Genomic DNA, 135,437 nt, shown 5'->3' with positions numbered 1-135,437 from the left:
GGTTTTAAACATGTATAGATAGACCTCTTGCCATCATGTTTTCCATCTATATTAACAGAGGTGTATCTCACACGCTTCTAGAATGTAATATGAGTCGTTCATAATGTATTAAATAAAAAATAGAGTATCTATGTAGTCCCAGTGATCTAGTAATTTTTAGTAAATTCAAATTTGAAATTTTAATTTCATAACAAAATTGATTCGACCATGAGCTTTTCATTTTTTAATTGATTTGAATTTTGGCATAGATGTAATAATCGTCAAAATTTTACAATATCAACGATTTGGATTCAATTTTTGGTATAGAGGATGGTGTGGTTAGATTTAAAAAAGAAGAAGAATCAAGGGACACGATGATGATATATTGGTCTTTTAATGTTGTGTCCGTTAACATAGATGGAAAATATGACGGCAAGGGGTTTATCCGCACATTTTCAAAACCGCAAGTAGGTTATGTGGTCAGTTTTAAACTATGAAGGGGTATCCGCATATGACGATAACCACATGAGGTGAAAGTGGACTTTGCCCAAAATACTACAACTAGAAAATATTTCATCCCCTATCACCCGATAACATTTGTTTTACAACTCAGGAGTCCGGACGAACTTTCGTGCATCTGACCAAATAACATTTTGGGTGTGAAAGAGAACGAAGTATCTCCCTTCTCTTTTTGTCTATTTTGGTTAAAATGGTTAAAATTTTGATCCAAATAAGATTTTATACCATTTGAATTTGATTACCAAAATCCGACCAGAAATGCGATCCCGTTTGATATGTGTACCAGCAGTATGTGTGGGACTCAATACCTATGTGAATGTGTGTGCATTTTGGATGTCGTAAAATGGATGTTGTCATAGAACTAGGGTTATAAACGAGCCGAGCAACTTACGAGCTCGAGCTCAAGTTTTCGGCTCGTTTAGTAGCTCGGCTCGTTAAGAGAGGCTTGACTTGATTATAGAGGCTCGTTTAGTAAATAACTAAGCTCGAGGTCAAGTTTTTAACTCGTATAATAAACGAGTCGAGCTCAAAAAAACTTGACTCGGCTCGTTTACAGTCCTAACGAATGCCCGTGCCTTCAGGTACAGTTTAGGCATGCATAGGCATACATACATAATATTGATGGCAATTAGCAAGTCCTACCCAACGAATCCAATTTGACTCCATCTAATATCGAATTGAAGCTAGCAAAGTGCCCATGCATGCCTATAGACACTATGCATTTGTAACCAGTGTCAGGATCTCCATCATCACCATCCATTCCTGATCAAAACTATCTTTTTTTCTTTTTGATAAGCACCTGATCAACTATCTTGCCAAAAAGCCTCCAAAATGGAGCAAAAAGATAATGAAACCCAAGCATGAAGATCACTTCGAAAAGCATAGAAAACTAACTTCATTTGACTACACCAAAACAAAATGAGAGTATGTCCGTATAGTTGTGTGTCGTTTGAAGGTCATTTGATATGGTCTTCAACCCGTTAGAAATAGCCAGAATTTAAAATGTTCTCGATTGTTAGTAGGATATATACTTTCTCGTTTGCTTACTTGGATTTCATGGATGAATGAATTGGAAGTTGATAAGCATCCGATAATGCAATTTAGGGTGCGCTAGGTCTTTGGTTTAATCTAATTTCATTATTATTTTAGTTATCTTTAACAGCTTTTACTCGTAAGGTATTCTGGTTCTGTTTTGTAGGAAAATCACCAAATAAAGGAGTTTTAAAACTCAAGGCAGACCAAGGACATCCAAAGACCCGACGGCTCACCAAAGCAGAGAACAAGACTAAGTCTGAAGAGAAGCTCTCGGCATCGATGGACCAAGTTAACATCAATCGGTACCGAAGTTCGCTAAAATCAACCATTGGACAGTTCGGTACCGATACCTTGTAGTTTTGCCTATCGGTACCGAGATCATCTTGCGACATCCCCTAATTGCTTCGGTATTGATACCTTGTATTTTTGCCTATCGGTACCGAGGTCTTATCTCAGCAACTTAAGGCTTTCACGATCGATACCAAGGGCTTACGAGGGGACTTTCAGAGCATCTCTTAAGAATATGCTGGGCGCGTACCTTGGAAGTAGAATAGATTTGATTGCATCATTTTATATCTAGATCTAGATTTGGATTTGTTTTTGAATGTTCTTAAAATTCCAGCTTTGAATCTTTATTTTCTGTCTTCATTAATTAGTTTTTGATATTGTCATCTTCATTAAAGTTGTAGTAAATCTTTCGATCTATCGTTTAATCCAATTTTCTTTAGTATTGTTAATTCAATTATGCTAAGTAGATTTTCACTTGCTCCTATCTCAATAGATATGTGTGAGTAGTTTTTCAAGATTAGGTCATGGGGTGATTAGCATCTCATGGCTCAAGTAAAATTGCATTTTTTTTACCATAAAATTTAAACCTTTGGTTCGATCATCGATGTGGGGTTCGGGTTTATTTGTCAAATCGCTAAGGTATTAATCTCCTTGATCATGTGTAGATAGGAGCATCGTCTACTTACCACACATGATACTTGGAGCTCTGACGCATGAGGCATTTGCTAAATAAATTCTAGAGCTAGCTTGGTAATCGAACCATTCTATTTTCCGATTTGGGAACCTTAATTGTGTATCCTGAACCGCGTAATTGGGTGAGAAATGCAGTTTAACTTGAGTCGCGAGTGTTAGTAATTCCTAGACCTAACCTGCTTTTTATCTTAGTTTATTCGCTTTTCAATTTAGCCCCTTTTACTTTTCACTACACACGTAAAACCAAGTTGGCTGTCTAAAAGCCGAAAGCCCTTGCTTGCATCTACAAATCCAGTAAAGCCGTATTAATTATTCCCTTGGGTACGATCCCGGATTTCCGGATTATCATCCTTCAACTGACGTATTAAGCCCTACGCTTGAGACGTTATTCCATATTTCGGAGCAAACGAAGCGGAAGTGTATAGTTTCAATGGTCGGTTGTGATGGTTCGTCAATTTTGTCGATGTGGTCTCTGTACTACTTTCATTCTTTGTAAGAGTAATCGGTAATTCCATAATGTATTTAGGTTGCTGATTTTCCAACGTACTACGTTCACAATGTAATCGGTAATTCCATAATCGATTTGGAAACATTACGTTCTGATGCGAACAAACTTGAAGTTGGAAACTTTATTTGTTACGCCAAACGGCGGGAAGGGTGAAATCGAACTTTATAGTCACTTTTCAGCGATCAATTCTTTCTGGTAATCGATTCTCAGAATTGTATGTTTTGAAAAAATCTAGCGTTCTGGGATTGAAAATATCTGCTCCGAAGTGAGTCGTATAGCGAGTAGATGAATGCAAACGAAAAGTACTTCTTTTGGGTGTAAATTTAGCTACGCAAATTGCCAGTGTTGGAGACGTTCTATATTTCTTAGATATCTTCAGCCTCCATGGATTATTCAAACATGCGAACTAAATCCTAATGGAGAACAAACACTTATTTTTTTATTATGCCTACTTGGCCAAACCCTTGAGAGTAATACACGAACTTTTGTTGGTCATTAGAATTTCAATAACTCCATCTTCCGTTCTCCTCGGTAGAATTTCACTAGTAAAAAACCAAACCAATTCGAACTGCGTGCACCCCAGAAACGACTCAGAAATCATTTCTGAATCCCTAATTAACGAGCAAAAGAATTGATGCAGGCCAATATTTTAATTATTTAAGAAATATAGGAATTTTAGTTTATTATTTTGCAATTAGTATTTTACTGGGAATCTTTTCGTTTTAGCATAAATTGTCTAGGATATTGGGTTTTCTTAATTAGGTTGATTCTATTTCTTCTTTATTGTTTTCTTGCTCTCTAAGACGTAGATTTAGTTTTCCCTTATTTAGATTTCTTTTTTAATATTTCTAGTTTATTATAAATTGAGTTGTAAGCCATAGGGCTAAGAGAGTTGTTTTTTGAAATAAAGAAAAATTGAGAGTTTCTCATTATCGTGTGTTTAAAGAGGGAGTACCTCTAGTTCATACATATTTGTGTTTATGTTTCAAAGAGAGAATCTTTAACATAACCAAGTTCGTGATCTCTTCTTGCAAATAGTTTCGTAAAAGGAGGCTGCGCTGCATCAAAAACATACTGGCCTTTGGGCTATTTTTATATGGTCCAACATTCTTCCCACAATAAAATTAGGCCCACAACATTAAGGCATGGGCATAACCATGGTCCTTTCTTCTTTGCCTCGTGCCAGGTGCTGTTTGGCCCTATCTTAATTCTGGGGTGCCATTTCTGGCTCTTCCCAATGCAAGACCACAACCAAACAAACATTGCTCATGGGCCTAATTTATTATACTTTGGCATTTTAAAAACAAATTATTAACAACAGTAGCACAGCATTCTTCTTCTTCTTATGTTGCTATCATTGTTCTTAAATATCGGGTGTTTGAGCTATCTTATGTACACTTTGACTACTCTTGAATCTCTAAAAGTAACGAACAGGCAAATTCTACAAGCCCCAAGAATTTTTTTGCCGACAATCCCTAAACTTTTTTACTTGCTCTTCTGTTCACATTCCACCAACTCTTGGAGCTCATCATCGGATTTTTTTGGAAGTCTTGGGTTCAATGGGAATGACCGCCATATAGTCCAATGATCGTATGTGGTATGCTTTTACACAAACGTATGATACGTAAGGCATCACAACGGAGCAAGAGCATTTCAATAATGTGATACTTTCGTATTCTGACAATTATATGCCGTCAAGACTCAAAAAGTAAATAACAACAATAAGAGGATGGCAAGTTGCCGATGCAAAAAATAAAGTACAATAGATGCACAAAACGTTGTACAAAAGAGGTGCAAGTACAAACGAGGTGCAAATAACGCAATACAACAGTTGAATAAAGGCAAATCAATAATGAAGCTTGAACCAAGGCCCACTTTGGATCTAGTAATCACGTAAGACATATATATATATATATCATGAAATTACCCTTTTGTTCTCATTCAAAAATATATATATATATATATACCATTGAATGCCTCCAAATTGTCTTCTAAAGATGAGCCCACCAAATAAATGATGCTTATGGTCCACAATAGGCTTTTACCTACCACGCCTAACAAGTTCGTGCACCCTCGCAAGGGACTATAAGGCCCCGGTTCGTTAAGGAAATAAATACTTATTTGAATATATTTTGAATTAAAGAAGATGAATTATGAGACAGTGATAAGTCTTGTAAAGTAAAAAATAAGTACGTACAAATAAGAACCTTAGCGAAACGGGAAGAGTTTTCTCCTAAAAAAAATAAACATAAAACGCACACACACTGTCTCTCTAATACGTTTCAGAATTTTACAATGCACTTCCATATACTTCTGTACATTTTTCACATATTTCGATACACTTTTTCAACTTTAATAGGATTGAAATTCTATGATGTTATCTCATGCTCATGTATTTTGGGGTATGTTCTACTCAATAAATAAGTACTTACTCTACGTTCTGCTAATGCAAATAAATACTTATTTTTGAGTTAAATATGATGTATTATGAAAAAATGACATATTTCATAAGATAGTATATATATTTAAAAAATTAAAAATTTAGCAAAACGGGGAGCATAGATTTGCCTTAAAGCACTCTAAATTCTTCAAAGTAACAATGCTGGTGGCACGAGCCGGTCAGCCGGCCATACTAGGTTTTTTTTTTTTTTTTAAAGGAATTTTGCCCAATTCAAATGCATGTGTGTGAAGCCAAAAACGACATAAATTGTGAGTAGTACTTATAAGAATTAAAGTTTAGCGTACGATTCCGTGCAAAAAGAACAGCAAGTATGGTGTGACAGATATTAATATCCACCAAACATCATTCATTTTTTTTTTGACAAGTCACCAAACATCATTCATTACTCATTACCTAGGTGATGCATAAACATACATACATGAGACAAACTTATTTCTAGAGTAATTGCAAACAGCCTATTTAAGGAGCCATAAAATGTTAGTCGTCCGTTTCGACAATCAATAGTCTAAATTTTTTAAAAACTATTTGCGCGAATAGTTAAAAATTCAAACCATCCAAAACACTTTTGGAGAACTCAGATTGAGCTCAACATTTGTTTACAGCACCGCTTTGGGTCTTCTTCGGGCCATTTTTCTGGGTCTGTTTTGATGATTAGCACCGCTGATATTTTAGACCTCATCCCTATAGTTAGTCACGTCAAAATTCTTATTAATCAAATATTGTTTACTATATTTCCGAAACAGATTTTATTTCTTTCTTTTTTGGCAAAACACATTTTATTTCTAGGAAAATGGGGTTAGAAAATGTTACTGGATAAAGATTCATCTTTTTAGAGATAAATATGTTTTGAGAACACAAACGATATCCAATTAACATGATTTTCTGCGTTCCTAATGTTCTTTATGAGGTCTAAAATATCAAAGGCCCCAACAGTCAAACTAGACCCGGAAAGGGCCCGAAAACGACTGTTCAATCCCTTTAAGGAACCGCAGAGACTTCCATCCCATAAATATGCATCTTCATATTAAAAAATTTAAAAAACATATATACCCATATTGTTCATTCTGGAGATACCAGTCCTCCAAAAGATCTAAGATACATTCCTGCTCCATCACTCCCTTGTCCGATGAAGGTGAGAGTGGACCCCATTTTGAGGTCCTACCCCACTTATGCAAATAAAGAAAAAACTTTTCAAGCATCCATTGCATAGGTTTACGTAGAGATGTATGTATGCTTATCCGGGAATGCAGTCAAGCAGCTCTTTATCGAGCAGATGCAGAGAGGTCGATCAGGCAGTTCATCTCAGCATGGACGGTTTAGATCAAATATGAACGCCTAGAAATATGAACCGTTTATTGCTCGATTAAGATCCGAACCGTCGATTACCGAGATAAGTGATCGAATCGAGTGCTTTGCAAAGTACTGCTTGGCAGCATCCCCCATTCCCCACTATGCACAATTCCAAGGGCTGATCAGATGAAGGTCCGGAACTAAGAATGAAGTTCCAAAACGTCCAACTATTTTAAGTGCTACTATGGAACTAGTCTGTACAGACATTATCCCGACTCCAAATGGATCTTTCATCGGTGGACACTATGGTCAATTCTTCGAAAATTAATTGAGATGCGTGCAAATTACCACTCCGAACAAATTATAATTGAAAAGATATGTTTATAGGCGCCGCCATGCTTTTGGCCCATGTAGGAGTAGGGCTGTAAATGAACTGAGTCATTCGCGAACTGTTCGAAACTCGGTTCGGTAAGAGCTCGTTCGAGTTCGATTCATCTGCTAAACAAACTGAACCTGAACCTCAATTCTAGGCTCGTTCCGTAAATGAGCCGAACCTGAGCCTAACGATATTCGGCTCGGTTAGGTTCGCGAACCTATACTTAAATTTAATTAATAATTTAATAGGGGTCTATTTGTAAATGTAAAAAATTTTAAGATTGTATATATAATTCAATACTTATTTTTCTCCCAAATTCTATACGATCAATGAGAGAATTTGGGTTTGCTTGAGTTTAATGAGCTGACTGAATCAAATCTGAGTCTTGACGAGCTCAATTCGAGCTTAGATTCGGCTTGGCTCGATTCATTTGAGTTTAACGAGCCAAACTCGAGCCAAGATGTTCGAGTTCGAATCGAACCCAAGCCGAATCCGAGCCAAACTCGAGCCAAACTAGTATCTTAATGAACCCAACCAAGCCGAACCCGAGCCTTGAAAAATTTTAACGAGCCGAACTCGAGCCAAGTAGTTCAGGCTCGAATCGAACTCGAGCCGAACCCGAGCCGAACTCATACCTTAATGAACCTGAGCCGAACTTAACAGGGTTCGGCTCGATTCGGTTCGTTTACAGCCCTATGTAGGAGTGAATACCCCCTTGATAGCCACATGGACTCAGATTTTTGGGAAGCCTGGCAGGAGATAAGGAGACATGAGAAATGCCCCCCCCCCCCCCCCCCCCCCCCCCTCCCCCCCCCACAAAAGTATCTTCTGATTTTTGGACCGATACATGTTTTTAAGGGCAGCGCCTATCGGCTTTATCAAAGTAGTCTACATCCTAGGGATGTACCTGTCTTGGTCTCCCCCAGATCCAGCAACCCTAAACATGGGTGGTGGAGAAATAAATGGTTCTAGTTCGGTCGTTGGAAGTTGATTCGGCTGGCGGGTTCGTTTTTCGGCCACCAGCTTTATGGACTTGGTCCATGGGATTGGTTCTGGTGCGGTGTTAGTGAAATTATTCAGTTTGCCGCTAATCATCGGACCTGCTTGGCAACGTCCCCGGATCCAGCGACACCTTCAATTGAACGCACAAAATAACAAGAGCTCAACTTGATTTGAATTAACATTAGTACTTAAAAGTTCATATCATTCACACTTTGTCTATTCATGCCGCAATAAGTCTCTATCGATTCTCTCGCATTCTCACTAATTGGACGATTGGAAAAATAGAAAGAAATTCCATAAGATGGAAGTAACGATGAACATCAACATGACGAAATCTTATTATTTAGTAGCTCAAACGTATCTATCTCCATCTTAGGACAAATAGTTTACTAATAAGTGGACTAATTCATAAGTGTCAAATAATTGGATAATTATAGTATAGGTGTCCTTACAGAATGGAAAAGGGCAAGCAGAGGGCAGCATTTTGAAAATATTCCAACGGAAATTCCTGTGCCGCCCGGGCGCAAGTTAGGTTGCATGTCACAGTCCGGTACAGTGGTGGCTGAGCTGTGGCGGCGCAAGTTGGTGGTGGGGTCAATGTCGATGGGGACCACCGAGGGTCTAGTTGTTACAATAAATTTAGTTAACGGAAGACCGTTCACCTTTTAGATACTTGTACAACTTCTATTTCAAGAAATTATTTTTTGCATTCAGTGAATTGGTGTTAGTCAAACTAAATTTCACGATTCCGATCTCGCAATCTAAACTCGAATATATACCATTACATATCTCCGCACAAATTGAGTAAAAAAGTTTCCTAGATATGAAATATGAGTAAGCAGTAGATGCTCTTTACACAAGTAGATAACCATCTGAATCTTTGTTGTTCACGATTCTTTTCTTGATTAATTAAATTTTTCACTGAGTTGTGTGTTGGAGTTTTGGCCAATTTACGGTTTGCGAACCCGGGGGCCCTGTTGTCCCTACATCATGGGTGTTGGACTTAGATGAGGTCTTTCATGTTGTGCAATAGACAACTTAAATTTCACCTCGATTAAACAGCTGAGATCTGTTTGACTGAGATGCAATTTGAGCTGTCAATTATCGAGCATGGACGGCTCGGATGGAACCAACACCCATGTTGTCTTGTGCCGCAGTCCACTGCCACCTGCCCTACTGCCGAGAGAGTGTAGCCCTATTTAGCAGCCATGAAAGTTCTTAAGATATGACACTGAGGGGAAGTCCCAAGATTGGAATAATACCATATCTCACTAGAGAATGAAAATCTGACGTTATGCGTCAAGAGAGGAACTTATTTCTTTACGGCAACGGTGTATCGTGACTGTTCAAAAGTGTTTTGGACGGTCTGGATTTTAATGAAATTTTTTCGGAGAAAAATTTTATTCTTCCTCAAAAAAGTTTCACTAACATCCGGACTGACTAAAACACTTTTGAATGATCACGATGCACCTCCGTAAATAACTATTAATGTCGGCTCTTAAGAAAGATTCTGTCATGCATCAAATTGGGGATAAACCCACATCACCAAAAATCCTACTCCTACGGCTTTTTGCCCCCCACTTGTCTGTCTTTAGGCCTGGTCTCATTTTTCTCTCACTAGGATACAGAAATCTTGTTAATTTCCCGTCATATCTCTATCTACTCGCTGTCCCAAATCTACCAGAAAGTTACAACTCCAGCTGCACTACTTTAAATGCAATTCATGCTGTTCCAAGAAACTCGCCCATTGGTCCTAGAAATGAGTTGAATAGACTCGTGTTTGAATGGGACAAGTTAGATTGGCAAAACCCACAAGGAAGTGAAAGGGAAGTCAGACAATCCCCGGTTGGGCGCAGGAAGAGTTAATAATTGGCAACTGAGGTTTTTCAAAGTCTTGGTAGGAGTTCGATGGTGGCAAGTTAATCAATTCTCGTATTGGGTCAGTCTACGAGGGAAGTTGTATTGGTGGACAGTGGGATTAGTTTCGGGTGGTGTTTTTTTTTTTTTTGGTAAGTTGTGTGGTGGTGTTTATCTGGTTCTTCGGTGGATCTCGATTTTGGATCTGGGTGGAGTTTGGCATTCCATAGAAACGATATGAGCGCAAGACAGAACATTGTTAGTGTCCAATCAGCTGAAGTCAGCCAGTAAGCACACTCTAATGCACATTAGAGTGATTAGTTGCGACGTACCTCCTTAGGGTTGACAACAGTAATTTGTATAGAATGACTTAGCTTAGGCTTCAAATACAGCTTGTGCTAGGCACATGCCCTAATCGTTTCTTGGACTGACATCATGCATGCCCTATCGAATGCCCTATCGAGTGCCGTGTGACCAAACTGAACATCTAGTTAATGTGCGGACTCTTCTCATCTTACCGGGTCAGGGCTGGCTAACTCCGTTGATCTGATGCTTGGGCTTACGCGTGAAAGGTCGCAACATCGTGTTGTCCCATGCACTTAGCCCTGCTAATCTGCCAGGCCCAGTTGGGCTGTCGGTTCGGCCCATTACACCAAGTTATGAAAAAAAGTTGAAGGTATGCTTTGATTGCCAAATATGTGTTCACGGAGGTTGCAAAAGTTAAGTTGTACTAAATACGGAGAGGGGCACAAGGACGAAAACTTGTTTTAAGGTTGGGTGGGCGAAGCTAAGTCACATAATTTGTGTATCCAAAAAAAAAGCGTGAGCATGAAATCATCTTTCAAAAATGTGACGTAAATTGTGATTGTTTAGTAGACTTATATCGTTAATAATCAATACTCCACTATACTTGGCCATATTTTTTTTAGTTTTGCCAAAACATTGGTAGTTTAATTTAGACTTTTGAGGGGAATTGGTAGATTAATTAACAACAAAAGGAATTCTGATTTACCCAAAAAGAACAACTAAAAGAATTTTGACGTCTCTCCAGACTCAAACCTCAAATCCTCCTTTAAAAGCCAAGAGATACTACGAGATGGGTAAGAGCCACAACGATCTGCACCATACTTAGCTACATGTAGTGGGGCTTGTACCATACTTGGCTACATGGAGTGGGGCTTTTGTGTGAGGTATCTATGTTTGCATATTTAAAGTAGTATTTACTATTTAAGCTCAGATTTTCTGATGCAGCACCGTGCAGGGAGGGCAGTAGTTTGTCCAGATCTGGTGCCTGCGATCCCATGATGGGGCCACCTGATAGTGTTGATCAAACAATTCCAAACTCCCATTTTGCTCGAAGAGGAGTTATACAGTGCCCCGTGACCCGTGACGATGTTCCAAGACCACCAAGAAATATTTCACGATTTCAATTTTTGCTTCCTCGATAGACATTACAAAAGGAAACTAAGCTAGCACACTTGGGTTGTCACACACACACACAGATATATATATATCCCCTCTCTCAGTGGAGGCACGGATTCAAGTCCTACGAGGGACGTGGTTGGGGTGCAGAACTATAGACACCCTTTGAACCCTTTATTGACTACCATACTAACACTCCGTTGACCTCCGCTAATATATAAAGCTTGACCAAAAAAAAAATTGAATGAAAAACACTACAAGCTCTCTTTAACTTTTATAGTGTGACTTTGGAAAAATGATTTTAACACTCCATTTTTTTTCCGTTGACTCTTCTTTCTTTTTTTTGTCTTTATTCACTTGAAATTACTAATTTTCCCTTCATATAAAAAAAATGACTCAAGCAGTAAAAGTAGTTTAGTAATTTCACACGAATAAATGACAAAAAAGAAGAGAGCCAATTGACAAAAGGGAAGTGTGAAGATCATTTCCCATGATTTTTTGATACCATCTTCATCATTGTGTGGTGGGAAAGGTTTTGAAGCATCACGTGACGATATTCCACAAACACTTAACAATAAGTTTTCCCTGTCGATGGGATATCAATTGATCTATGCTTCCTGGATTGATAGACGTTACATGATTGGTCTTGAAGTTTAGTGTGCAAATAAAGAGATACTGAAAATTAATGAACTAAAAGTATTTGTTTTCTTTTTATGGTTGGAACCCTTCAGATTAGGGATTTTCGGGTCAGTGTTGTGCAGTGAGGTGTATAGTACCGTATTGCACACTTTCGAATCTTCGGATCGTGCATCCGACGACTCGGATCTCATCTTGACAACCAACGATCGAGAGCCGTTCATTGCCGAGGTGAGATCCAAGCCGTCAGATGCACGATCCGATAGCTCGAAAGTGCGCTGCACCGTGCAACGCAAACCACTGCACACCACCATCCCCCAATTCTCAGAGTAGATGCATGAGAATCGATTGATTCAATAATCTTAAAATTTTTGGGTTTTTTTTTATTAACTTAAAATCTTTAATTTATATTTCGTCAATCTTTAATTTAATCTCAAAACCAAACAAAGTGAGTAATTGAATTTTGATGGGACTAAAGTACTAAAATAAGATTATATTAAAATTTTGGGGATCCAGTTCATCGCCCGTATCTCTTTGTTCGTCACTATACGAGGTACTGGTTTATCTCAATTTCTATTACCTGAGGAGATTTAAAATCTACCATATGATAGGAAGCATGGGTAGCTAGCTATAAGCCTAGAAATTTTAGAAAAGTGTACGAAGTTTTTTTTGTTCTTCCTAATGATAAATAAATAATAATAAAAAACCCATTTAAAAGTAAAGATCACTAGGGCCTCCTCCTTGTGGGAAAAAAGATACTCTAAGGATAGAGATGAATGCGTATCAAATGGTGTAACAATCTCATATGTGGAATCCACTTCGGATCTCACAGAATAAATCTTTAGATGTTTATATTCAGACAAGACTTATATAATAGTTTGTTTAATTATATATTGGTAAGTGCTTAATCATTTCGCTCGAAATTCATAAACGTCTCAGCAGTGACAAGTCAGGATTTTTGACCCGGGGGAGCCGGATTAATAGACATATATCTTTTATTAGAACATATAATTATTACTCCTATCATAAACGTTTTGTTTTTTAATACGTTATATTTGTACATTGAAATGATTCTAACCTAATGCAGTTAAAATATATCAATCATTTTATTTTTTCTTTAAGCAAGTCCAACAGATTAAGAAATGAGAATGTAAAATAACCGATTTTTTATCAAATCTAACCAAAATTATTAGGATTATACGTATCCATACACAAATAATTATCAATAATATTCAAAATAAGGTATATACAAAATAAAATTTTAAATACCTTGTTAACTTTACTACTTTACTCAAAAAATATTTCTCAAATCAATCATTACTCTTATTTCTCTGTCTAACTTTTCAATTATTATTTTCATTTTTCACTCTATCTCTCTCCACTTTTTACCTCTCTCTCCAATCATTACTCTAATTTCTCTATCCACTCATTATCCAAAAATACTACTCAAATCACAAACCAAATAAAGCATAAAACTCCGGAGCTCGGATATGGTTCGGGGGCTGGGGCCACCCCCGGGCCCCAACATAGCTCCGCCACTGCATCTCAGTCATTTGTGTAGTACCCAAAATGGGAACCGGAGGTGCTGTAATGCACCCCGATGTAGTGCGCGTGTAGTGCGGGTACACAAACCGTTTCAACGGTTGCGATGTGTTTTTAATTATGACCGGTAATAAAAATCTTTTATCGGTAAAATATTATTTTTAATCTGGACCATTGATTGATGAGATCGACAGTTGTATGCCACTCTACACGCGCACTACATCGAGGTGTATTACAACACCCCCGATCCAAATCTCGAAATGGACTTCACACATAAAATTCGCAAAAAAGATAGGATACATGAAAAGAAAACATGAAACTATTCTCATGAAACAAAACTAGACGGTCTAGATTTACTAGACAGTTTAATGTTTTCTTTTCATATATCATACCAGGCCTTAAAAGTGAATCCGGACCGTTCAATATTTTTTCATGTACTGTACAAGGCCTCTAAAATTAGAGGTGGACTCGGTGTCGGTATCCGGACTGATTCTTGTGAGGCGGGGTGAACGGGCATTGGATGGTTGACTCAGGAGGCGTGACAGTGTGAGCCCAAAATCAGGCACTTCGGTTTTTGGCTAAATTTTACCAACAGACAAAAACAAACACAAGGGTCCCAAAAGCTTACTCAGAAAAGCACAAAATAAAAAATAAAAATAAAAACCTTCCATTTTCAATGATGATTTCATGTGTCCCAATGACAGGAAAAATGTTCCCCGTTATGACATATTTATCGGCTTCCGTTTTTAGATGTTGATTTCATAGAGAGGGAGAAAGATGTTCCCATTTCATCATATTTTAATGATTGCACACAAATTCTCTTTTATCGTTCCGATTTTATCAGATGTCTCGGTGGGTTCGGTGACATCGACATCTGATACGAGTAAATATAGAAGGTGAAATGAAGTTTTAATGCCGAGCAAAAAAGAAAGAAATGAAGGTTTATAGGTGCTAACAATCGCGTCTTATCTTATGGATGTTGATCCATTAGATTTAGAGCCGGTTCAAACAATGAAAATCCATGCTCAGCTTCTGTTGGTAAGAAGTGTGAGTGTAACAAATAATCGTTGAATAGATAATTCGTGTCGTTAATAGGCGAACCTTCATTGGCTGAGTTACCTAAGTAGGCATGTGACAGTGATTAAATAGCTCTTGCTCCCCAATAAATTCTTCAGTAGAATTTCACGTTCCAAATCTTACGGCCACTTAAGATATTAATGAGAGTTTACTCAAGGCCTCGCGATTAATCCAAATGCTGGCCAAGCACCCGATTACAAAAAAGAAGCAGCAAATAAATGGCCAAACCGTCCTAATCAAATCTATATTATAAAACGGAGCGATTTTTTACAAAACGTCTATATACTTAGAGTATTGCTATATGTACCGACCATGGGGGAGGGAAAATGTACCGACGGCCGCCGGCGGGCCGTCTCCGGCCACCGGACGGCCGATCCGAACCGTCCAAAAATTCTATAAAAAAAAACCGATGGGGCTTACGCGGGAATCAATGGCATCTGAGGTGTGTAGGGTGTTTGATCCGAGCACCCATTTTTCGTGTATATACACGTATATACATATATACACGAAAAATGGGTGCTCGGATCAAGCACCCTACACACCTCGGATGCCATTGATTCCCGCGTAGGCCCCATCGGTTTTTTTTTATAGAATTTTTGGACGGTTCGGATCGGCCGTCCGGTGGCCGGAGACGGCCCGCCGGCGGCCTTCGATGCGTTTTCCCTCCCCCATGGTCGGTACTCATAGGTTTTCTGGTATACTTATGAACAAATTAACATCCACGGCTGTCAATCATATTTTTCATCAAATTACCTCATAAAATGTACTACGGCCATACTGTTTCCTGACACCATGCTAGCATAGGTGGTTTGTTTTTTTCTTTTTTCAATGGTGACCAAGGTTCGAGTTTCATAGAGAGTAAGTTTGAGGTTTCAGAGTTATGGATAACCTCTGAGCTTCACATTGATTAATATACAAATACTCCGCTAACCCGTTGATGTATATCGTCGTTAAAAAAAAAAAACAGTTTCCACAAATATTTTTAGTAGAGAAGATGAAGTTTTGATTTGACGCGGTGAAGTTGAGAGAGTGCCCGATTCCATTTAACTCCGAACACGTGTTCTCAACAGCTTTCAACACTGGAAATCGTTGCATTTTGATTCATTACATTTCATTCCTTCACCTAACCCAATATCTTTCCAAAAATCATGAATAGGATTTAACACGTGCCTTAATTATCACATCACATCGTTTATCCGGTTTGAACCAACTCGCGATTAGCAACCCAGATTCTAGATAAGATCGATGCGAACATCTCGAACTGTCCCATAAGAAAACCAACCTTTAAGCCTCCCGAAACTTCTTCCGTCACCGTTTAATGTGACGGCTTTATTTATAATCTCATAGATATTACAACTTCTCTGCCTTACATAGTTAAAATTAAAACCCAAATAAACTCGCGAAAAGAACAAAAAAAATAAAAGAACCAAGCCGATGACTTCACTCCCGCCGATACAAAATTGGCCGAGGAATTGGGGGGGAAAAAGCCAGAAACGAGAAATGTAATCGAAATCAAAGAGCAACAAGGGAATCCGATCCGAATAAATCGCCGATGTCTTGGAACTGCAAGTAATCGTCTGCCGGCCAAGTTGACTGACCGTACCCGCACATATCACCCGACCCGATAAACAACTGTCCACAGTCTTCCACGAAAATGTCCTCTCGGAAACCCGATTCCTCAAACAAACCGGACAGATCCGGAACCGGGTCTTGGAAATCGAACAAACCGTCGGGAATCAACGTTTCCGTCGCCGGGAAATCCGAGAAATTCTCGGATACCGACGTCTCCTCTTTGACTTTTTGGAATGCGGAAACGGCGTCGGTTTTCGGTTTTTGGCAATGCGGCGACGACGACGACGACGCAGTTTCGTCGACGGGAGAGTAGTTGAAGCGGAGGACCGATTTCGGAGAGGAGAGTAATGGGTTGTTGTTAGACTCTTCGCTCGAGTTGTAACCGGAACACGTTGTCACCGCCGGAGGCGGAGTCGCGGCGGCGGCGGCGGCTGACGGAGGAGTGGCGAAGTTGATGAGCGCGTCGGGACCACGCAGCTGAATCGCGGCGTTGTCGTAGACCATGGCCGCCTCTTCGGCTGTGTCGAATGTACCTAACCACAGAAGCGAGACACGTTAGGTTTATTGACAGTGTCACGATAGTAATTCAATCGAGTACAAGAGGAATCGTTCATTTTAAATGTCAAAGAAAAAAGCGTACCTAACCACAGCCGTACACGTCGAAGCGGATCTCTGATCTCGGCCGCCCATTTTCCCCACGGACGCTGCCGCACGCCGCGAAACTTCCTCCCCGTAGCGCTCACCTTCAACCTACTCGCCGGCGCCGGAGGTTTCAATTTCCCCCCGGCGGGCTTTCTCCGACGATTTTTTCCTATCACTAAGGAGTCGTGTTCTTCGCGAGAACACGGCTCGATAGTGACCTCGTTTACAAACTTCTTCACCCTCCGGCGCCGGAACATCAGGTCGACCTCCTCGTCACTAGACGAGTCCGTCGCGTCGCCGTCGGTGACGGATATGCGCACAACTCTCGGTCCGCCGGAGACGGCTCCCGCCGGCGGCGACGGCCTCATTATAGTCGTTTGCTTCCTTTGCTCACTGTACTTGACCGGACACAACATGCTGTTATTATGCTCCATTTATCTCAACAGATTTCTCAATTCGCATCGAAAGCGATAAAAAGCTCGAGCAGTTTCTTGGAAACTCGGAGGACTGAAATAGTAGAGGGTATGGAAAAAAAAGAGTTGAGATTCGTTTGGGATTTGACTTGGAGAGAGAATAAAGCAAGAAATGGAAAGAAAAAGCTCCCAAAAGGAGAAAAACCTAATCCGGTGGGAAAAAAAAAAATAGTTGTGGAAAATTTGTTTCAAGGTGGGAAATTTCTAGGAAAGTGGTGGGAAAAGATTGGGAAAGTGAAATGGAAAATACGCTTTGACACCAAGAAAAAGAAAAGGTGTGGACTGTAGAGTCACTGGAGTGAAAGATTCTTGCTTTTTTCCCGGTTGGTTCTTGAGAAAATCTCCGAGAAAGAGAGGGAAAATTGGTGGAGAGAGAGAGGGGAGTTAATGAGCAAGAGAGAGAGAGAGAGAGAGAGAGAGAGAGAGGGGGGGTAGAGAGAGAGAGAGAGAGAGAGAGAGAGTGAAGTTGGAGTGGAGACCCAAACCAGAGCATTTAGGTGATGGATTTATAGGGTCCTGTGGACGGAGTACGATAAACTCTTTTTTAAAAACGTTGTACTAATCCTTTAATCTAGTTTAGTGGCGTATTAAACTTGGAGTTGTGGGGGGTAATTATCTGATTAGTATCTAATTAATAACCGGGTCGTATGGAGTCACAGTCGGGTGCCGGTTAGGATTCCGGATAGGTGTGGAGATATTTTGATCGGGTGATGCGGAGAACCGTAAAATCAAACAGCTGGAATTTAGTACGGAGTACATTCTTTTGCTAAGCTAAAAAGGTGGAGAAGAGGGCGACCGGTTTTAGCAATTCGCTCCTTGAAATAATAATTTTCCTATGAATTCACAAAGTAACCTTCGTCAATTTTATTTTTTTTAGAAATGATTTTTGTATGCTACTATTTTTTTTAAATAAAACCATATTGTAATTTTATTGAAATTTAAGTCGTAGTGGATAAAGATAGGAAAATAATAATGTCAAAACTGATTTTTTTGATGCCAAAACTCAAGTGCACAAAAGGCTTGTATCATGTGTAGTGTACAAGATTTTATGGACTGTTGTTTCAGCACCAACAAAAACAGTTTTGACATTATCACCACCCTAAAGCTATATAGATTACAGTTTTCAAGGCACGCTAAAAATACGAAATTTATCAGAGGCAGCTGATAATAATTCTGTTCACCATCCTTTAAAGATGGTGAATATTACCCTCATTGTGATTGGTGGAAATTTTGTAAGGTCTATATAATCAATACACTTTTTAGTAATAATGAGTTAGTTTATGGTAGGATCCACACATTTTTTACCAATCGCGAGAAGGATAATGTTTACCCTCTTTAAAGGGGACCCGGGGATGCTACAAAGCACCCCGCTTGGTAGCGGTGCCGAGCAGCCCATTTGGCTGTTCATCTCGGCAATGGACGGTCCGAATCTTAAGCCGAGCAACGAACGGTCGAGATTTTTATGCACTAGAATTAGATCAAAGCCGTCCGTGCCGAAACGAGCGGTCAGATGGGCCGGTCGGCAACCGCTGCTTGACAGCATCTCCCAGTCCCTTTAAAGGTGGTGCAAAGGATTACACTTGATTTTCACATGCTTGAACCCGCAATATAAAGAACATTGAACAACCCAGCCCACAAATTATGAATACTCATCGAGTGCAATGGTAATATCTGGTGTATTTTGCATTTTTTTTGGGATGGTATTGCCGACATTAATAGTTTTAACAAACTTTTAGTTTTCGGGTGTTCCATTTACTAAAGTAGTATGTGGATCCTTTGATGTGCATATAAACTCAAGGTTTAACAGTACATAACACCATTAAAATGGAAAATTGATTCTCGCGCTCCCTTTTTTGATGCAAGCGCTCCACTTTATTCATGAAGTTCTTAGTAACTTCATATTGAAAGTGATGTGCCTGCATCAAAAAAGTGAGCGCGAATATCAATTCCCTTAAAATGGGGCAATAACATTTAACCCTCCACATTTGATTGGTCACTGTCATCTTGTTGACAAAGTAATTATCTCATTTAAACTCTGATGCTAGTTTGGTGCTCCTTCCATCCATTAATGATAGTTCATTAATTCATTTTATTTGAGATGTAGTACTTTAGGAATGTACCCCCTTTGTTCCATTGTATTTGTTCCCTATTTATTTTGGTATATTTCAAGTGTTTAATTGCTCACTTCGAAAAGCTAAATAAAAAAGTATGCATGTTTTCATGAACGACCACCCCTCGTAGACGTTTAACATAGTTTTAAAGGTTGATAATAAGGAATAATGTTGAAAATTTCATTAAACCTTATAAGGTGACATGCATTAATTGCATGTTTTTTTTAAAAAAAAAAGAAGAAAAAAAGGTTGAGTTCCTCAAACGGATCAAACAATATGGGATGGAGATATCTTTAAAAAGTTAGAGCCAATTAAATTTTTTAAAAGAGTGATCCTTATCAATGCTTTCAAATAGTCTTAAAGCGAGAATCAAGAACTGTATTGGAAATCAAAGCTGACTTTTATATGGAGCTTATAAAATTAGAAGTCAAAAACAATTTATTTATTTGACCGGATATGATTATCAGATTCGACAATACGTGTCGGTTACTGAATACTATTCCCTCTGTCCTAAATTGCTGACCCGTTTAACTATTTTAGACCTCTAAAAATATGAAGACAATATTGTACATTGTTTAATATAGGCAATTTTCTAAGTGCCACGACTGTTCAAAAGAGATCGACGATTTGGGACGGAGAAAGTAGGTATTTGGTCCAAATATTTACAATCCAATTATACATGTCTTGGATATACAGTCCCACAAACTTTGTGAGATTATAATACCATAGGAGACGTAATACTATGCATTACATCTCTTTATTATTAGTCTAGCTCCAAAGACACAATTAGTCGAGGCGGGTAAGTTGGGCCGGATAAAAAACAAAAGACACAATATGGAACTATCCGACTTTGGAAGTAGAAAACAAGCAATCTTTGTTTCCAAGTAATTCCAAAAAAAGTTTCAGAAAGAGTAATTCCAACAAGGGAACCAAGTAAGCAAAGAAAACGAGAGAGGGTAAAATGGTAATCCCATTCCAACCCACCGTTATCTGGTATTCCTGTCGGCTGCATGGGCCGGACCATGTTTATTGGGTCCTCTGATCTCAAATGGTCCAAACATTAGCCTTTTCTTGTTTCTTTCCCATTTTTGGATTTCTTCTCTCAATTTGGCTTAATCAATGGGCGGACTGAATTCAACCAGCCTAGCGAACTCCGATCAATTAGGAAACCAACCGATTCAGACTGTTCAGAATTAAGCCATAGTCAGGCCGGGGAGGAATTGATCCATCACCATATCACGGGCTCTGTCACGAAACCTCCACGGAAGTGCACTTCCCTCCCAACCATATTTGTCTCAAGTATCGAACTCATAACGGAAGGGAGAGGAGCAACCTTATGTTAGCTACTCCAACCATTTAAACTACCACTTCGATGGTTAGGCTAAGTGGACTTAGTCACTCAGTTCAATGAATTTATGTTACTTGTATGAGAGAAAATCTTGACCAAAGTAGTGAAAGTAACACCATAGTTGTCAAATTTAGAAGGGTCTTGGTTGGCTCTTTTGTCTCGTGCGAGCTTAAGAAAAAAAAAAAGTCATTATCAGTGCACCCGCTGTACTAGGATTCTTATTTTTTAAGTATTTATTTTTCATTTAACGAAACAAATCATTCTTTCACAATATATCAACTTTAATTCAAAAAATAAATTTCCTTAGGGGCCTAATATATATCTCATCTTCTTAATAACTTTCGTAGAGGAAACAAATTTATTCTTGGTTGGCTCTTTTGTCTCGTGCGAGCTTAAGAAAAGAAGAAGTCATTATCAGTGCACCCGCTTTGCTAGGGTTCTTATTTTTTAAGTACTTATTTTCCTTTTTAGGAGACAAATCATTCTTTCTTTCACAATATATCAACTTTAATTCAAAAAATAAATTTCCTTAGGGCCCTAATATATATCTCATCTTCTTAATAATTTTCGTAGAGGAAACAAATTTATCAACCCAAATAGCAAAATGAGTCCTACAATTTAGCATGCATGAGGGATGGGGTCCAATCTATTTATCTTTATTCCGGGCTAGGCTGTTAGCTCCTAATTTAGGAGAAAACTATCTTTATTCGGGGATAACTTTTTAACAAGTTTTATAAATCAAAATATTCCTAAAATACCCAATGGTTTCTGTAGAAGGTGGTGGTGGTCGAGTTCGACAGAAGCATAGTGATGGCGGCGGCACAGACGATGACGACGAAACGGGTATGTTAGCTTGCTGCGAATCTACCTTCACAAAATCCAGTCTTGAATGGACTCGTTCATTTTTCGCTGTTGCTGCTGATTTTTTAGGACTTTTTGTTTACCTTTTGATATTTCGGTTGTACTTCTGTTGGGCCTTTTGGTCATTTAACTTGTTCTTGTTTCTATATATATGTTTCGTTTGTTATTTGACAAATTAACAGCAGCATGCTTTCTTAGTGCAGTGTCCTTCCCAATAAAAAATTGAGTTGAACTAAACCATCTGAGATTAAACGCTACATTATGTGTAGAGAACAAACCAAACAACCATGTATGTTGGGTTTCGATTTTGAGAGAGATTTTTTTAAAGTAATGAACTGAGAGAGATAGCTAGAGAAAATTTATTGGGACCCTGCGCTTAGGTTTTGAGACCCAAAACGTATAAGTCCAGTTGTACTTGTGCGGGGGCCGCCACAAGAACGGATTCAATCAAAAGAAATTCAATGCCACACAACCTTTTTACACAAATGTGTCCGAAAAACATTGTATGCATGTGGATTTATGTGCATCTAACGGTTCCGAACACAGTAGCGTCCGGAGTTGTATAAAAAAGTTATGCATGTAGCATTCCTTCTTTTCTTTTTTTTGACAAAAAAATCATCCCATATGCGTATTAGATAAGAAAACACATTAAAAAAACGGATACTACCGGTCCGGAAATACAAAAACAACAAACAAATAAGACAAAAGTCTCCTGGAATCAAGACGTCGGAATCGGATCCGTCGATCACATTCGTCAAGAGGGGGTTACGGTGGCCAGGTATGAAGACAGATCGAGCAATCTCTTGGATGACCCGCCGCACCAACTTGAACTCGTTCCCGCTTCAGACCGAACCAAAACCAGAACCGGCTTGTAGACAGAAGGAGGGATGAACAAGCCATGATATCAAATCAATGGGTAACATGAACCGATCACTACTTTCAATAATTTCTCGAGATTAGTGAGATGAAAGAAAAGACTCAGAGAGTCATAGTATATTTGAAATCATAGAGAGTTGTGCAAAGTACAACGATCCAATGGCTCAAAAGCAGTGAGGAAAAAAGCCTTGAAATTTTCCTAGATTCGACAAATCCTCTAGAGTTTTGTTTGGTCCATTCGATGTACTAATATGAAGTTTTTTTTTTTTTGGGTTCTCAAAGCCTTGAGATTTTACTACTTGTTTTCTAATGCAATTTGTTTGGGATTCTGAAATTCATCACGGTTATAAGTCAATGATCATCACCACCAAGGTGCCAACTCGACTACTTTGAGCCAACAAAATACTACTGTAAAAAAAAAAAAAAATTTAAAAACTTTCTCTACTTTATTTTTTTCTCATTATTTGAGGAGTACTAATGATAGTTATGGTTCTAATTAAGTCAACAACCCGATCGACTATAGGTACCGACGAGCGATGGTGCAGAGAGAACGGTGCACGGGATTCACTTTCAAGTCCCACAAAAATGATTTGAGCCGTTCATTAATTTTGAAATATTTTTTTCGAGGGACCTCGTAAAAATATATTCATCCTGAACGTATAAGTTGATAACCGTAGGTACTTGATCTAATGTGTCAATTTTGAATTTTGAATTTACGGTCCTACATTCTGAATGAAAAATTGATATATTAAATCAAGTAATTATGTTATCCGATTGAGTTGATTTTTCGCAAGACCGTTCAAAAACATATGTTATAATCAATTTACAACTGATATTATTTGTGTGGAACCGTGCGTGGGCCTGTACGTGTACCGTTCTGTGCACCATCGGTGCACCCTTGGTTCATACTCACGGTTAAGCATGTAAATCTAGAGGGCATTGGTATTTGAGTAATAACGGCATTCCATTAATTGCTATGCAATTATCATCCCATAATAGAGAGAGAGAGAGAGAGAGAGAGAGAGAGAGAGAGAGAGAGAGAGAGAGAGAGAGAGAGAGAGAGAGAGAGAATCAGTTTCATCTCGGTAGAAATAAAAATTACGCATAACATTCTCTCCCTCTGTTTCCTCCAATTTTCTTGTAAAATGAAGATGTTTTTACCATAATGGCTAGAACTAAACCCCTCAAATTTGTAATTTATTTCCATAACATAGATGCTATTATTGTTTTTTTTTCCCTGATGCTATGGCTTCAAATTGGCGATGCCAAATATTTTTGAAGGCTTTATGCGGCATTTTTACATTTTTAAATTTGACATCAACAAATCTTCATATAAATTACTTACCTATTGAATTTCAAAATGCCCAAATAAATTTTCCACGAGGAGTCAAATTTGAAGCAAATTGTATGGAGCTAAATTCGTATTGGATTTGACATTTCATTTGACATCATCATTGAAAAAGTTAACGTTTCTATGCCAAGTAGAATTTGCACCCACTAGTTGGAGATGTTAGTAGCCAGAGTTCAAGATGAAATAGTAACTAACACGGTAATAATTAGCTGACAAATTAGGCACCTTTAGGAATTGAAAGTTCTGATTTGGGATTCAGCTTTTTACCCTTAAGTTATAAATATCAGTGCTGGGTCTGTTCATAAAAGATTTTCCCCGATAGAAACTCCATTAGTGATCGATGGAATTGGCTCCGAATTAGTCGATCAATTAGGCCGGATACCATATTCTCAAAAACATGATCAATGACCTTAAGAATACTTCCATTTTCAATCAGAAGTCCACTCTACTCTCAAAATTTTAATGGCCAAACAATAGGTTAATTGATTGGGTGAATTAATCGGATTTGTTTAGGCAAAATGCTACTCCAAAACCCAAAAAAATCCTTTGTTAACTCACTTTTTTTTTTTTTTTTCAGTTCTTTCATCGCAAGTTTCGAAATGCTGGTGACCAAAACTGTGGGACTTGCAGAGTGAACTCATCACGTGGTGGCTCCTCGATCCTGAAGAATTCAACTGCTGTAATGTGCAGGCAACATTTGATCTGTGCGATTCTCTTTGAAAGTTCTTGGTTTGGAAAAAGTATCGGTTTCGTTTCCAGAATTTTAACTGGGGGTCTCTTTGGGAAATCAAATTTTAATTACAGAGAACAATTCCGTTTTCGTCATTAGTGGAACTACCTGTGGGCTGTGGGCATGTGGCAACTATTCTGTAATCTTTTGCATGCGTTTCTCGGACATCTGATCGTCTTATCATATGCTTGATGGTGTATCCTTTGTTAGTATAATATAATGTTCGTTTTGTTCACCGCGTTTCCTATTGATGTAAATGTGTTAATTGTCTCGCTCGTGAGGAAAAAAGATTCGTTGCTGACTTGGTACTGGTCTTCTCTGAAAGGTAAAGAGCTAATATCCGACTTAGGTCTTCAAATGCTAGTTCTTGAGCTTCCTGAGCTTCTCTGGTCCCCGTGAAATTGACGTTCGATCGGTAATGGTTATTCTCTGATTTGAGACGGTCCCTTTATTCAATACATAATGTAAACACATTTATCTCGTATAGTTTTTACTGTTTGCGCGAATAATTTTTTTTAAATTCGGACCATTGATTGCCGAAACGGACGGCTGAGATTGCGCGCCGTGAATTAGTTTCTCTCCTTATAAAAATAGTGATTTGTTTGTAAAAAAATAGTGATTTCTAAGGTAAATGATTTTCGATACGATGAAGATGTTAAACTTATTTGTTATTATTACAAGCTATTATAGATTACAAGTATTTGAATCCCGTCAAACAAGGCATAAGAGCATCTCCAATCCATACAAAATAGAGGATGGATGTAACACATTGAGGGGAGATTTTGTAATTTATTCCACTTTTTCTTCACTTTTTCTACTTTTTGGGAGAATCTTTGAGGGACCCACCGTCCTTTTTAGAGTTTGGTCCTCCAAAAGTAAATTTGGTCCTCTAAAAATGGAGGACCAAAAGTAAATTTGGAGTACAAATTTCCTCCAAACTCTAAAAAGGACGGTGGGTCCCTCAAAAATTCTCCCAAAAAAGTACAAAAAGTGAAGAAAAAGTGGAATAAATTACAAAATCTCCCCTCAATGTGTTACATCCATCCTCTATTTTGTATGGATTGGAGATGCTCTAAGCCCAACCAAATACTAGCTGCATTGGGGGGACAAATACGTAAACAGAGAATTCCCATTTTTAGGAGAAGAAATAATTTGTCTTTGTTTTTATAAGGATTGACCTCTTGACCTTTCATTTAAGAGTGTGCTTGAGTGACCAACTAAACTGGTCTTGATTCATATAAGTTTAACGTATTCTAAAACGTTGAGAAATTTGATCATCGAGATAAATCCAAATTCGATAAAAAAAAAAAAAAAGCATAAATCCGAAATAGAAAAATAATCAGTGGTCTTGAGACACCATTCATTGGTGCCCGACACCTCTTAACACTACATTCTTGTTGGGATTATGAGTAGTGTATCAATCCCGTAAAATTACATGTGGTATATTAAGAGGTGTTAGAGCACTACGTGACGACGCCCCATATTACTCCAGATGGTCCAAACGGTGTACGATTATTTTTTATAGAGGTTTAAATAATTATAAATGTCTAATTATTAGTCTCTAATTAGTTGTTGAAAGGTTTTTGGGGGAAATGACTCTCGTGGGAACAACCACCGGAACGTACGGTCTTTTTGTCTCGAAACTCGCATACAAAAAACAATAAAAAAATAAAAAAACTCAGACGACAAAAATTAAATTAAAATGTGGAGTAAGAAAATGCGTGCGACCGGCTAGGTCGGTGGGCCAACGCTGACTTGACTCCCACTCCACCACCGTTTTGAATATTTCTCTCCGGCGGCCGGTCTTCATGCTCTCCACTCCCTTCACAAACACCTGTACAAGAATCGTATGGTCGTGCATGCTCCACGCCTCCACCCACGTGTAATATCTCAGGGTGTTTGGTCCAGTTTACGTAAAACTCAAGTAGGAGTAGTTGTAATATCTCAGGGAATCCGGCCGGACTAGTTTACGCACAACTACTCGAGCAGTTCAAATTCTTAGGGTGTCTGGAGTTGTTTACGTACAACTTGAGTAGTTCAATATCTCAGGGTGTCCGGACCTGTTTACTTACAACTCGAGTAATTTTTGGGAATTCAATACCACTGGCAACTAGCCAGTCGGAATCCTATCCGCCCGTGTTTGTTGTTCAAGTTTTGACATTTGTGACATGTATTAAATATTCCTAGAATAGAACTAGCTAATTAAGTAAAATCTAGCTATCAAATAAGATTCATATTGCATAATTTTAGAATTTCATATTGAAAGATATACTATATAATTTTTTAACGGTTGTGAAATAGTGGAAATGGACTAATAAACAAGGACGGAAGTTGTAGTATTATTAAAGCTAGGGCAAAGTCCTTTATGTTTAGCCACTTAGGAATTTATAGAGTAGACTGGTATGTGTCAAACATTAAATTTTAGGAGGAAGCAAAATTTTAGGCCTCATTTCTCGACCATCGAGCCTACCCCTGAGAAACTAGGCAGTCTTTGGGCATACTTTTTTAAGGTTTCTTTTTGGCTTTTGGAAGGGGAAAAAAAAAAAAAAAAACTAATGCAAAGAGCTTTTTTACAAGCAAAAAGACTATTAAAAGTTTTCGAACAAGAAAACACATTATTTGTCTTTAACATATTGTCTTCTACTCATAGACAATTTTTGCAAAATAAGCAAAAAAGATCGTTAAAATTTTGTCCAAAGGTACCCTTAGAAATTTTAAACCACATGAATGGAAAAACTGGTTAAGAGCTCATTATCAATATTCAATATGATAGTCTTTTTCCAATGGCAGGTTGGTGGGCAGATAAAACATGGCTACTTTGTGAATTTTTATAAGTAGTATACGTGCATTTTATTAATAATCTTTACAACAAAAATTAAATCAATTTTTGGTGAAAATACATTCTATTTGTTTGAAAATGGAAATAGGATTTAGTTAGCACGTGATATAGTTTTTTATCACATAGCCATTAATGTTCGATCAATTTGAGTAATTACGTGATCACTTACTTGTCAGCACGAAGAGAATGAACGATTCGTGTCAAATAATTGAACAACACGGACTTTGACCCCTTTCTCCATAATTCTTACAATATTCTTTGAAGTATTAGTTCAGTAGAACATAGACATACTTAATGAAAAAATAAATAAACACTCTATGGCAAACCTCGTTGAGATTTAGAAATTAGTATTTATTTTAAGGATCCTATTTTTTTCAAGAATATCATTAATTTTCTTTTCATTTCCATCAAAAAATATAGAAATCCTATTCCTAGGGCATTGGATGGGCATCAAAGCTATTGAGAAGTGGCAGGTACATACGTACCAAGGTGAGTAAGCTAAGATTATCTTTAGTACTCATGAACTATTACCGAAGGTTCATCATAAGTTATTCGAAAACGGATTCACTCGAAAATATCCTAGAAAAGGACGTCCGGACCGATCGTGGCACTGCACTGCTCATCCGAAGAGTGTCAAGGAGCTTTAAAAATCTCAAAAAAAATTCTACACCGTTCATTTCATGTGACACATGCTAATGGAAATTAAACATGGTTGTTGCCCCACTTCAAAATACTGCTTTAATTAACACTTCTCTGAAAAGCCTAACAAAATAATTCACTTGCCCACAGACACATTTTGGTGCAGACAATTAATACTTCAGACCACAAGAAAAAAAGCATTTACAAGTTCCCCTAAATTGAGCCTTTTTTTGTATGGAACGCAAGGGACATGGAAACTGGTTGGAATGAATGTATTGTTTCATTATTTGGCAAAACTTTTAATGGGTTAGGTTAAAGTCGTACCAATTCCAACCTCTTTTCTTTTTCTAGGCACTAGCTAATGAGAGTAATATCTATCCTATTTTGAAATTCGCTAAGGGAAATAAGTATTTAGTTTTTTGAATTGAAGATGATGTATTATGAGAGAATAACCTGTCTCGTAAAACGAAAAATAAGTACTTAAAAAATAAGAACCTTAGCGGAATGAGGTTTTATAGGTAGAGGAAAATGGGTCTTTAATTGTGTTAAATTTTTTTTTGAATTAAAGATGATGTATTATGAGAAAATGACATGTCTCGTAAAGCGGAAAATAAGTACTAAAACAATAAGAACTTTAGCGAGACGGGGTTTTATAGGTAGGGGACAATCGGTCTTTAATTGTGTTAATTTTTTTTTTTAATTAAAGATGATGTATTGTAAGAGAGTGACCTGTCTCATAAAATGAGAATTAAGTACTTAAAAAATAATAAGAACATTAGCGAGACAATAGGGTTTTATAGGCATAGGAAAATGGGTCTTTAATTGTGTTTAATTTTTCTTTTCTTTTTTTCTGAACGGCAGGAAATTTATAGTTGTGTTTAACTTGAAATGCACTTCATCCCTTGTTGTGTCGGCTAAGTAAAAGAAAATAATGTTAATTAACGCATATGATTAAGACTAAATACATGTCATGCTGCTGTTAATTACTCCATTAATTAGAACTCATGCTTAAAAAAGTGGTGGGCCCATGCCGTGATTACTCCATTAGAACTCAGTGCCCCTGGAGCTGGCACTAGCTGCTTATTTCCCACCACACAACGGTGGAGGAGCTACACGCTGAAACCCACAACTACAACAAAATTCACATTTCATAGCGGGCGAAAAACGCTATGGAAAGACAAAGATAGCGTTCACAAAAACGCTGTATTAGTCGATGCTATTAAAAGTGTTGAATATTCGACAGCATTCTTTGCCTGATATGAATTGTATATTTTTTATAGCATTCTTTGCCCGTAAATGATGTGGCCGCACCAATGTGTAGTAGAAAAAGGCATTAGAAGTTAGAAAATCACGTGACGCCGTGACGGTGGTTTAAGAGCACTTAATAAGTTTTCTTGGCAATGACACCGTGTTTTCAAGGTCACAAGATCTCTTAAGAAATATCTAGGTATAATCTATTGGGTTATTCTTCTTTGCATGGTTGGTCCGGCGGTCAAGGCAACTTAGGGGTTACTCCTTTATGGATCACAAGTTCGAAAGCCTCCACCTTCGGGAAAAAAAAGTTTGAAAACCTCATTGGCGTTACTAATTTTTTGGGGGGCCGATCTGTAAAAAAAAAATAAAGAAGCTTTGTTTTAATGGGACCTCGCTGTTAGTGAATGCTAGGATTGGTCCCCTAGGAAATTAGTCGAGGTATCGATAAACTGGCCCTAACAGAATGACTTATATATTTAGTTTTTCTATCTTATTTGAACCAAAAAACAAATGGAGTATTATTTTAAGCTCCAATTTGTAATAACATGAACTTTTACTTTATTTAATAAAAAGCTGCACCAAATGCATTTCTAACTTATTTTAAGTTTCTTACATGAGTAATCATAATAATTATGGTCTAATAATTGAACTTAATTATAAGTGATAATAAAAAAAAAAAAAAAAGAAAAGTGGACCATTGTATAGCCTTTTGTTTTCTTGACAAATTAATATGTGAACATGCCACCTTAACACACCGTCATGGTCTCCAAAAGCAACGAATTAATTTTGGGGAAAAAAGGAACATTCATTCGTAGATTATCAATAATTTAAGGGAAATGATTCTGATACTCATTTTTTTTGTTAACAACACTTTTCTATAAAGCTTTTTTTTTTACATCAAAAATACACTTGCAGGGGAGTGGCATTAACAAAAAATGGAATGACAAAATCAGCAGCCTAATTTAAACGAAGATTAGACATGGGAATTAGATAATGATTAGCAAATGAGTTCAACTTAAAAGTTGATTAAAAGCTGGTTAATTATGAGAATCAAACAAAAGGAGATCGAAATCCACCCCACTAAACACTTTACAACTTCTCATGTGGCGATCCGAGCTCGAGACAATGGCCACGTCATTTACCCACTAAGATTCGAATTATAAGTGGAGATGTAAATTAATTCTCAAGCTTGTCTTCAAACAGAGACAACACACTAATGATTATTAAAATTAGGGTTTTAGGCAAGGGTTGTCCTGCTAGTTAAGGTCTGAGACTTATACATTTATTAAAGTTTGCTCCTTCCTCGGTTTTCGGGTTCAAAACCTTTAAAGTGCTATCAAATATGAGGCTAATTTTATTTCGGCTTTAATTTCGGCCTCGCTGGTTGACGGTGAAATTGTTCCACTGTTAGGGCAGACTCACTTCAAAATTGAATTTTTTAATGTTTTTGTTTATCAGCAAAAAAAGTAACATTAGAGGACATACGAGAGAAGGATTATAGATCAAATTATGTCACTATAACTAGAGTGAACAAAAAGAAATGTACAAGTAACACACAAAAATTGGAACATGTCACCTGTATATATAACTTAAAATAAATGGATTTTTCTCATTTTTCATGCATCAATTTCCTTCAACAACATTGTTTGATTTACATTGTCTGTTTTAAACAGAGTGGTAGTCTAGTTGCAAGGGGCATGTACTTCTCTTTTTCAAGAATAGTGACAAAATAATATGTTAAAAAGTATCCGGCAAAACCATCTCATTCTTAAAAATTCTTCGCGATTAAGCATACAAATATCTTTGACAATCTTTATCGATGAAAATGCAATACTTCTTTGTTTATTTGTAGACATTGTAGTAAAAATTGTGCAATGTAAAGTTTTTTGTCTTGTAATTAAAAGATGTACTAGAAGCTAAATATTACCTCATTGCGGTTTATTAGAAAATAAGTGTTCACGATCATGGTGAATAGAATTCCCCATTGCATTAAATTTCTGGAAACGTCGTTTCCAGTGGACGCGGGGGCTCTGCTGCCCAGGGGTGGGCAGCAGCCCCTACCCACACTCACACATACTCACACACGGCACCGTTTTGTTAAAGAAAAAAAAAAAACTATTCCGCTTGCAATCCTAAGGAGCAGAAACGTGATTATGAGAGCCTTAGAGTTAAAATTTAATTATGTCTCTTTAGAATAATATGATCAGAATAATAAGATCTTCACGTCAATTCAAACGGATTGAAAATTGGAGCACTTAATTTTTTAATCATATTTTTTAATATATAAACGGTCTAAAAAATTAAGTGTGCCACTTTTTAATTCGTTTTTAATTCGTTTGAACAAGTACGAATATCTTATTATTCTAATCATATTATTTTAAAGAGATATAATTAATTTTTGTCTCTAGGACTCTCGTAATTAAGTATCTGCTCTTTATTTAGGATCCTGTAGATCAGAAACGTGATTATGAGAGTCCTATAGACAAAAGTTAATTATATCTCTTTAAAATAATGTGATTAGAATAATAAGATATTCGTACTTGTTCAAACGAATTAAAAAGTGGCACACTTAATTTTTTAGACCGTTTATATATTAAAAAATATGATTAAAAAATTAAGTGCTCCAATTTTCAATCCGTTTGAATTGACGTGAAGATCTTATTATTCTGATCATATTATTCTAAAGAGACATAATTAAATTTTAACTCTAAGGCTCTCATAATCACGTTTCTGCTCCTTAGGATTGCAAGCGGAAGAAATTTTTTTTTTTCTTTAACGAAACGGTGCCGTGTGTGAGTGTGTGTGAGTGTGGGCAGGGGCTGCTGCCCACCCCTGGGCAGCAGAGCCCCCGCGTCCCGTTTCCAGTGATCACTCAAGATGTGCGTAAATTTGCCCGATCGCCTGAGACGTCAGAAAATGAATAACAAACATTAATTAGGATTGTAGGCATCTGATTTTCGGGGACAATTTTTAAAAAACAATAAGTACTTTTTCCACCCGTGCACACACGACCCTTTGCCGGGTTAATTTATTTCATTTTACCAGTGATATTATTTTACTAGTGATATTATTTTAACAAAATATCAGGTCAAAAGATATTTAATATATTAGTTTCCAAATAATTGACTGATCTTTTATTTGAATAGTCCAAATGCTATGTGGTTAACCATTAAAAGACATGGGTCACAGTGTCCCATACCGTTATTAAAGGAAAGATATAGATTCAGCTGGAGCTTTTTTGCACTTTTTTCCTTTTATGGGGAACATAAACATAATTGGATGCCAAGTACAAGGAACCAATAGTATTTATTTTTTTTAAAATTTTAGGGTATCTGACCAGCTTACGTATATCTCAATTAATTTTTGTGAGACAAATCTAATTAGTATGTTAGGAGGAGTCTATAAAAATCGGAGCAAAGTCCCGCATGCATTGAACCTCGCAAGAGTTTATAGGATATAGGCTTCGACAATAAAATCTTACAAGGGAGCAAATTCCAAAGTCTCAAACATTGACCACGAGACCAACTACTTCGAGTTACCACTACATTGTTTTTGGTTTTCTGTTATACAAGGATTAAGACTTCAGATAAAGTAATTAGAAGTACCCATTACCTAGAACAAAAATTGAATAAAAAGTTTGATAAGTCGACCTAACCTAAAATAAATCGTTATTGGGGACGAACCTGGGCGTGCTCACCCTAAGGTTCATCAGCCTATGATGCCCCTGAAGGTATCTATCCCAAGTCCTAAAAAGTGACTATTCAATTTGTAGAGCTCGACAACTCTTTCTAAAGAAGATACTGGTCGACAGACATTAGTAACCATGTGATCGAATAAAGTTCATCTTGAAAGTGTTTTTTTTTCAAATTATACTTGCAATCCGTTTTTGCAAGGCCAGGCCAATATACTTCGATTACTGGATCACCCATGTCCAAGAGACTTCATTGTATTAGCAATGACTTAATCGTCAAGCTCAACAAATGAATGAAAATACTGGCAAACAGACAGACATTAGTAACCATGTGATCGAATAAAGTTTATCTTGAAAGTGTTTTTTTCAAATTATACTTGTAATCCACTTTTGCAAGGCCAACATACTTCGATTACAGGATTACCCATGTCTCCAAGAGACTTCATTGTATTAGCGATGATTTCATGCAACTTCAAGCTCTACAAATGAACGATAACACAAAACATCACTATACCCATGGTCTAAACTATGCAAATCAAAATTTTCTGATTAAGTCTATAGACAGCCTAGATCTCTAGGATAAAAGAGTTAATTATATCTCAAGCCAGTTTACATGAAAAGATAACATTTACTAATTGTTTTTTTGTCAGTTCAAATCTGTCTTCAAAGACAGTCAAAATACCGAATCAAATGGTCTAATAAACAAGCAATGTGGTTGGCTAGAAACTGAGATTCTGAACCTCTGACAGACACTAGCTAGCAAGTTTTTATTTTAAACCATGGCCAACATGTATTGACTTTTAGATTCCAAGTTGCTCTGCACTTAGCTAGTCTTGAATAATAATTACTATTTATTATCGACATATTATTGTTGTTATTATAAATACAGTACATTTTATAGGCCAAAGGGATAGGCAGAGCCAAGTTGGCAAGTACCCCAGAACCCCAAAAAGGCAGAAAAAAGGCTATAGGATTTGAAGCTTAATCTAAGGAGACGTGATTAGAAGATGTAGCTGTAGTGGGATACTCACCTTCTTGCATTACGCCTTGAAATAATGCAAACTTTTTCTCTTGTTGGGTAATGAGAGAGGGGTAATAAGAGGGGCGGAGAGCAGACCTATATCTGTTGTTAGGTCTCGTAGCTCTACTCTTTGTTCGATGAGAGTCGCATGTTATGGGAACCCGGCCGGGGACCATGCAGTGCAGGAGTTTGTAGTGTTCAGTTTGAACCGTTCAAAAATGTTTTTAACCGTTCAGAATTGCTAAGAGTATCATACAAATAAAGTGAATTCTTAACTGTATGATGCTGTTTGAAATTCGGACCATTAATTATAGAGACGATTGTACTACAGGGTCTCCGAGTCCCCGGAGATGATTTGTATCACGTTTTTGTAAATGCCCTGGTGGGTACATTCAAGTTGACCGACATCTCTCTGTTTGTAGACAGTCTGCTTGGCCTCATTGTCACCACAAACATCAATGACTGATAACAACAGAAGTTCCACTAGATTGAGACTTGATTTTGTCCACCAAGGAAAATTATGCAGTGACCATAGGTTACTGTAAGCGACCATGGGTTACTGCCACGCGATTTTCTCGATTCCTTCACCACCGCATTTTGATAGAATTTTGATTTCGCGTTTTACTTTTTACTGATGACGCTTCACTTTTAATATGAATAAAGTGAAACACTATCAGTAAAAAGTGAAGCACGAAAAACAATTCCTTTTGATATGAGTCGCAAAATAAAGTGTTCAAATCTCACGTAAATGTGCGGTGTTAAGAGGGGTCTGGCGTGTCTCATGAGCACTCATTACTCCAAAGCATATCTTAAACACTACCTGTACGGTCCCCTTTTTTGCCGACCCTATCTGTCCCTCCCTCCCCCTCTCTTTCAAACCTAGCCACCAAAATTCTTATTTTTCCTTCTCCTCCCTCGGTGGGTTCCATATCCGTGTGCAGCGGCGGGAGTAAAAGACCATGATACTATTCTGACTCCTTTTCTTTGCTTTTTCTTTTTTCTCTTCCGCCTCTCCAGATTAACTACTTGTCATCTGATTTATGAGAGTTTTGTCTCCTATTTTACGATAGTAGTTAGTTTCGTCTTTAGATGAATTTTGTCTACACATCAGATTCTCTCAATCAAAGTTGCTACACAACAATGTCTGTGTTTCAGGGTTCTATCACTACACGATGTTTTTGGCGGGGCAATTTATGGCGGCTTGACAGATCTGTAGTTCTTGGAAATTCATTGCTGCATTCATCTTTGATTGGAGTACATTTGATCGTCTGGGTATTTGATTTCTTTTATCCTTAACTGCACTTTTTCTAGTTTAAGACTCCTAATTAGATGTTAGGCAATTTAAAAGTAGCGTTGTTGCTTTAGATCATGTCTGGGTTAGGATGAAATATATCGATTATCTTGTGATTTACTCGTTTTTATTTGTTAGATGATTAGTTTGACTTCGTCCAAGTTCTTTGTAATGATCTCTATTTTGTAAGTGCTGCTGAGCGTTTATCAAAATATAATTACCTTTGTAAGTTAAGCATTGTCCAAATTGACTACGGTTCAATGCACTCCAAGCAATTAGATTCTGCAATGAAATTCCATGTACCTATGATCCAATGCACTCCTTTGTCATAAGATTTTTTAAGAATATCACGATAACATAATGAGGAGACACGATCCAATAGCTCTGCATGAACTACAAGCACTAGGTAGGTAGTCACATTTGGAGTTCCTAAGTTGGGGCTTTTACGACTTATTGATATATGAGATCGAAAGCAATAAGGTACGAAGTTGCAAGTAAAGGTAGGGAGTGATCATGAATCGAAATCAAATTACCGAATCCTAAATCTTTCAGGAATTGCAAGTTCGGGTGGCGCATGCATGTTGATGTGGCAACCGTTGCCTAGAAAAACATGCCTACGCCACCCGAGTATGAACAAAATTCGGTACATAGGATGCCTTGTGCCTCTTATGGCCCCATCATTTCCACACAGAATCAACAAAAGCACCCTAGGAAAGTTTTGATGCCACTCCTGCCTGCAAAGGCCTTTTGAGGTCACAGACTCATAGGCCTAACATGCATGAGGCTCCCTTTATTGGGTTTTTATCCTAACATGCATGAGGCTCCCTTTATTGGGTTTTTATTCGATTGGGGCCTTTTTGCCCATAAGTGACTTTTGCCCATAAGTGACTTTTTCGTATCTTTTGTGTTCCTGAAGCATTGGGCTAAATTGCTCATAATGGGCCGACTGACTAAAACCTGCCAAATTTGTGAGGAGAATCAAAACACATTGATGGAAGGTCCGAATTGGTGAATGAGATTTTTTTTTATTTTTTTTTAATCTGGGTGATTGAGATTCCAATTCCGCATTTGATGACCAATTTCATGACCAACTATGGATAAATCATTTGGAAAGCACCTCCGAGCTCACCCCTAAAATTTCATGACCAACTACGACTAATTTCATGACCAATTTTATCCCCTAGCCACTCTCCCACCGCTGCTCACCCTCTCTAATAAGCATCTCCGAGCTCACCCCTACAATAAGCATCTCCGATGCCCCACCACGTATTAGCTCCGGCAATCTGCAACTATGGAAGTTCCGGCAATCAGCAACTCGTGTACCCTGTTGCTCTGATCTGTTCCCACAGTGACCTGGGGCTCCAATTAGTCCCTCCCCTCCGTTGACCACTTTGTCGCTCGGCCTCCCTCCTCTGATTGTCCCCTCCCCATCGAGCGACAATTTTTTTCCCCCTAGCCGATCGGCTCCCCTACCCGGCCTTCCCCTTCCCGTCTGATCAGTTAACCCTATCTTCCTCTATCTTTTTCTCCGCTCCTCCAATTAGTTTGGGCCACCCCTTTCCCTTCAGCCCTTCCCCCATCCAGTCCAGGTGATTTGTTTGGGAGTTCCTTGGGCTTGACTGTTGTTGAAGATTCTGTGCCAGGGTGGTTTGTTTTTTGGGCCTGATCAATGCAAGATTGGTCCTTGGCTTACTTGATGCCGGATGGTGGTTCAACAATTGCGGCTCTTAAAGATGCATTTCACTTAGTTTTATTGTTTTTGTTTATCTTATGTTTTTGTTTTGCCGCACACATAATTTACACACATTCCACAATATGCTCCGTTCCTTAGGCCTTTGTTGGTCTTCGCTCATCATTGATGCCCTTGTATCTTCTGGCGATAAAATATTTTCTGTCTTTTGTGTTTTGCAGATCAATACTCTGTATTCTGTTCCTTAGACCTTTATTAATCTTTGCTTACCGCCAGTGCTATTTATCTTGTGGTGATAACACAGTGTACTCTTCCTGCTATCAATGAAGTTTCTTACGCTTCCACCAAACCAAAAATCTCATATCTAGTTCAGCGAACCAAACAAAGCACTCGGTGTTTCAAGATGTCTGAATAAAATTGGGAAAAATAACTTGCAAAAGTTCACGACAAATTTGCATACAAACATATAAAAAGCAAAGCGTCATTCGGTACGGGTCAGCTATTAAACCCTCTTACCTTTTTCGGCCCATCTTACAACAAGACAGATCACACTACATTAATACATCATAAGACAAATAGAACAAAGTAGCCTTCTTGTGAACAAACTGCACAGCAACCTAACCCATTGCATACTTCTGGGTCCAGCTCCTGGCAGTAGTCTCATACTTGCTCCGGTCGGTCTTGTACATGTGAGCAATCTCTGGCACCAAAGGATCATCTGGGTTTGGGTCCGTTAGCAGAGAACAAATTGACAGCAACACCTGAACAAAATGAACACATTGTCACTTAATCAGCTTGAGCACCAGAGAGAATAAAGCATACCCAAAATTCCACAGAACAAAAGTTCCCCTCACTATTCAGTATTCACTAGTTCTGCAGCATCCACAGTAGTCCTATTCTTTTCTCTCACTCTTCTCAAGAAATTTTCTTCTGGGGATGAGTGGTATGGACTCCTTGTCGACTTGATGACGATGGTATCTCTATAATTAATCCACCCAAAAGTGTAAATACCTCTTGAAATACTTCAATCTTGTTTGTAATGTGTACTTCATTATCAACCCCGAGGGGATTGGTCGAAGGGGAATGGGACATCAACCAAAGGGCTTGCCCCCAAGATATCACAAGGTGGAATCCCACGAAGACCAATCATTCCAAACCTTATGGCCACTCGAGGTTTGCCCGGTTGTTACCTTTAGGGCATTGGGACCCGGTTATCAAAGAAAATGTGGACTTGATCACCTCATCACAGGGTGAGTGTTTTGGTCTCACTATCAGGAATATGTGCAGGACGGATGAGCACAGGTAAGTGGACACCAACCCCTCTAAAGTAGGAACTGCTTGTTCTCAAAACTAACTGAAATACTAGACATTTGATGGGATGCAATCATGCAACGGAAACAGGAACTAAACTATTTTTTTGAACAACAGGAACTAAAAATAAGTTGTCCAATTTGTTGGAAACAGTGGAATTGTTTTAACTTTTCATCCAGAAAACAGAATATAGGCCTACACTATGACGAGTATACAACTGGAGTGTTCTTCCATATAAAAATCCAGAAAGCAGTTAAAATAAATGTAAATGCTAATTAGGAAAATGACAAGGCTTAGCTGTAGGGTAAAAGAAAGAAAGCACCAAACTAGGACTTCAAAATCCAACATGTATCTACAATTGCATAGCAAAAGTAACAGAACCACCCCCTCACCTTTGAAATAGTTAGGGCAGGGCTCCACTGTTCCTTCAAAATATCAAGACAAATGCTGCCATTGCTATTGATGTTTGGGTGAAAAACCTTGGTCCTGAATGCAACCTGTCAACCACTCAAAGCATAAAAAACAACTCAGAACTTATCGATGAAAATTTGTGGTGATTATCTCTTTCCCATAGTTGGTAATAGAACAATAGACAGTAAAGCAACTGATAAAGTAGGGATGACTGGAAAATGTCTAATACCGTTTGATCAAGACAGTTGGGATTCATACAATATTCTCATCAAAGAGTGTGGCCTTCAATATTCTCATCAAAGAGTACCGCTTCAAGCACCAGTTGGTCCAGTTTACTCAAGATTTCAACAAAGAATGGCACGAATTTTATGACACGGTATCAGTCAAGTATCCCATAATAAATGCATCATATACAACCTCTAAGGACTTTCACTTCCAAGAAACCATCCTTCTTTCAGATAAAAGCAATGAAAGTCTTGTTAAGAATCTTGTCAATCAAAAATTATGGTCATCCCATCAGGGACTGGAGTTGTCTCTATTGCATTACTTCAAAACCGCAAAACAACCTTCTTTTCTTACCCTTCGTTCCTTCAACAACCACGCTTTCAATGTGGCAGTGTCCCTGATAGTCGCATGTGAGTTCGCAAGCTCACTAAACTTTTAGTGTCCTGTCGGGTTGTCACCTAAGCCGCAAAATCCTTACTTTTTCTTTGAGATTGTAGCTTGGTGTAAGAAAAGAGGTGAAAGACAAAGAAAAGAAGCTGCAATATGCTAAACACCAGCAAACCATATTTAGCTAACGATAACCATAATACACTATTCCTTAATTTTCCATCCAGTGATTCTAAATTTCTCGAAAGAAGCAGTCAAGGTGTTGCTATTCCTTTGGTATGTTTTGCAAGTTCAGGAAATGAGTAGTCTCGTGAAAAACATTCCACAAAACAATTCAATGTGCTTTGAATCTCAAAAACTCAAAGATAACAGAAACATGCATCTTTGAAAAAATCATATTATGTCACGACAAACCTGGATCCCTTCTGCCTATAGCGAAGAGAGAGAGAGAGAGAGAGAGAGAGAGAGAGAGAGAGAGCTGCAATAGATAAAGAAAGCTGCAATACCTTAGGTGGCTTAAATGGATAATCCGGGGGGAAATGAATGGTAACAAGAAACACTCCACCCGCATAAGGACTGTCAGCAGGACCCATAATTGTTGCTTGCCAATGAAACATGTCCTCTGCAACTGGGCCTACAGTGAATAAAGGAAAGCAAAACTGAACAAACTATTGCATTTATGTTTAAAGGCAAATCTACGCTCATTTGAACCTTGCAGAGCCATGTTTCTGAGTATTAAGCATCTACCCACTTCAAGAAAATGATTTTGTTAGCATTCGATGAACATTATATACTCATTTGAACCTTGCCAGAGCCATGTTTGCAAGAATTGAGTCCATTTCACAACTAAAGGCGCTCTCCAGGGGTGATCAGTGAAATAAGAAAAACCCTTCCTCCATAAACCGGCAAGTTCCTTCCTAAATCGAAGAATGAATGTCCAACTACATGAAAACATAACCTTTGTGATAGCATTTCAACTAGTTAATGCAGCTTATTGGATTGCTCTCAAACGTCCAAAAGTTATCCTCCTCAGTTCAGATTGCAGCAAAGAGTAAATAGAACAGCTAATTCGTCTACGTAAAACCTAAAATCTCAATTTAAGATGCCTTCAAAATCTAGACTTTATACCTCACCAAGGGAAAAAAATTCACCGCCGTAGAGGACATATCTTTGTAATAACTCAAGGTGTCCAGACCAGCTTACGCACACCTAGACTAATACCTTGGTGGCCAATCCCATCAATTACAAGCAGGGGGCCCATTTCAATTCAGGCAAAACCTCGTATGGACTGCCCTCACAAGAATTGATAGCACCTGAGAGGGTTTTGAACGTGAGATCTCAAGAGGGAGCAAAGTCCTAAGTCTTAGACCTAAATCATCGGGCCAAGGAGGATGACATATGCACATATACACACATGAATTCATAATATATAGCTGAGTCACATAATTCGCATGCGCATGCGTGAGCTGAAGCACGAGCATGAAAGCATCTTTCAAAAAGATCCCAAACTACTAAAATTACGAGAGCAGAGTAAGTATTGAGAGCGGTAGCAGAGGGCACTACTGAAGGCGAGAGCAGTAGCGGAGGGCACTACTGAAGGCAGTGTTCTAAAGCAAGAAATTAATCGGCAATTAATCGATGGTGCCTATCCATTAGATCCGACTAACGAGTAATCGCCGATTACTAATTAGTATGCACCAAGTAATCGTTGATTAATCCGATTAATCACTCGAAGGTGGCTGACCGCCCAACTAGCGCCTAGCGACTTTTAGAACATTGATTGAAGGATTACGTGACTAAGCTCTGTACCCACATATAAACCAGACATAACCATAAAACTATGCTATAGTCCTCAACAAAATGTGATTTTTCTTACTTGCCAAAAAAAAAAAATGTGATTTTTCTTCCAAAAATCTCAACGAGAACATAGATACCTCAAAACATGCCAAATCAAATCAATGTGTTTGTGAATTGCAAACACAGAAAAACTTATTCCTAAAACTCTTTAACAATACGAAACTACACAGCTCACACCGTATAAATTCTCGAAAAATCTAAAGTCATCAAAAATTACAGAGGACAGAACATTACCAAAACCCTAAGATGAAAATGACATCAGAAGTTGGGGATCTGAAAACGACGACGAATCGTACCTGCGCTGCAAGAGGTAGGAGGATCTTTCTGGAGATCCTTGAGCTCCTTCAAGATCCGCTTCGAAGCCATGACCCCAAGCCCTAGGTTCCTAAAACCACAAAAAAATTCAGCTACATATGGATGTGTATAGAGGGAGAGAAATAGACTACAAGCTACTGAGAGAGAGAGAGAGAGAGAGAGAGAGACCCCTTGAAGATCCTCCTCTGGTTCCAGATTCCGAGAACGGAGAAATTTACAGGGTGGGTATGGAGATGGTATATATAGGTAGAGATAGGGTGGAGAAGAACAATTGGGATGGTGCTGTGCAGGGGTGAGAGAAGCACCGTGCTGGGCACCTCCGAGCTGTCAGATTGTGCACCAATAAATGGTTCTCGATCGTTGATTACCGAGATGAGACCCGACCCGTCGAATGCACGATCCGACGGCTTTAATATGCGCAGTACGATACTGTGCACCTCACTGTGCAGCACCAACACAAAATCCGAAAAAGAATTACTAGAATTGGCCTATTATTTGATAATCTGAAGTATCAAGTAGCATTGTCATGCCATACTTTTCATAAATAAAATATTGTCACCATATGATGGGTCACTTTTTATCTCCTAACCACCCAACAAAAGAGTAGTGCAGAACCACGCAACAAAAAGAGCGGTCCTATCTCCATCGCTCTCCCACCGCAACACTCAATCTCATCGTCTGTTGTGACAATTAATTGTTTGAATTTTAAAAGAACTCTTTTAATGAAAAGTTCTTTTCAAATCCGGACCGTCCAAAATAATTTTGGACAATAGAATTGAGATTAGTAGGGAGAGAGGTGAAACAAAGCGGTGGGGTAGACTTTCTGCAACAAAAATGAATGATAATGTTCATATTCCATAATTTGTTGCTATGTTCATAGTGCTCCGGGAACATAGAATAATTACTCATCAGAATTTTCAGAATCTAAACTCTGGTATTAGAGAGTGCTCACGCGCCATTGGTGAATCTTTTGCCGGTGTGGGGGCCTCCATTAGGTAAAACTTTAAGAGAAAAAGTTCTTTCGGATGATCCGGACAAGGGGCTGTCCGGACAGCCAGTGTGGACCTCTTTTGCGCATTTTTTAAAAAAAATTTAACCATGCATTTTATAGAACAGCAAAATAATGTAGCAATGCTAAAAATTAATTTGTCCGAATATCGATAGATATGTCAAAAGTTGAGTTTATACACAGCAAAATGGATGACCGTGATCTGTCAACTGTTTTTAAAGTTAAACTTTTCACGGTCGTTTTTTCATGTAAAAACTCAACTTTTGACATACCTATCGATGCCTGAACAAACTGATTTTTGCGTAAAGATATTATTTTGCGGGCCCTACAAGATGCACGGTTCGGATTTTTCAAAAAGATGGCGAAAGGGGCCCACACAGGGGCTATCCGGACAGCCCCTTGTCCGGATACAGATCATCCGGACAAAACTTATTCTCAAACTTTAAACCCTCTTCGGTTTGGATTTTGAGGAAAGTTTTTAAGAGTAATGAGTGAAAAGAGATGAAGATAGAGAAAATTCATTAGGAACCATGCAGAGAAATTTAGAGACCCCAAACAAACAAGCCCCAAAGACAGGTAGAGTATTTTTTACTATTGGTTGACCCATGAACCATTGGTTTTTGTTTTTAGCTCCGCCCGTCTTCCGAGTTTTAACCCGGTTAAAAGAGTACATTTTCAGTAAATAAAAATGATTTTCCATGAATTTACTAAATTTGAAAGATATTCTACAGTCAGCCAGGGGTGACAAATGGATGGGTTTAGATCAATTTGGGGGTTTGTAAATGAGTTGGGTCCCTAATAAGTCGTGACCCATTTACATTTGAATTAGCTATAAGACCAATTATTCATACTCAACTGAGACTATTTTTTTAAAAACCAAGCCCAACCTGCTCAACTGATAAATGGGTTTGACTCATTATGACCTACTTATTGAATGGGTTGAGTTAATTATCAAAAAACGTTCTTGACGGGTATTAATTATCAAAATACGTCCTAGGCCGTCACTTTCCCTTCCCCTTAGCAGTGGGTGGGTTTGAATTTGTAATTAAATTTGGGTTCAATTTGCCACCCTAATTGTGAGCTAATTGTGACGAACTTTTATCATGAATGAACATCAATAAGTTTATTGGTCAATAGGAAAGCGATTAAACAGTCTAGTACTCCCATTTGCGAGCCCATCTTGGCCTCATTTGATAGTGGAGACCATTCAAAGAAATTCTTAAGAATATTAGCTAAGTCAAAAATGATGTCAATTGGATATTGTTTTTTTTTTTTTGTATTATTTTCAAACATATTTATCTTGAAAAAATAAATACGCACGCTAATGATGGACTCCTTTTTTTCATAATTTTTTTTAGGATGATTATTCTCGACGATTCTAAAATGATAAAAATATCCTTAAAGAACCAACAAAAAGTCATGACAACACGGTTTAATAGGCGCTTGTTCCTTTTTTATATTTGTTCGCTGACCGTGGATCCGACCTTCTTGTTTTGTCAATCTTTCATCCTCCATTTTTGTTTGCTAGGTGCTTTTTACAAAAACAAAATAATCTTCAAGTGCACGCGATAAAAAAACTATAAGATCACGGGATATTGGCAGAAAAATTAAGCGCTCAATTTATAAACTCTTACTATCATTAGCCCCTCCGACCAATACCCGATGGAGCAGTTTTTTTAGAAGAACTCTGAATAAAATGAGTTGCTCCGATAATTTTTGTGAAATCTAAAATGGGTCTGAAATGGATCAGTCCGCTGAGGGTCCTAAATATGAGAAAATGTGGCTCCCTAACAGTTCAACAAAAGCCATCTAAAAAGAGGGGAAATGGCCATACAAAGATGGATTGGATGAATCTATCCTTTTTCCTGCCCTTTCTTCTCCCCATTTCCTCTCCTAACTGAACAAATGATGGTTGAATCCTCTCCTGTTTTCTCACTCCTATACCCCTCTCTTCTATCATTCATTTCTTTTAAACAACCAGTAACACCCTGTTTGGAACTTGTGGCAGGTGAGGGAAAGGAAAGGAAAATAATGACAAACGTAAGTGCGAGAAAATTAGAGAGAAAATTTTACCATTCCTACTACTCTATTTGGTTCATTTCTCTTCTTTTTCATCTCAAACCAAACAACAGAGAGGAAATCAAAGGCTCCTGCCATACTGCAGGCCTTGAGCTAAAACTCTAACCATCAACAGAGAGAGAGAGATTTTGTGACAAAAGCACAGTGATAAGTCGATACATGCCCAAACAAAACACTGTTTTTGATTTTGTGACAAAAGCACAGTGATAAGTCGATACATGACCGAACGAAACACTGTCAAAAACCCATGATCAGGTCTATAAAAAGTTACAATTAGTTCTGTTCACCAGGAGGGTGAAAGAAACCACATTTCAACCATGTATTCAAAAGGATAATAGTACAACAACAACCAGGCTGGGGCAAAATAGAAACTCAAAATGATCTCTCACAACGGGGTTGAGGATTCTAACCCAGAAGCATCTTGCGGTGTCGTTGAGTTGTCAGATTTGGCTCCAGACGACTGCTGCTTCTCATAATCAGTCATCCTTACATTTTCAATCATCTTCACTACATCTGGCATTTTAGGTCTTTGTTCCGGCATCCTCACGACACAAGCCAATGCTATTTGCAACATCTCCACCATCTCTTCCTCTATATTCGGATACCTCAACAGCTCTACATCAAAAACTTCGGCAGTCCACTCTTCTCGTACCACTGAATGGACCCACCGGACCAAATGGATGACCTCATCGCCACCGTTGGAATAGACAGGGGACTTAGCAGTGAGGAGCTCTAGCAACAGGACGCCAAAACTATAGACATCGGATGACTGCGATGATTTGCGGGTGTCCGTCACTTCTGGGGCCCGGTAACCGGCAGCTCGGGCAATAGGTGGGCCTAGTGGGCTCATTATTGCCGACAGCCCATGGTCTGACACACAACCGTAGTTTTGAGAGTTGAGGAAGATGTTTGAAGACTTTACATTGCCATGAACAAGCTTCCCGTTGTTCTCTGCATGGATCCGAGCAATGCCTCTGGCTGCACCAATGGATATTCTCAGTCGCGTATCCCAATCTAGAGGGATTCTCTCCTCACCTCTTTTACCTGGCAAAATACAAATGAAGTAGATGGATTACTGGCAGTATAGAGTTGAGTCAATTGACACTGGTGTTTTCGGTCACACTGCAACATTTTCTAACCAAGGACTGAAATCGAGGATCTAGGGCAGTACTTGCTCTACAATTGTTTCATCCTACAAATCACAACTCTCACAATTGCCAATCACGGCGGCAAAAGGAAATATTGCACCTAATAGGATCAGTACTAAGGTTTGATGCTAATGTTCAGTTATCCAAAACGGACCAAAATAAGATCAGATATCCAAAACTGACCGAGATAAGTTTCCTTCATGCATTTTAAGCTATATGGGTCTAAGCGGTTTATGAAATGGTGGTAGTACTTTTAAGAACCAAGAAATTGAACTTGAAACTTAGAGCTGTTGTACTGTAGTGTTGGTGTAAGAATTGCATCTAAAATAATCGAAGTAACATAAGGTTCAGATGTCATTTTTTTTATGTAACAACAAGAACCAGAAGCAGCAGCTAAGCTCAGGTTACAAAACTCAGCAAACTTTCAAATCAGTCATGTACTCCCAAGGAGCCGAAAGCGCTTCCAAGAATCAAGGCAGTAGGTTGAGGAAATTTAATGGAGTATTCCCTCCAAAATTTAAAGGCAAGAGAATTCCATCAAGAACCGAGCGTGAGAAAAATTCATCTGAAGCACTTTATTGTTTTTGCGTTGATTTCTCAGAAATTGTATGCCAAACATGTTGCTCCAATAAACTTTGTACTCAAAACTGTTAAGATCATCAGATTGAGGATTGGAACTTACTTTTCTACATTCAACCACAAATATAAACACTATAAGGATGATAGATCAACATTTTGACAAGATCTGAGGGGCCCCTGCCACAGGGAAAAATAAGAAACTTCGATTTCATATACCTGGGTTTTACTATGAGCAAGTTCAGTGTCCTACAATGACCATTGTTATGACCAAAATGGCAAAATCATGTAAGTTATAACCCTCTAGTATAAGAGTACCTCTATATCCTACACTGGAAATTGTTCAGATAAATACAATGTAACCAACCAGCATAAGAGTTTCTCTATAGGTGATTGTTCCTAAAACCAACAAAGATTTCCTTTTTACGTGATCGTTCTACGAACCAAAAACCGGTTTCATATTCTGGTTATCTAGTACTATGGTGGTCTCTGAAGCAAGCAACGGAAACAAAAATTTGTTGTTAACGTAACAAGTCAGAAATTGCAAAGATTGTAGAAATTAATATACCATGTAGCATTGCAGCAACGCTCCCCCGGCTGAAGTAATCATATACAAGTAGCTTCTCATCTTTTGAATAGTAATACGCCCTTAGCTCACTCACGTTCGCATGCTTGATGCTCCCGACCGCCTCCATCTGTTGCTCGAAATCCCTCTTCCCAGCACTCACCTCCTTCAACCTCTTCACCACCACCGTGTTCGCATCCTCAAGAACCGCCTTAAAGGCCGTCCCAAACGTCCCCTTCCCCAACACCTCAGCAGAAGCCCTGAGCAAATCCTCCAAATCAAACACATAACTACACCCCTCAAAGAAAAACAGCCTGTTGTTTGCGTCTTGGCTCCGCGAAATCACTTTCTCCGGCGACATCTTCCCCTTCTCCAATTTCCCCGAAAACAGCACATCCTCCTCACCTCTCTTTCTCAAGCAACAAACAACCAAAATAGAAGCAAACCCAATTAGCCCCAAAACACAACAACCCACCACAATCCCCAGTACCGCCATTTCGCTTAGCTTTCCAACATTCTCAGATCTCGGGTAATAATTCGACTCATCAGTAGGAACACTAGTACTATAATTTCCCAGCACAACATCATTACCACTAAACACTGAACTAGGAAACTTCTGAAGCCATTTGGGCACAATGCCAGTAAGCCTGTTACAAGACAAGTTAACCTGCTGCAAACTCGGCAAGTACAAATCCGGTATCTCACCCGAAACCGAATTATTCGCAAGATTCAAGGCCTGCAACTGGGTTAAATTCGACAACGAAACGGGTATGCTCCCGTTAAACCCGTTGTAGGATAAGTTAACAATAGTCAGATTCTTCCACTTGGAGAAATCAGCTGGCAACGGCCCGGCAAACCTGTTGAACTGGAGGTAAAGAAACGACAGTTTACTGAGGTTAAAGAGGTCGGAAGGGAAAGGGCCAGTGATGGCGTTGGACCGGAGGCTGAGGATCTGGAGGGCCGAGAGGCGGCCGAGGGTGTTGGGCGGAACGGGGCCGTGGAAGCCGACGCCGGGTAACCGGAGGGAGATTACCCGGGACCGGTCGGGGTTGCAGGTGATGCCGGTCCAGTGGGTGCAGACCGGGGAGGAGTCGGTCCAGTTGAGGTAACGCGAGTGGGGGAGGCTGTTGGAGAAGTCGAGCAATGCGAGCTTGTCTTGGAGGAGGAGGGATGGGAAGGAGAGAGAGGGGAGGAGAGAGAGTAGGAGGAGGAGGAGAGAGAGAGATTTCATTTTTTTGGGGAGTGTGTGTGCCAAAGGGGTCTGCGAGTTTTGAGGAAGAAGGTGAAGTTGAGGACAGATGAATAATACAGGTAGATGGAGCTATACAGCTATGGCCTATGAGGTTGGATTGTTTGTGGTCCTTGTGGAGGAATTGGGCTATAAAATGATATAGTAATGTTTTTCAAATTAAAGAGGAATAAAAGAAACCATATTTTGTTGTTCTTTACTTTTTGTTTTGTTCTTTACTCGGCTTCTCAGTAGTTAGACTACGAAGAAGACTATATGTAATTCATCTTGGCAGTTAATGATATGGAATTACACAAACGGCTCTTTACAGTTCAACTTAAGAGTGTGGTCCACCGTTAGAATGTGGAGAAGAGAAACATGATTCTTATTTTACGGAAAACAAATTTAGAATTCCATTTGGCTTTATTTATTTGGGTAACAAAAAACCGAATAATTTTCAGATCCAAGAATAATCCATTTAAGTGCATAGTTTTTTTTTTGATATTTTTGTGCTAATTTCAAGAATTGGTTAAATTGAGATATGTGTAATCACTCTGGTTAAGTTTCACTTTGGTGCACACATAGTTAAAACCTCAATTAAAAAGCTAAAAGATTTTTCGTGGTGTAGGGCAGAGGGTATATACAACTTCCTGAAAATTGTTTTATTGTTTGTTTGGACGAGTTTTGAAAAGAAAAAAAAAAAACTAAATCTTAAAAAGATGAACAAACGTTTTGCCTTTCATAGTTTTCTTTGAATGAAAAAGCAAAATTATTGAAAAACAAAACTGGAATTCTTTCTTTGTCATATATATATATATATCAACTCAAATGACACGAAGTAGAACGAGCTAAACGGAAAAGGCAAAAACAAATATTCGAAGGGGGAAAAACACCCAAACAAGGTTGGAACAAAACCCTTGTACAAGCCATCCTCCGAAAAGGGGGAAATTTTTTGAATGGTTGTTGAAGACAAAACAGGGCTGAAGAAGGGGAATTTGAGCAGTAGAGGGATGGGACTTGAAAAAAAAAAAAAACAAAAGGAGGGTGTGAGGGTTTGAATTTTAGAAGATGGTCAAAAGGGTTTATGGTAAAGTGAAGAGTATGTTATCAGGCTCTGCTCTCTTTTTTTTTCAATATTTTGATCTGGCTGCTTTTTGTTCTTTTGTTCTTTGTTTCTGTACTTTTGCTATGGTTGAGAGCCCGAGAATTTTCTGCAAAAAAGGAAAAAGGGCAAAAACTAGACTAGAGGGAAGTCGCCAATTACAAATCTTAATAGTTGCACTCCCTCATCGAGATTTGAGCAAACAGAACTGAGTCGATAGTGGTCAACCAACTCGGTCTGCATCAACCCATTACTCACTGAGTCCACCGTATGTGCTTCTCTTTTAGACGAGAGATTTTTCTGGATACTGCGTGGTGTCCGCTTGGCGCATTCATTTCGTCCATTTTAGTTTTGGACAGCTTGGATTTGGAGAGAGAAAGAGGAGAGAGATGATTTCAATCTGGGCCGTCCAACACACTTTTGGACGGCCTGGATGGTATGCTCGGGCATCACGTGGGCCCACGTGGTTAGTAGCGGAGCCAGAATTTTGACCCGAGGGAACCCGAAGTATTAGACATATATTTTTTATCGGAACGTATACTTATTATATTATAAAAAATTTATTTTTCAATACATTACATTGGTATATTGAAATGATTCTAGCCTAATGCATTTAAAATATACCAATCATTGTTTTTTTCTTTAGGCAACTTCAACAGACACATGATTAATTTTTATTTATGAAAAAAATTTGAGAAATGAGAATGTAAGATAACTATTTTTTATCAAATCAAACCAAAATTATTAAGATTGTAAATAATTATACATGAGAGGTGCTTGCTCGCTACACCTCCTTTCCTTTGCGACTGATCTTGATCACTGTCACGATTTCAATGGAGAGAGAGGAGAAAGAAAGAGTGGGCGGCGGCTTCCAGTGGATCTGAGAATGGTCATCGTTCTTCTTTATCGCCGCTGCCATTCGTTGGCAATTCTTGATGCTGGATCGCTGTTCATCGATGTTGCCGCTGCCGTTCTTGGCCGTTCTCGATCTAGGATCACCGGAGGTAGAGGTTCTGAGCCTCGCGACGTACATGGAGGTGGGAGATTTCGGGAGAGAGAGATAGAGAGAATAATTTAGGATTAGGAATTGTTTAGATGGAGAGAGATGGGATAACGTTAAATGGGGGATTTTATCTACTAATCATACCCCTTTAATTGCAGAATACGACCTCAAAGTTTATGAATTAGTCCAAAAAATCTGTCCCTATATATAAGGGCAAATTTGGGTTTATTTGATTTTGGGATGAAAACATAACTGTTCAAAATTTCGAGGATGAAAACTTACGCGTTGTTTCTTCTGATGATGGATATTTAATTCTCCCAATAATTATTAATAATATCTAAAATTAGGTATGTACAAAATAAAAATTTTAAAACTCTAGAGCTCGGAGAGGGGCCGGGGGCCGAGACCACCCTTGGCCCCAAGGTAGCTCAGCCATTGCATGTGGTACCTGCATGGTACCCAAAAATTCCTTAACTGCTCACATTCGCTTTTTGACACTTTAGATTTTGAAGGTACGGAGTACTTAGATTTTGGAGTGTGTTCCACCAACTCAAATAAGTACTTTTTTTTTGAATTAAATTATGAGAGAATAACATGTCTCGTAAAGTGCGAGAAATAAGTAGTTAAAAAATAAGAAAACGGACCTTAAGCTACAACGGTCCAAATCTAATTAAATAATTCAATTCTTGATAGACTGCATTATTTTTCATTCATTAATGACTCCAAGACCCGTTACATAATCTATAGTATACTTATAGAGTATAGAGCTCTTAATTGTCAATTAGCTGGCAATTAACTAGGTTCAATAACCGACATTAACTAAATACTAAACAAACTTTGGTGCAAAAACTCTTCTTTGTAGCTCTTGCGAGCATTCATTTGCCTTTGAATTAGTGAAAGCCATCGATCAACTGCGCGTACATAGGGTAGACTTACACCCGACGTGAGCCGAACCATGAATTTTATTCATCTCTCTTAGTTTGATTTTCTCTCACTATTTTTGCTTTGCTTCTCCCGATAGATTTGTTCCTCAATTTAGTATTCGTAAGAATCATAACTATATATAATATCTATCTATTGTTCTCGATATGTTGAGTCTTTGGTGGCTACTCGCGTAACACATTTCCCTACGGGCAATGGGTAAGAAATCTTATAGTCACGCTCAACAGTGGTTGTCATGTGTCCTTAGTCGCTCTTTCCTACTTTCTTCTACATTCAAAAGAAATGACCATCTTTTATGGTTGTGCATCGTGATACTCTACCATTTCTCCTTACGAAAAAATACAAGTTAATTAAGTTTTGACAATTATCCTTCAACCACTCCTATCAAAATTATGCTTCATACCACAATCGTTGATTAAGTATGAAGACTCATATATATAATCGAATTTTGCAATATTCTTTTATTTGCAAGCAGCTTTTACGTTGGAGCTCGTGCTAGCGAATTTTAGTATGTTTTTAATATTTTTAAAAACCGCTGTTTTATTTTCGCGCTTGTGCTCGCGCCCATATATGTGGGTTGACTTTATAGCTTTGTAAAGCGCTCTAGTTAATGATGTTTCATTATGAGAATTGAGAAGATTCACCCAATAGGATCAATAATTATCATCCCAATTGTAAAAGTTATACTCATTGTGGTGGGTGTGAGTCCTAATCAGGATAAAGTTTCAAAAGGCAGACAAACATATACGTACATCCAATTTGTGGTCACGGATTGAATTATGACAAAAGAGATAGATTTATTCACGGGGCCGTTGTAAAACAGGCTGTTCAGGAAGCAGCACGATCTCGGCCGTTTTTTTCAGCTTTGGACGGTAAGAATTTAAATGAACTACATCCGGACCGTCCAAAACACTCTTGGACGGTCACGATTCACCTTCCGTAAACAATTGTTCACAAAATCCTCCGTTAAAAAGATTCTTATCATGACAAAAATGGACAGCTGTCTCAAAACTTAAACAACCCTCTTGTACTATTACAACGACCTCTTTTGGGTGGATCCAAGGAGCATTGCTGGAAGGAATGTTTTTGTGGTTTTGGATCAAATCATACAATCCACACATTTACAAACAAGACAATGCACTCTGATCTGATTCTTTTGCACTGTTTGGATGTGCTTGAGCCTAGCTATTCACGCATTTCTCATTTGTCGTTTGGGATGGCCCCAAATTCAACAATTTGGCTCAATTTGGTGAAGGATATATGAAATAAGTCGTAGTTTTTCGATCGACGGAAGAAGTCGTAGATTTTCTGATTCACGAAATAAGTCGTAGTTGGTCAGAGCAAGTTTATCCGTTGTTATATTAGTTGTCAACCTCATAATTTGAAAGTGTTATGGCAAAATTTATGTTCACCGATAAGCTAAAACCAATGTAAAAAAGTGACAAAGCTAGTCATCTTTCATGCCAAAGTTTCTTTTTGGGAAGTCCTATGGTACACACTCCTTATTAAAAGGTGTACCGTACACATCATGATTTTAAATCCTTGGATTTAAAAATGAATTATCCGAACCATCCATTTATTAAATCAATTAATAAAATGAAAAAAGAGCTGAGCTGGTAACCGGTTGTTCTTTCCTCCCTCACTCTCTCTCCCTCTCCCTCTTCAAAAAATGACCACAAATTATATAACATAACCATAACTTTTATGACGATGCCAAAAATTGGCATTTGATTACCACAATGTGTCGTAACAAAAGAAATTAATCCAAATATTCTATAGCAAGACTAAAATATGTCATACCACAATTAACGATAGACTTTAATGCATTTGGACACATTAAATGTCGTTTGGTTACATATTTGTCGATATCCCATGATTTCTAATTTTGGTGACAATGTTGAATATTTTTTTTTAGGACTTCACATTCTAACGGTTCTGATCAATCATTTTATAAATATACTTTGGTAACAATATTTAGAATTTTTTCTTAACAAAAACAACATTTAGAATTTGTGCATTAAATATATTTTATATGAAACAAATTTCATTGTTGTAGCTTAATATACAGTAGACTTGTGATCGCGACACAATAATAACGATCAAAATCATTGATTTTGTTATGCTTGTTGATTAAATAATTCACGTAAATTTTTTGCTCGATCGGGTTTAGAAAGCCCTTTCATCCGCACCCGAATTCAATCATAAAATGAAATTTTTGTTTGATTAAGGGTCTAACGATAAGTGATCAACTTCATTCTTGGTACATATGATTTATTCATATTATGTAAAAGAGAGACGGTTCCGATCGAAAAAAAATGCATTAAATGGGGCTCGGGTGGTGCATTATTAGACTTTAATGTATCTGAATACCTTAAATGTTTTTTGATTATGCAGTTGTCGATATTTGATGATCTATGATTTTGGTGACAATATTGAATATCGTATAACTTGATATTCTAACAGTTTTGATTTCACCAATCGGAATTCTATTTAGTCTTCGAAGGCGGTACGAACATATTTAGCTTATGCAAAGGGCGACTCGGGCTTCATGAAAAGGTCCAAAAAAGACCCCTGCTTTGGTCGACAAGATTCCTAGGCGCTTCCTCGACTCGGAAGAATCACACTATTGGGTACCTCATTCTAAAAATATACTCGCTAATGACATTTAAAATGTACATTCAATTTATATTTGATATGAAACCTAGTCCTCTTCTATAGTTGGATGTAGAGACGTAGAGTAGCCTTGACACCGTGACACAATAGTAACGATCAAAACCGTTGATTTTCGTTATTTGTTGAATAAAGTCATTCACGTAAATTTATGGCTCGATCAGGTTATAGGTATGAAAACGTCAATTTATGGTGTTGTCATAACAAGTTTGGTTATATTACTGAATTTGTGGTATTTTAGACATGTCTTATTATGAAATATTTTAATTAATTTCTTTTGATACAACACATTGTGAAAAGAAAACGTCAATTTATGGTATTGCCGTAATAATTATGGTTTGTTATATAATTTGTGGTATTTAAATTTATTTTTTTTATACGACACGTTGTGGTAAGAAAATGACAGTTTTAGGTGTTGTCATAGCAATTGTGGTTATTTTATAAAATTTGTGGCATTTTGCAAATATTTTGGCTTGGGTATAATAATTGTTGATTCTGGTACGATATATTTTGATTTTGTTATGGAATATCATACGAGTCAAAGAATTTTTGGTACGACTTATTATTGTAAGATAATGTCAATTTATGGTGTTGTTATAACTTATAACATTTGTGTATAGCATTATTTAATTTTTGATATTGTACGCATATATTTGGTTAGGGTATAAGTATTATGGATTCCGGTACGAATAATTAGGGTTACATAATAACAATATTTTTTAATTATGGATAACCTGCTAATGACCTGTTCAATAGGTAAATTTTAAAGTAGAAGTCGTAATCAGAATCATAAATATGGTTTAGAAAACCAAAAATTGGCATAATGAAAATCACAAATTGTTATAATTTAGACATACGGTATACCTTATGTACCATAACTTTCTCCTCTCTTTTTTTTGGGTAAATGTCCTTTTTTTTTTTTTGGATAAATGTCTTTCATGCCAATGTTATTGTTGTTTTGACTTTGCCAAATCTGTCACATTATACAAGCCAATTGATTCGTATTGAAAAATAGAACAAGTTCAATGCAATGATCTAAAATTGAAGTACCGCCCGAATGACATTAAATTGGTGCAATACCATTGCTACTTTTAAACACTTGCCAAGATTAATGAATTGGACGAGGTCATTTTGATACCAACGGATGGACTTGCTCATAGACTATAGAGGTAGCTCAATGATGAAAACACTCCTTATTGCGCATTGCACTGAATTCGTATGCTATTGGTACCATATTTCCTTGATTTGTTTATTTATTTATTTATCTCCATTGTGGTAAGATGATGTCTTGAAAGTGCTAACAACTTCTAACTATATAATCATTAGATTATTTACTACAATACATAGGAGTACCCGTTAACATATTATGAAAGGTAGGTTGATTAGGCTCGATCTCGAGAAAGAATAGTTCAATCTTCATCTCTAATTCTTTTATTCAAGGGTAACGATTTTTTGTACAATTAATTTTTTTTCTTGCCTTTTAGTGAAAAAAAATATACAAAAAGTGAAGCTTCACTAGAAGAAATAGTAGTATTTTTTAGGGGTGTTCAAAAAAACCGACTGAACTATAAAATCGGTCCGATTTGGACCGAACCGTCCTATTTGGTCCGGTTCTGCGGTTCTACGGTCAGGTTATGGTTCCAAAAAAATAAGAACCATTAATTTTGGTTCGGTTACTGGTTCTCAATTAATGAACCGTGGTTAGAACCGAATTGGACCATTTAAAACTAAGATAAATATAGATATACATATGTGTGTAATTTAATATGTATTTGAATTTGATATGTTAATTTTTTCCTTGCTTAACTTAATTTATTTAGAGATAAAATTTTATTTATTAGGAAAGCTTTTATTTTCTTCATTTCTTTCCTATTCCAGCAGATTATCTTCCTATTTCTTTAATTTTATGAGTTCATATTTTTATGAATCAGTGTTTTGATGCTTATTGCATAGAATCGGAACCGAACCAAAATCGGCCTGATCTTGCAGTTTAGTTCTGATTAGATTCCATACATATATTGGTTAGGTTCTGGTTCCTAATTTTCTAGAATCGTTTGAAATGGTCCGATTATTGATTTTTTAGAAAACCGGACCAATCCGGACCGTGTACACCCCTAGTATTTTACTATTTTTTTTCAGTATTCATAGCCCTTGGAAAAGGAAAGAAAAGAAAAAGGAACCCGAATATCAAATACGGAAAATAAGTGGACAGAAACGATACAGTAATTTATTAGTTATATATTAATAATTGCACAACATACATCAACAAAATCAAAGTGGCGCAGCGGAAGCGTGGTGGGCCCATAACCCACAGGTCCCAGGATCGAAACCTGGCTTTGATAGATTTAAGAGATTTTTTGCTGCCTAAAGTTCATGCCCCCCTCTCTCTCTCTCTCTCTCCGATGAAAGCCAACTTGCCAAGGACTAATCCCCTTTTCTTGATCTTCATCTTGTGCATATTTCCTTTATGTTCTGTTTTGTTTCACCCCTCTTTCTCTGTTCTTCTTTTTGCTGAAAAAGCAACTGTTCCTATATACTTATATTGAAGAACACATGCTCCATCGGTTAGATCCTTAATTCTCCTGCATCAAATTTTTCTCGGGAAATAGATTTTGAATACACCCTTTTGATATGATCTCAAATTACCTGACCATAACAGATATTCTTCCAAGTTAAAAATGGTGATTTTGGATTCGATTTTGAAGTACAGGTCAGATACTAGTGTTCTACCAATAAAAGCCATTGTTAAAGGAATGCAAGCGAATGGAGAAGGAATGCAAGAGAATGGAGAAGGAATGCAAAACATTCAAAGGGGGAGGTTTGAGACTGTTACAGATCAGATCACTAGATCAATAAAAGCCACTGTTAAAAGCCTTATTACAAGCCAGAAAAAAACATAGTTTACTACACTAATTTTTCTTTGAATATACGTAATTCAGCGTTATCTATGTTACTATGTACACTATTGAAGTTGTACCTATCCCGGGAAACATACAACTATCCCTGCTTCCAGAATTACACTTACAGAATATAATTAGTTCTTTGTTTAAGTTGAAGGCACGACTGAGAGCTCCAAGCGGCCGGTCCATTCCTCACCTGGCCTCAAAGTAATGGGTTTCTCTATTGCAGCCCCGTCGACACAAAGCATATGTTTGTACTCTTCATCCCCGAAATCTAGCAGTAACTTTGATTTCTTCTCCCATGGATTCCACACCACTGTGTAATAACCACATTCTTTAGAAAGTATTAACAAGTAGAAACCTTAAGCAAATAAGCGCAGTGAAACATACTAAGCAAGTAAGCACGTAATATATAGAGCTTGCATAGTTTTAGTTTTGTAGTTTTTTTGTTTGTACTTAATATTCTTAACGTGAACCAAAACAAAAAAATGAAACTGAAGAACATATTGCGATTTAAGATAGTGCTTACCAGCATCTGGAAGCCCTTCTTTCCGTATGACAACAGTCCGTTTTATCTCATGATCGAAAACGGCAACTATATCTGTCGAATTAAGATAAACTCGATCCACCTAGAAGTTTGACAACTCTTATGAGCAAGTGCCCTCAACAGGGTAATAGTTAACCAATACGTCAAAAACTGTTACTGAACTAGCAAAGATATTTCACCCCTATGCCACTTTAAGAAATCAGAAACTAGTTTTTACCTCGGATTCAAATGTTAAGGCATCCCCTTGTTCTGTAAATCGCTCTCTCTGGTATAGGTTGTCGAGGTAGTCTCGAGTCTCCAACCCCTCTACCCTCACTTCACTGTTAACACAATTTATAACATGAAGGTCATTTCAAACTAAAAAAGTTTAAAATCTTCCACTACTATACTAGCTGTAATTGCATGACTATTCCTAGACAAGCGACTATACGTCAAAGATCCCAAAGTACTGTTTTTACCTTGTTTGAACTGATTGTTAATCGAGATTTGATCTGCAACCTGATGTTAATGCATAACGTCGAATAACAAAGTTTTTGTTGGTGTTGTATACAGAGAAACTTGAGAAAAATAACCATGTAACTCACCAAACTATAGAAGGAGAATAAGTAGACCATTTTTCAATGATTTTGTTAAGTGATGAGAACTGTTGGACTAAATGTTCTAGTTTGATAAATCAGGGCACCAAACCGTGATGATTGGTCATGTCTTCCTTTGTAATAAGAAAATACTCAGCACACTAACTTGATGACTGCCATGAAACCATCGTGTTTTGCAGAAATAATTAGGTTGCTGCTAGATTCTTTGCTTCAAGAGAAGCTATAACGATATAATTCAAGTTGTCTCTGACGCTATTGCTGTTGGCGAATATAGTTCCATTTGAGTGCAGGAAATGGAAATAAGCCTGATAGCAAAACCACCTCCCGAAAAGAAAATGATGGAGTAAAATCTGATTCTACAGCGGAAAAAATACTCTGGGCATTACCTGATGTCAGAGACGGAGAAATAGGTATGATACGCGAATGAGAAACTAAAGGGCTTGCAGTTGATATTCCTTATACGAGAAATCAAGGTGAGATACCCATCAGCTGCAAGTGCCACCCTAAGACGGAATTCAAAACTGCAAAAAAATTTAAATCCAAGTCATTAGTTTAACAGTCTATGAGTTCTCGCAGCTTCAAGTTTATTAACCATGACTCAACATAAATATATTCCTAATTCATTTAAGTCTCTTGACTTTTAATTGTGATATGTTGACGCAAATATTGATGATTTTGCTTGACAAAAAATTGAGGGAGATTGTGGAGGCCATGAAGCTTATACCTGTGAGGCCAGACCTTTAAGTCTTCTTGAGATGGTTTGAGTAACAAATCGATATAGCTTTTGCCATCAGAATCATTTGGATGGAGAGATGGGGGGTTACTGTCGATAACCCATATCTTATTTCTGGCAAATCCATGTTGCTCTAGTGCCCCGCGGTTTCCAAACTGACGTTAGAAATATAGCAGACACCAAGGTCAAATATTGAGGAGGCTAAGATTCTGTTCACTGAAAACACTTGGTTTATGTTTTCCAAATCACGTTTTCTGAAAATAGTTTAGAAAACGAATGCCCAATTTTCGAAACCAATCAAAACGGTCTTTTTAATATTCAAGAAAAGCAAACCGGTTAAAAACGGATAACATTGAAAGGATTGAGTTGTTTTGCATTCAGAACTGAAAAGTTCTCTACAAAACTGATTCTGAAAATTCCAACCCAACATGAATACTACCCTACTTACAAGAATACCTGAGGAAAGCAAATGGGAATCCCTCCTCTCACAGCAGCTGGTGGCTTGAAAATCGCCTGGCAGTGGAGGGAAAAAAAAGGGTTGTAAATGCTTTTTCCACATTCTTCATACCATAGCAAAAAGAGGGTACGATTAGGGTTAAAAATGAGCAAAGTTAAGTTGAGTCGTAGGTTGTTCAAACTTAAATACAAACTTAACTTTGAAACGGATTCAAGGCTCATGCTTTTTATGTTCATCAATAGAGCTGATTCTGAACGAGTTTTTAACAAGCCGATTGAGTGTTGAGCTCAAGTAGTTTAGTTCATTTAAGCAGAAGGTCCGAGGCAGGACAAGAAGTAGATAATTGGAAATTAAAAATCACCTTACTACTAGTGAACAATAACTCTTCCCCTCGGTCTGTCTTCCATGAAAGAACCTGCCCTCCATGCAAGCTAACCTGGATGCAAACCAGTATGAAGATTATTTTGTACATTAAGAAAAACCGGTATGAAGATTATTGTGTACATAAAGAAAACCCGAACCAACATACATACAAAGTGCAGCTGAGCAAAGAAAGTCAAGTAAAGAATTCAAACAGAAAAGATACAGACATTTTATGTGGTTTCCCACCTGAGTAACTGAATACATACACGGTGCACATCAGCTTACACTATGTATTGAATGAATAGAAGTGTACAGTTCATCAGCTGCGTATACCATGTATGTTTACCTTAGGATTTAAGTACATCACCAATTACCACAATACCTATGTCTAGGTTTCGAAGACAGAGCCCCTGAGGCCCCGGCTTGGGCTTTGCCCCTGACCCTGTAACCTGATCGGACAGGTCGAACCCCGTCATAATAAACGAAGTGACAATCCAAAATCGAATCAGGCCTTACAAACCAGGCAGTTGATTAGAAAACTCCTCTCTCTCTCTCTCTCTCTCTCTCTTCACATGAGTACTTTAAATTCATAGAATCAAAATGCAGTAACCAATCTTTCAAGAGAGACAAGGTTAAAGGATCTAACCAACCAACCAATGCTAGTTTAGCTGGTCAGGACTCTTGCATCTCACTAAGAGGTCAGGAGTTCGAGTCACCCCATTTGCGTGTGGGTGTTCTTCTCTTAGAGAGCTTTTTCTTTCTTTCTTTGTTTCTATTCTATAATGAACTTATTTCTTGTGTTGGTTTAGTTGTTGGATTTGGTTATCTCGTGGATTCTCATAATTGATGTAGCGTCCCGGGTTTATACATTATACTTCATATCTAATGTAAAATGATCTCTTCTATCGGTTGAAAAAAAAGAAAAAGAAAAGGTTAAAGGATCTAACCCTTGCTGAAGCCCCTCGAGGGCTTCGGAGCACAACCTGTTCAATTCCATTCTTGTCCTTGGTAATCTCAACTCCTGCTCTCTGTTCCCCAGCTATATTTTCTGATTGATTCATTTCACAAACACAAAGAGGACATTAACAAGGCAATACTCTCTCTCTCTCTCTCAAACCTTTTATAGGGCTAACTCGCTCTCAGCGATCCCAGAAAAATGTTGAGAACTCAACACCTTTCTTGTGAAAGACCCACTGTTCCCCGTGAACACAAACCAAGAACCCAACTGCCAATCTCAACTAATTGATATTTATTCACCACTAAAATGGCAACACATATTGAAGAAGATGTGAATAGATATTTACCACCAAAAAGCAATCTTTTGTGGTACCCAATTGACCAAAATGTCTAAGCCTACAAAAACCGGTTCAATGCATCAATAAATATCGAAGCCTATGAAAAGACAGTTACTTTTCTAGAAAAAAGAGCATGGAAAATTAAAACCCAACACAAAACATGTCAAGAAATGGTAAAGGGTCAGAATAGGTCAGCTCTTGGGGAGGTGATGATAATCCTCCTTAGATATCTTCAAGTGTGATTTACTAACCGGAATTAATATTGGGATTCTCTCTCTCTCTCTCTACGACTACGAGTATGACTGAGCAAACCGCAGGTCCACAAACATGGTCTTCTCCGGTCTGAACAAGCCACCATGATCAACTGAATTAACTACCTAGGACCTAGTACGGTTTTTTTTGAAAGGCATTAGGCATAGTACCTAGGAGTCTAGGACATAGTACGTTAACCACCACTCGGTTTCATCGCTTCTTCACAATAGCGCTTGATCTCACTGTCCATTTCGGCAATCAATGATCCGGAATTTTTTTTTACAAATCTGGACTATTCAAAATACTTTTGGACCCAAAAATTGAGAGCGGTGGAGGGAGCAGTAAAACAGAGCGGTGGAGTAGACTTTCTGGTGGGAAAAAAGCTTGACCAAACAAATTTTTTATTTCTATGTTTGCTAGTGACACTATTAGAGAAACGGAGGAAGAGGGGAAAAAAAAAAACTCACTAACAAGAAACAAGAAAATCGGCCAATTCCTTGCTTATAGTTGCAGCCGCGGACTCTAGAAGTTCTTCACAACAATCTATTCGGTTACCTTCACACACCCATATTTGAATGCATTAAAGTTATGCCTCAACTGTGATTTATTGGGATTAAGAAACATGAGATTTGACTTAATTCCAAAAAGACACCATGTTACAACCCAATGGTTGACTTAATGGCAAGATTTAATGGCTTTACTCCCTCCTACGGTCCTAGCCCTCTCAAAGTTTGTCCGGTCGTTAATTTCAGGATCTCAGAATTAATCGAGCTAGCCAGATTATAAAATAGTACTAGTACATAAGACGCTGTATTGCAATAGGATCCAAGCCATTCTGAAATGTTGAATGAATATTCAGCTCAGACCCCACATATTACAGTTTCAACTCAAAGATAGGCATATGCGTACGCATGTTTTTGTCAAAAACACGGGATGATTAGGTTGGACTTTATGCAGTCTGAGGAAAAAGGCTGCATCAAGGAAGGAAGACAGTCCCACATTCATCCCACAGTTTTGACATAATCTTAACAAGTAGGGGTGTTCGGACAAATAAGCCAAAGTGACTTATTTTTTGTCCTTATTTAAATTTTTTTCGTATCACTTGGCTTATCCTCATTTTTTGGGGATTATTGCATCTTCATGACGAGAGGAATCTAAAAAGTATAAAATTTTGATCAAAATCCAATATTTTTTGAATAAAGACGAAAAAAGTGACTTATTGGCTTATTTTTGTTTTTATGTGGGTTTGTTTGGCTTATTTTTGGAGGGAAAACCAATGGCTTTTTTAGCCGAACAGCACCTTAAGAAACAGTCGCAGAGGGTTACGGTCAACCAATCTTCCCACATATATATAAGCCATTGCTTTACAATACAACATGTAACGACCTACTTCGGCCTTGTACAATACGCCCTTGTACAATATTATCCACGTTGAACGCCAAACCCCCAAGGACTTCCCGGTAGCTCACCCATCTTGCATGGTTGCAGGACGAGCATGTGTCACAGATATGAGGTATGGGGGGGTTATTCCCATCCGATAACATTGGTGAGAAACAATTGTCCGCTGATCTGATACCCATAAAATTGGGTTATTTTGACGTGATACTGGGCATGAACTACAGACTGAGTTGAAAAAAGTGTAGCTTTCAAAAAATTACTACCAGCTTAAGTGCTCGACAATTGGCACCGTTATAAGATACGGAGTACAAAATTTCCGCAATAATAAGATTGAATGGTCTCAAACAAGTCAGGAAATTGGTCAAATTACAAAGAGGTGAGAAGGAATTGGAGGGTAATATGAAATTCTAACGAACATTGCCTTCAATAACTAAACCCGTTACCCTTTAAGGTGAAATACAATTCTCTACAACTCGCGGACCAAGAGTTAAAAATCAAAATTCCTCAAAATCCTCATAAATGAGGAAGTACAAATGATACAAGAGTGGAGATGAATTGTAACATTACATCAATGGAGGATCTAGAATCTTTCGAAATCAGTCATTGAGAGGTCTGTCAACCCAATCCAATTCTTTATCCAAGTTTTCGATAGTGTGTAAGCATCTAAGATCACAAAGTACGGCTAACATCGTCAAGTCCTCCTGATAGCAACCCGAATTGCTTGCAACAGAAACATTGCTCTACTCATCTTGTATTCATGTCAAACTGGCAAGACAGCCGATGCTGGTAAAGTAAGGCTTCAGCTGGTACAAATAATGGTTACGCTGATATTTCTTTTTGAAGCAAGTCAAATTACGCAGCCGCACATATGGCCCCTGAAATGTTAGAAGATCAATAGATAAAACTTTAGTTTCACCTTGTTTACCCGAGTAAAACCACAATTCAATTCAAAGGAAAGGGACCTAATATACAACCTACTACTCCTTATGCAAGCTTATAGCATAACCACACAATACCAACTTTTTCAATCACTTGTCTTTCTTCACAATCCCACAACCCATAATTTAATGATGTCATTGTGATGTGAAAAATTTTAAAGAACAAAATTGAGTTTTTTGTTTTGGTCAGAGAGAGAGAGAGAGAGAGAGAGAGAGAGAGAGAGAGAGAGACCCGATGACCAGGAAGAACAGCAAAACTTTGCTTCGTCAACATGATTCACATCAAGTCCAATGAACCATGATCCAGCACTGACATCATCATGTGCATATGTACGGAGAATTGATCTGCAAAAGGAAATCGAACTAAGTTGAACATGCTTATGATGAATGTTGAGTGGAAAATCACAATAAAATAAGAAAACAATCACCTGTTTATTGCAATAAACTGAGCCAGAGCTCGTGATATGGCATATAGCTCTCCAGAAGCATGGCGAAAGTATCTGTGCATACAAGAAAGTAACATTGTACACAAGTGGAAAGATATGCAGGAAGGACTTAAGCCTTCTAAACACAAGGATCTTCTTGAATTGAATCATATTAGTAGCGTGTTACACCATTGCGTCTCACGAGAAAACGTGATCCTTAACCATGATGTTGGGAACGGGAGCAGTATAACTGGAAAACAACTTCCAGGAGTTCAATGTTTACTGGGTTTGAAGGACAGTATCATCTAATTTAGCTACCCTTTCTCCTTTTTCTTCTACTCCTTTTTTCCTACTATCTTTCATGGAAGAAGAGAATGATTATCTATCTAAGACTTAAGCAAACTGCGAAAGGTTGATTCTCATAAGAAAGGTTATTATTTATAATTCGCTGATGAATTACAGTCCACGAAACTTGAGGCACGTAAAATTATATATAGCAATACTCACGATTTTTTATCTCCAAATTTCCACCACTCTGGTTCATACCATTGATGGGTCCTGAAGAAATTAGGAAATGCTCAGAAAACAAATGGGAAAATACAATGCCAATTTTCTAATTCACAAAACAGGAGAATTGATAGTAGACAAGACTCACTGTTCAGAGAAAACTTCGCCAGATTTCATGCACCCAATATAGACACGAGGTTTATCCAAATGATTAGAAAGTGATGCTCCAAGGGCATCTGCATGACAAAAGAACTCATGTAGATAGGTAAGGTCTGCAATTTCCCAAATGCTATAATATCCAAGATATCTGAAACAACCTACGAAAACAAAGTGTTACTTATACTATTCTTTCTTAGACATCGGAATTGGCTGCAAAAATAACTGGAAAAGAAAAAACATATTATACCTCGCTCGCTAAAGCATAACCACTTCGACAAAAGTTAAGGTGTTCCTAAATTTTTGTTGATTCTAAGCTCTTTTTCAACAGGCCATGTCCAATCATCAGAACCACTGTGGCAATGACCAGCCATTTAACGAAATAAACCAAGACAAGGAAACGATATTTAAGATGTAGAAGAACAGACAACCAATCTGCAGATTCATATCATGAACGAGGCATCTCAATGGTACATTAATGGTAGTAACCACAACAAAAGATACTGCTATTACTTCATTTGTCTATTTGCTTGGGACGGATGTAGTTCAAATAAGTTAATACCGTTCGTAGAGATGCTTCAATACATTTTGTACATTCATCAGGTTTTCAAGCAACGAAAGTGCAGAACACTAGAATAGTGTATCTTATGGAACACGAGATTCTAGTTATGTTCTTCTTTAAGCGTGGTTCCAGGCAAACTCATTATTTTTGCAAATGGGACACAAAATAATGCAGGCATGTTGCCTTGTTCACTTTAATACGACGACATGGACTACATACCAATATTAACATAAATATCATCATTGACCTTGGCATAGAACTCAGCATCCCACTTCTCCACGGCATGAGTAATGAACAACTTTGTCTTTTTTGGTTCCTCCTTAGTAGCCTCTATATGATCCTTCTGTACAGGGAGAATAGAAGTCATAATTTGCTCATTTGAACCTCTTTGATAACATAGTTGTGGTAAACATAAATGCATGTGTGAACACCCAAAGCAGACATAAACTCATATGTACCCTTAGTACATACTTAGGGCAGTTGTGCCTTGGTGTAGTATTTATTCAATAGGATCCCCATCTTTCTACCTCTTAGGCACAAGATGTACATACTTTGACAGAAATTTCATTATCGAGAAAAGATTAGTCATGCTACTTGCATTTCACTTTCGCAGATGACCAAACACATTGATTCACCTTAATATACGACTATTTAAGGGAAGAACATACAAGTATAATGAAGTCATTGCTCTGCCCATTTTCATTGTCGATCTCCCTGTCTGAACTGTCACCAGGATTGGCACTACAGAATAGATAAAAGCATAATTAAACATAGAACACTAAATAACTCTTTGCCAATTTCAACTCATCAAATAAAGACCTTCTTCCTATTACAAATCGTACAACTATTCCTTTCTCGTCCTGCAATTTCTCTAAGGCTGCACCTGCATATTTAGATTCTCTATAAGCACTACAGCAGTAACAAGGGAGAAAACTTCAGAAGACAAAGCAAGATACTGCTAAATACAGAATAACATGTACTTTGATTTGATAATACCCATTGACTATTTCAATAGCTGATCCTCATGATTGGCTACATCCTTCCTAGATAATACCAAGGAGTCCATTGGATAAAAAGTACTATAGAGAACTTAACTAAAAGTGGTTGCTATGTAACCATACATATTTCAATGACCATCACTTAAACAACTGGATTCCGGGTACCTAGTTCAGTGGCATTGATCATATTGCCATATACTGTACAGGGAATAGCGTTGAAACACACAAAAAGGATAGAAATTCTACCAGTAGGCATCCATGCCTTGCGAATAGCTTCTCTGTTGTTCTTGCGGCCAAACCTTGTAATAATTCCAATAACAGCTAGTATCTTTTTCTTTGTATGAGTACCGCTACCATCTGAAGAGTGCTTTGAAACAAAACCTTTCTGTCTTGCTTTAGCCAGCTCCATCTCAAGGGCTGTTAGCTTCTTTTGCTGTTCTCTGGAAATAAAATTTCAGCCACTGTTTCAGTGCATCACTCAATTCAGATCAAGCACCAAAAAACTGATACAACATTGAGAATAGCACAATGAACTTGCCTGCATGCTATAATTTTCAGTGTATCATCAACAGATATAGCAGACTGCCCCTGAAAATGTGAGACCCAAGTGTAAATCTCCAAATGTTGTATTTGAAAATCTAACTTGTGCAAGACATAAAACCTGTAGTCCAATTATTCTATGGGCTATAGCTATATAATCAAATGAAAGATGGTAAAAAATGGCTAATACCGAAGCTTTGCATGCTTCATACTCCTTCACTTGACCATGGAATGGCATTAAAGAACCCATTAACTAGGTTCGGTATCCAATTATGAAGCAAATTACCAATAAAGGGAAAAAAATTGCCAACTATTTTTCAGTAATGAAATACGCCTATCTGAATACGAGGTCAATTGCAAGCGGGCGTGCAGATTTTCTAGCTTTTCTACAAGTTTTTGCCCACATATTCGATGTTGAATTATTATCAGTCTTCGGGCATATAAAGAAGGATTTTCATAATAGTAATTCAAAAGTATTGACAGTCAATATCCTATCTTTACTGATAAAATCAAAGATTGACTCAAGACAATGCCTTTATTCGTAACCGCATGAAAGAATTTGATAAGAGTTAATCTGAGGCAGTGTCTGGCTCTGGAAAACTGGAATATGATGCTGATTTCTCTAGAATGCTCATTTCAGGCTAAAAAACCCTCCAAATAGAATCACCATTCACCAATTTAGGTTAATGGTCACTCCATTGAAGGGTAAGAAGTGACCATTCCATCACTTTCCAAAATCATTCCAGCAAATCAGACGCTACATAATAGTGGATGAGAAACAATAACAACATGCCCAAGGAAACAAGAAAAAAATTTATTTTCGCGCAAAGGTACCTGACCACTTCTCTTATCGAGCTCTTCAATTAAATGAACCCTGTTCTGGGCATCCTGCCATAACCTGTCAACATTATCGTTGTTACAAAAAACAAGCAGCTACATCAAAACCACAATCCCCTAACAAATGGCCAAAAATCATTTGAGAGCATCTCCAGGCTCCAGGCCCCAGGCCCTACCCTTTTATTCCCTTACACTAAGACCAAGTAAAAACCCATCAAAACCCACACCATTCATTTACTCAAATATATCCAAATGAGTTTTACTCAAAATTTTACTCAAATCAAGACACTCGAACTGAGTAAAAACCAAGAGTGCATGGAGCATTGGGCAACTGAGTTGGAAAATACACCAAGATATGTGCAACTTTTTTATGGTTATCTATAGCTTTGACCCCACATTTATTAGTCACTTGCCCCCAAAATTCTCCTAAAATAAGTTTTGCCCTTTCCATTCACAACCTAACTTCCTCTCTTCCAAAACAAAATACAACACTGAATCTCTTTTACCACGAGAAAAATCAAAATAAAAGGGTAATTGTAACTTCTTTTCCTAAATTTTATTTCTCAATTTTTATATTTGTAAACTTGTGAAATCATGATTGAGTCTTGCATTAGCAAATCAAAGTTAATTATAATAGAGGTAAGTTTTTTTCCCCCCAAGTTTCATATATATCGTCAGTCGATATCTAGTTTAGCATTTTGATGTGGTTTCTGTTTTTTATCCCCATTATGAAGTATAAAAAGGCAAACCATATGTACTATAGGAACTTGACCCCAATGCCAGCCTCAGGTAAAAACTCATCAAAGTCCACTCCATTCCATTCCTTTACTCAAATCTATAAAAATGAGTTTTACTCAAAATTTTATCCTAATCAAGAGAGACTCAAACCCTTACTCAAGTCTTATGAGGCTACTTCTTTACTCTCAAATTTGCAACTATGCCAATAACTGAAGCTTCCACTCAAATTTACACTTATATTTGAGTGATTCATATCAAAGATATCTTTTATTCCAATTTTCTCCTAAGGCTGTCAAGTGCTATCAAAGAACTTCTTTGAGGCCGGTTTTTAAGTGGGGTCCACAAGTGAACGGTGGATTTTTATGGTTCCGAGGATTAATCGAGGTGCACATAAAATTAATTGAGGTGCACATAAACCGGTCGGGACACATGGTTATCAAGAAAATACTACCTCCATCCCAAATGTTAAGAAGACTTAACAATTTGAAAAAAGTTTGAATTTTATTTTGAAAACAATGTGATAGTTTTAAGTGCTCATTCAAATATTTTGGATGCCAGTTTTTAAGTGGGACCCGAAAGTGAACAATAGGTTTATGGTCTCAGGATTAGTGATGTGCACGTAAACTGGTCCGGACACATAGTTATAAAAAAACAAATAACTAAACATGCATATGATCGAATTCATCATATGGGTGTGTGTGAGTTGGTAAGGGGGGAGGGAGAGAGAGCGGACCGGCCGGCGACGTAGAGGGAGGCCATGGTGGCGAACATGGAGAGCAGGAGAGTGGAAACTCGAGATCGGAAGGAGGACCCAGATGAAAGCCGGTTGCTCGACGCCCGGCTATGCATTTTCTCCTCCGGTTGTCGCTTCGATGAGTTCGTATGAGCTAAAAGATCAGTTCTTTTTACCTTCTTCTTGCCATTCTACTAGTTATGACCAGCGGAAATCCAATTCCGCTGATTTTGCGCGATGGATCTGGGTAGATTGGAACGTCGATTACGTGACCTAATCTGAAAGCGTCGATATGGGGGAGAAAAAACAGAAGAAGTGATTTGGAGTTGGAATTGGAATTGGAAGGAAAGGAAAGGAAATGATTATCAGCGGAATAGGATAGAGACTTCTCAACCGGTTTCTTTGGTAGTTTGTCTTCTAAATTTCACTCATAATTCTTTGGGAAAATTTCAAAAAAACCTCGGAACTTTCTGACAATTTACAAAAAAAACACTTGAACTTTCACCATTGATAAAAAACACCCAAACTTAGCATTCCGTTAACAATTAGGCCCCTGCCGTCCAATTCCGTCTAATCCTAACGGATGGAGCTAATGAAAGGCGTTAACTTTTTATTTTTATTTTTACTTTTTACATTCAAAAATTACTTTTAACTCTTTCTTTTTTTATTGGTAAATAAATATGCAATAAAGTTCTTTTTTTTCTTACTATTTATCAAAAATGACTTTAACTCTATTTTTTACTATTTACAAAAATAACTTTAACCACTATCTTTTTTGTTACTTTCAAATTTTACCTTTCCCCTTCTCTCTCTCTCCCTCTTTTTTTTTTAAAACTTTAACCCCACTCCACCAATCAACTGCCAAAACTCTAGCTCTAATTTCAGAAATTCAAAATTACTTTTAACCTCATTTTTTTTTTCAGCATTCTTGTTTTTTTTTTTTATATTTTTTACTTCCAAAATTACTTTTAACTCTTTATTTTAGTAGTAAATAAATATGAAATAAAGTTTTTTTTCTTCCTATTTATCAAAAATTACTTTAACTGTAATCTTTACTATTTATAATAATAACTTTAAGACCCATTTTTACTTTCAAATACTCTCTCTCTCTCTCTCTCTCTCTCTCTCTCTCCACTGATGAAAATCCTCCCCCCTCTTCTCTCCACCGATCAGTTTGGAGAAACCCAAAATTCGTCTATCAGTTGGTTGTGGGGTTAAATTTAAAAGTAAAAAAAAAAAAAAAACGGGGTGGGGTGCGGGGAAGCACGGGGTGTTAAAATAATTTTCGTAAATAGTTAAAAAATGGGGGTGAATAATTTTTGGAAAAGAGTAAGGAAAAAAGAACTTGATTGCATATTTATTTATGACTAAAAAAAGAATGAGTTAAAAGTAATTTTTGGAAGTAAAAGTAGTACAAAAAAGAAAAAGTTTACAAAGAGGAGGTTAAAAGAACTTTTGAATTTCTGAAATTGTGGCTAAGGCTTAGGCGGTTGGTTGTGGGGTTACTTGGTGGTGTGGAGTCGATTCTAATACGAAAAAAAGGGGGAGAGAGAGAGGGGGGAAAGGTAAAATTTGAAAATAAAAAATAGGGTTAAAGTAATTTTCGATAAATAATAAGAAAAAAAAGAACTTTATTGCATATTTATTTACCAATAAAAAAAGAAAGAGTTAAAAGTAATTTTTGAATGTAAAAAGTAAAAAAAATAAAAAGTTAACGCCTTCCGTTAGCTCCATCCATTACAAATTAACGGAATTGGACGGCAGGGGTCTAATTGTTAACGGAATGCTAAGTTTAGGTGTTTTTTTGTTAATAGTAAAAGTTCAGGTGTTTTTTTGCGAGTTTTCAAAAAGTTCAGGGGTTTTTTTGAAATTTTCCCTAATTTTTTTCATACTCCAAGTATTAATTGCGAATCTTTTAATGTTAAAGTTTGATTTTCGTACCAAGTTGGTTCAATTGATAACGTCTCTCAGCTAAACTGGACAGAAAAAATCAAATTAAGGTCAATTGGACCAATTTGATACGAACGACAACGTTCAAACGCCATCAATCTGATTTTTTCTTTCCAGTTTGGCTGACAGAAGTTATCAATTGGATCAATTTAGTACGAATACCAAATTTAAAGATCAAAAAAGTTGTAATTAATATTTGAAAGATAAAAATGAGACTCAGATAAAACTACTACGAAGACCATTTATATAAATTGCCCTCAATAAAACCATCGATTTCATTTTGTTTGTTCTGTATCCAAAATTCAATCTTTTAAATAGACGTGTAATTACTGCATACCTCTTTACAAAGAATTAATTAAATTTTTAATATTATCCTTAATTCCTTACATCTAAAACTATACTTTTAGTGAGGATTATAATATATATTTAGGTTAATTTGAAAAAAAATTATAGGATTGGGCCCTACAAGTCTTTTGAGTGAAAAAAAAGTTGATGAAGTTTTTGATATATATTTTTGAAAAAGCCTCCTAAAATTTTAAGTTATTGACAATTTTTTGGTCGTGGTTATAAAATTAGATGTTATTATGTATGAGTTTTTGTTCTCAATATAAAAATGCATGTAATTCGGGCCCCGCTTTGTATAAATCATGCGTCCACCACTTGGCATATAATTGTCACAATTTTTTACAATCTCATATGGTTTTAAAAAACCTTTTACACGTTTGCACTCGTGCTCTCACATGCGCACGCAAATTTTTGGCAAGCAAGATGATTCCAGTTATATTAAAACTAAAAATAGTACAACTACAACAAATGACAATCTATCCGTCCGGAAATACATTAAACAACAAAACAAAAAATAAAATTGTATGGAACCAAACGCCTTAATAGGACCTATCACAAATGTGTGAAGGTGAATGGACAGACCAAGGGAGAGGCAAGGTATAGAAAGAATAACTCGTGATACGACCTGCTGCACCAACTTGAACAAGGCTTGAGTCGTTTGATATACTCTCCGACCTCCACCACCACAGCCCAGTCTCCGATCCGTTAACGCACCGCAGATTCAAAAAATGAACGATGCAGATGTGTCCAAGCGGATTCAGCAGATGGTCAGTACGTCCATTATCCCATTCCACCCATTCACCTTTAATCTCTCGCTTTCTAAGCCTAAAATCCAGGACTTTTTTTAATCTTGTCTTTGTCTATGTGTACATAGCATGCTCTTACTCGGTTTGCCTATAATTGTGTTTTTACAAGCCATAGCATTAGTCAAGAGGTGCATAAGTTGACCTGAATACCTTAGTTATCAAAAAAATAAAAATAAAGAACAGTAAAAAAGATTGTGTTTTATGAGGATTGTGATTCGTGTAACCACCACCCACTGTAAGTACAAAAATGTAAACACATAATTCATTTAACCACCCACTCCCAAACTGCTGCAGTTTCCTAATTCTCGAGGCTCCAAAAAAATTGCGCCTTTGTTCTTTTCCCATTTTGAGAAAAATATTTGCGCTTTTGCACTATTCTCAATAACTTTTTCTATCTCTCTCTCTACTCATTACATTAAAAATAATTTTTCAAAACTCTAATGTTTTGTTTGGTTTGTGATTTGAGTAGTATTTTTGGATAATAAGTGAAGAGAGGTAAAAAGTGAAGAGAGATAGAGTAAGAAATGAGAGTAATGATTGAAAAGTTAGAGAGAGAAATGAGAGTAATGGTTGAGCTGAGAAATATTTTTTGAGTAGTGTAGTGAAGTGAACAAAGTATAAACCGAACAAAGCCATACCCGACAATGAAAATAACCACACGCATTGTATGTGCCCGTGTGCTTTTTGCCATTATCGGGTAAAAGTGCAATTTTTTTTGGAGCCCTTGAAAATTAGGAGACTGTACCAGTTTGGGAGTGGGTGGTTACATGAATCATGTCTTTACGTTTTGTCCTTACAGTGAGGGCATGTGTTAAAACAATGTGTAATATTTTTTCCTTTTTTTCTATCCAGTTAGTTTAACCATACCAAAGAGGGGCTCTCCCATTATTGATAGAATAGATGTTTACCTTTGGAAAAAAAGAAAGAAAAAGAAACATCTTTAGTGAACTTATGGCATGTTTAGCTTAGGAAATTATTACTTTGAAGTTTGGAGAAGTTTAGGTGAGAAGAATGGAAAAATTTATAGAATTGCCTCCTTCCAAAAAGGACCAATGAACAAATAATAAGCAAACAAGCCTTCATTATTGTACTCGCGCCTAAAATATGATTCTCTTTGAATTTCCACACACCAACCTGTGGAAGTTGTTAGTTCAAGTGTTTGAGGGGGATAAAAATTAACATTGCAGTGGGGCATGCGCTCTTGGTGGGCGCGTGCTCCTGGTGGGCGCATGCTCCCTCCGCCAGTGAATTAAATATGAACATTGGATTAGGTATCTTGAGATTTATGATGTTGAATTTGTTACTTTGTTCTAGGAATTCAATATAGAAAAGTTGCAATTGGTAGAAGCAGAGAAAAAGAAGATCAGACAGGAGTACGAGCGCAAAGAGAAGCAAGTAGAAGTTCGCAGAAAATGTAATCATTTTAGCGCTTCATACTCTTTTCCGTATTATATGCATGTCTACTTGTATGTAACTGTGGATTTGCTTTTTGTAGTTGCTATGCATTTTGTGGAATGCCACTTCATAATCAGAGCTGTAAAAGAAACTAAGGAAGTTACTTCAGCTTTACTTGTGTTTGGATCTTTGAAATTTCTTTTGCACAAATGATAGGTATACCCCCACCAACCACACCATCTCACATATGTGCGGGTCCCACAATTATATGCGTGGGGACCACACATATGTGAGAGGGGTGTGGTTGGTGGGTGTGTATGTAGCATTGCTTCGTTAGAACGAAAAAGCTAGAACCCATTTGAAGGTCACTATTTCCCTGAATTCTGAACATGGCTGGCACTGGGACAGTACGATTATATGCACTCTAGGGCTGTCTAAAAAGCAAGGAATTTGAGTTTGAAAACATTTTGAAGCTCGTTAAGTTTGCATAACCTCTTCGTCTCCTTTGGAGCCTAGTTCTGTCCACTGTCCAGCATGATTTTTGTGCAGTGGACTAAGGTGATTAGGAGTGTACCATGGTGAGAGAAATTTAAATCTTATGAAATGGCATCCGTAATAAGAATAAAACCAACACTTCCATCTCGTGCAAACTATCCACCATATTCAAGAACTATGGACAATCTTCAACATAATTTTTTTTTGTGTAATCTATACTACTCATTGCTTCAAAAGAAGCCTTTTTAGCTTCATCAAGAAAGAAGCTTTGATTGGTCTTTATACGGGGTATGAATAGGAATAAGGGCCATGAGTGGGAGAACAACCACTGATATCATAGTCACTTTTGGTTTCTTTGCATGTTAACCATTAAATCCCAAGTATATACAGTTCAGTTTGTTTACATTGTTTGTTGTAGCGAGTACTCGATGCAGTTGAATGCTTCTCGTATCAAAGTTCTGCAAGCACAGGATGACGTGGTCAACTCCATTAAAGACGCTGCAGCAAAGGAGTTCCTGTGTGTGAGCCATGACCAGCATGTGTATAGAAATCTTCTCAAATATCTCGTTATTCAGGTAATAGAATGTACTCAATTTCATAGGAAAATATCTAAAGAGACATGATCAATCATTGCTGCATTTTTAACAATGGTATTTATTGTAAGTGATGCTTTCACAAATCATACAATACTTGGCATTTGGTAACTCGATGTTAAACAAGACATACTTTGCAGGAGAAATTTGTCAAAAGGAATTCTACTTAGGTTTCAAAATTGAGATCCTATACGTTGGTCTGATATTTCATAAGTAGAGATCTGAAAGACGCGTATCTTTTATATAGAACCAGTAAAATCTTTCTGATCACTACCCAGATCTTCATGGCTTACTTCTGAAGTCTCGATTTCATTCTAGGATGATCCCTTGTAATGATTCTGGTTTTCCTGTTTCAATGGAAAATGGCTTCTGAATTGAGGACCTTTTTTTTTCCCTATTTGATTTTACAGTTAAACAGCATGAATTGATGCAACTTTCTGTATAGTGTTGCATGCCATGTGTTTAAAATGCTTCTGTAAGGATTTGCTCTTCCAGTAAGGAAATGGACTTTGTTCCATCTAGTCCTATACCAGTTATTTTGAAATAGAGTCTACGTATGAAATAAAGATCTAAGATGATGTGTATTCTAAGTTATGCTGTCAAAATCATGTAATTTTGGTGTGTGGTTCTATATATGCTGATCTTGATATAGTTTCCCGGAGAGTGAGAACTTCCATGAGATTACAAAGTCTAGATCTTTTACGTGGCTTTGGGTCATATTTTGGGAATTAGAGAATTTTCGACCCATTTCAAGTTTCTGCAGATCAAGATATGATTAATAGCTGAAATAAATTTGCTTTATAAGCATCAATATACTGTGGGAAAAAGAAAATCTGCAAACTAGTTTCTCATCTTATCTTCAATGCTTACTTCTGAAATCCTGTTTTTATTTTATAATCACGATGGGGATAGTTATTTTGTTCAATGTCACTGTACCTTGGTTACGATATTTTGATACCTTGGTGGATGATACTTGGACCTCCCGGCTTGTAATATTTGAAGGTAACCTTATGCATTTCAGAGTTTACGCAGACTCAAAGAGCCTGCGGTCTTGTTGTGTTGCCGGAAAGGGGACCTAAATTCAGTGGAGCATGTTTTGGACTCCGCAAAGGAGGAATATGCAGTGAAAGCAAGTGTACATCCACCTAAGATCATAGTCGACCATGTCTACCTTCCACCTGCTCCTACCCATCATAACGAGTCAATGACCATGGTCCTTTCTGGTAATTTCTTTTTGTTTCAGTTACTGTCTTACTGATATTTCTCTTCTCACCTGATCTTTTTCCACGCATTAATAAAGAAGAACCCGACGTAGACAAATCTTTTAAAATAAACCGCCATCGCATGTGACTATTAGATTTTAACTCCTTAAACAGTAATTTGTTATTGCTAGAGCTAGACGCTGATTATTCTCTTGGGATTTCAGTTCTGGAGATGTAGTTTTGGCTTCTCGAGATGGAAAAATTGTATTTGAAAACACCCTTGATGCAAGGTTAGATGTTGTGTTCCGGAAAAAACCTTCCAGAGGTATGGTCCCTTGTTACTCTTGATTTTTTCATTTACGATGCCCTCTCACACTCTCACGTTAATCGTTCTAAGGGATTCTCAATGTTCAGCCACTTGTTGAAGTTTGATTTTTTGGATGAAGTTATTCTTTGAAGAACTATGCAACCTATTTTTTATGAGCGTAAAATTGGCTACCTATTGCAACTGTCAAATGCTTATGCTGTTCCCCTTCCTGTACTTATTCTCTGTTTACTTGTTTGAATCGTATTAACATTTTATTTTGATTATCTTCCTCTGGTCTGTGTTCCACATGGATAAACTTTATTTGGAGAGAGCCAATTGAGTTTTCTGCACAGTGCTTGTGATTGTGATTGTACACCGTTTGTGTATAAGATTGCTATCTCAGATACTCAATGTATTGACCATTTCACACTCTTCCGATTTTAATCTGAGAAAACGAGACCGGATTTTTATCCTCCATACGGACATTGTGTTTCTCGTACTACCTTGACACACAATTCAGTCAAAACTGGGGAATTCCATTTATATGCCTACTCTTGTATGATAGTTAAGACTCCTCATTTCCACACCCACCCAAAAAAAGGAGATGATATGAGATGAAAAGGTCATACCATCCCAAGGAGTGAGATGCCTTGAACATCATAAGCTGATAAGCACAATACACCTCGAGTACGCTAATGTTTACTGCAATGCAGGGCTCTGCTTTGACAGTTTTTGCTTATCTTCTTCTTTGTAGATACGCAAGCGGCTCTTTGGTCAAGTTGCTGCATGATAGGTCAGAGTATCGGTACATCTCGTCATCCATTAGTCCATGTGCCCAAAAGATCGGAATATTGGTCGTTGGCATCGAAAAAAGATATCGGGTTGCTTGTTTGTGTATTTGCAGTTTCCTCTCTCTCAAAGTATATCTCTATTTACCTGTATTAGTGAGGCTGCTCTTGGCTTTGTTCATAAGTTTCCTGGGGAATGACAACAAGACAGACAGTCACTTGGCTAGATAATTTGTTAATAATGTCCCGGTAAAACAGTGGAATTCATGAAGTTTTGGACCCAAAAATAGTCAGGTGGTCAATTTAGTGCCAATACTCTCATTTTATCCCATCTCTTTTTAATGTGACAGGATTGATTGTGCAATCGTTAGGACGGATAAAATGAGCAATCTTAGGAATACAACATTGTACATAACTGTGTGTCCAGAGTTGTTCAATGCATGTAGGCAGGCCTACATGCATCGATAGGCTCCGGATACAATTATGTCCGAGTTGTATTCTAAAATTGTGTACCCAAACTTTTTGTGTCGCCAGGAAGGATAATCTTCTTAAAACGAGGATAGAAATAAAGCTATATTTCTGAATGCACCAGAGGATTGATATTGATGGCACTGACTGACTGACTGACCAATTTACTTTAGACTGTAATGATAAATGTGAATTATTATGAGATGTACAAGCCTTCGGCCCTTTTTGCGCAAGTTTCTGAAAAAGATATATATACGTGAAATAAAAATTATGAAATTGGGATTGTCGTGATACATGTGGTGAGGCATGATTTGGAAAGAAAGTGTAAAGAAAACAATTAGGTGGCGTTGTGCCGGTTGATTAAACAACCTAATTCCCTGTTGGGGACAGTTAGGTGGCGTAGATTGTAATGACCCGTGCTTACGATTCGATTAAGGGTATGTTTGATTGGATGGAATCAAGGTTGGAATAGAATAGTTATTTCAATGACTTATTTATTTCAATGTTTGGTTCACCATTGAATAATGGAATGATGATTCCAAATGGAATCACTATTCACGTTAGTAAAAGAATTGTCATTCCATTCAAAAAACTAAAGAATTGTTATTCCATTTCTTTGTCACACCAAAACTACTAGTGCCACTCCAACATTCACTATTGCCAAACCAAAAATTAGTATTGCCACTCTAAAAAAAATGCTATTGCCACTCTAAAAATTATTACTGTCACTCCAAAAATTGCTATTGCCACACCATTTCGTTGGAGATGAGAATGACTATTTCTAAGCACAACCAAACATGAGAATGGGAATGATTATTCCATTCTCAATTCCTCCAATTCTATTCCATTCTTAATTCTATTTCTATTCACATGCCATTCCATCCAACCAAACGCACCCTTAAGTTCTGCATAATTAGGAATCCTATTTTCTTTTTTTATCAGAAAAAAACCTCTCAATGAGGGGATTCATCTTATGGGGTAGAGAGTCGTTGAGTAATTAAGGGTGTAGCCTGGTATTTGGGTGATGGTCCCCTGTTTTCAAGGATCAATTGGCGTTTGTCTTCAATTGCTCGTGGTTGCACGTCTTGTGGGTTATACTCGGAGAAAACATCGGAGATGACATGCTCTTTTAACCGGTCTAGCCAAGGCAAGACAAGCCGATTGTTTGTCACCAAGCAAGGCAAGGCATGACATGAGTCTACCAAGCTTTCAGTTACAAAAAGTCTAGAACCACTCCGCCTCACAAAATACAGAAAATACTCATAAATTTTAAAATAATTTTTTATGCGATCCTATAAAAAATAAGCTACAACTGATATCGGGAGGTATGTTTTCTGAATTCGTATGGGCGAAACCGCAACATATTTTCTGAATTCTTAAGCCCCTACGAATTCAAAAAACATACCTATCGATATCCGTTAGAGCTAATTTTTTACATGATCTCATTAATTCCCATTAATTTTTTTTATAAAATTTATGGGTATTTATTTATTTAATTTTGTATTTTTGTAGAGCTCCACTAACAGTGCGGTGGACTTACACGGTGGACCTTTGGGGTGGTCCAAGACTTCCTCCTTCAGTTGTCCCAATCTTTTGTGAAAAAAGAAAGGTGTCAATTCAGAAACCGTTGAGCATTTGTGTTCGAGATGCAGAAGCCGTTTGAGCATTTGTTTTTCCAACGAGACCATGCGAAGATATCCCCACAAACTGTTTTTCCAAATCAATTTTTTCAAATTGTCTTTGGCGACGGTCCATTTTTTTGAGCGCGCGAGACCTCTCTTTGGGTCCTCATTTACAAACCCACTAGTGTGCAAAGTCATTTAAGATAGAAAAGAGTTTTGTAACTAGATAATGTGGGACAAGAGGCAAACACATAGGTATTTTATGATGAATTGCATGGTATGAGGGATTTTTTTGAATTATAATTATATATAATTATTATATATATATTGTAGTTGCGGTAAATTCGAAACGGTACCCAGTATTTGACCGATACCGATATGTACCATACTAGTAAGAAAACCGGTACCCTGACCGATACGGTATTCAGAACATTGGTCAAAGCTTCCATTTCCACCTAGGGTTGTAAATGAACTGAGCCGTTCGTGAACTGTTCGAGGCTCAACTCGGTAAAGGCTCGTTCGAGTTTGATTCGTCTACTAAATGAACCGAACCTGAACCTCAATTTTATGCTCGTTTCATAAATGAGCCGAACATGAACACAGCAGTATTCGGCTCGATTAGGCTCGCGAACTTGAAGTATATGTGTATCATGGGGATTTTATATAGTTATATAGTAAAAATTTTAAAACTTGTACAAGTCTTAACGTTTACAATTACTAAAAATTTACTTATGTATATGTTTTTATCTTTTTATATGTATATGAACATATTTATGTACATAATGAAAATTTTATTTGCAGTTTTAGACCTGTATAAGAACATAAAAATATGATATTATTGAATTGTTAAGGCTCGTAAACAAGCTCGAGTTCGACCCAAACTTGGGCAAGCTCGGTTCGAGTTCGGCTCGTCATAATTTTCATTGAGTTCGGCTCGAGCTCGAGTTCGCTAAAAAACTTAACAAACGAATCTGAGTATTCTAATATTCGGCTCGATTCGGCTCGTTTACGGCACTATTTCCACCAAAAGAAAACAAAAAAATTAGGTGGCGAGAATGAATGTTAGGTGACTGCACATTTTGCTCGTGTCAAGTTATTTTTGCCCTCATTTTTCCCTCAGGGAATCAATCCCGACGTATCTAATGGAAAACGCTGTCATTTTTTTTGGGATAAGGGTCCAGGGATGAAGGAGACGAAGGTTTGGATCTAATGTAAAGTTTGTTCCATTTGTTTGCATTCGAACAAATTTGAATCGTCCAAAAACCTTTTTCGGATGCAAACAAATTAACCAAAATTCGGACGGGAAGGGTGCCTGATCCTTTCAAATCCTTTCAAAGTGACATCAAGAATGTGTCTCCCATTTTTTTTTGTCGGTTCAATGCATTGCAACGCGGACTGGAGGAGTGTGCTATGCAGTCCCGTGCTGCACAACATGCTGTGCACGGCAAATTGTTGCCACTCCGATTTCGCTCCGATGATCGGGATCATTCAGTTCGTAGAGCTCGTCGTGTAAAATAAGTGTACCAAAAATTAGCTCGATTGGATATCATTAAGTGCCTCATCCAAACATTATTATTTTCAAACGAATGGATCCGAAACATTAAATAAAATTCACTATTTTTTTGGTACACTTAATAATTTCAAGATAATACTGTTCAGATGAGACACTTAATGATATCCGATCGAGCTGATTTTTTGTACAATTATTCTACACGACAAGCTCTACGAAGTAAATAATTCCGATCATCGGAACGAGACCAGAGCAACGACAATTTGCCATGCATAACATGTTGTGCAGCACGGAGCTGCACAGCAGGCTCCTCCGGTCCGCATTGTTGCTATCTATTGACGTTGATGGATCTCAAAATAAAATGCTCGACAACTTCCCATGCAACAATCAAGCAAATATAATAGAGAATAGTGTACTTTTCATTGATTAACACCACTCAAGTCTAGGATGACCGCAACATTTCCATTCTCTCTTTTTCACCGTTCCATGTTACCCAAAAATTTTAAAATGTTTTTTTTTTATGGAATTTTGTAAAAAATCAGCTCAATCGCGCATATTGATAAGTATATTTTTTGAATTCATTAGGTGAAACTGCTCAATTTCGCTCCTATGAATTCATAAAACATAGCTACCGAGATGCGATTGAGCTGATTTTTTGCAATGTTCCATAAAAAATATTTTGAAATGGTTTTTTTTTATATTTTTGTGGGGCCTGGAATGGGCTCCACACAGCGGAAATGGTGCAGTGATCGTACCGCTTCTGATCTGTTTTTGGCCCAATACCGTTACAGTATGATAACAAATGGAGTTTTTTTTTTATTTGAAGAGAAAAAATGGAGATAAGTTCTCAGTTTTTCAAGGGTATTAGGGTAGCTTACAAGCACACCACCATTAATCTCGGGATCAATTGTACCGATAGTGTGTGGGACTTGGGGCAACAAGAGTTCATAATTAACCCCGTAATTGATAGCTCTTCACACCACATCCGTCAATCTCAGTAATTGCCTGCAGTTGGATAGTTTAATTCAAAATATGTATTTCCAATGTTCAGTCAGCTAATGCAACTAAAAATATTGTACAGTATCTGTGAAGTATATTTTCCAACACAACTGCGTTCGGAGCGAGATTGATAGAAGAAAAAATGTTCAGAGCGAGCTTGTGGGGCTCTCTCGGATAGGCTAGGCAAGGCATGACACGCCATAGGCTAAACAAGGTATATGTGTCCATCATACGGTTAGCAAAAGGCCTGGCATGGCATGTGCTTTTCACCAGGCAAGGCAAAGCATGGCATGGCATGTGCATTTCAGCTGGCTTGGCTAGGCAAGTCAAGCCATGACATGGCGTGTCACCGAACTAGGCAAGAGACATGTGGGATCTACGAATGAGATTAGTAAACTTTTGTGGTGGGATCACACACCAACGCGTGGATAGAGGCTGGCCACAAGCCAACCACTTGCTGATAAACGCGATGATTTGTTTATGAAGAGTGAGATTCAGGTGCATCTGAATATTTGAGTCAATCTTAGGCAGTCAGCACATCCTTTTCTTTAATGTTTTGGCCCAAGTATGGTTTTCCGGAAGTTTGTTATTCAGACTTAAGATCTAAGTCAGTAGTAAGAAGTATCTGTTTCTTTCTCTGGTGTATTTTATAGGGGAGGAAGTGGAAACTGTCCACTCACCTCCGGACAGATCTTGGAGTTGTCTCACAAATGTACGCTAAACAAAAATATCTTACCAGTAAGATGCTTTTGCAATTGTGAGAAAATCGGTGGGCTGTTCTGGGCAGTTATGATACCGACACTTATAGAGGTGCTGTCGTTATATTGACATTCAAAGTCAATGTTCAATGATTCCAGGAAAAATATTGAGGTTTGCTATCTTCTCTCAGTAGCAATCCAAGTACATACTCTTGTGATCACATACTCTCTTGTTTTGTAGAAAACCTTTTTCAAGTACTTTCCAGAAGTACAAGGAAACCCATATGGTTCTTGAGCTGCATGTCTTTTACATTACCTCTCCAAAAAAATTTTGAGTTGGTTCAGCTTCTACCGATAAACTCATATCTAATGTGAACATATATTTGTTGTTTTTTAGCTGCAGCTTTTTGGAGGCATTGAAACACAGAATGGAAGAGGGTCCATGGACCATCTTCTGTGGCAATTCAGTGGGTTCTCATGAATTTGGAAACAACTCCAAATCTGGTCTTTCACCCATCATCAATCCATATTCCTGCATCAACCATGCTTTGGTCATTTCTATTGACATTCTTGTCATATTGGTATGCTTATTTACGTTCATCTATAAACCATCCTCAAGCAAGACCCTAGCCCTACTGGACTCTCAGCGCTATTTCACATTGCGAATTTCTTCAGCCACTCTCAACGTTGGCTTGGGTTTGGTTTATTTCGGATTAGGTATTTGGATACTTGTAGAGAAATTGATATCAGAAGATAGCGTACTGCCTCTCCATGGTTGGCTAACAGAGCTATTCCAGGGGTTCACATGGTTATGTCTTGGTATAACTGTGAGCCTCCGAAGGCAGCAGTATCCTCATATCATGACCATAAGGCTTTGTTCTGTACTTGCCTTCTTGTTTTCAGGATTTCTCTGCATTCCATCAATTTGGGTATCTATTGTGGACAAAGTAGTGTCAGTTAAGTGTGTGCTAGATATGTTATCTTTTCCTGGAGCTATTCTATTGCTCTTCTGTGCATTTGGGGAACAAAAGTATGCAGAAAGCAATATTGGTGCACTCTACGAACCTCTACAAGGTGAATCAGCTGATAGCGGGAATGAAAACATAACTCCTTTCGCCAAGGCCGGATTTTTAAGCAGAATGTCTTTTTGGTGGTTGAACCCATTACTTAAAAAGGGTAAGGAGAAAGTTCTTGAGGACAAAGACATTCCAAAGTTGAGGCACAAGGATCGAGCGGAGACGTGTTACTTCACATTTATGGAGATGCTAAGCAAACAGAAAGAAAAAGGAACACCAAATACTTCCGTTTTGAAAACAATATTTCTCTGGCAGTGGAAAGCTATTTTAGTTTCTGGTTTTTTTGCCTTGATTAAGGTGCTCACCCTGGCTACTGGCCCATTGTTTCTGAAAGCTTTCATTTTGGTTGCAGAAGGAAAAGAAACATTTACATATGAGGGATGGGCACTCGCTGCAGGCCTCTTCCTTGGGAAATGCTGCGAATCAGTGTCAGAGAGGCAATGGAACTTTAGAACCAGACTAATTGGGCTCCAAATAAGATCCTTGCTAACTGCAGCAATTTATCAGAAGCAACTAAAACTCTCAAATGCTGCTAAGACAAACCATTCTCCTGGTCAGATAACAAATTATGTTACGGTGGATGCATATAGATTAGGTGAATTCCCGTATTGGTTTCATCGGATATGGACAATAGGCCTTCAGATATGCCTTGCATTTTTAATCATCTACTACGCTATGGGGACTGCAGCTATTGCAGCGGTGTTAGTGATTATATTGACTATGATAGGAAATTATCCAGTGGCCAAATTACAGCATAAGTATTTGACAAAGCTTATGGTGGCACAAGACAGGAGGCTCAAGGCTATAGCAGAGGCTCTAACGAACATGAAAGTTTTGAAATTATATGCTTGGGAGACCCATTTCAAGAATGTAGTAGAAAAGGTAAGGCGAGAAGAGTCAAACTACTTATCGGTAGTTTTGTCGCAAAGAGGGTACTATATGGTTCTATTTTGGGTATCCCCAATCATAGTATCAGCTGCTACGTTTTGGGCATGCTACTTACTTGGGATTCCTCTCAATGCCAGCAATGTATTCACTTTCCTTGCGACTCTCCGCATTCTTCAGGAGCCCATAAGGTCGATCCCTGATGTTGGGGCCGTCTTTATTGAAGCAAAGGTTTCATTCTCTCGAGTCATGAAGTTTCTCGATGAACCTGAGTTGCAGAATAGATATATAACAAAAAGGTGTGACACGAATGGACTCGACCTGTCTATATTAATCAGAACCACCAGAATTTCATGGGATTCAAGTGCTTTAAAGCCAACTCTAAATGATGTAAATTTGGTGGTTCAATGTGGTGAGAAGATAGCTATATGTGGAGAGGTTGGGTCGGGTAAATCAACCCTCATTGCCACAATTCTTGGGGAGGTTCCAGACATCAATGGCATAGTGAGTCTTCAATTTCGGTTATTCTCATTTACGGCGTGAAATTTAGCAAACTATGAATCGGCTGTCATATATGTATGTATGCAGATATATTAGATAGGTTGTAAAGAACAATGAAGGAAGTCATTCTTTTTCCGTGGTCCTTTATAAAGTTTAAGAAACATTCCTTTGGTATATAAGTGGGAGCCAACAAAATTTACCTTTTAAACCATAAATTTTGGCAATTTGATTTATGGATAGGCGATTTCTTGATCTCTGATCTCTACATGTCCATAGCTTGCTAATATGCAACCTCTTGCAAGAAAATTACCAAGCAGTTTTAACTGCTTGTATGTTAAAACTGCTTGCGTACAGCTTTATGGACTGGGTATGCCACCCTCCTTTTTTCTTTTAGTAGTTTTAACTGCTCGCATGAAGGTTTACAGTTTTGTAGTCGTTTGGTCGAAACTAAGAAGCCTATAGATTCCAGACAGATAATTTACCAACCTGAATATTTTCTGCTTCATTTTCCAGGTACAAGTACACGGAAACATCGCCTATGTTTCTCAGACAGCATGGATCCAAACGGGGACTATACAGGAAAATATTCTCTTTGGGTCCACCATGGATCAAAATAGATACCAAGAAGTACTGGACAAGTGTTCCCTAAAAAAGGATCTTGAGATGCTTCCATTTGGTGATTGCACTATAATTGGAGAACGGGGTGTTAATCTCAGTGGAGGGCAGAAGCAGCGGATTCAACTGGCACGTGCGCTATATCAAGATGCAGATATATATCTCTTGGATGATCCATTCAGTGCTGTTGATGCACATACCGCAACCAGTTTATTCAATGTGATCATGATTCCGTAAAATATGATTATTTTTTCTTCTGCATGTGTACTTTTCCAAGGTAAAAGCTAATGTGGGTTATGGACAGGAATATGTCATGGGAGCCCTGGCAAGGAAAACGGTCTTACTCGTCACCCACCAAGTTGATTTCCTTCCAGCATTCGACTCTATCTGGGTTAGGATTTGAATACTTTGCAGTTTCTGCATTATCTGTTGGTTCAGAATTTTTTTAGCTAATACTGCATAATTGGTGGTTTTGTCAACAGTTACTGTCCGAAGGGAAGATTGTGGAAGCAGCTAACTATGATCAGATGCTAGCTTCTAGTCAGCAATTTCAGAACCTTGTCAATGCTCATAAGGTCACTTCAGGTTCTGAGTTGCAATCTGAATACAGTTTTCAAAAACCTAAATCACCAAAAGAAGAGATCCAGAAAATTTATTCTGATCAACATCAAAGAGAATCATTGGGAGACCAGTTGATAAAGGAAGAAGAAAGAGAAACTGGATATACGGGTCTCAAGCCTTACATACAGTATCTGAATCATAGCAAGGGGTTCTTGTACCTCTCCCTTTCAGTTATCTTTCACTGTGTATTTATTATCGGGCAGTTTGTACAGAGTCTGTGGTTGGCCGCAAATTTACAGGACTCTAGCGTAAGCAGATTGGAGCTGATAATAGTATACTCATTGATAGGGTGTGGCATTTCAATATTCTTCGTCCTAAGATCTTATTTTGTAGTTATGTTAGGTACTAAGACATCGGAATCTATTTTTTCCAAGTTAATGACATCTCTTTTCCGAGCACCAATCTCCTTCTATGATTCAACACCATTGGGAAGGATACTCAGTCGGGTAAGAATCTTTTCAATATAGCTGTAATGCAAATACAGCTTAAAGGAATTTAAGAAACTTACATTTTTTTTTTTCTGTATAGGTATCTTCTGATATGAGTATTGTGGACCTTGAATTGGCATTCATATTCACTCTGACTATAGGGACCACCATGAACACATATTTTAGCTTTGGAGTATTGGCTTTCCTGACTTGGCCAATTGTGTTTGTCATCTTACCTACGGTTTATATAACCATAATCTTACAGGTAAAACAACAATGTTACCTACTTGGCCAACCAGTGCTTTCCTGACTTGGCCAACTAGTGCTTCTTGTTTGTCATCTTACCTGCTATTTGATAACGTGTTTTACCTTAACAAATAGAGATTCTACTTTGCTTCTGCAAAAGAGCTGGCGCGAATAGATGGCACAACCAAGTCTTCAGTTGCTAGCCATCTTGCTGAATCTGTTGCTGGAGCGGTCACCATTAGGGCTTTTGGTGAGGAAGACCGGTTCTTTGCAGAGAATTTGCAACTTATTGATGAAAACGCCAGTTCATTCTTCCACAAATTTTCAGCAAACGAGTGGTTGATCGAACGCCTGGAAATCTTGTGTTCAATTGTTCTGTCGTGCTCAGCACTTGGCATGACTTTTCTCTCCAATTATGCTTCTAAATCAGGTCACAAATCAATATTACTTGTCTTTATAACATTTGCTACATGCATAATATAACAAAGGTAAATCACTTAGTTGGCTGATGAGTAAATAGGTTGTCGATATTATGATGGCAGGATTTATTGGAATGGCCCTATCATATGGTCTTTCACTGAATGTATTCCTTGTTTTTTCGGTCCAAAGCGAGTGCACGATGTCAAATTCAATTGTGGCAGTAGAAAGGCTAGAGCAATACATGAATATACCTAGTGAAGCCCCCGAAATAATAGAAGGCAATAGACCTGCCCTGCACTGGCCGGGAGTCGGTAAAGTTGAGATCCGTGATTTGAAGGTAAAAATAGCAATTTTTAAATGCTTTTTTCAAGCTGAAATTCATGTGCAGAGATGTTCTAAAGAACTAAATGGCATCAAACAGGTTAGATATCGACCTAATTCTCCTCTGGTACTTCGGGGTATAAGTTGCATATTCGAAGGAGGGGGCAAAATCGGAATTGTGGGAAGAACTGGAAGTGGGAAGACTACTCTTATCAGTGCCTTGTTTCGCCTCGTGGAGCCTACTGAGGGAAGTATCATCATAGATGATATAAATATAAGTACTCTTGGGCTTCATGACCTGAGATCACACTTTGGGGTCATTCCACAAGATCCAACTCTCTTTAGTGGGTCTGTTAGATACAATCTTGACCCCTTAATGGAACATGATGATCAGGAAATATGGGAGGTGAGGTTTCTGCCACATAACTCTAGTTATGATATTAAACACAAATTTTCTGCTCACACCTGTTTTAAGTGGCTTTACATGCCCTGGAATTGTCAGACTAATGAAGAAGTTCAACTAAATAACAGAAATTACATGTTTTCCTGCTAAAAGGATTCTAGTGCCCCTTCAAGTATGAATGTAGCCACTACTAGGTCCTCTGTAGAAGGGCTTTTTCGGTGAACTAATCGCTTTTTTTTTTTTCTACTTCAAGTTTTAGCCAAGGCTACTTCCAAAAGAAGAAAAACCATAAGGATGTTGTGTTTGGTTCCACTTCCATACTATGAATGATACCAAGGATCTTTCTCACATACTAGCAAAAAATTAGTCACAGTGAGCAGTTCATTGGATTGGCATTTGCTTTGCCTATTTGATCCCATTTCTAAACGATGTATTGAAGGTTCTTGAAAAATGTCAACTTCGGGAGGCGGTTCAAGAGAAAGAAGAGGGTTTGTCCTCCTTGGGTAAGTATAAAAAATTTAGAGAATATTGACACAGAAATCTTTGGACTAAAAAGTTTGTACTAACAACTTGGGACCATGCAGTTGTGCAAGATGGATCAAATTGGAGCATGGGGCAGCGGCAGTTATTCTGTTTGGGACGCGCACTTCTCAGGAGAAGGAAGATACTAGTGCTTGATGAAGCCACTGCCTCAATCGACAATGCAACAGATTCTGTAATCCAGAAAACGATCAGAACAGAATTTGCAGATTGCACTGTGATCACAGTGGCTCATAGAATACCAACTGTTATGGACTGCACAATGGTGCTTTCTATTAGTGATGGTGAGTGAGTGTTCATATTCTGATTATGTGAACAACCTTTTGTTACCGAAAAGGGAGAACTCAAGTGAAGATTTTGTTCACATTTTCTCCTTCTTTGTTTGCATTTACAGGACAGGTAGTGGAGTACGATGAGCCGACGAAGCTCATGAGCAAAGATGACTCACTGTTTGGGAAACTTGTTAAGGAATACTGGTCTCATTCTGGAAATGTCAGTGGGCATTTGGAAGATTAGTAGCAAACTTGTTGATAGTTTTGTACTTAACGTACTTTGTAATAAATTAAAGAGTGGATAAGAAGATGAAGAGATGATGACAGAAACTAATCCATCTAGAACCGTCTCCACATTTTCCCTTATAATTTGCGAGAATAGAAACAATACTTAGCTAGGCGGAATAAAGGCTGTTGCATCTGACCCTCCTCACTCCACAGTCCACACAACTGTGGAGCCTTGGCACGATATGGGTACAAGACACGGACACGGACACGACAAGATACGGACACTTGGACACGTTATGGCTCTTAAAATGAGACAAGCATTTAGGGCACGTCAAACATACAATACATTAATGTTTCCGTAATAAATTATCATGTGAACGATTTTCGTAATCCCACGTGAAAAGTCAAATGAAAATTCTGTTCGTTTGAGTTCCGATCCGTCTTTGTTTGAATTTCCAGGACAAGTAGTGGGAGTGCGATAAGCCGATGAAGCTCATGAGTAAAGAATATTCACTATTTGGGCAGCTTGTAAAGGAATACCGGTCTCATCCTGGGAATGTCAGTGGGCATTTGGAAGATCAGCAGCAAGCTTACTCGTAGTAGTTTTTACTTGAATTATTTTGTATTTGGTACGTGATATTCTAAAATGTTGCTAATAATGGGGGATTTCGAACATAAATTCCGAAAATGGTTCGCTTTTAACCTTTATTTCTTGGAGTCAATGGTTGGACTAACATTTGAAAGATCGATGCACTTATGTGCATACATCACGTAGATGCGTCCGCGATTTATGGAGACGTATAGGGGACGTGTACATATTTTTAGGATCACATCGGGGACATATCATAGACAAACCAAAGAGTGAACAAGAAGATGAAGAGATGGAGGTAGAAATTGATCCATCTAGAACTGTTGACATTTTGGCCTTACCTAAGAGGAACCAGGCCGCATCCATCTGAGCCTCCTTAGTCCACTATTTGTCAAGTCTCTTGCATTAAGTGGCCAATCGGTAGCGAGCTCAAGAATACTGATTAGGACAAAGACACATGCGGGACATGTCATTCTCCTAAAATTAGGATGCGAAGACGTTTGGAACATGTCGAAAGTAGAATACGTTGTAATGCATCTTAGGAATTCATACAATAGTCAAAGAACACATTGTATAAATATTATGAAGACAGACATCAACTTGTCCTTTATCTAGTAGTGAATGCACTAAACATCACGAAGTGAAATAAAGGAAAAAGTTCACAACGCCAAAAGACTTTAAAAAAGCTCTAAAGTTTTTAGTGAAAACAAGCAAGACTAGCTAGTGGGAGGATTTCTGTGATTTTTTCCCTTTTCGCAAGACTATAATGGTTATTGTCTTCTGCACAATCTCTCTCTGTGATTTTTTCCCTTTTCGAAATGGTTTTTGTCTCCTGCACAATCTCTCTCTCTCTCTCTCTCTCTCTCTCTCTCTCTCTCTCTCTCTCTCTCTCTCTCTCTGTAGCAATGTGTGTACTGTGTAGGAGGACTGGTAGCTGATGGGTAATGACCAAAATAAATTGAGTACTGCATGAGGACACTTTTCAATGTGACTAAACCTACTCCCTTTGTCCCCTTTGTTTTAGAGTTTCATTCTATTTTGGACCGTCCCTCAAAAGCATCTCTATCATTGATTTATTTTAAGACTCAAACTCAAAATTTGGGTAACATCATCAAAAATTCATCTTTAATTATGACTCAAATCCTTTCCCATTTTCTTTCCCAAATCTGGGACAAACTAGACTCATACTAAATCCTTCCCCATTTTTAGGTAGATGTGTGTGAATATATATACGGAAATGGGAGTTTTCTCTCAATCTCTCTCTTGTGTGTGTCTGTTTGTTTCTTGTGTGTGTAGAAGGCGTGGATCAGGGTCGGTCTCGACCCAACAATTTGTACTAACATTATAAACGGTGATTATTCTGGTTCCTAATGATGCTTCCTAGACCATTAGGAAACTTCTTAATCTGAGAGACACTGTTCGGCCTTGGATTAAGTATATTGTAGGGGATGGTTTGTCTACCTATCTATGGGCTAACAATTGGCATACTTTGGGGCCTCTTTACCAGAATTTTGAGGAGTATGTGGGTTATAATATCAGTAGAGCTCAGAATGCCAAGGTAGCTTCTATCATTCAAAATGGAGTTTGGGTTTGGCCTAACCCAAGATGTGCTATAACCAGACAGATTGTTGATAGTACTGAACTTTCTCTAATGCCCAACCCTCTTGTTCCTCATTCTGTGAGATGGTTACTTCATAAATCTGGGGTGTATACGACTAAGTTAGCTTGGAATGCTCTACGTGCTAAATTTCCAGTGGTTCCTTGGTCTAAGTGTGTTTGGTTTCCAAGTCATGTTCCTCGTTGGTCTTTTATTGAGTGGCTTGCTATTCTGGGAAGGTTGTCTACTAAGGATAGGCTTAACAGTTGGGGATTACCAGTTGATGGGATGTGCCTGCTCTGTCAAGACGTGGAGGAGTCTCATAAACATCTGTTTTTTGAGTGCTCATATTCACAGACGGTTTGGCAGATGTTGCTTCACAAGAACAACATTCAACGCCCTTGTTTTGGTTTGGCTGGTGAACTGAACTGGATGTACACTCATAGATCTTCTAATTCCTGTTCACATCGTGTCTATAAACTCTCCATTGCTGCCTCAATTTATTGGATTTGGAGGGAACGCAATCGACGGCAATTTCAAGGGGTTAGTGTGCCTGCTCAAACTTTGGGGTCCCAAATTATCGAGGAAGTCTGAGGCCGCTTGTGCTCGTGGAAGAATGTTCAGCATAGCAATGCAAATCAGCTTCTTGTTACATCCTGGAGCCTTAGTTCTAGGATATTCGGTCCTATGTAATTGCTCTTTTCATGTTTTTTACTTCTCCTAGCTTGTTAGGTTTGCTCTGATTGTACTGAGGTTTTGACCTTTAATTGGTTTTGGTTGGTTTGCTTTATAAAAGTTTCAACTTACCCAAAAAAAAAAAAAAACATCGAGGGAAACTTCGTCTTTGGGATCACTTTTAAAAACAATTTTGTAACCTCTTGATGTGTTTAACGTGTCCCCAACATGTCATGAAGTATGCAAAATGTGTTCAACTATATCATATACAAAAAAAAGAAAAAGAAAATGTAGATAGTAGGTATGTCCGGCGCATGTAGTGTCAGATACGAATACTTGAGGCCAGAAGATGCGTATTTGCTTCTCAGTTAGCAAGCACCATGTTAACTTGATGTGTAACAGCAGAAATGTTTTAGGGTACGATTTGGAGCATTTGCTCAAGTTGGACTGAAAAAATGAACACCATAATCTCTCCTTCTCTCTCCTCCCAACTTTTCGGTCAAAAGTTTCTCCACAAGTCAGTGCTCCCAATCTTTCCTTCTCTCTCCTCCTCACTCCCTCTTTTTCGTGGCTAGTAAAGGGTCCTGCTACCAATAGCATTGGGAAAATACACCGACAGTCTCGTCGAACCATTTCCGATCACCAGAAGGTCAATCTATACGAAAAAATGGGATATTTGGATTGAGCAACTACTCATGTCAGATGCCGTTGATTTCCGTGTAAACTCACTTTGTTTTTTTGTTAAAATTTTTGGACGGCTCGGATCAGCCGTTCAGTGGCCTGAGACGGCTAGGTGCGGCCGTGGGTGCATTTTTCCTATGGTACCCGTCGGTACCAATATCATTTCTAATACAAAGTTACGAAAAATAAAAAATACTGAAATAAGTTTCAGATTTAAAGGTTTGCAAGAACGCAACCTAATTGAGGAATTATAAAGGTGTGAACTAAATTTACTAATTTATGTGCCCTCACTCATGCAAAATTTTCAAGCTGTCCATGCTACTGGTTACATGCTACAGGTGGACCTTGCACCATGTCAAACGGTACTCGCTCGCTCGTGGGATTCTGGTGCTCATTTTCTGAACTCATTTGCAGTTGAATTTTACAACTTTATCTGATTCATACGTTTATATATTTAAGAACTGGAATACGTTTGTATAATCTTACCTAATCCTATTTTTTTTATAGTTTTTTTTTAAATGTTGGATAGATCTAGTCAGAACTGGAATAATGCATTTTGTTTCACATTTTTTTCCTTTTCTGTGTATTTTTGTTTCACCTTTTCTTAATGCGTTTTTTTTTTCATTTTGAACACAGTCTGGATCTAGTCAGCAACTGTGGTTGTTTACCTTGGCATTTGTTTGTAATGACAGCCTAGATTGTTTGTTTTTTTTTGAATTTGGTTTCATGGTTTGTATTTTGTAATGGCAGGTGACTTTTTTTTTTAAAAAGTTTTGGAATCTTTGGATCTCCGATCCCCCGCGGGGATCCCAGTTCCCCGTTTGGGGCGGGGATGGAGGGAAAAAATAAACCGATTTATCCAGTCGGACCGCTTACATAAACCGATTTGGGAGATGTGAGTGACGGGTCCGATCAGTATTTGAAATGGCTGGACTAACAGTCACATGGGTCGGCAAGTCATTGCCCAAGCCCGCCCACAGGCCGGGCCAACCGGATTTTTTCTTCTTTTTTTTTTGAGCCGCGCAGGCCGGGCTACCTATCATAAATTGAAGCCCAAGCCCAGCCCACGTGCTACTCGATTGACGGGCCGGCAGGCCAATGGGCAGGCTGAAATTTCCTTGGGCTGAAACTAAATTAAGGGAAAATAGAAAGGATTTTGTGCTAATGGGCGGGTACCACGGGCGGGCTGCTGGGTGGGCTCACGGGCGGGCCGAGTAAAAATTCATAGGCCCAAGCCTGCCCATTACAAACTATGGGTCGGGCCAGCCCACCCGTTTTACGGGCTCGGGCAGGATAAAGGCCCGATGGGCTGGACGGGCTTTGGGCGGGTCATGGGCTTCGGGCTAAATGATGACCCTTTCGTTTGGGAGTGGTGGGACCCTGTCTCATGAGCAACTCACTGAGCGCCCTTGGGCTGGAACTGAGTGGGGTGAGTTTTCTCTGGGTTGTGAAAAGCCCATGCCTCAAATGCTGCCTACTTTACTATCCAAAGCATGAAAGACCCATTTGATTTCCTGCCAAAGGGGTTCGTGGATAGGACCAAAGGGTTGGGTCTGGTGGTTCCTTCGTGGGTTCCTCAGGTCTGAGTCCTGGCCCACGAGTCCACGAGAGGAATCTTGACCCACTACGGGTGGAACTCGGCGCTGGAGAGCATAGTTCACGGCGTGCCCTCAATTGCATGGCCGCTCCATGCGGAGCAAAAGATGAATGCGGTGTTGCTCACCGACGATCTCAAGGTTGCGTTTAGGGCCGTGCCGGAGGAGAATGGACTAGTGGGACGAGAAGCGATTGTGAAAAACGCGAAGGACCTTATTGAAGGAGATGAAGGAGAATTGCAATTGGATGAGAGATCTAAACGATGCTGCCGCGGAGGTTTTGAGCCAAGATGGGTCGTCTACCATGTCACTTTCCACGGTGGCTCGCGTATGGAGGGATCACCATAGAAGCATTGAAATGTGACTGTTACAATTATGTCACTTTTCTTCTTTTGTTAGTCACTTTATTCATGTAATAAAGCGTAGTGCCAAGAAATGAGGGCAATTGGGTCAAATTACTTGCACTTCGACCGATGTGAAATGACCTCTTTGCCACAGCGTGTCTTTTATATGTTTGACCGAGTGTTTACACTAAAAAATGACGCCCAACGAGAGGCTGCTGCTTGGTAGTTGATTCAATCCAAAAAAAGGATTAATGCATTCAGGCCTGACCAGTCTAGTGAGGAGTAGAGATAAGTGTTGGAAAAACAAAATACAACTAGCAAAATTCCAGTGAACAATTCCATTAATTACAGACTGCATGAACGATAAACAAAACAGTATGCAAATCGAGTCTTATGATACACGGTCTCCTTAAAACAGATTTGCTGTCTCACACGAGGATGTTGGAGGTTGTATCGGTGTCTGTCTCTCATATAAAAATGGCTAGAAGCCTAGAACCACGATCAGTAGAACACTACCGAAGAACGTTTTGGCGAATTTAGATAACAATTTTCTAAATATGTATTTAGAACATACATTTAGGAAATGTAATCCGAAATAAAATGATAGGTAGCCGTCTCCATATGATACACTTTTATACTTATGTACATTTTTCTTGTAAAGTTGTGAAGATGGAAAGATAGTAATATATGTAGTTCGGTATCTTTTAGTTGTTAATTAAAAGTTCGGCAAAGTACGGATTACTTCCATGTGGTACGGCCGTTTTGCAGATGACCTCCCTGTGTTTTACTAATGAGCAATTAACTTTCCTGTGTTTTTTTGGAGTAAGAGTAAAGTGATACTGTTACACATTCCATCCAAATTAACGGTGCGTGCACCTCAAACTCTCCAATTGCATTTATGAAATGAAAACTGTACTTCCCTCCAAAACTATTACTCCTAATAAGACAATGGAACCTTTGGATTCTTCCCCCAAATCATAGAAGCCACAAAACAAATTACTGTAACTTTTTTTTTTAACCGATGAACAACCTGCAGCCGAGTCACTATTGAACTCAATTGCGCAATTTAAATCTTGGGGAGATTAGCATAGTAATCTACCGCCATGACTTCCACTTAAATCATGGTTTTTCTCTATGGAGAATCGAACCCTGCTATATTACAAGTACATATTCGCTCTTATCATGATGACAACCCGTGGGTGCGTACAAATTACGTAACTTGAAAAGGAAAAGCAAACCCAGCGGGGGTTTATTCTTCCCCCAGACTGGTTCTCTCTCTCCCCTCTGGGTAATCTCTCTTCCTCTCTAATCTCTTCCCCCAAGTTTGCATGCTTCATAAGCTTTTGATACGTGATTTTTTTTTTGGAAACAGAATACGAATTATTTCATCCTATAAATTCTGCTTTTCTAGATTATCATCGACTTTAAAAGCTCCATTCAGTTGTCAAGATATTTAGTGATGGAAAACAATTCCAGGAAAATTACAGTGAAGTGAAGTAAACGGAAAATGGAAAGTATTATCCTTTATGCATCCATTTGACATAAGAAATTCAAGAAAAAGTTGAAAAAAATACAGTAGCTTAATTATGTGGAAACTAGTGTAGAAATATGATTCTTGCAATGAAGGAAAGTTAAACATTTACCGTACTATGCTTTCCTAGCCTTTCCCTGTGCATATATTCCCGGAGTCGACCCTGCATGTTCGGCATCGATTTACGCTCGTTGGAGATCGAATCGCTCAAAAGAAAAATCAAAGCTTGAACATATTTTTAAAGCTCGTAAGCTTGAACAAATTTTTTTATCGACTCGTTCCGTTTGTTTATCATGCTTACACCTCATGCTGAACTTCCACTGGTCCTTCAAAATGTGCTGACAAATGTAATGCTTTGTTTATGTAGAGTGAGATTCAGGTACATTTAATTTATTGTTACGTAGTAGTTAGCATATCCTTTTCTCTACACGTTTTGACCCCAGGATAATTTTTTTTTTTTTGGTAAGTAACCCCAGGATAGTTATTTAGACTTTGTTCTAGATCAGTCGAAAGTGTTTGTTTGTTTCTCTATTCTATTTTATAGAGAGTAAGTGAAACCTCTCCGGTAGCTGCCCGGAAACATTTGCTGGAGTTGTCACACAAGTGTAGCTCTCACACACAAAAATCTTACTCATGATAAGATAGTTGCTCACTGATTCCGGAAGCCGGATATTTGCGACTTCCCAGTACTGGAAACGTATTGAGGTTTGCTATCTTATCTCAGTAGCCATCCAAGTACGTACTCTTGTAATCGTATACCCTTTGTTGTTTTGTAGACTTTCATCAAATACTTACCCGACAACAAAATTTTTGAGTTTGAAAGTATGAACAAGAAACCGGTGGAACATGTTTGTTATGACTTTTCTCTAGACTGAAAGTGGATGATCAGCTGATCAAGACTATGTGTTTGTGCGTGCGTGTGTGTGTTTGAGCTAGATCTCTTAACATTTAAAGCAATATGGGTTAACCTTATCAATCTTCTTGAGTTAGACCATCTTCTACCAATAAGCTGACCATATCAAAGTTGTAACAAACATTTGTTGTTTTTGACCTGCAGCTTTTTGGAGGCAACGGAACACAGAATGGATGAGGGTCCATGGACCATTTTCTGTGGGATTTCAGTATATTTGTATGAATTTGGAAACAACTACAAATCTGGTGTTTCACCCATTATCGATCCATCTTCCCGCACCAACCATGCTTTGGTAATATCTATTGACATTCTAGTCATGTTCATCTGCTTACTTACGATCGTGTATAAACCATCCTCAAGGAAGACCGTGGCCTTACCGGACTCTAAACAGTACTTCATATTGCGAGTTTCTTCAGCCATTCTCAATGTTGGCTTGGGTTTGGTTTATTTTGGATTAGGTATTTGGATAGTTGTTGAGAAATTGATATCAGAGGATAACGTAATACCTCTGCATGAGTGTCTAACAGTGTTATTCCAGGGGTTCACATGGTTATTTCTGGGTATAATTGTGAGTATCCGAAGGCAACAATATCCACATATCATGACCATAAGGGTTTGCTCTGTACTTGCCTTGTTGTTTTCAGGATTTCTATGCATTGCATCGATTTGGGTATCTACTGTGGACAAAGTAGTGTCAGTTAAGTGTGTGCTAGATATGTTATCTTTTCCTGGAGCTATTCTATTGCTCTTCTGTGCATTTGGGGCACAAAAGTATGCAGAAAGCAATATTGGTGCACTCTACAAACCTCTAAAAGGTGAATCAGCTGATAGTGGGAATGAAACCATAACTCCTTTCGCCAAGGCCGGATTTTTAAGCAGAATGTCGTTTTGGTGGTTGAACCCATTACTTAAAAAGGGTAAGGAGAAAGTTTTTGAGGACAAAGACATTCCAAAGTTGAGGCACAAGGATCGAGCGGAGACGTGTTACTTCACATTTATGGAGAAGCTAGGCAAACAGAATGAAAAAGGAACACAAAATACTTCCGTTTTGAAAACATTATTTCTCTGGCAGTGGAAAGCTATTTTAGTTTCTGGTTTCTTCGCGTTGATCAAGGTGCTCACACTGGCTACTGGCCCATTGTTTCTGAAAGCTTTCATTTTGGTTGCAGAAGGAAAAGAAACATTTAAATATGAGGGATGGGTGCTCACTGCTGGCCTGTTCCTTGGGAAATGCTTCGAATCACTGTCAGAGAGACAATGGAACTTCAGAACCAGACTAATTGGGCTTCAAATAAGGTCCTTGCTAACTGCAGCAATTTATCAGAAGCAACTAAAACTCTCAAATGCTGCTAAGACAAGCCATTCTCCTGGTCAGATAACAAATTATGTCACGGTGGATGCGTATAGGATAGGCGAATTCCCGTATTGGTTTCATCAGATATGGGTAATAGGCCTTCAGATCTTCCTTTCATTTTTAGTCATATACTATGCTATGGGAATGGCAGCTATTGCAGCAGTGGTAGTGATTGTTTTGACCGTGTTTGGAAACTATCCAGTGGCCAAATTACAACATAAGTATTTGTCAAAGCTTATGGTGGCACAAGACAGGAGGCTCAAGGCTATGGCAGAAGCAGTGACGAACATGAAAGTTTTAAAACTATATGCTTGGGAGACTCATTTCAAGAATGTGGTAGAAAAGATAAGGAGCGAAGAATCAAACTACATATCAGCAATTTTGTCGCAAAGAGGGTACTATATGGTTCTATTTTGGGTATCCCCAATCATAGTATCAGCTGCTACCTTTTCAGCTTGCTACTTACTTAGGATTCCTCTTAATGCCACTAATGTATTCACATTTCTTGCAACTTTCCGCATTCTTTCGGAGCCCATAAGGTTGATCCCTGATGTTGGGGCAGTGTTTATTGAAGCAAATGTTTCTTTCTCTCGAGTTATGAAGTTTCTCGATGCACCTGAGTTGGAGAGTAGAAATATAAAGAAAACGTGTGTTGCGATGGGACTCAACCAGTCTATATTCATCAGTACCACTAGAATCTCATGGGATTCTAGTTCTTTAAAGCCAACTCTAGATGATCTAAATTTGGTGGTTCAATGTGGTGAGAAGATTGCTATTTGTGGAGAGGTTGGCTCGGGCAAATCCACCCTTATAGCCGCAATTCTTGGGGAGGTTCCGGATATCCATGGCAGAGTGAGTCTTAAAGTCACTTATTTTCTTTTATGGCATGAAATTTAGAAAATTAACTATGGACCGGCTGTCGTATACATTAGTATGCACATATTTTAGATAGGCTATAAAGAACAATGAAGGACTTAAAACTTTTTGCACATAAATGTTTTCCACGTAGTAAGTTTTGTAATAATTTTATCACTACTAAGAAGCCTATAAGTTCCAGACAGTTAAGTTATCAACCTGTATACTTTCTGCTTCATTTTCCAGGTAGAAGTATACGGAAAGATCGCCTATGTTTCTCAGACAGCATGGATCCAGACAGGGACTATACAGGAAAATATCCTCTTTGGGTCCACCATGGATCAACACAGATACCAAGAAGTACTGGAGAAGTGTTCCCTAAATAAGGATCTTGAGATGCTTCCGTTTGGCGATTGCACCATAATTGGTGAACGAGGTGTTAATCTCAGTGGTGGGCAGAAGCAGCGGGTTCAACTTGCACGTGCATTATATCAAGATGCAGATATATATCTCTTGGATGATCCATTCAGTGCTGTTGATGCACATACTGCAACCAATTTATTCAATGTGATCACAAATTTTTGAAATGCGATATTTTTTTTGTTGTACTTTCATACTTTTCCAGGGCAAAAACTAACATGGATTATGGCCAGGAATATGTCATGGGAGCTCTGGCAAGAAAAACAGTCTTACTCGTCACCCACCAAGTTGATTTTCTTCCAGCATTCGATTCTATCTTGGTTAGAATTTAAATACTTTGCACTTTTTGCTTATATCATTCTTTAACATTGATGTACATGTGGGTTCATTTATCTTTTAGCTTATACTGGATAAACGATACATTCTGTCCTTTGGTTTTGTCAACAGTTAATGGCCGAAGGGAAGATTGTGGAAGCAGCTACCTATGATCATTTGCTAGCTTCAAGTCAGCAATTTCAGAACCTTGTCAATGCTCATAAAGTCACTTCTGGTTCTGAGTTGCAATCTCAGTATGGTTTTCAAAAACCGAAAACACCAAAAGAGGAGATCCAGAAAATTTATACTGAGCAACATCTGAGAGAATCAATGGGAGATCAGTTGATTAAGGAAGAAGAAAGAGAAACAGGAGATAAGGGTCTCAAGCCTTATAAACAGTATCTGAATCAAAGCAAGGGATTCTTGTACCTCTTTCTTTCGATTATCTCTCACTTTATCTTTATAGTTGGGCAGTTTGTACAGAGTCTATGGTTGGCTGCAGATTTACAGGACCCTAGTGTAAGCAGATTGGAGCTGATATTTGTATACTCATTGATAGGGTGTGGCATTTCAGTATTCTTCATCCTAAGAGCTTATTTTGTAGTTATTTTAGGTACTAAGACATCGAAATCTATTTTTTCCAAGTTACTGACCTCTCTCTTCCGAGCACCAATCTCATTCTATGATTCCACACCATTGGGAAGGATACTTAGTCGGGTAACAATCTTGACAATATATAACTGGAATGCAAATTGTGCTTCAAGGAATTTAAGAGGCTTACAAGAAACTTTTTTTTTTAGGTATCTTCTGATATGAGTATTGTGGACCTTGTGTTGGCGTTCACATTCACTTGGAGTACAGGGACCACCATGAACACCTATTGTATCTTTGGAGTCTTGGCTTTCCTTACATGGCCAATCTTGTTTGTCATCTTACCAATGGTTTATATAACCATAATCTTACAGGTGATACGACAATGCAAGTGCTTCTATGTTTTTTTTCACATTCTAAACCACCATACCAGTGGATAACGTGTTTTATCTCAACAAATAGAGATTGTACTTTGCTTCGGCAAAAGAGCTGATGCGCATAGATGGCACTACCAAGTCTTCAGTTGCTAGCCATCTTGCTGAATCCGTTGCTGGAGCGGTGACCATCAGGGCTTTTGGCGAGGAAGACCGGTTCTTTTCAAAGAATTTGCAACGTATTGATGCAAACGCTAGTGCATTCTTCCATAATTTTTCAGCAAATGAGTGGTTGATCCAACGCCTGGAAATCTTGTGCGCAATTATTCTGTCGTGCTCGGCGCTTGGCATGACTTTGATCTCCAATGATGCTTCTGAATCAGGTCACAAATCAATATTTCTCGTGTTCATAACTTTTGCTGCATGCATAATATAGTAACAAAGAATGCTTTAATGTAACAAAAGAGTGCTTTAAATTCACATAAGCCGTGTCAGATTATGTTATCACAATAGACTGATAAATCACTTAGTTTTCTGATGGGCAAATTGGTTGTCATGTTCTGATGGCAGGATTTATTGGAATGGCTCTATCATATGGTCTTTCACTGAACATATTCGTCGTTGCTTCTGTCCAAACCCAGTGCACGATGTCAAATTCAATTATTGCCATAGAAAGGCTAGAACAATACATGCATATCCCTAGTGAAGCCCCCGAAATAATAGAAAGCAATCGACCCACCCTGAACTGGCCGGAATTTGGTAAAGTTGAGATCCGTGATTTGAAGGTGAAACTAGCATTACAGTAGTTCTTTTTGTAAAGCTAAATTTTGTCTACAATAATGTGCTAAAGGAAAAAAATTGGTATCAAGCAGGTTAGATATCGACCTAATTCTCCTCTGGTACTTCGGGGGATAAGTTGCGTATTTGAAGGAGGGGACAAAATCGGAATTGTGGGAAGAACTGGAAGTGGGAAAACAACTCTTATCAGTTCCTTGTTTCGCCTTGTAGAGCCTACTGAGGGAAGTATAATTATAGATGACATAAATATAAGTACTCTTGGGCTTCATGACCTGAGATCACACTTTGGGGTCATTCCACAAGATCCAACTCTCTTTAGTGGATCTGTTAGATACAATCTAGACCCCTTAATGGAGCATACTGATAAGGAAATATGGGAGGTAAGCTTTCTGGCACATATTTACTCTAATTATGGTATCTAACACAACTTTTCTTCTCTTCTACCGTGAAGATGCAAAACACCTATTTTAAGTGGCTTTACATGCCAATGAATTGTCAGAAATATCAGAAAATTACATGTTTTCCCTCGAAAAAGACTCTAGTGCCTCTACAAATATAATTGTAGCTGGCTAGCTGCTGGAATATTAGCTCTATAGAAGGGTTTTGGTGAACAAATGGCTTCTGTTTTTCTAGTTCATAGTTTTAGCCCAACGAAATTTCCATAGAAGAAAAACCTTAATAGTGTTGCTCGTTTCTACTTCCATTCTGTCAGCGATTGCATAATAAGTAAGCAGTTTATTAGAATGGTTTTTGCTTTTGCTAATCGACACAATTTATGAACCATGTACGGAAGGTTATTGAAAAATGCCAGCTTCGGGAGGCAGTTCAAGTGAAAGAGAAGGGTTTATCCTCCTTGGGTAAGTAGCAGTTACTTAGAGAATATGGACACAAACAATCTTTGGACTACTAAGTTTGTACTAACTCGTGCAACTCAGTCGTGCAAGATGGATCGAATTGGAGCATGGGACAGAGGCAATTATTCTGTTTGGGACGCGCACTTCTCAAGAGAAGGAAGATACTAGTGCTTGATGAAGCCACTGCCTCAATTGACAACGCAACTGATTCTTTAATCCAAAAAACAATCAGAACAGAATTTGCAGATTGCACTGTGATCACAGTGGCTCATAGAATACCAACTGTGATGGACTGCACTATGGTTCTTTCCATTAGTGACGGTGAGTGACTCTTCGTATTCTAATCACGTGAATGTTTTTTCGTTGTCCAAAAGGGAGAAATCAAATGAAGATTATGGTTGTTTTTTTCTCCCTTCTTTGTTCGAATTTGTAGGTCAGGTAGTGGAGTACGATAAGCCGACGAAGCTGATGAGTAAAGAAGACTCGCTATTTGGGCAGCTTGTTAAGGAATACTGGTCTCATTCTGGAAATTAGTAGCAAGCCAACTGGTAGTAATTTTTGGGCAAACTTCACTTCCACCCCATGTGGTTTGGCCTTGGTGCGAATACTCCCCTTGACGATTAATTTGTTGCACATAATCACCTTGTACTTTGTGGAAGATTGCATCCGGTTCCAATTCCGTTCATGTTAACGTCCATTGTGTTTAACGCACATTATATGCATATAAACCATTGGGATATCTTGATTTAGGATGTTTAACGTAGTCCTTGCGCCTATGCAAGTACAATACATGGAACCGTTTCCACATTTTGGCCTTGCCGTTTCTAAAACATTGAAGCAATATTTCAGACTTTTCAGTAAGCAGAGTAAGGCCGCATGATTCTGACCTTCCTTAGTCCACTTGTAGAGCCTGTTGCATTAAGCTGCCAGCCTGCCAATTAGCACCAACTACCAAGTTAAGAAGTACGGATATGGACATAGACATGCCATATTTTTTTTTCCTGAAATTAGGGCACAGAGTCAGACACATGAGGGACACGTCTAAAGCACAATACATAAATATTTTGGATTGATCTTAAGAATTCGTATAAAATTAAGCCGAATACATTATTTCTGTTAAATTAAGAGAACTGAACACAAATTGTACTATTAACACTGTGAAGATAAAAATCCACAGTCATTGTGTAATAACTCCTGAAGTAAAGATCGTGGGAAATGTCTTGGCTCACTTTCAAAAGCTGCTCTTTCCCCTCTTGATGTGATCACGACGTGTCCATAACGCACTTTAAGGTGTCCACAATATGTATAACTAAACAAAATATAAGGCAAAAAACGAAAAAAAAAAAAATTCTAGTGTGTCCAACATGTGTCCAGATCGAGAGTATTGTGTTGTGTAGAAACGGACATGGATACCTAAGGTTGATAAACATGTTCGTACTTAGGTAGCTCAACTTGATGTGTATCAGAAGAAAACGAATACTAAATTTTATTGGGTTATTTACAAGGACACCCCCCTAACTATCACGTTTTGTTAACATGACCTCCCCATCTTCAAAACTCGGCAAACTGGCCCCCTCAACTATCAAAATTCGTCAACTACACCCCCTTCCCATAAATCCGTTTAAAAATTGGACGGAAACTGACAAAAGGGCTAAATTACCCTTTTCTTTCCGTCTAAAGAAAGAAGTAGGGTTTGGGTTTGGAAACATCAGACCGCACGCCTCCTCCTCTCCTCTCCTCCTCCCCGCTCTCTCTCTTCTCTCTCTCTCCTCAAAACGCAAACCCCAAACCCAACAACAACAACCACCTAATCCTCATCTCCATCACTTACTGCATCACTCACGTTCGAAACCTTAAACCGAATCTCATCTTTCCATCTACTCGTTCGTTCGCTCGATTCCAAACCTAGTTCCAGACCGTACAAGTTGAAGCATTGGAAACCCTAATCTCCTCGTTGAAAATCGTCATAAGTTAAGTTGTAAGTTCCTTATCCATAACTTTAGGCTATAAAATCATCTACGTTTTGGGGGTGGGGGGGATTTGGAACTCTAAAATTTCGACTGGAATTTTTTAATGTTGTACCTTGAAATTAGTAGATTTACGCCTATAAAATACCTTAAAAATATGTGATTCACGGTTGTAAAATACTATACTGAAACTTCGATTGGAGGAACCCTAAAACGTTGATTGGAGTTTTTTTAACATTAAAAAAAGACATTTTTGGGGAATCTATTTTTTTAATCAGCAACTACAAATTACAATACTACACTGATTCTTTAATACACTGAAGTCTCTCATTTTTTTCCCACATTATTGGATTTGACGACATTAGGGGTATTAAAAAAAGTGGGAATTTTTAAGTTTTCAGTAAAATAGTCCTTTCCCGAAAATCCAAATTGAGTGGTCCCTCTTTGTATGGTTTTCATGTTTTTGTTTTTTTTTAGTTTCAGTTGACATTTGTTAAATTTTAATTCTTATAAGTGTTTGTATGCTTTCCATGCAGTTTTTTTATAAGTCTCAGTTGAAATCATTTGATTAATAAAGTGTTTGTATGGTATGCATGAGAAATTGCATCCAGTTATTTTATAAGGCTCACTGGACGGCTAATCTGAGCAGTTCAAAAATTCAAAAAAAAAAAAGAGTGGGTCCAAGCTAGAATCAACGGCATCCGATGTGTGTAGGTGCTCAATCCAAAAAAATAAGGTGTTTGGATCTAGCACCTACACACATCGAATGCAGTTGATTCTCGCGAGGGCCTACTTTTTTTTCTTTTTTTTTAAAATTTTTAAACGGCTCGGATTAACCATCTGGTGGCCGAAATGAGCTCCGCGAAGCCGTTGGTAACTCCCGTTAGTGTGCCTCGTCAATTTCTTTAGCATTAACGGTTTTAAAGCCCCAAAACGAATAAGCTTTAAGATATTCTGAGGAAAGTCTCGAGGCTAAACATAATCCAACCAAAATCAGAAAGGAATATCCACAGGACACAAAATGATTGAAGGTTGATTTGATGGGGTTTCCCATCTACCAGTCTACCAGTACCAGTCAAGCTGCTATCCCACCAAATCTTGGTTTATGGTTTTGTCTTTGTTGATATTTATTTTTTTTGATACTCCGTATTTTTGTGTGAAAACAGCAGTTTCCTATTTTGTCCTTTCTTGGGTTTGGGTGTTTGTATGTGCGTAAAGAGAGAGAGAGCAAGAGTAATGGAGCAGCAGGTAAATGGCAAAAGGGCAAGGTCAAAATAGTAGTTTCATAGCATCCATGGACAAATCTAATGGATGGTCCATATTAGCGAACCTCAAATTAAAGTAGGTCCAGAATTTATTTATTTATTTTGGGAGCAATTCAACTAATCCAGGGAACCAATTTCACTGTTTACTTGTGGTGTCCAATTAAAGTTGGAGAAAAGTTTCTTATAGACTGTCCCCAAAAGAATTGACAATACATACTAGTTGAGATGTTTAGACTGTCCCCAAAAGAATTGACAATACATACTAGTTGAGATGTTTCGAACATCGGACTTTAAAATGAAGCCAATTCCAAAATCCAAAGACCCACAAGAGGTTGACCTAGGGGTGAAGACTTGAGATTTCAGGATTTGCTCCTCTTCTAAGTTTTCATATTCGAAATCTTCATCTTGGGTGCTTTCAATTTTTTTGGAATCAATCCATATAAAATTTTACTTTGGCTTTAACCGGAATCTCCGCAAGTGAAAAGTCTTAGATCCGAAGCCTTCCACCACCACTTGGGCCCTTGGTTATCATGCATACAGGATAAAGAAGGTTTGACAGCTTGCACATGCATCAGGCCTGTTATCCGCTCTCAACAATGCCAGCTGCATTTTAGTGGAGTAGAAAAATACCAAAAAATTCAAAAATATGTTGACCGATATATATTTTTTTTCCTGAAAAACAAGAAAGTTAGCATTAGTGTGGCCCACACCACATTATGCCAAAGTCATATAGACCATTACTTTTTTGGGTACGTTTTCGCTCTTGTTTTGCACAAGAACAAAACAGGGAGAACCAGCAAAAGGGGTTGTTTTTGATGTTGAAACGATTCCTTTGTGGGGTCCGTTTGATTAGCCATAGAGAATGTAAAAAAGAGAAAAAAAATATATACATTTTTTTTGTGTTTACTTAGCAAAAACATTTTAGAAAATGATAGAAAATAAATTTTTTCGTACAATCCTCTAAAGCTTGAGAGTCTGCCTCATTTTTTCTTACGAAATGGGCAGGAAAATGTTATTTTATTGAGAAAATTAACAATAATTTCTCTAACTTCCCTCTTTACCTCTTCCCTCCACCTTTTCTTTTTTTATTTTGGGCAACTTTCATCCTTTTCAAATAATAATATTTTATTTTTCTCTCTTATTTTCTTACAAAACCTTCATTCTAATAGAAAAAGATGTGAGAAAAAATCAATATTTTCTTTTTCTTTTCTTTTCTTTCACTTTCTATCGTTTTTCATTTTTCATTATATTTTTCTCGCTAATCAAACATACCCTTAAGTTCTTACCGATTAATCTCCAAAACACAACAAAATCACCAAACTGTGTATCCCTCTTTTTTTTTTTTGTCAAACGGAAATATACTAAACTGTGTATCCGAAACTGCGAAATTGACTGGTAAAAAAAAGTTGGGGAAATTGAAAAAATCCGAATCTTGGAAATATGCTTCTCGAAACGCAGTATCTATGCCAAATCAAGGTCTTTGTTTGCTCTTTTCGAGAAGATGAACGAAATAAAGAAAACATATACAACCTCCAAAAAAATTCTAAAAAAGTGTCCAGAATGGTGCATCGATCGGCAGCACTTATATAGTCATCATAAATCATAATGCATTCAGCATATTGAAATTTTTAGGAAGACTCTTGTACGGAAATGGGTATTCGGCTGACAGAAAGAATGAAGTACTCCATCCGTCTCAATTTGTTTTTGTCTCATTGTCGAAATTAGTGTCTTTCAAAAATATACTTATATCTTACATTTTATAATATTTTTTATGATTTTAAAAAAAATTATAATAAAATTAATTAAGATCTACCAAATAAGATTCATATTATATATTAAAAATATTATGAAATGAAAATTATAGACAAATTTTTTAGAGGTTAAACGCTCTTTAAAAGTCAAAAAAAAAAAAACAAATCGGAACGGAGGAAGTAAATTCAAAGGCAGTGGAAAACAACTTCTTGGTAAAGGCGTAAAGTGTAATCAAAGTCTAATCAAAATGTCTAGAATGATGTTTCCTGGTAAATTGTACCCATGTGGGACAAGGTCATTTATGACAAACCAACTCAATCTATACAGCAATCTACCATTTAAATAGCATATCCAATCTGCGTGGAAAATATATTGTGTGGACACCGTCGCATGATGCTCCTAACATTATTTTCAATTCCATATTTTTGTGGGGTTAGGTACTAAGTGTATGGACCTATAGAAGTGTGTGGTCGAAACAGTGTTGGAACACCATATGGAGCCGGGTACTAATGTATGGACCCATAGAAATGTGTGGTCGAAAACGGCATTTGAACACCACCCGGTGGTGCCCAGGACAGCTGAACAAGCAATCATCTGCATGTGGTCAGAATTCTCCTGTTCAGCTGAATAAGTACTCATCTGCATGTGGTCGATCAGAATGCTCCTGTTTAACTAAAGAAGGTGCATAGTGCATACACTAGATTTTTCTACTCTCAATCAGTGCCACAGGCTCAGAAGATCTAAGTGAAGGCCAGAGGTAATGGGGGGGGGGGGGGGGGGGGGAAATCTAGAGTAAAGATATGCCTGGCCATGCTTTCAATAGCAGATTCAATACTAAAATTTGTTCAAAGCTAATTCAGCCTTCAAACTGAGTTAATAAGTTTCTGTTGAATCTTTGGGTTTGTCAATATTGCTGCTTCTGATTTGTTTCTTTAACAACCTGTAGGAAAGTATTTCTACATAATTGGTGATGTAAAAACCTCTTGGATATATACTTTGTTATATGCAGCAACTGATGTATTATGTACTCTCTTCTCCATTTGATCCATAACGGAAAACTGATTGGTGTAAGTCGTGAATGTACCATATTGAAGAACAATATGTAATTAATCTTTGTGTCGTACTTTCTTTGTGGGTTTTGCTTGCTTGATATTCTTAGTGCGAGTGTGTGTGGTTTTGGGATTAGTCGAATTCACAGCAGGTACAATCAGTAAGAAGTCAAAAAGATTATTGCATTGCCACAAATTTATTATTATTATATATTTTTGAAGATTTTTTGCATGTAAAGTTCTAATGTTAGCATAAGAAGCTATTCATTCCACAACTACTGCATCTGCATGTATTCTAATGGCATATGCAGTGGTCCAACTATACTACTCCCTCCGTCCCGATTTGTTTGTCCATTTTCACTATTTGGGACCTCTTACAAAATTGTCTATATTTTTTATATAGAATATGAATCTTGTTTGATAGATCTCAATTAGATCTAAAATATGATGTTTTTGAAATTATGTAAAACATTATAGATTGTGAGATATAGACAATTGTTTAAAAGACACGTACGTCGAAATTGGACAAACAAACTGGGACGGAGGGAGTACTTAACTTATTTGGTTGACCAAAATCTGAACAGTCCCCAGGTTTGGCGGTCACTACACAGACTATAGCAATCTAAACAAAAGTACAACCATAATTAGTGATGTAATTAAAACTCCTGGATATAAATTTTGTTATATTCAGCAACCAATGTGTTATGTACTCCTTTCTCCACTCTGTAAAAAGTCAAAAAGATTATTGCATTGCCACAAATATTTTTTTTTATTAAATATTTTTGAAGATTTTTTGCATGTTAAGTTCTAATGTGATATAAATTTTGTTATATTCAGCAACCAATGTGTTATGTACTCCTTTCTCCAGTCAGTTCATAGTGGAAAACTGATGTAAGTCGTGAATGTACCAAGTTGATGAACAAGGCAGATCTTTGTGTCGTACTTTCTTTGTGGGTTTTGCTTGTTTGATTGTTTTTTGTGCGTTTTTGTGTGTGGTTTCAGGTCGATTTCACAACAGGCATTGATCAGTAAGAATATGTATGAAATATCATTACTTTGTAATATATATATAATTTAATATTTTTGAAGAGATTTTTTTTTTTTTTTTCTTTCTGCAACTTAAGTTCTGCATAGCATAATGAGCTAGAGAAAGTATTGATTTTTTCTTCAAAGTTTTCCCCTTCTACAGGCTACAAAGAGAAGACATTTTCCATAACATCAAAGCATAGAAGGGTTTACCAACTGATTGTTCAAACAAGGTTGGAAACAAGTGTAGTTCCTGAATTTTTGCCGTTTTCTATACATTTCTTGTGGCAACCATTTCATGATCACTGCTGTTGATATGCTGCTATGTTCATTCTCTTTTTCTTTGCCGTTCACAAATTCTCCTCAAGAAATATAACATCCTCCTTACGACACAGAGGCATTTCTCCATTCTCTGTTGCCTCTGCCACTTTCAATGGCAGTTTGGGTTTGGCTTGCTAGGGCTTTGGAGATTTGGACAATCTAACAGAACTTGAGTACAGAACAGACCATTTTGCCCCTCCACGGGCGGCTAGTAGTGTTTATCCAGGGGATAGTTGGTTTTTGCTAAGTTGACGCTTCAGCCTTGTGAACATAAAAACTCATTTCCTAGCAGTGAAAGTTTGCTTAGTTCTTGCATTTTTGCCAGCAGGATTTCAATGCCTTCTCTTTGTAAAACAAGCAATTGTGGAAAAGTTGTGTATATGAAAATGGTAGTATACTAGTATTAGATACGTTATCATTTCCCGGTGCAATTTTACTGATATTTTGCAAATTTTAGGGACAGAACTATGGGGAAAAATGACGGTGAAGCTTGTTACAATGGCTCATATACACCTCTGAAGGGTGAAGAATCTGATTTCAACGTTACAACCGATTCAAAGGGAAATGTCACTCCTTTTGCCAGAGCGGGTTTACTTAGTAGAATGTCATTTTTCTGGTTGAATTCATTAATGAAGAAGGGTAAGGAGAAAACTATTGAGGATGAAGATATTCCACATTTATGTCAAATGGATCAAGCGGAAATATGTTACTATCAGTTTATGGAACAACAAAGTAAACGGAAACAAAACGATCCTCACAAGTCCCCATCCATTTTCTTGACAATACTCTCCTGCCAAAAGAAAGCTATTTTAATTTCTGGGGTTTTCGCATTGATCAAGGTACTCACTCTATCCACGGGTCCACTGTTTCTTTACGCATTCATTAGGGTTGCTGAGGGGGCAGAAGTTTTCCAATATGAGAGCTATGCACTCACTTCTGGGCTTTTCCTTGCAAAATGCTTAGAATCACTATCGGATAGGCAATGGTGCTTCCAAACTAGACTTATTGGGCTCCAAGTGAGATCTTTACTATCTGCAGCAATTTATCAGAAGCAATTAAAACTCTCAAATGCTGCTAAGACCACTCATTCTCCGGGGGAGATAATGAATTATGTCACGGTGGATGCTTATAAAATAGGCGAATTTCCATTTTGGTTTCACCAGATTTGGACAACTGGTCTACAGATATGCATCGCCTTGATTATCATTTGCTATGCTGTGGGGATGGCAACTTTGGCAGCCCTTTTGGTTATATTGTTAACTGTGCTAGGGAATTATCCAGTGGCCAAATTACAACATAAGTATCTCACAAAGCTCATGGGGGCACAAGACGGGATGTTGAAGGCTATTTCAGAGGCACTTGCAAATATGAAAGTTCTGAAAATGTATGCTTGGGAAACAAATTTCAAGAATGTCATCAAAAGTCTAAGGACAGAAGAAACCAACTGTTTATCTGCAGTTCTGGCTCAAAAGGGCTACTATATAGTTCTTTTTTGGTCCTCTCCAATCATTGTATCGGCTGTTACCTTCTGGGCATGCTACTGGCTTGGGATTCCTCTGAGTACGAGTAATGTCTTTACGTTCCTGGCAACGTTGCGTATTGTCCAGGAACCGATTCGGTTAATTCCCGATGTTGCTGGAGTATTCATCGAAGCAAGTGTTTCATTTACTCGGATTGTAAAGTTTCTTGAGGCTCCTGAACTTGAGAGCAGGTATATCAAGAAAAGTAGTAATGACGGAGAAACTGAGCATGCTGTAGCTGTAAATTCCACTAGAATTTCATGGGATGGCGATTCTTTGAAGCCTACTCTGAGTAATGTAAACTTGCTAGTTAAAAGTGGGGAGAAGGTAGCTATATGTGGAGGAGTTGGCTCAGGTAAATCAACCCTTTTAGCTGCAATTCTCGGAGAGGTTCCATACACGAATGGCATAGTAAGTACTAGTTTCCCGTTTCACTTGCTAATTCTAAAATATGGGTTTTAATGAAATCTTGTTTTCACATAGAAATTTGCATTTTGGACAGATTGAAAATTGAAAATTTACATCATCCAATTCAGTGCATATGTTTTTCATTTTTTAGATTAGATTGTAAAGGTCTCCAGATTCGTATGCTCAGTGGTTATCACTTCTACTTCTTTTCCAGGTTCAAGTTAGTGGAAAGATTGCTTATGTATCCCAAACAGCATGGATTCAGACTGGAACTATTCAACAAAATATCCTCTTTGGATCTACCATGGATGAATATAGATACCAAGAAGTAGTTCAAAAGTGTTTTCTAGTAAAGGATCTTGAGATGCTTCCATTTGGCGACTGCACGGTCATAGGCGAAAGAGGTGTTAACCTCAGTGGTGGTCAGAAGCAGCGTGTCCAACTCGCACGAGCTCTATATCAAGATGCAGATATATATCTGTTGGATGATCCATTCAGCGCCGTTGATGCCCATACTGCAACTGGCTTATTTAATGTGATCACAAGTTTAAAACTCCCGTCTTTATAAAACTAATGGTGGAAATAAAATGTCCTTTCAATTAATAAATGATATGGATTATGACCAGGAATATGTCATGGGAGCTCTTTCAGGGAAAACAGTCTTACTAGTTACCCACCAAGTTGACTTCCTTCCGGCATTTGATTCTGTTTTGGTCAGTCTTTTTCCTATAACCTTCGCTGGTTTCAGTAATCTGTCCACATAATATTGTGACAACTATTGCATTTTCGTTTTAAGCAAAGGTTTGCAATAATTTCACTTTGTTTGTAGCTGATGTCTGAAGGGAGAATCCTCATGGCAGCTACCTACAATCAGTTGCTGGCTAGTAGTCAAGAGTTTCAAAGCCTTGTGAACGCACACAACGACGCTGCTTATTGTGAAAATAACGGTACAAGTGGTTCTCCACAAAGAACCAAAAGCTCCATAGAAGAGATCAAGAAAACTTGTACCAATGGTCGGTTAGGAGCAGTGCCCGTTGGGGACCAATTGATCAAGCAAGAAGAAAGGGAAACCGGAAACACAGGTCTCAAGCCTTATATACAGTATCTGAATCAGAGTAACGGCTTCTTGTACCTCTCACTGGCAGTCATATCCCATAGCCTGTATCTTGTTGGGCAGTTGGTACAGAATCTCTGGTTGGCTTCTGAATTGGATGATGCTAACACAAGTACATTAAAACTTCTAGCAACATACGTGGTGATTGGGTGTGGCATGACACTTACCTTGGTCCTTAGATCTTATGTTGTAGCTGTATTAGGTCTCAAGACATCGAAAGCTATTTTTTCTAAGCTGATGACATCTCTTTTCCGAGCACCAATGGCATTTTATGACTCAACGCCTCTTGGAAGGATCCTCAGTCGGGTAATTAGGACCTCTTTAAGTTCTAAGATGCAAAAAGTACTCAAAACTAAAACTTATTGAATTTTTCTCTATCCTTTTGTAGGTGTCTTCGGATCTGAGTATCGTGGACCTTGAATTGTCATTCAAATTGAGTCTCACGCTAGCATCAACCATGACCATATACTTTAGCTACATAATATTGGCTGTTCTTTCCTGGCCTATTTTGATTGTCATTATACCCATGGCTTATGTGACCATTCTCTTACAGGTAAATATGCACTTTTAAGAATATGAGTCTGTTTTCTATGACACTAATTTCTTGGCTATTTTTCATTAAGCAAATGAGTCTGTGCTGTATTGTTATAGAGCTACTACTTTGCTTCATCAAAAGAGTTGATGAGAATTGATGGCACAACAAAGTCTTCGGTGGCAAGCCAGATATCCGAATCTATAGCAGGAGCAATGACCATCAGGGCATTTGGAGAAGAAGATAGATTCTTTGCACAGTACTTACACCTTATTGACAACAATGCAAGTCCATTCTTCCATAGTTTTTCAGCAAACGAGTGGTTGATCCTGCGTCTGGAAATAATATGTGCAATTGTTCTCTCATCTTCGGCACTTGCCATGACTTTGATAAATCTTGGAGCTTCTGACTCTGGTTAGTGAATCAATATCAATGGACTCAGAGCAAAAAGTTATAAGGACATAGTCATTTTTTGAACATTTTCCCAACACTTTGGTAAATCGGTGTTCCAAATGGCAGGATATATTGGCATGGCCTTGTCATACGGTCTTTCATTGAATATTTATCTCGTTTCTTCGGTCCAAAGCCAGTGCATGCTAGCAAATTTGATCATTTCAGTGGAAAGGCTAGAACAATATATGAACATTCCAAGTGAAGCCCCGGAAATAATAGAAACCAACCGTCCTGCATTCAACTGGCCGTCTTTTGGAAAAGTGGAAATCCATGATTTGAAGGTAAAAATAGCATTTTAATCAACATTTCCTTCTATTTTCTTTAAATCTAATCAGGGATTTATCCAAAAACAAAAAAGTGCAGGTTCGATATAGGCCTAATGCTCCCATGGTTTTACGCGGTATTAGCTGCATATTTGAAGGAGGGCAGAAAATTGGAATTGTTGGAAGGACCGGAAGTGGAAAGACTACTCTGATCAGTGCCTTGTTTCGCCTCGTAGAGCCTACAGAGGGAATGATCATTATAGATGATATCGATATAAGTAGAATTGGGCTTCATGACCTAAGATCACACTTTGGGGTAATTCCACAAGATCCAACTCTTTTTAGTGGATCTGTTAGATATAATCTAGACCCCTTATCAGAACATTCTGATCATGAAATATGGAAGGTATGTCTCTAAAATGATTCTATGGATGTGACTATTCAAATATCATAATTCTTGGATATCGAAAATGCTTTAGCTTTACTAATATCATTCTAAACACCCTTTGAAGGTTCTTGAAAAGTGTCGGCTTCGAGACGTCGTTGAAAAGAAAGAAGGGGGCTTGGACTCTTTAGGTAGGAGTATGAAACAGAAAGGTTTGGGATTTCATATGATCTTGTTTGGCATCCATCACTTTTTCAAGCATTGATGTTTCCTTCATTTTAGAAGACACCAACAACATATCAAAAACCTGTTTTTGAAAATTCCGAAAACACCTTAAAGTACCTTGTCTGTCTTGAAGAAAATTTCACAACTTTTCTGAAAACAGCTCTCGAAACCGATAAGAATGGTAGGATTGTAACAGAAACTGTTTGTCAAACTAGTTTCCACATTTCATTGTTTTAAAGTACAGAAAACAGTTTTTGAAATCAATACCAAACTCTAAACCCTAAAAACACAGGAACTTTGTGTACAGAAATCCGGACACAGAACCGTCTGATGAATGTGGCCACAATGATCAGACTGTTCGGAACACATGTGTGCCCAAAACTATGCATGTAGCATTGCTCAAATCCACACTGCAGAATCAGTTGTAAAACAAGTTTTCCATAATATAACCCCAAACAAGTTTTTGTATCAACTTCCATTTTATCTGTTTCTCATAACAGAAAACAATTTAAAAAGTCAACGCCACACAAAGGAAACCCTAAACCTTAACCATTAAACCCCAAAATCTACACTGCAGTTGTACAAGATGGGTCAAATTGGAGCATGGGGCAGAGGCAGTTATTCTGTCTAGGGAGAGCTCTACTGAAGAGAAGGAAGATCTTAGTTCTTGATGAAGCCACTGCCTCAATTGACAATGCAACAGATTCTTTAATCCAGAAAACCATCAGAACAGAATTTGCTGACTGCACTGTCGTCACAGTGGCCCACAGAATACCAACTGTTATGGATTGCACAATGGTGCTTTCTGTTAGTGATGGTGAGTTCTGTTTTCTTTTTCTTCCTTTTATCATGGGAATTTTTGCTTTAAGCAGCCGTCTTATTAACCGGACATGAGTATCGGATGGGATTTTATATTCAAGAGGATCAAATACTTGGTGTTTGGTTAAAATTTTGATGGCTCTGATTAAACACTCCTCGAATATAGAATCCCCTAATTTGTGAGACATAAAGTATCTTTTTGGTAGTATTAGTCCAGTGAGATTACATGTTTTATGAGATTATATAACCTTACAGTCAAACAAACATGTCACATTTGTTAGGAAAGCTCAAAAAAAATAGAAGATGATTTTTCTTTTCTTTTTTTCTTTTTCTTTTTGTTTTTTGCAATTGATTTTGCAGGGAAACTAGTGGAGTATGACCAGCCAATGAAGCTCATGAATAAGGAGGGATCCCTGTTTGGACAACTTGTTAAGGAGTACTGGGCTTATTCCAATAATGCCAACTAAACGCCAGAGGTCACACTGCACATGCAATGCCTATGCAAGTGGAATTTTGGCGAAATATGCCCAATAGCTCGGGCTTATTTGAAAGAAGATTGCCAGTGAGGTTACTTTTGGTAGTTCCTAATGGATTACTACCTCTTCTTAGTAAATTCATAGTGGAAAAAAATAGTAGTCCTATTTTCTTTTTTTTCCTTTTTGAAGGGAGAAAATCACGGGCCTTACAAAGGCATCAACAGAGCATAAATTCAAGAATGCTACGTGCACAATGGTTGTAGGGAATTTTAAACTGGTACTGCATAAAATTAAGACATAAATCGAGTTCTAGGGAATTTTTCATCCCTATTGAGTCTGCATACAAGTGCTGCCCAAGGAAGTTATTCATACAATGAAAGACAACTAACCAATGTTGCTGTAAATTAAGACTAGCTAAAGCATCGGCAAAAAAGTTTGCTCTCCGGAAAACATGTTCCACTTCACTCTCAAGCATCCAGAGCATAGACCTGCAATCACAGATAATGTCGCCGAGTTCATGGTTCCCAAGTTTATCATCCTGGAGCAACTGGGTGGCCGCCAAACAATCGGTTTTCACAAAAAAATTATTCCCTGTAAATCTGTGCCCATAGCCTACTTGAGTCCTTCCCGGATTCCCCAGCACTCGGTCATAGTACTGGAAGAAACAAATTTGTAAGGTTTAGGTGGAAGCCTACAACCCACATTCCCTTGTCATCCCGAATGAGGCCAACCGCCTTACCTGTTCTCGCTTCAAGATGAAAGCCCTGTCTGTAATTATATATAGTGATCTTAAATTTACTCGTAAGTGGCAACATCCAACCTCAAAAGTAGAATTCACCCCTCTACTGTGTCCCAGATTGTCTAAGGAAGTATCCCGCTCTACTGCTTAACTGATGGCATTACTAACTCTGATATTGAAAAGGGGTATGGTTCTCTTGTGAGGAATAAAAAATGGATTCATCGCGATGGAGCCATATAGCCCAACACACCGGCAGGAAAAAGTGTGGCACAAGGGACTCCTAAATGGTGTTGATGGTTGCTCTCACGGTTACTCTTGGCCCGAATATGAACGTTTCAATGAAAGGAGGAAGAGCAAGTAGGCGGGGACAATAACATTCCCGGAGCGCATGACTCGCGGATTCATCTTCCAGACAGCCCGAGGGGCAAGTGCTATAGGAGGAGATACGACGGTTATGGAGAAACGCTTTGGTAGAAATTCTATCCGGGAGAGCTAACCAGAAGAAGTGGTGAACTCTAGTTGATGGGCATTAATCTTCCAAACCCCATTTCTAATTCTCAAATAATAAGGGATTAGTCCCTTTGACACTGCAATGAATTTCTTCTAGTCCGAAGGGATTAGTCGAGCATGATCAAAGTTCGGAGGCTTGATCGAAAGCAAAGCTCTTCGGGTCACTGAAAATTTGTCCGATTGTTAATTTCAGGCCTTGAGTATTGGAAATGTGCTTAAAATGACTTTAGACATCCGATTATAAAAATGCAAAAGGAGTTCAACGTCTTCTCAAACAAACAAGGAGAAATAAGTGATTTCAAGAGGCATAACAAAACCTCTCGAAATTCAATCACATTCAGCCCTATTTCTTAATAGAAAATGCTAACAACCACACATAAGGGCGGTGATTAATGTATTAGAAATGCATCGATGAAGCATGTATTGTGATACTAATAATGTTTTTGGCATTATGTATTTGTTACTTCCCTCTCCCCCCCCACAATAAATAGTTGGCAAAACTGCTTCTTCATTAGGATGTGCTTGGTTTTAAATTAACTCGTGTATGTTTAGTGATATTTTGTTAAATTTTCAAAAATAATCATTCATGTGGACGAGAAAAATCAAAAGAGCATAAAAAATGGACCAAAATTGGACAAAGTAGATATAAGATGAAAAAATTAATACAATAAAAATTGTCCTTTTCAAACTGTTTTTGTCTTTAGCAAATTTGTAGGAATTTCAATCATCATTTAATTTTTTTTTGGTCGAGACAAATAATAAATCTAGAAAAATTGAGGTGAATAGAACAAAAATTCAAAAAAGCAGCCAAATAAACAGTAGTAATACCGAAAAAATAGTCCAAACATCAAGGGCAGCGTTACCAGAGTTTGAGGGATTTAAGCAAATTTCAAAAAAAAAAAGTACTAAAATTTTATATCTTTAATGTGTGAATTATTTATTCCCATATTATAACGCTTTTGTGTGTAGCCAAAATAATGAAGTTCTACTTAATACTTTAATAAGTAGATATATATTTTAATGAAACAAAAGAAATCAAGTTCAATAAATTTATATTAAAAAGCAACTTTATTTAAAAAAACAAAAGAAAAAACTTTTTTCAAAAATTGATAAAGACCAAAAAATAAGCCAAATAAATCCTAAATTTGGAACTGTTTGGTTCTAGTTTAAACCATTGTAAAGGAAGTGCCAAAATTTGACCAAAAAAATACTTTCCGGTGCCAAATTATAAAAAATCACTATTTAGTATTGTATTCGTCCGTATAACCAGTTGTGATGGATGATGAATTAAGACTTGTTCGGCTAAGGTTTTTCTTTTTTTAAATGTTTTTTGTTTTGTTTTACGAGATAAATCATTCTTTCACAATATATTACTTTTAATTTAAAAAATAGAATATCTAATTTACGGAGGTGTTGTAAATAGTCTGTTTACAGTACCAATCAATCTCAGCCGTCTATTCGCGGAATCAATGGTTGAGATTCGTTTTCAATTATGACCGGTCACAATTAACTCTTCCCCGAAAAAGTTTTATTAACATTTTGACCGTCAAAAACATTTTTGAACGGTTACGATTGAGTGCTGCAAGTGTTTACAGCACCTCCATAAAAAAGATTTTCTCCTAAAAAATAAATATTTATTTCCTTTACCATGAAATACTCCATTTTGGAAAAAGTCGCTTTAACTGCAAACTACGTCGTTCTGGGTAGGGCTCCTTTGGAATAGTCTTTACCTCGAAATAATCGCCGTTGCCGATTAAATCTTTTGTCGTTGGTGGCTCCCTCGACGACTCCGTCGGCTCCCGCCCATCACCTCTTCAACTCCCACACTCCACCCTCCACTTCCTCTCTCTCTCTCTCTCTCTCTAAACCCACCACCATGGAACCCTCCCTCTCCCGCATCGGGCTGGCCGGCCTGGCAGTCATGGGCCAGAACCTAGCCCTAAACATCGCCGACAAGGGCTTCCCCATCTCCGTCTACAACCGCACCACCTCCAAGGTCGACGAAACCCTAGATCGGGCCCGCAACGAGGGAAACCTCCCTTTAAGCGGCCACTACACCCCCAAGGACTTCGTCCTGTCCCTCAAACGGCCCAGATCCGTCATCATCCTAGTCAAGGCCGGGTCCCCTGTCGACCAGACCATCGCCGCCTTGTCGGATTATATGGAGCCGGGTGATACTATTATCGATGGTGGGAATGAGTGGTACGAGAATACCGAGAGGCGGCTGCATGAGGTGTCTCAGAAAGGCATCCTTTACCTCGGTATTGAAAAAAACTTTCTTGCGTTTACGGTGGTTTTTTTTGTTGGGTTTGAAAAAGATTTCAATTTTGATGAGATTCTAGTATTCAATTTTTAATTTTTTGTTGGGTTTGCAAAAAAGAGATTCTTACGTTTACAGTTTTTTGTTGTTGTTGTTGGGTTTGAAAAATATTCAATTTTGATGAGATTCTAGTATTATTGAGTAACGGAAAGTCTACAAACACAACTCCAGACATGCGTCCATGTGCATCGGTATTAAAAAAAAATGTTTATTTTTACATGTAGCTTCTTGCCAACTTTTGTTGTTGTTGATAAAAGATTCAATTTTTTACTTGTTAGATGCCAGTAGTAAATTGAGTACAAATTCTCTTCAATAAGTCTAGCAACACAACTCCGGTCACGACTGTGTTGGGGCCGTGGCTCCAGATGCAGTTGTGTCCAGAATTGCATTTTAAAGTTGTGTTCACAGGATTTCTCAATTCTGTTAGTATAGAGAAGTTGAAGTGATCGTTAGTTTTCTAAACTGTGGAAATTACATGTATTGGAATAGCTTCTTACATGTTTTTTTTTTGGCTTCAGAAAAGGTTCAAGTTTGATGAGATACCAGTATAATTGAGTAAGATTCTCTTAGTATTGAAAATTTATTGATTGTTATTGCTAGTCCATGGAAACTAATTGTACTGATTGTTATTGCTAGTCCATGGAAACTAATTGTACTGGAGTAGTCTATGGAAAGGCAACCTTTACCTCGGTATTGAAAAAGTGTTTCTTAAATTGAGCTTCTTACAGCTTTTTTTGTTGGGTCTGAAAAAGATTCAGTTTTGATGAGATACTAGTACATTAGACTAAAATTCTGTTAGTATAGAAAATTTTAGTGATTGTATATTTTCCAATCTATGGAAATTGCATGTATTGGAATTTGGAGTAGCTTGAGATACTAGTAGATTGAGTAAAATTCTAGCAGTGGAGAGAACTTTTATGGGGGTGTTTGTTTCTAATCTACGGGAATTACATGTACTGGAGTAGCTTCTTACAGTCCTTTTTCATTTGGTTTTGAGTTTTAAGAAGATTCAATTTTGATAAGAATCATGAGATATTGCTATACCAGTATAATTGAGCAAGATTCTATGTTAGTATAGATGGTCGTTTTTAGTGATTGTTATTTGTAACCTAGTGTAATTACATGACTGGAGTAGCTTCTTACGGTTTTTCTTTTCTGGGTTTTGAGAAAGATTCTGATGAGATACTAGTAAACTAAGAAAAATTTCTATTAGTAGAGATTGTTTTTCTGAATGATTGTTATTTGTAAAAGGAAATTACAATTAACATGTTCTGGAGTAGCTTCTTACAGTCTTTTGTCTTGGTTGAAGAAGATTCATGAGATACTAGGATAATTTCGAGTAAAATTCTGTTAGTGTAGGACTGTAGGTAATTTTAGTGATTCTTATTGCTAATCTGCGGAAATTACTTCTACTGGAGTATTGTCCTGGCCTCTTGGGTTTGAAAAAGATTCAGTTTGAATTGAGATACTAGTATAATTGAGTAAAATCTATCAGTATAGCAAATTTTCTTGAATGTTCTGTGGAAATTACTGTTCTCAACTTCATTCATTCTTAAACAGGTATGGGTGTTTCCGGCGGTGAAGAGGGTGCCCGTAATGGTCCTTCTCTGATGCCAGGTGGATCCTACCAGGCCTACTTAAACATAGAGGAAATCGTGAAGAAAGTTGCAGCTCAAGTTGAGGATGGTCCCTGCGTGACCTATATTGGTGAAGGAGGGTCAGGTAATTTTGTAAAAATGGTGCATAATGGAATTGAATATGGTGATATGCAGCTGATTTCTGAGGCCTACGACGTGTTAAAAAATGTGGGAGGGTTGTCGAATGTTGAATTGGCTGAGATTTTCAGCGAGTGGAACAAAGGGGAGCTTGAGAGTTTCTTGATTGAAATCACGGCGGATATATTCAAAGTGAAGGATGAACATGGAGAGGGAGAATTAGTGGATAAGATTCTAGATAAGACGGGGATGAAAGGGACTGGGAAATGGACAGTCCAGCAGGCGGCGGAGCTGTCAGTGGCAGCTCCGACGATTGCCGCCTCATTGGACTGTAGGTACTTGAGTGGCTTGAAGGAGGAGAGAGAGGCTGCGGCAGAGGTGTTAGAGGCAGCAGGATTGAAGGAGGAGGTTGGGACTGTGAGGAGTGGGATTGATAAGAAGAGGCTGATTGATGATGTGAGGCAGGCATTGTATGCATCCAAGATTTGTAGTTATGCTCAGGGGATGAATTTATTGAGGGCGAAAAGTGTTGAGAAGGGATGGGATTTGAATTTCGGTGAATTGGCTAGGATTTGGAAAGGAGGGTGTATTATTAGGGCCGTATTCTTGGACCGGATTAAGAAGGCGTACCAAAGGAATCCGAATTTGGCTAGTTTGGTGGTGGACCCGGATTTTGCGAGGGAGATGGTGCAGAGGCAGGCGGCATGGAGGAGAGTCGTTGGGTTGGCCATTTCTGCTGGGATTAGTACTCCTGGGATGTGTGCTAGTCTTTCTTATTTTGATACATATAGGAGAGCAAGGCTCCCTGCGAACCTTGTTCAAGCTCAAAGGGACTTGTTTGGGGCGCATACCTATGAGAGGATTGACCGCCCGGGTGCATTTCATACGGAATGGACAAAGCTTGCTCGAAAGGGTGACACCCATGTAGCTGCTCTCAATTGAGCTTTACCATTTGTTTGTGCTCATTGGGTTTTGTTGGTGTTTCAATTCACATGGGTTGTATCTTTTGTTGCTGGGGATTTTACCTGCTTAGGCATTTCTATTGTTGTTTTAGCCTTGCAGTGGTTTTCCATTTTGCTGCTAATAAGTGATGCATGCCTACTGGCTTCATTGGAATTTCTTGCCAGTGCAGGTTAGAAGATAAACTAATGCTTATTTTTCTTTTAATATCACACAGCATTGCTTGTTAGTTGTTACAGATAGGTGTTTGCTTTTCCCCCCGGTATAGTTTGTCATCTTAGACTTCTTGGTATTCCGCTAATTTGTTGACTCTAATTAATTGAGAGTACAATGAAGCAATAGTTTCAGAAACATGGAATTTTGGTGCCTTGATTTCTCTTCTATTGGAGTAAGTGGAATGGAGTAAATGGGAGTCAGTCATAACTGCTGTCTCAAGAGAAAGATCTATTCGTAAACTGAAAAAAAGGCATGGTAGATATGCAGCATATGCTCATATACCGTTGTGGGATGAATCCAAAAATCCATGTTTTGCCATGGAACGATAGCTGGAATCTTGGTGTAGAAATTTAAAAATGTGGCTTCAAATACTGACGTTCTCAACTTTCTGTAACATTCCTGCATGTCTCTACTCTTTCGTTGCTCCAGCAGTCATTTTTTCACTCGTGTTTTTCTGGTGCTGATTATTGATTTCCATGGTTGCAATGGAAGGTTGACCATGTAGTTGGATTCTGGTAGACACGTTGGGTCCAGTTGTTAAAACCCTTACTCCTTGTTCTCACATCTTTCTTATGCCCCACATCTTTCTTATGCCCCATTGAGATGAATACATTTTTGCTGGGTGTCTGCTTTACGGCAAACTTACTGCTAGTGCAGTTTCATGCTCTTTGGATATGTTTGCTATATCTGACAATTGCTATGTGATTGACAACATCAATGTTGATGGATGTTCAATTGCTGTACTCAATCAGTGTCAAGAACTTTCAACCATACTTTTATAAGGACTCGTGGGAGAGTCCATATCAAACATCAGATGGTAATGGGTCTATGCTCGTAGGATCTGTTGGGTTTGGAATTTTTAGTTTGGAATTTGATGCAGAGATAAATGTCAGTAGACGATACGTACCTAACTATAACTTCTGTGATATGCATGAAAAATGCATTCGTATATTGGCAGCATGTCTTCTGAATACCTTCTTTTTTGTTCCTTCGGTTAGCTACAAAATAACAAATTAAAGTTTGTTGTTTCGTTTGCTGACTGTTAGGCAATCACTTTGATGATTTGGCAGGTTTTTTTTATTCTTGGCATGCCGCATGCTTGCTTTAAATATAATATGTTGCTTTGACACCAAATCGTGGTTGAAAGCAGTGGGTATGATACCGTTTTCGTTGTTGTTATACGTACACGTGTCAGGTGTAATTTCAGATACGGTATTGAATTTATGGTTGTAAGAGTGATATATTTGTATGTTTATTTAAATGTATGCTTAAAAAGGTTTGGAAAATTCAATGACAATATCTAGTTAACTATCCTAAAAAACTAGTGATCATGGTGGTTTCCTTATGTTAGACTTGTATTGTTTATGGTGAACTGATTGGCCTTGGGTATTGACATTGATATCTCTTGATATGACTTCTTGTGAAGGTATTTTCATCAGGTACGCAAATGGCTGCTTGAGAAAACTGCTGAGAAGGAAAAATTATTGCACGATCTTGGGTTACCAACCCATGACTCATAACACCCTTTTTCACCGCATATTTTTGTGGGCACCAATACTAACTACAAATGTGTATGGATTGCACAAAAATGTGTGGTGAAAAAGAATATTGGGGTGCCCCAAGACCCCTAAATAAGTACACTAGTAACCTTGTGTCAAACTTTGACACAGCCTCACAGGTCACACCCTCTGCTTATTTGAATAATTTATTGATTTATTCATAGCATCACTCGCTTCCCATTCGCACAGGTATGCCTTTACCAACGAACACAATATATGATAGTAGACGCCGAAAATGGATAATTACTGTTGGGTTTCGGAGGCCTAATTCAGTTTGGTTTGCCACTTCACGGACAATCACAGTAATTGGTGTAAAATCCTACAATGTGTTTTTCTATATGCAACAGCCAATGTTTTACTGTACTCTCTTATCCATTTGATACAAAGTGAAGATCTTCGCGTCGTGCTTTTTTGTGTCTGTGTTTGCACGATTATTCGTTGTGCGTTGTGCGATTGTGTGTATGGATTTGGGTCTCTGATCCACCACAACGAAAACCAAGTTGATCCCTTTACCAGTTTCCTTGTACAATCTTTGTGCCTACGAAGGGCATATGAAACAGTTTGGTTTATTTACACCGACCCTTTTTATGTGCCCCTTTTCAAATTAAAGATCTCGATCGATTTTTAAACACGTTAGTACTTTATTTTTTGATTCAAAAATTTTACGGTTTTTTTAGGTGACTTTAAAAGGGTAGTCGTAGGCTAAATTTTTCTATGATTTGATAAACAAGTCTCAAACGTGGGTTTGGCAGGTTAATTATTTAGTTTGACTTCGTATCTGATACCTCACCTAACTTTAGTTGAGCTTTGTCATCTTCTTGCATTTGGAACTCAATTTATTTAGCTTTCTCGAGCAGACACCAAACCTAATCCTACTGTGGTGCAGGTTCGAGTAGTGAGAACTGAGAAGCAACCACTCAACAAAAAAACGTGTGAAATAAGACCCAAACAGGATCTCTCCCCCACCCCCTGGTAGACTAGATGCTCCTGTCCGGTCCATTTGTGGATCCTTTTCGGCCCAAGTCGATCCTCTCCTCTCTATGAATTAGCAGGACCTACGCACCATGTGCAGTGTTTACAAAAGAGAATACACCATGTTAGGCCGTATTATGACATATTCAACTCTGAATTATGCATTCTAAAACATTTTAGAACACATTAACAATTAACTTAGCCGTAAAGAAGATAGATGAAATTTGCACCTTGTGTTTTTGAGAAAGAAATGAAGATCAGGAAAGAACGAAAATGTAGAGCTATCAAATACTTGCATTCTCAATGGCTGGGTGAGTTCTTGTAACAGCTGCAGTAGGCATTTTGCTGGTACCTATCCAAATGGTTTCAAGATCGACACTTTTCTCTGCTTCTCTCTCCATTTCATGGATTTTCTTTGCCGTTACAACCTTGACAAGTACCATCCCCACAAACCAAACCACCACCAGTCCGACAAATCCAAGCACAAACCCCTTCACCCACCAATCCCACACCCTCTGCTTCCTCTCCAATGGAACAACTATGGACAAAAAACCCTGATGTCTACTATAACACGAATTCCGTGTGCTCATTTCGCTGAGATGAACTGTCCTGTTTGCACCGAATCTAGCACATCTTTCTCTTCCATTACTTTCTTCTGGGAGTTCCAAACTGGGAAACTGAATCTCTATCGGCTTTACCTTGGGGTTGAGATCGAGCTTCGTGACATTATTGGAGCTTATATTTGAGGCATCAAAAGCCATGAAACCAACTACAGAAGACACCAGGGAGTAACCTTCCATCTTGTTGAAGTACGAAGACCAGTTGCCAAAATCTAGATACATAAGAGAGATTCTCCTCACATAAGGCACTGGAAGAGTCCTTCGAGGGATGTGAATGTAGCTGAAATTAGCACCTCTATTCCACAAGGTCTTGCTCCGAATTCGTACCACCACCATTTCGATGCCTTCCAGATTTTCTGGCAGATCGGCTTTGTATAGACCACCGGTGTGAGGTCGACGGTGAGGCAGAGCTCTGAGAGCAAGATCCTGAAGGAGAGCATCTAGAGATTCATTAGTAACAGGGTTATTAAAGCTGTTCACTACCGGAAACAAAAACAGAGAGAGAATCAACCAGAACCTCAACATCTTTTGATCTTTGATCATTGCATTGCAAAAGGTGGCACAACTTTTGACAGTAAGAGATGAGACAATGGAATAAGTCATGCTTGTTGTAATGGGTCCCATTAGGGGAACTAATTAGTAGAAAAACAGGCTCCTTCACAACCATGGGATCCCACCTTGGAGGAAGTACAATCATATCACAGTTAGTCCATGAAATGCGGGGATTAACATGTACTAGCGTGGTTGCATGTTTCCACAATTCGAGAGGCAATTAAGCAGCAAATGGTGGGGATGAAGCCATGTGAAGGAGATTGGTAACAACAAGAACAAGGGCATATTGTTACCAAAACAAGGGCATATCCAACATGTATATCGAGTTATTCAACATCCTTCCTACATGCAACCTCACCTTGCACGTGGAAATACCAAATGTTGATCAAGCTATTAGACATCCTTCCTCACGCCTTACATGTGGAGATGCAAACACTTGCACGCAAAGCAAAATAGGACACCAAAGAGATAAACATACTGCAAGGGGGGAAAATTGCAAAAAGAGGAATTTGAACCCAAGACCTCCCAGAACAAGAATAAATAGAGAGACTTTAACCCAAAACTTACCAGAATAAAAAAAAAAAACTATGATACCATGTTAAGTAACCAATTGTCCAAAAAAAATTAAGGTGTTAAGAAATGGTGTTAACAATTTATATCAAGTTTATTTCACACGACTTTCCCCAGTCATAGCAATTCAAAAAGTAACACCGCAGAAAAGGACCTTTAACAATTAACAACAAAGAACAAGAGAAAACTACAAAAGGAGAATTGCATATACATAATTGTGATATACAGAAATAGTGTTTCAGGAGCACTTGACTGAAATTGCTACAACCAATCCCCCTACAACAATACTTCCCTCCAAGTGAGAATATAACTGCAATTACCTAACCGATTATTAACATGTTTTTTAGAAACTAGGTCGTTAAAAAAGAGTCACTTCCTGATGGTGAGCTCAGCCCTGAGATGGAGAATCCCATTGATGAAATAAAGGCTGTCCTCTGCCATGAATGCAGTCCAAGGTACACCAAATAGGTTCCGATACCCAACTGCCTTCCCTCCTGTAAATGTGTAGTTCCCTTTATACCGACTCGCATACTCCTCACTGGGTTTCAACCTAGATGAAAAATCATAGTCAACCGCAAAACTCACTTTTCCCTTCTCCTGCATTCCCAAAAACAACCCGAAGCAATGGCAGTTTGTTTGTTGTTCCAAGTTACAGTGTGCAGAAAGGAAAAACCCTTGTCCCCCAAGATGGAAGGCTTGAGAGTAAACCCTGCCAGCCGGGAAAATATGCGCACACTCTTCACGCTTCAAATCCAGGTACACCACACACTGCTGACGTGGCAGTTCAAACTCCACAACCTTGACTGGACGATACTTGTAAGCGCGCTCTATAAACCGATGGCAAGAGGGGTTGAGATCCTCTGCAGCAAGGGTGCGCTTCCGATACGGTGCCTCCGCCTTGAAAAAGAGAGCGTCCAGAACAACCTTTGAAGCGAGTTCTTGGTTGAAGTCGTTGCACGTGAGGACTTTCTTCAGCTTTCGGCCAGTCATGTATGGGAAGCGGATGAGGCGACACAGGCGTGTGCCTAGGACATCTCGTCGGTACTCTAGCATTGGGTAATGGGCTCGGGCCCACTTCAGGACTAAATCATAGATAACATCCTCTGAAGCTACCTGGAGATCATCACTGGACAATACGGCCTCAATTCCAGGTAAAGGCAAGTTCAGCAACTCTTCTTGGAACCTGGAAAGAAATGCCAGAAAACAATGTCTTCAACTCAACAGACCAAATATAGCATTTTGAGTTCAGTGGACCCATATTGAGAAGAAGGCAATTTTTCAATCCGGGCCACTCTGAAATTGCCACATAAAAATGCATGTAGGGAGTTGTGGATTCTTATCCAATCTTCCTAAGAGAAAAAGATATGGCTGAAGTACACATTGAAATTTGCAACTGTCAAACCAGACTGGCAACTCCAATGCCCAGTGAAAGCATAAACAGATGGCATTTTTCTCAAACCTCGGTTTTCTAAGGCTGTATTTAGATCAAGTATATGGGTAAGGCCATAAGGGAAAGGAAAAGGACAAAAGAAACTAAAGGACCTAACAGCTCACAATCCTTAGATCTTCAACTTTTTCATTCCCTTTTCCTTTCCGGTAACCAAATGCTTGGTCCAAACACATTCTAGCAAAATCGAGGGAATTAACATGCATATCATGAAATAGGAAGTCGTTTCTACAAATTTTCCTACCCCCCCTCCCAACTTTGTGATATCCAGAAGGAAAACAAATATTTAATTTTCAAGTATGAGATCACAAAGAAACAGAGTAGAGTTATATAATAGAGAAACTCACTTAGTAATGTCCTTGTACCGTGCAACAAGAAACTGCTTTGCTGCATCTGTCAGTGGGTGGACTGCGTCAGCCATTGAAACAGTGGATGGAAGATCCAAATAGAGCAAGGCAGACTCGCGAGTCATAGGCTTGCTTCGCAATAACTGGCTGCAGTATCTCATGCACGAAGCAACTTCATACTTTCCGGCAGCCATGAGCACATCAAGCAAAGCAGAAGGTGTGGTCGTTGTCAAAGAACTACTATACATAAAATTCAGGAGGTCCATGAAGGCAGCTTCCTCTGTTTCACAAGAAGTTTTCAAAGAATGATTGTGTAAATATAACTTATTAAGTCAACTTCATGAAAAGAACATAAAACTATATAGAAACCATGAATGGGCTCCAAAGGTACAACTGGACCAAAGGAATGCAGCGAAAAACCAATGAAATGATGACATATAAGTTACAAGTTACAAGCGTGAGAGCTCTGATGATGCATGAACCAATATTTTCAATACAGGTAAGCCAAAATACAGGAATCTGATATGTTTCTAGAATTACCAGAGGCATTAATTCTTAGTGTTATATGTCGCAGTTCTGATTCTCTCATTCCATTCAAAAAAAGCTGCAAGAAAGGCCAATATCAGAATTCGATTTTGGCAAGCCATTATGTCATGTAACCGAAGCAGCTTCGAGCCGAAGAAATAATTCCTGACCTTATAAAAAAATGGACTCTGTGCTGCTAAAATCGGAGAGCTGATGTGTATAGTCTTCACTCGATGGACCACTGTACAGCCCATATTCCAGGATGAATCATTACTATCGGCAGCTTCCTCACCTGCAGAAGTATCTAATCAATCATAAAATCTGCACAACTCAAAACCAGCCAATGTCATGGAAATGGAATTATGAGTCGCTGCTGAACCATGCACTATCATAGCATCATATTCCCTAACCAGATGACATAGTAGAGTATTGCAAATTTGCAATAAGCTACACAGTTCCTTCTGTAGCTGTAATTACCACAATAGAAGAATATACCAAATTTATTTACTTATTATTTTTCTGCTTGTCTGATCATTATTTTATTTGTGGTTGGGGTCGAACAAAGTTCAAAGAAAAGAAGACGAAAGTAAAATATGTACCAAGTGGAATTTTATTAACTCCACAACCTGAAGGTGATTCCTCAATCATTGCCACAGTTTCCTCATCTTCATTTTCGTGAGCAACACCATCATCTCTATCCAGCATGTTACAGCTTAAAATTTGCTCCTCGCGATTCGTGAACACATCTACCATTAAGAGTCAAAATAGTATTTATAGCTGAAATCAGCAACCGATATTGAGAAAGGAGAATCATGCAAACATACAAAAATTGCCAGAAGGCAGGATGGCATGCATGCACGCAATCAAAATCCAGTTCAGAAACAATTAAAAAATAATCATTTTAGAAAGATAAAAACGACAAGGTTAAAGCGATTGGAAGCCCAAATTACAGTAAAGGGAGCATTTTGGAGACAATAGATCAGCAACAATTTTTGTTCTCCTGCTCGGCAAGGGATGCGTTGAAGGCATAAGCATCCTTTTTATAGTCTCTAGGAAGGCATACATATCACAGTTCAAGTAGTTCAACTTCAATAGGTGAAATGATAATGGATAATTCTACCAATAACTAGGATTTGGATTTATGGAGATGCACCTAGGGCTAGAGAAGTTTACACATTCTACCACATTCCCACAACTTATTTTTTCCACCCTTACGCTGACCAAAGACAAACTTATGAAAATAATGTACACAGAGGAACCAAAATGTCAATGGCACAATGCTAACGACCTTCCATCTTTAATGTAAAATGGGATATGAACTTCAATCATTAACACATACACCTATCTCTTCTTGGTAACAAAAACCACAACTAACCCAGTTGCATCAACTTATGTAGTCCCACTTGTTCATTCCTCCACTATTTTCAGAACTCCTACACTTAGTATAATTAAAACCAGGCTATTTAAGACCCCTTGCCACAGTCCCATGCATTCTGCAGCTAGAGAAAACAGATGGAAAGAAAAAAAGTGGTGTTTCGTGCCAAGTCACTGTTTCAAGTTGCCATGGGATTACTGAATCAAGAAAAGCAACCCCCAAATAGGGCATTTCTACAGCATCAATACTTCCACAGCCAGAATATCTTAACTTGAAGCTACAAGCTTGGCCCAAGAAGTTACACAAACCCTAAGCACTGGCAGGTATCAATATTCGCCAATCTCAAAAAAGTGCACCCAGCCAGAACTCAACACCAGGGGCGACGCCAGTGTATTACCACTGGGATCAGGTGAACCTAGTGAGCTGGAGAATCAAACAATTTACAGAGTCTAAATTCTCACTTTTGGGGAAACATCAAGTGAGATGACACCATTGAAAAAAATCCCTAGAACCCTTTGAGCACATCTTTAGATGTAAATCCTACGGCTGTCATGTGTGCAGCTCACATTGCAGCTAGGAAACGCAGAGTTGAAGACTCTCTCTCTGGAGTCGCCACTGCTCAACACACCAACAAGCCTACAGGCTACAATTATACTAGGGCATTCCCTTACAATTATTGAACCAAGTGATTGGGACTTAAATGCACGGTTTGGTTCGGCTCGATTTGGTAAAGTAAGGGGGTGTTTCCACTAAATTAAAATAGACTAAAGTCCAAGTTTTTACGGATTTCTAGACGGATCATTCTCCTCACCTACATCAATCAAAATACAGTTTTTTTGCTACTCAAATGGGCAGAGGAAGAGGCAACTGGACATAGCAACCGTCCTTTGGGCATGACCGTAGGAACTCCAGACCCGCAATGGCCCCGGAAGGCACCAAATTGCCATAGCAACTACCACCTCACCAAGGACTACACAGAAGGACCAAGTTCGAGAGGGCGTCGTACTCGAACCCGTGACCTCCTGGCCACCCAAACCCTGTGGGAGTGAACCATGAGCCACTAGGCTACCACCCCGGGTGGTAACTAATATACCATTTAACGAAAATAACTCGACTATTGTCATTAGCCTGAAAGAAAAAAATATTAGCGGAAACGCACCCCGGAGGGCGAAAGAGAGTAGTTAGTTACCATCAACTTGACCCATGATGATCTCTTCTCTCCTCCGCTTGCGGTTGGGCCCCACCTCGGCAGCCTCATCGGACTTGCATACATCGGGCACGATTTCGATCCGAAGGAGCCGGTCGGAGAAGTTGGCGTCGTTGAAGGCGAAGGCGAAGTCGGAGTCGGAGTCTGTCCGGAACCCACTGAGTCGGGGTGGGTCCGAGTTCATGATCGAGCGAGAGGGTTTTAAAAATCAACAGATGGAGGAAACCCTAGTCGCCAAGTTGGGGGAAAATCCAATTGTCACAGTCAAGAGAATTCTCTTTCAGTTTCGCAACCCCCCCGTTATTCCTCGTTTGTTTGATTGTTAATAATATTGCAGTACGGATTTATCTCCCAGTATTTTGGTTAATTCCAATTTTCAAATACTTTATATATTTTTGGGAATTAATTTTCACACACCCTTTTTATATCCTCACACTTTTTTTTTTGGTTTTTAACACAAAAACACAAAAATAGAGTGTAAATATAAAAATAAAAAAAAGTGTGAAAATCACTCCCTATATTTTTTAGGACATTACATTTATATGCTTTGTTACCACCGGAGTGAGAGTCTAGTGAGTGAGTACTTGACTTATATCCTCTTTTGATGTACTATTTTCTTTTTCTATCAATGGAATTATCCTAAACTTTGGTAAAAAGTAAAACAAAAAAAAGAGTCTAGCGGGTGAGAGTCTCGTGGCTTAGTCCACAGGGTTTGGTGGGTTAGGAGGTCACAGGTTTGAGTCATGCTAATAACGTCTTTTCGAACTTGGTTCTCCTATGAAGACCATTGTGCTTCACTAGCTTTTGATGAGGCGGTAGTGCTATGGTTTTTTGGTTGTTTGAGTCATGCTAATAATGTCCTTTCGAACTTGGTTCTCCTATGAAGCTCGACTGTGCTTCACTAGTCCTTGATGGGATGGTAGTTGCTATGGTTTTTTGGTATCTCTCGAGACTATCCGCATGTCTGGAGGGTTGTTTTGCTCAGTCCTCCCTCCTCCACCCTTTTTTTAAATAAAATAAAAATCATTACTGCTTTGTTTGGAACTTGTGGAATAAAAAATTTCTCTTTCATTATTTAGTTTGGAGAGAAAGAGGAGAAAATTCTAAAATTGCACACAGTGCAATTTCCCTCTCATTTTACTTTTCTTTTTTTTATTCTCCAACTTTCCTCAAGTTCCAAACACAACTCTTTGGGAGGGATATTTTTAGATAAACTGATATTCGGATCAATTTGCACGCATTTCCACTAATTTCAGAGCTCCAAATTTGACAACCGAATCAAATCATCTAGTGGCCCAACGATTGGAATATTTGGCCTCCGTAATATTCGAACATGCGACATCGGATAAGCATTTTTTTGTTTTCTCATGCCCACTTGGATAAACTCTTTGGAAGGCGGATTTTTGCGTTGTGAAATTTTCATTTGTGACGGTGACATTTTGCAAAACCGCTCTCCGCTGTTATATAGATTATGTTGTTGCTATAGTTTTGTGATTGTTTTTGTTTACTTCTGGTTTCATTTTACAATATCTATAGACATCGAAGAAGAAGTTTCAGATAATATTCCCAAAGTGAGGAGTTCAATGAAGGGATTGTCAAAAGTGGGAACAGAGGAAAACGAAAATGTAGAAGTGAAGGTAGATGAGCCAAAGGTTGGAATGTTTTCATGATCAAGAAAGTGGTGGTGTTGTGGGTAGATCATGTCCAGCAACGACTACAGTATTCTTTTAAACGTGAAAGAAACTCACAAACTGAGCTTGTGGGGTGCCCTCCCTTTTATAGAGGCTTGAAAAGAAGTTCTGGAACTCGGTCATAATGCCTGCTTGGTCCGATATCCATATTCCCTGCCCATTCTCTACACCCGAGATATGGTTCCTTCTGCGTCGAGCAACCGTCCTTGCAGGAAGAGTACTTTGTATTGCGATCACCTGCTTGCAACCACTTGTGATGTGATTTTTGACGCCAGTACAACCCTTCTTTTCGATCCCCATTCTCCGGCCAGGCGATCCTCAAGTGCTGCCATCTCCGCCGAGTGGAATTCACGCCCTTGGGTTTCCAATATTCTCATCTCCGGCCTCCTTCGTCTGTCCAAACCATCGAGCATCAAAAACGAAAGTGTGTAGGAGCAACGCTTTGTGATCAGAGCCTATACAGTCCAGGTGCTCTACGTAGCTTTGATTATGGAGCGTTGGGGTCACATTCCTGGCTTCTCCATTATTTATTACTAGAGGCTCGCGTGTGTAAGTCGAATTTTCACAACATTTTTGTAAAAATGCTTCCCACTTATTGTTTGATCAAATTTTCACAAATGTTGTGAAAATTCGGCTTGCACACACATCGCATGTGCCCCGACCACTAGTTTAAAATTATGCTAAGATAGATTAACAATTCAGTTGCATAAAACTATGACGATTGTAAAGATTTAAGTGAAATTACAGTGACGCTAACAACAAAAAGATAAAACAAAGCACCGGTCAAAATCAAATCAAATCTTCAAAGAATCTATCCTAGCAAATAACCTTAATTTTCAGTTTTGGGAGGAAAAAAAAGTAACCGCAAGGGAGAACCTTGCTCCCCAAACCCATGATTTATCTTCCGACGAAAGGAGCTGCAAAGTGAAAATTTTCATTGACATTCACGATAAAAAAAAATTAAATTAAATTAAACTTCATAGGCATTCATATAAAGTATAAACACAGAAAGAGATTGGTCATGCTTTTACACGAGAGAGAGAGAGAGAGAGAGAGAGAGAGAGAGAGAGAGAGAGAGAAACAAATGAACTCCATGGCTGTTCTGTCTGCAAAAAGAAAATTGTGAGCGACGTGCGTAGGGTGAAACAGTTAGAACGAAGTATTTGTCGATCTTACCCCAAGCAGTTATTCTTTGGGAAGTAACTATTTTGTTTTGTTTGTTTTTTCTCTTTAGAGGTTATTTTAGGAAAGAAAGATTCATGCCAGGACAGACACCAACTGGTGCTCTCCCTTTATATATTAGAATAGATAATGGTTGTATCTCGTATCTATCTAAGCAGAACTCCTCTTGGTGTCAATAGAGAATACATTTACCCACGTTATAATTAATTGATTTTCATGATTCGTCAATAGAGAATACGTTTTCATAACTACTCCTACTTTAATGTGCCACGTTGTCGTATCTACTTTAGGTTTTCACAATTGCGTGTGGCCCACCACCATTGAAATTTTTAGTACTCCCACCGTACTAATTTACTTGTCCCTCTCGTTTTATTCTAGTCGGATAAAAAACTAGTTACTATATTTTTAAATTGGTAATGAATTTTATACTATCTAATATGGGGAACCGGAGGTGTTGTAGCGCACCCCGGTGTAGTGCGGCACACGGACCGTCGATCTCGTCAATCAACGGTTGCGATGTGTTTTTTAACTTTGACCGATAATAAATATCTTTTACCTGTAAAAGAAGGTTTTTAATTTGAACCGTTGATTGATGAGATCGACGGTTGTGTGCTGCCCTACACACGCACTACACAGGGGTGCACTTCAGTACCCCTAGATCCCCAATATGGATCTTGTTTGATAGATCGATCTCAATTTTTTCTATAATACAATGTTTTTAAAATCATATTAAACATTATAAATTACAATATATAATCAATTGAAAAGTGATACGAATTCCCTAAAGTGACAATTAAATTAGGACAGAGAGAATATGAAGTAATAATACATCAAGTAGGTGGCCGACAAGTGATTATTCAGGTTTTTCTGGAGCACCAAGCACCAGGGGTGTTGTCTTCATGGCATATGGGAGCCAACCACTTATTTATGGAGAAGGCCTTTGGAGCACCATATTGTAGCTCTCCAAGTAATAATTATTCATCACGAACATACTATGGTTCAATTGTTTTCCAATTTGTAAAAACAACGTATTTGCATTGGGTCCAATTTATCTTTGAATGGAAGAAACGATTGGCTTTGTAAGTCCACAGTCACTTTGATGGCACAAAACCAAACATTATGGTGCACGGGCCCGATTGTTTTCCAATTTCCCAATGTTTCCGCTTCGTCTCCTCCTTGAGGCTATGAATCCAACTTTGACACATCCTATTGTAATCCTATAAAAATTGAATATTTTTGAAGTCCATGAGGAAAAAAT

The 135,437-nt window shown here is 38.2% G+C and overlaps 10 protein-coding genes, 1 non-coding gene and 2 pseudogenes across 16 annotated transcripts; 6 read left to right on the top strand and 7 right to left on the bottom strand.

Annotated features, from left to right (window-relative positions):
• Positions 1 to 15,968: 15,968 nt before the first annotated feature.
• On the bottom strand, positions 15,969 to 17,853 carry LOC131315787 (ethylene-responsive transcription factor CRF2). The gene is made up of 2 exons (XM_058344978.1): positions 16,898 to 17,853; positions 15,969 to 16,790 (listed from the first exon to the last, which is right to left on the bottom strand). The coding sequence occupies exons 1-2, from the start codon at positions 17,331 to 17,333 to the stop codon at positions 16,198 to 16,200; spliced, it is 1,029 nt and encodes a 342-aa protein (XP_058200961.1). The 5' UTR covers positions 17,334 to 17,853; the 3' UTR covers positions 15,969 to 16,197.
• A 19,615-nt stretch (positions 17,854 to 37,468) lies between these two features.
• LOC131318200 (ubiquitin-conjugating enzyme E2-17 kDa-like) lies at positions 37,469 to 42,039 on the bottom strand. Its single transcript, XM_058348033.1, has 5 exons — positions 41,749 to 42,039; positions 41,562 to 41,650; positions 39,915 to 40,042; positions 38,778 to 38,882; positions 37,469 to 37,835 (listed from the first exon to the last, which is right to left on the bottom strand). Exons 2-5 carry the CDS (start codon positions 41,629 to 41,631, stop codon positions 37,692 to 37,694), a joined length of 447 nt encoding a protein of 148 aa, XP_058204016.1. The 5' UTR covers positions 41,632 to 41,650; positions 41,749 to 42,039; the 3' UTR covers positions 37,469 to 37,691.
• Positions 42,040 to 44,828: 2,789 nt separating this feature from the next.
• LOC131316310 (probable inactive receptor kinase At4g23740) lies at positions 44,829 to 48,414 on the bottom strand. Its single transcript, XM_058345636.1, has 2 exons — positions 46,961 to 48,414; positions 44,829 to 45,712 (listed from the first exon to the last, which is right to left on the bottom strand). The coding sequence occupies exons 1-2, from the start codon at positions 48,186 to 48,188 to the stop codon at positions 45,054 to 45,056; spliced, it is 1,887 nt and encodes a 628-aa protein (XP_058201619.1). The 5' UTR covers positions 48,189 to 48,414; the 3' UTR covers positions 44,829 to 45,053.
• A 7,758-nt stretch (positions 48,415 to 56,172) lies between these two features.
• On the top strand, positions 56,173 to 56,244 carry TRNAM-CAU (transfer RNA methionine (anticodon CAU)). Its single transcript has one exon. It is a non-coding gene; the product is annotated as a tRNA-Met (tRNA).
• Positions 56,245 to 56,687: 443 nt separating this feature from the next.
• On the bottom strand, positions 56,688 to 60,612 carry LOC131315799 (putative glucose-6-phosphate 1-epimerase). Its single transcript, XM_058344995.1, has 8 exons — positions 60,446 to 60,612; positions 59,497 to 59,571; positions 59,135 to 59,191; positions 58,670 to 58,833; positions 58,332 to 58,466; positions 57,567 to 57,669; positions 57,332 to 57,431; positions 56,688 to 57,118 (listed from the first exon to the last, which is right to left on the bottom strand). Exons 1-8 carry the CDS (start codon positions 60,557 to 60,559, stop codon positions 56,949 to 56,951), a joined length of 918 nt encoding a protein of 305 aa, XP_058200978.1. The 5' UTR covers positions 60,560 to 60,612; the 3' UTR covers positions 56,688 to 56,948.
• A 2,231-nt stretch (positions 60,613 to 62,843) lies between these two features.
• On the bottom strand, positions 62,844 to 69,296 carry LOC131316342 (hydroxyproline O-galactosyltransferase HPGT1-like). 2 transcript variants are annotated; one of them, XM_058345669.1, is made up of 12 exons: positions 68,878 to 69,296; positions 67,404 to 67,467; positions 66,568 to 66,617; positions 66,276 to 66,469; positions 65,851 to 65,914; positions 65,700 to 65,772; positions 65,251 to 65,374; positions 64,462 to 64,549; positions 64,314 to 64,364; positions 63,810 to 63,881; positions 63,614 to 63,726; positions 62,844 to 63,318 (listed from the first exon to the last, which is right to left on the bottom strand). In XM_058345669.1, the coding sequence occupies exons 1-12, from the start codon at positions 68,991 to 68,993 to the stop codon at positions 63,296 to 63,298; spliced, it is 1,032 nt and encodes a 343-aa protein (XP_058201652.1). In that variant the 5' UTR covers positions 68,994 to 69,296; the 3' UTR covers positions 62,844 to 63,295. The 2 variants fall into 2 exon arrangements, with proteins under 2 accessions (XP_058201652.1, XP_058201651.1); XM_058345668.1 differs by having other exon boundaries at positions 62,844 to 63,726.
• A 2,504-nt stretch (positions 69,297 to 71,800) lies between these two features.
• LOC131316092 (uncharacterized) lies at positions 71,801 to 74,099 on the top strand. Of its 2 annotated transcripts, none has more exons than XM_058345364.1 (2): positions 71,801 to 71,939; positions 73,293 to 74,099. In XM_058345364.1, the coding sequence occupies exons 1-2, from the start codon at positions 71,901 to 71,903 to the stop codon at positions 73,584 to 73,586; spliced, it is 333 nt and encodes a 110-aa protein (XP_058201347.1). In that variant the 5' UTR covers positions 71,801 to 71,900; the 3' UTR covers positions 73,587 to 74,099. The 2 variants fall into 2 exon arrangements, with proteins under 2 accessions (XP_058201347.1, XP_058201348.1); XM_058345365.1 differs by having other exon boundaries at positions 71,801 to 71,943.
• A 10-nt stretch (positions 74,100 to 74,109) lies between these two features.
• LOC131316091 (V-type proton ATPase subunit E-like) lies at positions 74,110 to 77,060 on the top strand (annotated as a pseudogene).
• Positions 77,061 to 81,679: 4,619 nt separating this feature from the next.
• LOC131317599 (uncharacterized) lies at positions 81,680 to 102,846 on the top strand (annotated as a pseudogene).
• A 4,821-nt stretch (positions 102,847 to 107,667) lies between these two features.
• On the top strand, positions 107,668 to 116,013 carry LOC131315174 (ABC transporter C family member 10-like). Of its 3 annotated transcripts, none has more exons than XM_058344292.1 (12): positions 107,668 to 107,838; positions 109,935 to 111,408; positions 111,620 to 111,940; positions 112,032 to 112,118; positions 112,235 to 112,825; positions 112,908 to 113,072; positions 113,171 to 113,465; positions 113,571 to 113,785; positions 113,868 to 114,173; positions 114,280 to 114,343; positions 114,955 to 115,194; positions 115,557 to 116,013. In XM_058344292.1, exons 2-12 carry the CDS (start codon positions 109,945 to 109,947, stop codon positions 115,661 to 115,663), a joined length of 3,855 nt encoding a protein of 1,284 aa, XP_058200275.1. In that variant the 5' UTR covers positions 107,668 to 107,838; positions 109,935 to 109,944; the 3' UTR covers positions 115,664 to 116,013. The 3 variants fall into 3 exon arrangements, with proteins under 3 accessions (XP_058200275.1, XP_058200269.1, XP_058200282.1); XM_058344286.1 differs by having other exon boundaries at positions 114,280 to 114,364; XM_058344299.1 differs by lacking the exon at positions 107,668 to 107,838 and adding an exon at positions 109,320 to 109,389.
• A 2,630-nt stretch (positions 116,014 to 118,643) lies between these two features.
• Positions 118,644 to 122,072, top strand: LOC131315562 (6-phosphogluconate dehydrogenase, decarboxylating 3, chloroplastic). The gene is made up of 2 exons (XM_058344695.1): positions 118,644 to 119,182; positions 120,802 to 122,072. The coding sequence occupies exons 1-2, from the start codon at positions 118,798 to 118,800 to the stop codon at positions 121,896 to 121,898; spliced, it is 1,482 nt and encodes a 493-aa protein (XP_058200678.1). The 5' UTR covers positions 118,644 to 118,797; the 3' UTR covers positions 121,899 to 122,072.
• Positions 122,073 to 124,801: 2,729 nt separating this feature from the next.
• LOC131315877 (uncharacterized) lies at positions 124,802 to 126,415 on the bottom strand. Its single transcript, XM_058345098.1, has 2 exons — positions 125,801 to 126,415; positions 124,802 to 125,709 (listed from the first exon to the last, which is right to left on the bottom strand). The coding sequence occupies exons 1-2, from the start codon at positions 125,978 to 125,980 to the stop codon at positions 124,948 to 124,950; spliced, it is 942 nt and encodes a 313-aa protein (XP_058201081.1). The 5' UTR covers positions 125,981 to 126,415; the 3' UTR covers positions 124,802 to 124,947.
• Positions 126,416 to 126,593: 178 nt separating this feature from the next.
• LOC131315876 (BTB/POZ domain-containing protein POB1-like) lies at positions 126,594 to 131,649 on the bottom strand. Of its 2 annotated transcripts, none has more exons than XM_058345096.1 (6): positions 131,289 to 131,649; positions 129,324 to 129,470; positions 128,895 to 129,016; positions 128,740 to 128,803; positions 128,200 to 128,479; positions 126,594 to 127,588 (listed from the first exon to the last, which is right to left on the bottom strand). In XM_058345096.1, exons 1-6 carry the CDS (start codon positions 131,488 to 131,490, stop codon positions 126,775 to 126,777), a joined length of 1,629 nt encoding a protein of 542 aa, XP_058201079.1. In that variant the 5' UTR covers positions 131,491 to 131,649; the 3' UTR covers positions 126,594 to 126,774. The 2 variants fall into 2 exon arrangements, with proteins under 2 accessions (XP_058201079.1, XP_058201080.1); XM_058345097.1 differs by having other exon boundaries at positions 129,351 to 129,470.
• Between the last annotated feature and the right edge of the window lie 3,788 nt (positions 131,650 to 135,437).

Source organism: Rhododendron vialii, chromosome 2a (assembly GCF_030253575.1).
Source record: "Rhododendron vialii isolate Sample 1 chromosome 2a, ASM3025357v1".
Classification (NCBI taxonomy): Eukaryota; Viridiplantae; Streptophyta; class Magnoliopsida; order Ericales; family Ericaceae; genus Rhododendron; species Rhododendron vialii.
This window is presented reverse-complemented; position numbering and strand designations above follow the sequence as displayed.

What these genes read in the sequence shown, in the direction of transcription:
- LOC131315787 (XM_058344978.1), bottom strand. Translation starts at nt 17,333, where the DNA reads ATGGAGCATAATAACAGCATGTTGTGTCCGGTCAAGTACAGTGAGCAA. An exon ending in ACGTGTACGGCTGTGGTTAG is followed by an intron (nt 16,791 to 16,897) that starts GTACGCTTTTTT and finishes TTCTGTGGTTAG; the next exon opens with GTACATTCGACACAGCCGAA.
- LOC131318200 (XM_058348033.1), bottom strand. Translation starts at nt 41,631, where the DNA reads ATGGCTTCGAAGCGGATCTTGAAGGAGCTCAAGGATCTCCAGAAAGAT. An exon ending in ATCCATTTAAGCCACCTAAG is followed by an intron (nt 38,883 to 39,914) that starts GTATTGCAGCTT and finishes AGTGGTTGACAG; the next exon opens with GTTGCATTCAGGACCAAGGT. An exon ending in CTGCCCTAACTATTTCAAAG is followed by an intron (nt 37,836 to 38,777) that starts GTGAGGGGGTGG and finishes CATTTTGTTCAG; the next exon opens with GTGTTGCTGTCAATTTGTTC.
- LOC131316310 (XM_058345636.1), bottom strand. Translation starts at nt 48,188, where the DNA reads ATGAAATCTCTCTCTCTCCTCCTCCTCCTACTCTCTCTCCTCCCCTCT. An exon ending in CGTTGCTGCAATGCTACATG is followed by an intron (nt 45,713 to 46,960) that starts GTATATTAATTT and finishes GTATTTTGCCAG; the next exon opens with GTAAAAGAGGTGAGGAGAGA.
- LOC131315799 (XM_058344995.1), bottom strand. Translation starts at nt 60,559, where the DNA reads ATGAATCAATCAGAAAATATAGCTGGGGAACAGAGAGCAGGAGTTGAG. An exon ending in TATTGTTCACTAGTAGTAAG is followed by an intron (nt 59,192 to 59,496) that starts GTGATTTTTAAT and finishes CTCCACTGCCAG; the next exon opens with GCGATTTTCAAGCCACCAGC. An exon ending in TTCCCATTTGCTTTCCTCAG is followed by an intron (nt 58,834 to 59,134) that starts GTATTCTTGTAA and finishes TTCTAACGTCAG; the next exon opens with TTTGGAAACCGCGGGGCACT.
- LOC131316342 (XM_058345668.1), bottom strand. Translation starts at nt 68,993, where the DNA reads ATGCATAGCCGGGCGTCGAGCAACCGGCTTTCATCTGGGTCCTCCTTC. An exon ending in CTGAAAATTATAGCATGCAG is followed by an intron (nt 66,470 to 66,567) that starts GCAAGTTCATTG and finishes TTTTATTTCCAG; the next exon opens with AGAACAGCAAAAGAAGCTAA. An exon ending in CAGTTTATTGCAATAAACAG is followed by an intron (nt 63,727 to 63,809) that starts GTGATTGTTTTC and finishes TTCCTTTTGCAG; the next exon opens with ATCAATTCTCCGTACATATG.
- LOC131316092 (XM_058345364.1), top strand. Translation starts at nt 71,901, where the DNA reads ATGAACGATGCAGATGTGTCCAAGCGGATTCAGCAGATG. An exon ending in CCAAGCGGATTCAGCAGATG is followed by an intron (nt 71,940 to 73,292) that starts GTCAGTACGTCC and finishes ACTTTGTTCTAG; the next exon opens with GAATTCAATATAGAAAAGTT.
- LOC131315174 (XM_058344286.1), top strand. Translation starts at nt 109,945, where the DNA reads ATGGGGAAAAATGACGGTGAAGCTTGTTACAATGGCTCATATACACCT. An exon ending in TTGGAAGGATCCTCAGTCGG is followed by an intron (nt 112,826 to 112,907) that starts GTAATTAGGACC and finishes ATCCTTTTGTAG; the next exon opens with GTGTCTTCGGATCTGAGTAT. An exon ending in CTGATCATGAAATATGGAAG is followed by an intron (nt 114,174 to 114,279) that starts GTATGTCTCTAA and finishes CACCCTTTGAAG; the next exon opens with GTTCTTGAAAAGTGTCGGCT.
- LOC131315562 (XM_058344695.1), top strand. Translation starts at nt 118,798, where the DNA reads ATGGAACCCTCCCTCTCCCGCATCGGGCTGGCCGGCCTGGCAGTCATG. An exon ending in GAAAGGCATCCTTTACCTCG is followed by an intron (nt 119,183 to 120,801) that starts GTATTGAAAAAA and finishes ATTCTTAAACAG; the next exon opens with GTATGGGTGTTTCCGGCGGT.
- LOC131315877 (XM_058345098.1), bottom strand. Translation starts at nt 125,980, where the DNA reads ATGATTGTACTTCCTCCAAGGTGGGATCCCATGGTTGTGAAGGAGCCT. An exon ending in AAAGATCAAAAGATGTTGAG is followed by an intron (nt 125,710 to 125,800) that starts GTTCTGGTTGAT and finishes GCTCTCCTTCAG; the next exon opens with GATCTTGCTCTCAGAGCTCT.
- LOC131315876 (XM_058345096.1), bottom strand. Translation starts at nt 131,490, where the DNA reads ATGAACTCGGACCCACCCCGACTCAGTGGGTTCCGGACAGACTCCGAC. An exon ending in CATCATGGGTCAAGTTGATG is followed by an intron (nt 129,471 to 131,288) that starts GTAACTAACTAC and finishes TCTTAATGGTAG; the next exon opens with ATGTGTTCACGAATCGCGAG. An exon ending in AGAGTCCATTTTTTTATAAG is followed by an intron (nt 128,804 to 128,894) that starts GTCAGGAATTAT and finishes CCTTTCTTGCAG; the next exon opens with CTTTTTTTGAATGGAATGAG.